This window comes from Culicoides brevitarsis, chromosome 3 (genome assembly GCF_036172545.1).
Source record: "Culicoides brevitarsis isolate CSIRO-B50_1 chromosome 3, AGI_CSIRO_Cbre_v1, whole genome shotgun sequence".
NCBI lineage: Eukaryota > Metazoa > Arthropoda > Insecta > Diptera > Ceratopogonidae > Culicoides > Culicoides brevitarsis.
The window spans coordinates 29,493,787-29,637,965 of record NC_087087.1 but is presented as its reverse complement, the minus strand read 5'-3'; the positions used below and the strand labels follow the sequence as shown (position 1 = coordinate 29,637,965).

The 144,179-nt window shown below is 27.8% G+C and overlaps 11 protein-coding genes and 1 long non-coding RNA gene across 17 annotated transcripts in view; 8 read left to right on the top strand and 4 right to left on the bottom strand.

Annotated features, from left to right (window-relative positions):
• Positions 1-11,712, top strand: part of LOC134835481 (uncharacterized) — a 57,781-nt gene extending 46,069 nt beyond the window's left edge. The window contains 10 exon segments of the mRNA XM_063850360.1: positions 1,758-1,873; positions 2,839-3,756; positions 4,685-5,118; positions 6,129-6,571; positions 7,372-7,813; positions 7,979-8,157; positions 8,214-8,483; positions 8,542-8,609; positions 11,047-11,231; positions 11,457-11,712. Coding sequence (XP_063706430.1) covers positions 1,758-1,873; positions 2,839-3,756; positions 4,685-5,118; positions 6,129-6,571; positions 7,372-7,813; positions 7,979-8,157; positions 8,214-8,483; positions 8,542-8,609; positions 11,047-11,231; positions 11,457-11,712 — 3,311 coding nt within the window.
• A 2,343-nt stretch (positions 11,713-14,055) lies between these two features.
• On the top strand, positions 14,056-15,021 carry LOC134835480 (serine protease snake-like). The gene is made up of 2 exons (XM_063850359.1): positions 14,056-14,122; positions 14,183-15,021. Exons 1-2 carry the CDS (start codon positions 14,056-14,058, stop codon positions 15,019-15,021), a joined length of 906 nt encoding a protein of 301 aa, XP_063706429.1.
• Positions 15,022-16,909: 1,888 nt separating this feature from the next.
• On the bottom strand, positions 16,910-20,726 carry LOC134834727 (cystathionine gamma-lyase-like). Of its 2 annotated transcripts, none has more exons than XM_063849483.1 (4): positions 20,390-20,726; positions 18,339-18,519; positions 17,298-18,184; positions 16,910-17,236 (listed from the first exon to the last, which is right to left on the bottom strand). In XM_063849483.1, the coding sequence occupies exons 1-4, from the start codon at positions 20,422-20,424 to the stop codon at positions 17,077-17,079; spliced, it is 1,263 nt and encodes a 420-aa protein (XP_063705553.1). In that variant the 5' UTR covers positions 20,425-20,726; the 3' UTR covers positions 16,910-17,076. The 2 variants fall into 2 exon arrangements, with proteins under 2 accessions (XP_063705553.1, XP_063705552.1); XM_063849482.1 differs by lacking the exon at positions 20,390-20,726 and adding an exon at positions 18,584-18,740.
• On the top strand, positions 20,657-21,155 carry LOC134834728 (uncharacterized). The gene is made up of 3 exons (XR_010162177.1): positions 20,657-20,728; positions 20,783-20,872; positions 20,967-21,155. It is a non-coding gene; the product is annotated as an uncharacterized LOC134834728 (long non-coding RNA).
• Positions 21,156-23,268: 2,113 nt separating this feature from the next.
• On the top strand, positions 23,269-25,030 carry LOC134834530 (putative cystathionine gamma-lyase 2). The gene is made up of 3 exons (XM_063849247.1): positions 23,269-23,516; positions 23,581-23,777; positions 23,834-25,030. The coding sequence occupies exons 1-3, from the start codon at positions 23,316-23,318 to the stop codon at positions 24,663-24,665; spliced, it is 1,230 nt and encodes a 409-aa protein (XP_063705317.1). The 5' UTR covers positions 23,269-23,315; the 3' UTR covers positions 24,666-25,030.
• A 935-nt stretch (positions 25,031-25,965) lies between these two features.
• Positions 25,966-31,653, bottom strand: LOC134834003 (vesicle-fusing ATPase 1-like). Its single transcript, XM_063848513.1, has 5 exons — positions 31,362-31,653; positions 27,887-29,644; positions 26,804-26,988; positions 26,592-26,750; positions 25,966-26,530 (listed from the first exon to the last, which is right to left on the bottom strand). Exons 1-5 carry the CDS (start codon positions 31,368-31,370, stop codon positions 26,398-26,400), a joined length of 2,244 nt encoding a protein of 747 aa, XP_063704583.1. The 5' UTR covers positions 31,371-31,653; the 3' UTR covers positions 25,966-26,397.
• A 1,216-nt stretch (positions 31,654-32,869) lies between these two features.
• Positions 32,870-37,188, top strand: LOC134834000 (transcription factor YY2-like). Its single transcript, XM_063848510.1, has 4 exons — positions 32,870-33,088; positions 33,345-34,246; positions 34,306-34,395; positions 35,888-37,188. Exons 2-4 carry the CDS (start codon positions 33,358-33,360, stop codon positions 36,238-36,240), a joined length of 1,332 nt encoding a protein of 443 aa, XP_063704580.1. The 5' UTR covers positions 32,870-33,088; positions 33,345-33,357; the 3' UTR covers positions 36,241-37,188.
• Positions 37,189-50,301: 13,113 nt separating this feature from the next.
• LOC134833631 (GIGYF family protein Gyf) lies at positions 50,302-59,264 on the top strand. 2 transcript variants are annotated; one of them, XM_063848016.1, is made up of 8 exons: positions 50,302-50,379; positions 51,022-51,602; positions 52,746-55,418; positions 55,969-56,328; positions 56,780-57,245; positions 57,306-57,380; positions 57,443-57,591; positions 58,895-59,264. In XM_063848016.1, exons 2-8 carry the CDS (start codon positions 51,165-51,167, stop codon positions 59,009-59,011), a joined length of 4,278 nt encoding a protein of 1,425 aa, XP_063704086.1. In that variant the 5' UTR covers positions 50,302-50,379; positions 51,022-51,164; the 3' UTR covers positions 59,012-59,264. The 2 variants fall into 2 exon arrangements, with proteins under 2 accessions (XP_063704086.1, XP_063704085.1); XM_063848015.1 differs by having other exon boundaries at positions 55,966-56,328; positions 58,895-59,263.
• An 85-nt stretch (positions 59,265-59,349) lies between these two features.
• Positions 59,350-60,792, bottom strand: LOC134833636 (mesoderm induction early response protein 1-like). The gene is made up of 2 exons (XM_063848033.1): positions 60,593-60,792; positions 59,350-60,532 (listed from the first exon to the last, which is right to left on the bottom strand). Exons 1-2 carry the CDS (start codon positions 60,632-60,634, stop codon positions 59,504-59,506), a joined length of 1,071 nt encoding a protein of 356 aa, XP_063704103.1. The 5' UTR covers positions 60,635-60,792; the 3' UTR covers positions 59,350-59,503.
• A 1,491-nt stretch (positions 60,793-62,283) lies between these two features.
• On the top strand, positions 62,284-68,075 carry LOC134835991 (uncharacterized). 3 transcript variants are annotated; one of them, XM_063851080.1, is made up of 8 exons: positions 62,284-62,344; positions 62,466-62,634; positions 62,873-63,179; positions 63,294-63,770; positions 63,826-64,059; positions 65,567-65,693; positions 65,757-67,091; positions 67,581-68,072. In XM_063851080.1, the coding sequence occupies exons 2-8, from the start codon at positions 62,594-62,596 to the stop codon at positions 67,643-67,645; spliced, it is 2,586 nt and encodes an 861-aa protein (XP_063707150.1). In that variant the 5' UTR covers positions 62,284-62,344; positions 62,466-62,593; the 3' UTR covers positions 67,646-68,072. The 3 variants fall into 3 exon arrangements, with proteins under 3 accessions (XP_063707150.1, XP_063707149.1, XP_063707151.1); XM_063851079.1 differs by having other exon boundaries at positions 62,873-63,770; positions 67,581-68,075; XM_063851081.1 differs by lacking the exon at positions 62,466-62,634 and having other exon boundaries at positions 62,286-62,344; positions 62,873-63,770; positions 67,581-68,074.
• Positions 68,076-71,829: 3,754 nt separating this feature from the next.
• Positions 71,830-76,554, bottom strand: LOC134833524 (fatty acyl-CoA reductase wat-like). Of its 2 annotated transcripts, none has more exons than XM_063847859.1 (8): positions 76,258-76,554; positions 74,604-74,789; positions 74,162-74,541; positions 73,956-74,101; positions 73,589-73,900; positions 73,403-73,525; positions 73,224-73,343; positions 71,830-72,465 (listed from the first exon to the last, which is right to left on the bottom strand). In XM_063847859.1, exons 1-8 carry the CDS (start codon positions 76,262-76,264, stop codon positions 72,117-72,119), a joined length of 1,623 nt encoding a protein of 540 aa, XP_063703929.1. In that variant the 5' UTR covers positions 76,265-76,554; the 3' UTR covers positions 71,830-72,116. The 2 variants fall into 2 exon arrangements, with proteins under 2 accessions (XP_063703929.1, XP_063703930.1); XM_063847860.1 differs by having other exon boundaries at positions 74,604-74,774.
• Positions 76,555-86,240: 9,686 nt separating this feature from the next.
• On the top strand, positions 86,241-119,358 carry LOC134833686 (RNA-binding protein MEX3B). Its single transcript, XM_063848098.1, has 2 exons — positions 86,241-86,966; positions 117,832-119,358. Exons 1-2 carry the CDS (start codon positions 86,597-86,599, stop codon positions 118,848-118,850), a joined length of 1,389 nt encoding a protein of 462 aa, XP_063704168.1. The 5' UTR covers positions 86,241-86,596; the 3' UTR covers positions 118,851-119,358.
• Positions 119,359-144,179: the final 24,821 nt, after the last annotated feature.

Sequence of the window (144,179 nt, the reverse complement as noted above, 5' to 3'; positions counted from 1 at the left end):
CAGTTTAGGCCTCAAACATTTTATTTGTTTCTTAACTATTTTAATTAAGTTTATTTTTTTGTAATATTTTGAAAATTATTTAATTAATATTAATAATTAACTATTAACTATTTTTTAATAATTAACTATTAAAAAAAAATTAAATTTAATAATTATTTTAAAAAAAATTAAATTTAATAATTATTTAAAAAAAAATGTTTAAATTAGAGATTTATTCTCAAATTTTTAATTATTATTATTTTTTTTAATTTTAGTATTTTTTTATTTAAAAAAATATTTTTAAAAAATTCTAAAATTAAATAATTAATTTCAAAAATTATGTAAATTTCGATTTATTTTTTAAAATTTTTTTTTAAATTAAACATTTAATTAAAATTATTAATTTTTTCTAAAAAATCAAATAAATTAATAAAAAAATATTTAAATTAAATTTAATTTTTTTTTTCAATTCAAATAAAAAAAATAAAATAAAATAAAATTTTAAATAAAATTATTATCAAATACTTCATTTAGAATTATTTAAATATTCAAATATTAATCGCTTTTGACATCACTACTCATACTGATCAATCAAAAATGGCGCCCAAAGATCTTTAAAAAATTAAAATATAATTAAATTGAATTAATATTTGACATTTTGAAGCTTCTTTTAGATTTCGTTGATACTTTTATGTAAAAATAAAGCCTCAAAATGCATCTTTAAGCAACAAAAGTAAAAAATTCTTTGTAAATAAATAATTATCTCACAAATGACGTTGTAAATATGTTTCACCATCCTTAATTTCTATTTTAATTACTATCTTGCACTTGTTCACACGTTTTATATGTTTTTTTCCTTTTTTTCTTCCTCTCCCTCTCTTTCTTTTCTTCACTTCTTCCAGGAGGTAGCAGAGTTTAGTTGTTGTCTCACTAAAATATAATATTATAACGAGACATCTGTGTGTCTGTAATTAAAGTGCAAATCTTATTATTCTCAATGTTTGTTATTTTTATGAAAACTCCTTTAAAATGCATAAAAAACCTTTTGCATGAAATTTTCTATTTTTTAAACAGTCACACACAAAAAAAAAGTAAAAACACACGGTTTGTCTACAAAATTCAAAATTTTCCTGCATTTTATGTTCTTTTAAATGTGAAAAAAATGTAGAGGATTTGAAAGAGAGCTCAACAATAAAATAGTGTGTTGTCTGCTGAACTAATAAAAAAATTCAAATCCTCTCTAATAATTTTTTTTTTTATTTTTTTGCATTTTTATCTTTTCATTTTTGAATTGGTTGTTGAAGATTCCATTAAAGAGCGATATTAATTAAGAAAAAAAATTAGCATGAATTAATTGAATAAAATAAAATAAATTAAAATACGAAAAAAAGGTAAAATTGGCAAATTGCATGAAAAAAAAGCACCGAGACAGGCAAGTTTTCTTTTTGTCTCTATTTGTAGATTTTTTTCTTATTTTTTATGTTTTTCGTAGACTATGGGTTCCCGTTTTCTATTTTGCGCTAGATTGGAGCGGGTTTGTGTTTGTCTGTGCTCACGCTTTCTTTCTGCTTCTTTTTCCGTTCTTATTTTTTTTCTACAAAAGACACTGTTATCTGTTTCTTTTTTTAGTTGAAAAGCATTCATTTTCCCGTTTTCCTTCAAAAAAAGGGCGCTTTTTGCCCTTTTCCTGTCATTTCCGATCCTAAAGTTGTTTTGTCCAGCAATGATTTGACGAGAAATGGATTTTTTGGTAAAATTTTCTTTTTTCCGTTACTCAGGTACTCCATCGCCTCGCAAAAAACGAAATAATTCAACACCATCCAAAAAGAGCGCAGTAGATAAGAAGCAAATTTTGCAGCAGCTTGTTTCGCCAGCGGCTTCCGGGAGGCCCAAGGTTATTGTCAGTATTTTTTTTTTCACATTTTTCGGTGTGGATTTGATGTTTTTTTATGTTTGACTCACAAAATTTGAGGAAAAAATAATTTAAAAAAAAAAAATAAATTATAATTTAAATAATTTTTTGGAAAAATAAGAAATATTATTTTTAAAACAATTATTTTTATTTTGAAAATTAATTAATTAATTTAAAAACGTATTTAAATTTAGTAAAATTTTTTTATAATTAAAAAAAAATTAGTTAAAAAAAATATTTTAATTTTAATAAATAAATAATTTATTTTAAAAAAATTAAATTTTTTCGTTAATTATTTAATTCAGAATATTTATTTTAATTTTCAAAATTAAATAATTAATTTCAAAAATTATTTAAATTTATTTTTAAAATTAAAAAAAAAATTGTTTTCATTTAATTTTTTTTATTAATTATTTAATTCAACATACATACCTATTAATTTTTATTTAAAAAAATTAAATAATTAATTAAAAAAAATATTAAGATTAATTTTATTTTTTTAATAATATTTTGAAAATTTTTTAATTATTAAAAAATTATGTTAATTAATTAAATAATAATTTTTTTATTTTAAAAAAAAATATTTAATTTAGAAAATTTTTTTTCTATTAAATTTTTCAAAAAAATTATTTTTTTTATTTTAATTTTAAATAATTTGAAAAAATATTTTTAAAAAATTAAAAATTAAATTAAATAAAATACTAAATAAAAATTTTTCATATTTTCAATGAAAAGCTATTTCAATTTTTTTTTAAATATTTATTTTAATTTTAAAAATTAAATTTATTGTTTTAAAAAATTATTTTTATATTTTTTTCTCAAATCAATGTAAACTCACTCGTTTTTTTTTTTTTATTTTTCAAAATTTTGACAACTGCCTAAATGTGAAAAAATTTTAAAAATAAAAAAAAAACAATTTTTAACATTTTTTCGATAAAATATTTCAGGTCAGTTTAGACGAGCTCATCCATTTATCGGAACGCATGAACCATTTAGCAGATGCGGAAAGTGATCCCAACATCAAAGAAACGACATTTTCCGAAAGTAGTGCTTCAGCGCCCGCCGTTACCCTTTCGCGCCCCTTTTCCGATCCAAAATTAGAGAAAAAAGTGACATTCGCGCGTCTCTTGAGCAAAGTTTCGCACGAAATGAGCAGCGGCAGCGAGATGGATATCCGAAATCATCATCAGAATCACGTCAACGCGAGTCTGCTGAGTATCCGGATGGAGCCGCCGCAACGTGCAAATTCCGTGCCTCCATCCCCAAGTGCCAATGACATCCGTTCGCCGCACAGCACGTCCTCGAATCAGGGAAGTGCCTCACTTTCGAGCTCGGAATTGGCACTGGCGGATCTCGTGTACAAAGATGTTCGTCCCAAGGGACGTTCAAAGACGACGAGTGCCGACAGCATCTTGGCAATGTTTAAAAATTTCGCGGGATCAAGTGCTGGCGTGAATCTCCCGTCGTCAATTATTTTCTCGCCATCGACGACGCCCGATGAGACTTCTTATATTGATCCGGGCGATGATGACACGTCAACGTCGGAAGCTCATACGCCGATTAGTTTCTCGAGTACGGCTCCGGATTCGCCGATTTTCTATCGTCAGAGCGCGATCGAGGTGCCTGTCATGGATAACGTGTCGGCGCACAAAGCGACGTCAAATAGCTCGAATTTGCTGTGTCCCCCGACAATTTTGTTGGAAATTCCGAATAGTATCAACAAATGTCTTTCGCCGATTCGGGAACTGCCGACTCCGATGCCAAGTCCCGCAATTACGCCAATTATGCCGCGAGCGCCTTCCCGCCCAAAGTCTCCGATGGGTGAAGAGACGCTCAGTGTGTCATTCAGCGACGAAGATGAAGATGTAAGAATCACATTTTTTTCGCAAAAATATTTAAATTTTGACTTAAGTTTAATGTTAAGTTACTTAAGTATTTGACTTAAGACGACTTAAGTTTGACTTAAGACGAATGTTAAGTTACAATTACTTAAGTTACAATTTTTTTTAATTTCAGAAAAAAAATTTTTTTTTTTAATTCTGCTCAAAATTAAAAAAGTTTTTGACCTAAGTTTTTAAATTTTTTTTTAGTTTCAAAAAAAAAATTTTTTTCAAAATTTTGTTTAAAATTTAAAAATTTTTTGGCTTAAGCTTTAGCATAATTTACTTAAGTTTGACTTAAGAAAAAAAATTGACTTAATTTTTTTTAAATTTTCAAAAAAAAAATTCTAAAAATTTTGTCCAAAATTGACTTATGACTTAAGCTTTTGTATAATTTATTAAAGTTTGACTTAAGGATTTTGTTCAAAATCCAAAAAGTTATTTGACTTAAGCATTTATATAATTCACTTAAGTTTGACTTAAGAAAAATTAATGGAAATTTTTACTTTTTGAAATTTTACAAAAAATATTTTTTTTATTTTTACTTTTTCCTTAACTAAAGCTTAAGTCAAAAGCCAAAAAAGTTAATATTTTGTCAAAATACTTTTTTGACTTAAACTTGTAACTTAAACATAAACTTTGACTTAGGTTTAAGTCAAAAGAATATTTTGACTTAAGCTTAAGTTTAAGAAAAAGTTAAGTCAAGTGATTTTTTTTTGCATTTTCAACCCCATTTCTGAAATAAATTCTTTATTTTAAAATTTTTAAGTGAATTAATTCAACGTAAGTCAAACTTAAGTGATTTTTACTTAAGCTTAAGTCATAAGTCAAATAACTTAATAACTTAAAGTAACAAATTTTTGCATTTTTTTCCTTCTTTATCTGAAATTTTAATTTCTTTTACGTTTTTCAGGGCAAATGCAACGTCACCATCGACATAACCTCAATCGAAAATGACCAAACATCAAGCAACGATTTAAATCCCTTCAATTTCAACGCAATCTCCCCATACCAATCGCCAACCACACAAACGCAAACCGACTCTGAATACTTTGCACGAAGTCAGAAGCCCCAAAAACCCAAATTGTCGGCGCTAATTCCCGCAATTTCAATTTCCGCCGAAGCAGATTTCGAAAAAGATGTCAGTGTGCCCGCTGTGAGACCCACGAATTTGATCATCCCGACGCTGATGATTCAGACACCAAGTCCAACGATGGAACACAAAACGCCTCCGGTATTAAATACTCTTCCTGGCTCACCGCCTCCGCAAGAAACAAATAATTGCACGTCGACGTCGTCGGACTCAAAAAACTTTGTGTTTCCACCGAGCAAAGCACAGCAGAAAAAGTAAAGAATTTTCACTTTTTTTTTATTTTTTTTCCTCCTTAGATCCCCGAGTGAGATGAGAAAAGTTTCTGTGAACAAAAAAAAATTAAATTAGGAAAAAAATTTTAATTTTTTTTTTAATTTCAAAGAAGTTTTTCATATTTTTTTAAAATAATTTTAAAGATAAATTTATTAAAACCATCGTTAAACTTGAGAATAAGATGAAAAAAAAAATTCAAAAAATTTTCAAAAAAATTAAAAAAATCATAAAATTTTGAAAAAAAAATTCCATTCAATAAATTTAAAAATTTTGAAGAATTTTTTGACATTTTCAAAAGCATTTCAAATGACTTTTAGGAAAATTCATCAAAAACTTATGAAAAAAATTTCTAAAAATTCAGAACATTTTTCGTTTAAAAAAGATGAAATGCAATGATAATTTTGAAAAATTATAAAAATTTAAAAATCTTCAAAATTTAGAGAAAATAAAAAAAACTCTTAATAATTAAAAAAAAAATTTAAAAAAAAAAATTTAAAAAAAAAAAATTAATTAAAAAATTTAAAAAAATTTAAATTTAAAAAAATTTAAATTAAAATAATTTTAAAAAATTTTTAAATTAAAATAATTTTTTAGATTTTTCAAAAAATTGAAACAAAAAATTCTAAAAATTTTAAATAAACTTCTTAATCCTTGTACAAAAAAAAATTAAAAAAAGAAGAAAAAATTAATTAAAATTTTAAATATTCGAGAAATTCATGAAAAATTTCTTTAAAGCAAAATTATCTGGATTTGGCTAAGTATCAAAGCTTGTTTCACAGATATTTTTCTATCTCACTTTTTCTGTTACAAACACAACATTTTTTGTCATATACATAATTTTTCCGATTTTTTCCATCAATACAAGTCCGAATTCTTGAAAAATCTCCGTCTAACGATTTTCTAAAAGAAAAAAAAGTTGAAAAAAACTCAAGGTAAAGTCCACACAAAAGTTTCTGTTTTACGTTTTTTTTTTCTTTCATTTTTTTCGTAGACTATCCCAGCATCAGAGTGAAACTAATAAAAAATCAGCTTCATTAGATTTCCCCTTTGTCCCACCATTAATCACAATCACGACAAATAACGACGATACCACGACAACTGAGTCCGATGCGGATCTCAGCAGCACAGCAAATACCTCTTCCAGTCACACGACAACCACGACAAGCAGTAAGCCATCCATAATGCTGAGCGCCGACGGGCGTTGTGGCAATCTCACTGCCGTTGTCGCGGGTCCCTCGTCGACGTCGCTTGCGGTGCCTGGAAGTGCGGGTATGTGCTATTTGAGCCCCTTTTCTATGTGTACGCGCGGCGATCGGGCGCCCTCCGAAAGTAACTTAAGCAGTAGCGGGTATTCTAGTATGGCTAGTCCGGGTCCTTCACGTTGTGGCTCAAGTAATCCCCTGTTTCCAAGCGAAATGGATGACGCAGGATCAGGTTAGCAAAAAATATCAAAAAATTTCTTTGATTTTTCCTTTTCTTTCGTTATTTTTTTTTATCATTTTCATTTAACTTAGAATTCTTTTGTAAAAAAAACAACGAACGCTTCTTGAAAATTTTGTTCCCGCCCCCTTGTCTTTTTGCCACAACTTCGATGTTTCTCTCTTTGTCTTGAAAATTGTCTCGGAAATGTAAATTTTTATCATCATCGTGCACTTCGACGCACTCCTCCCCCTCCGATCTCCCCCCTAAAATAGTTGCTCTGAATGTTGCGATTAACCTTGAACACTAAATTTTTGTCCAAAAACACAATTTCCCTTCCTCAAATCCATAAAATGTTTAATTTTTGTCCCAAATTGGCGTTTTTGCTCTCCGCGAATTATTTTGACAGCTGTCAAAAATGTCAAAAAATATAAAAATATGGTATTATGAAGGTCACGTGGTTAAAATTTTCAAAAAAGTCAATAATTTTAATTTTTATAAAGTAAATTGGGTTGAAAATTTTTAATTTGTTCTTAAAATGGTTAAAATTTAATTTGGGATAAAATTTTTAAATATGAATTGGAAAAAAATTACAAAATATTAACAAGTTAGTCACGTGGTCTAAAATTTTTTTTTGACAGTTATCAAAATATGTGACGTTCCGTTGTAAGTAGTTGCTTTTTTTCTTAATTTTTTTCGTTTTTTGTTCAAAATTTGAATTCCTGCTAGAGTTTTGGTTCCCTTTTGAACTAAAAAATTTGTTAAATATGTGAAAAAAACGCAAACAATAGACAAAACACTGAAAAAAATTCCAGGTTCACCTGGTTCAGGCACGCACAGTAGTACACAATCGTCCTCGACACGCAGACACATACATACATCAATCTTGAAAAAACCCCAAACTCAAGAGAATAATCAAAAATCGGCAGCCGATCGTGACCAATTGTACCGTCGCTCCGACTCCGAAACGCTCTCCGACGACCCCCTAATGGAGTCGAATGACGAGGGCATCGGCACGGATCATCTGGACGAGAAAATCGAGGAAGGCAAGATCAAGAGTGCCAAAGAACTGGAAAATTACATCAGCAGCACGGAAGCGCTGCTCGAAACGGATAAAAATGCATTGTTGCCTGACGTGCCGATTGTCGTCGAAGCACTGCCCCTTGCACAACTGCAACTTCCATCGATTGTCATTCAATCGGACTCCATCGATAAAGCCATTTCGCCTGTTTCGTCACGCAGCGAGAGTCCCATAAGGTAATTTTTTTATGAAATTTTCTCATTAAAATTAATTTTTTTTAAAAGTTTTTTAAAAATAGACTGTTTTCGGTATTTTTTAGATTGAATATTTTCAAAATCTGAAACAAAAAAAAAAATCATGAATGTCAATTCAATTTAAAAAAATTTTCTTACCTTTCACAGTGATCGAAATGCCATGGGAAAATTCTCATCTCTCTTCTTCGGAAAAACGGATCAACAACTGCCATTCACGGATTCCGATGGTTTATACGATTTCCCTTCGTCTGATGGCAAAGGAGGTTCTGCATCGCATCATCGTAAAAGCACTGGGCGTCGACGTGAACGTAAAAGTTCTCGAGCTGGTAATTTCTTTCCTTTTTCATCCATCTGAAAAATTAAAAAAAAAAAATTTTTAAAGGTCTTCTTACATCTCCATCAAAATCAACGGCACATGTCAAACTAGATCTAAATGTAGTTCCGATTGTTTCGGCATCAGGCAGTGCTGGAAGCAGTCCTCCCGCATTTACGCCAGCTTCAGCGCATCCCCATCACGTTACGAAATCCCTCTCCAGTCTAAATGTCACTCGAAAAAGCCCAAAAAGGAGATATCGATGTCCCATTGCCAGTAGTTCCTCCTCCGAGTCATTGTCATCCACGCTGAAAGATACGATGCATCGCTCAACCAGAGGTAAAAACCTGAAATTTTATAAAAAATAAAAGTTTTTGTTACTAAAATTTTTTTTTAGCTTTGAGACTGCTTGCTCGAGATCAATCACGTAAGCTGTCACGAGACTCCGATGAAGATGTGGAAGATGTAAGTATTCTAGCTGAATGTCGCTCCCTCACTTTACTTCCTAAAAAACTCTTAAAACTCAATTTTCTCTTAGAACTTTTACTCAGAACTGATTTAGAAATTAATTAGAGTAGTTTAGAAAATTCTCTGGAATGAAGAAATTTTTGTTGTAGTTCTTTTCATTATTTTTAAAGTAATTTATTTAATCGATATCATTAAATCGTCGGAGCGCAGAAAAAATACATTCAAATATTGACACTCACCTTATTGTCATGTCGTTTCGTTTAGCATTCATGTCGTGAAAGAGATTTTCTTGTTTTCAATTTCACTTAAAAGCAGACGAAATCCCACAGACGTGTTGCTCTGTTGTTAGTCTTGTCTCGTTTTATCGGTATTTTATCGAAAAAAAGGTAGTGTTTGTGTCGAAAATCAAGGAATTAATGTCAGAGGTGTGATCTTTTTTTATACAAAATGATTTTTTTGGCTATTTTGTTTGATTTTGAAAAGTTTTTACTAAAAAAAGAATTTTTAGCCTTCAATTTCTCATTTGTTTCAATCTAAAAGGGCAACTTTTGAATTTTTGCCCATTTGCCCTTCAGCTTTCCATTAATTTTAATCTAAAAGGGTAACTTTTGAATTTTTGCCCATTTGCCCTTCAGTTTCTCATTAATTTTAATCTAAAAGGGTAACTTTTGAATTTTTGCCCATTTGCCCTTCAGTTTCTCATTAATTTTAATCTAAAAGGGTAACTTTTGAATTTTTGCCCATTTGCCCTTCAGTTTCTCATTAATTTTAATCTAAAAGGGTAACTTTTGAATTTTTGCCCGTTTGCCCTTCAGCTTTTCATTAATTTTAATCTAAAAGGGTAACTTTTGAATTTTTGCCCATTTGCTATTCAGCTTCCCATTAATTTCAATCTGAAAGGACAACTTTTAATTTTTTTTCCCATTTGTCCTTCAGCTTTCCATTAATTTCAATCTAAAAGGGCTACTTTTGAATTTTTGCCCTTCAGCTTTTCATTAATTTCAATCTGAAAGGGCAACTTTTGAATTTTTGCCCATTTGCCCTTCAGTTTCTCATTAATTTTAATCTAAAAGGGTAACTTTTGAATTTTTGCCCATTTGCCCTTCAGCTTTTCATTAATTTTAATCTAAAAGGGTAACTTTTGAATTTTTGCCCATTTGCCCTTCAGTTTCTCATTAATTTTAATCTAAAAGGGTAACTTTTGAATTTTTGCCCATTTGCCCTTCAGTTTCTCATTAATTTTAATCTAAAAGGGTAACTTTTGAATTTTTGCCCATTTGCCCTTCAGCTTTTCATTAATTTTAATCTAAAAGGGTAACTTTTAATTTGCTATTCAGCTTCCCATTAATCAATCTGAAAGGACAAATTTGTCCTTCAGCTTTCCATTAATTTTAATCTAAAAGGGCAACTTTTGAATTTTTGCCCTTCAGCTTCCCATTAATTTCAATCTGAAAGGGCAACTTTTGAATTTTTGCCCATTTGCTCTTCAGCTTCCCATTAATTTTAATCTAAAAGGGCAACTTTTGAATTTTTGCCCATTTGCCCTTCAGTTTCTCATTAATTTTAAAAGGGTAACTTTGAAAATTTGGGCATTAATTTTAATCTTTTAAATTTTTTGTCCATTTTCTTGCACATTAAAATTAAATTTCATTAAAATTTCAACCAAAAAGGGCAACTTTTTGCCCTTTTTCAAAAATCCCCTTCCACGCCTCTGATAAAAAAAAACCAACCACGTATTCCTTGCAAATTTCTCGCTGATTTTATGCAAAAATTCAAAAACTTTTCTCACCTTCTATCGAAATTCCGTCTCTGCAACCACATTATCCTAATGAAATCTTGTAAATATATATTTCGTCTCTCCTTGATCCCCTTCGACATGTATCTTGTTACTACTTTTGATAACGTGATAAACGTTAAAACCTAAATCGCGATGAATATTCATGTCATGTCACATCTCTTTATGCTAAATGGTAGTTTAGAATCTTGTTACATTCGTGAAATTCATCAAATCATCATCATCATGTCATAAAAATTCATCAACATTTTGCATGCAAAGTAGAAAATTGTAGAAGTTTAAGCTCTCGTGATCGAAAATTTGCGCCGTTCTTGTTCGGCGAAGCCGCCGTTGCTTTTGGCTGGTTCATATTTTGTACATAAATCCAAAAATTAATCGAAATCATCATCATCCGTGACTGTGAAGCCAGCTTTTGTGTCAATGTCGCCAAAAAAATGCACGAATTTTTAGAGAATTCTCCTGTTTTTCCGTTCTTCCGGGAATCTTGAACTATGAACTGAAGGCTATTTTATAATTTTCCTTAAAAAAAAATGAATTTTTGGTTGAATTTTCTGCTCTACTCTATAAAACTCGATCTTTTACATGTAAAACTTTTGAAAAAAAAATCACTTTTAATGCTGAAAATCTGTACATAACAAGGCCACTCCATTGTCCGCCTCTGCGAAACTCAAGAATATTCCACACTGTACAGTAAAATTCACAAAAGTCAAAACGACAGATGATGATGAGAATGATGATGATGCAAATTCTTTACGCGCTGCAAAACCACTGCAAGCGCCCACGAGTAAAATTAGCCGTTTACGTGCCATTGGACACCAAATTAGGTAACAACACACGCGTTCTTTGATTTTTTTCAATTTTTTTGTAAATTTTTATAGATTTTTTTGACACGTAAAATTAAAATTCTTCACACGCTTCTTTTGTCAATCGAAAAAATTTGAAAGTCTGAAAAGTCAGTCCACACAGTTCTGTTTAAATTTAGTCCCTTGAGTGTGTGACGCGACGCAAATCGACCAAAAATAATAAAATTTTTGATTTTTTCCCCCTAGATTTCTTCGTAGACTCGAAAAATCCATTAAAACCCGCACCCAGTTCATGGCTGTGGCGACTTCCGATAGCGGACCTGAAATAGACGACGACGATTCATCCTGCAACGATTCGCCAAAGATCACGTCGCCACTCATCAAGCAATCCAGCGGCGGCGGGGGAGGGGGAGGCACAGCTGCAACTCCGCAAGGCAACAATCAAAAGCATAACGTGTTGATACGGCAAAAAGCTAGTTATAGAAATTCTGTAGATATTTAAAAAAAATTAATTAATTAAAAAAAAAATGTAAAAAAATTAATTTAAAAAAAATTAAGAAAATCGCTCAGAATAATTAGCTGTGCAAAATTCTAGAATTAAATGATGGAAAAAAAATTGTACATAAAAAAATGTTTAAAAATATTTAAAAAAAAAATACGCTTATTGAATGTTTATTGTGGACAAGCTCATTAACGCAATTTTCTATCCACTAAAAAAAAATAAATTTAACAAATAAATAAAAAGAGCAATTTTGTAAACTATTATTCCTATGAAACAACAAAAAAAAATCTTAACTTGAGCAATATTTGCCTAAAATTTGCTGTTTTTTATTGTAAAATAATTAAAAAAAATTTTAATTGAACTCACTTTTCTCGTATATTTGTGATAAGAAAGAGTAGAATTTCAGAGAAAAATAAACACAGAAAATGTAAATATTTAAAATCTGTTAATTTAAGCGGTATTTCTAAGCTAAAAAAGATATGAGTGTAGATGAAAAAAATATAATTATGAAAAAAAAAATCAGAAAAAATAGAGCATATTAAAAGTATAAATATAAAAATGTCAACCAAATGTGCACTTTGACATCCGAGTTAAAAAAAAAATATTTAAAAAAAATAAATAAAATAAAGTTCCAATTTTCAAATATATTTAATTTAAATTTTTAATTATTAATTTTTTTTAATAAAAAAAAACTTTTTAAATTAAAACTTAATATTTTAAAGAAAATTAAATTTTATTTACAAAATTATATAAAATTAAATTTATTTTTTTATAATTAAAATAAATTTAAAAAAAATAATTTAAATATATATTTTTTGAACAAATTTATTTAAAAAGTAAATATTCATTTATTTTGATTTAATTAATTTATAACTTAAAAATTTTATAAAATAAATAAATTAAACTTATTTTTATTAATTTTATTATTTTAAAATTTAAATATTTGATAATTTAATTTTATTTTATTTAAAATTTAATTATTTTAAAAATTGAAAATTCTATAAAAATTTAATATCAATTTATTTAAAAATAAAATTAAATAAATTTTAATTTTTTAAAAAATATTTTAATATTTAATATTTTTAAATATTTTTCTAAAAACTCGAAACTTTTCTAATATTTTATTTTTAAATTTTCAATTATTAAATTTTTTTTAATAAAAAAAACTAATTAAACTAAAACTTAATATATTAAAAAAATTTAAATTTTATTTAAAAAATTATATACTAAAATTAAATTAATTTTTATTATTTTTATTTTATTTTATTATTTTTATTATTTTTTAATAAATAAAAAAAAATAATTTAAATATATTTTTTTAAACAAATTTATTTAAAAAGTAAATATTTATTTATTTAAATTTAGTTAATTCATAACTTAAAAATTTTATAAAATAAATAAATTTATTTATTTTAATTAATTTTATTATTATAAAATTCAAAGACTTGATAATTTAGTTTTATTTTATTTAAAAATTAAAAATTCTATAAAAAAAAAAGAAAATTTTATATTAATTTATTTAAAAATAAAATTAAATTTAAATTAAATAAATTTTTATTTTTTTCTAAATATTTTAATATTCAATATTTTAATTTATTTAATATTTTTTCTAAAAACTCGAAATTTGTCTATAAAATATTTTATTTTTTAAATTTCTGAGATTAATTATTTTTTAATACTTAACATAATTTAATATTTCGGATTAAAAGACCAAAAAAACTTCTAAATATTCTAAAACTGAAATGTGCTCTTTTTTAATTAACTAAAAAAATTGCATAAAATAAAAATAATTTTATCTCGAAATTTTTATTCTCAAATTAAATTTTTAATAATTAAATACGACATTTTATAAATGTAACACACTCAAAAATAAAATAATTAATTAAAAGCACTTTTATGAAAAAAAATAACATTTTAATGCAATATAATAACAGATAAATTCTTGTGTTGAGTTGTTGTTCAAAACAAAAAATTAAAAAAAAAATAAAATTTATTGTAAATGTTAAAAAAATAGTTAATGAATATTAAATAATTGATTAATAAATATATAAAATAAGTTTTATTCCCAAATTTTAAAAAATTAAAAAAAAAATGTAAATCTTTATGAATATTTAAAAAAATTATTCGATAAATAATTAAAAAAGCAAATTAATTTTAACTGAACAAAAAATAATTAATAAAAAAATATTTGTTTAATAAAAAAAAAATAATTTTCTTTCGTGTAATGTTAACATGAGTCGTTATTTTTTTACAACCATGAAATTTTCTTTAATTAAAAAAAATTACTGCTTTCGAAATTAAATTTTAAGGCTTCATTTTCGTTTTTCAAGTCAACCTTTCAAGATGCAACTCTGGATTTTCCTATTTTTGCTAAATTTTTGGCAAATTAATGGACAATTATCAAAGCAAAGTATTTTTTTTCCTCGAATTTTTCCTTTAAAAAAAAATTAAATCGATTTTTTTCTGATAGAATGCCAAGAATACGGTAAGTTAGTTTACGAATCAGAAAGTTCCCCAACTCTCCATCTCGAGGCATCGTCAAATTCCGTCTCGAAATGCGGCATTGTCGAAACCCCGTTGATAGTTGCGGGCACCAAAGCCAAACTCGCTGAATTCCCTCACATGGCGCTCATCGGTTATGGATCTCCCGTCGCTGGATGGCATTGCGGCGGCTCAATTATCAGCGAAACTGCGATTTTATCCGCGAGTCATTGCATTTCGCATCCCACAGATGGTGCTGCAAGTGTCGTTCGTGTCGGAATTGTGAAACGAGATGACACTGGCGGCATGCAAGAGTTAAAAATCTCGAAAATCATCGCGCATCCGGACTACAAATCGGATATCAAGTATCATGACATCGCTTTGTTCAAGTTGGCGTCGAAAATTGCCTTTAATGCGAACATTCGTCCGGCTTGTTTGAACACGGATCCAAATTTGGCGTGGGAAAAGGCGATTGTCATTGGATTTGGGCAAGTTTCGTCAGATGGACCGACGTCAGAGCATCTCATGAAAGTCTCGTTGAGCAATTATCCGAGGAATGAGTGCGAAAAAACGTACAAAGATAATGCTGGAATGCCGCAGGGACTGTTGGAGAGCCAATTTTGCGCCGGAGAAGTTGCTGGCGGGAAAGATTCGTGTCAAGGAGACTCGGGAGGTGCCATTCAAGTCGTATTGAAGGACCCTTATTGCATGTACAGCATCATTGGCGTCGTTTCGTTTGGCAAAATGTGCGCTTTTGCGAACAGTCCGGGGATTTATACGAAAGTGGCGAGCTATATTCCGTGGATTGAACAAAATGCCTTCAATTAATGAAGAAAATTGGGAGCTTCTGATGAGGAAATAAAATTATTTTGCTCCGAAAAGTCCATTTTTGGCATTTTTAGTCAACTTAAGCTTCATTAAATCGTCTAAAAAGAGAAAAAAATTAAAAGGCTTCAAAAATTTCATCAAAATTAAGAGACCTGAACAGGTTTTCTACAAAAAATTCCATATTGTCTTACTGAAATCCATCAAAAATTCAGTAAAATCACCGTTTTAGGTAGAAATTTAAAATTTTATCAAGTAACTTGTATGATTCATCCTCCATACTGCCACAGAAAATCTCAAAAATTGAATTTTTGTAAGTTATAGACACAAAATGGCTGAAAAAGGTCCTGTGATGAGTAATAAAATCGAATAAAACTCGCAGTTTGGAACTAAATCTTCACATTCAAGCACAGAAAGCATCAGCAAAAGTTCACATTTCTTGTCTCTCGGTCTGTACAGCAATTTTTCGGCTTTTGTAGTACGATCGAGATATGGGGCAAGTGGATTTTTTCACAACAAATCAAGAAAAAAGTCTTTCGATCCCTAAATTATCGCTGTTCCTCAATTAATTTGTTGGAAATTTGAAGTACGGTGACGATTTGGGGGTTGAGGGACTCAAAAAACTGCGAATTTCAACCAAAAAGTATTTTAGTTCCTTGATCCTTGTCTGAACTTCAGTCATTGAAAGCATGAAGTACGGCAGAGATTTGGGGATTATGATGCATTTTCGTCAAAAAATGAAGAAAATCCGAAAAATTCTGAGATTTACTCGTCCTAAGTCATCACTGTGGTTCAGTTGCTTTAAAATTTTTGAAGTACGGTGAAGACTTGGGGTGAGAAACTCTTGAAATCATCAAAAATTTGAATTTAAAGCTCTAAGTTAGTTTCAAAAAAGGTCAAATTTTTCCTATTTCATCGCCAGTACCGCATTTCTTGTCAATATTTTGCAGTACGGTGAAGATATGGGGGCAACTAGACCTTCAAACATCAAAATTTCAACCTTCAATTCTGAAAGTCAAAAATCGTAAGAAAAGTTCGTCCCAAGTCATCATAGAACTTCATTAATATTTAAAAATTTGAAGTACGGTGAAGATTTGGGGTGAAAAGTTCTGAAAATCAACGTTATAAAATCGAAAAAAAATATTTTTTTCAAAAAAAATTTCATGATCTTGTTCATTTTTTGATAAATTTTGAAAAAAAAAATAAAAATTTACGTACACAGGTTAGAATTTGATATTTTTATGTTTTTTTGAATTTTTTTATTAAAGTTTTAAAAAATATTAAATTAAATTATTAATTATTAAATTAAAAAAAAATTAATTTGCATTTTTATTAAGCTTTTAAAATGTAAAATAGTTTTTAAAAAATATTTTTAATTAATAAAAATTGTGAAAAAATATTCAAAAATATCAATTTAATAATTTTTAATTTTTTTTTTCATAATTTTTATTAATTAAAAAAAATAAAAATTATTCAAATAGTAAAAGCTTAATAAAATTGTTTTAAATTTTAGAATTTATAATTTTTCGTTTTAAACAAAATTAAAAAAAAAAATTAATAAAAAAATTAAATTAAATAATTTTTTTAATTTAACATTGAAATTTGAAAAAAATCCAGACTTAATTATTTTTTTAGAAAATTAATTATTTTTTTTAATAAAATATTTTTTATGATCTTTTCCTAAAATACTATTTAAATTTCATAATGTTTTTTTTTAAAAAAAAGAAAAAATATATATCATATTTTTATTAAATTTCTTTTATTTTTAAATTTTTTTTCAAATTATTTTTTTTTCTTTTTAAAATAAAAAAAAAAGTTATTTAGAAAAGCAAGAAAAATATATTTTTTAACAATTTTATTTTAGAATAAATTTCAAAGAAATGCATAAAATTTTTAATTTTTATTAAAAGGAACTTTTTATTTGTCTTTCTTATTTGACTCAAAGCTTCTCTATTACACATTAAAAATAAAAAAACATAATTTTTTAAACATAAATACACATAAAAATTGTCTGAATAAAATAAAATATGGCAAAAAAAAAATAAATTCGTTGTTTAATTATTTCTTCTGTTGCTTCGCCACAGCAGCAAAGGCCTTTTCCAAGTCAAAAATGAGGTCCTCTGGATCTTCCAAGCCCACACTGAGCCTTATCAAGTTATCTGTGATGCCCAATTCTGCCCTTATCTCTGCTGGAATCGAAGCGTGTGTCATAACGGACCTAAAAAAAAAATTTTTTCGTTAAAATTGAGTTTTTTAAGGACAAAATATGAAAAACTCACGGCAATTCCGCTAAACTTTCGAATCCTCCGAGACTTTCAGCGAGCGTAAATACCTCAAGTGTCTTCAAAAAGAGACAGGAATCCTCATAGCCGCCTTTCAAGTAGAACGAAAAGACGCCACTATGCCCGCCAGTTTGTTTCAAGGCAGTTTCGTGTTGCGGATGCGACTTTAACCCCGGATGCAAGACTTTTTCGACCATCGCGTGACTTTCGAGGAATTTCGCGACAATTATCGAGTTCTTTTTGTGCTTTTCCATGCGAATATCCAACGTTTTTAGCGATCGGTTGACCTGATAGCAGTCAAATGGCGACGGAACGATGCCCGTTGAGTTCTGCAAAAACTTTAATCTCTCATAAAGTTCTTCGTTATTCATGATCGCAGCTCCCATAATGACATCCGAGTGTCCGTTCATGTATTTCGTCAACGAATACGAAACGATGTCGGCTCCCAACTCCAGAGGGCGCTGCAAATATGGCGTCAGGAAGGTATTATCGACCACAACAACGATGTCGCTCTTCAATTTGTGCGCCAAATCCGACAATTTTTTAATGTCACACACTTTCATCAACGGATTCGTGGGCGATTCCAACCACATGAGCTTCGTATTACTCTTGACACTCTTTTCAACCAGCTCCAAATTCGTGTAATCGATGAAATCCACCTCAATTCCCATCGGCAACGCCAAATTCCTGAAAAGTCGGTTTGTGCCGCCATACAAATCGTCGCCCGCGATTATGTGATCGCCCGTTTTGAGCATTGTGATGATGCACGTGGTCGCTCCAAGCCCCGAAGCGAACGTCAACCCATACTTTCCGTTGTCCAACGAAGCCAAACATGTTTCGAGACACTTGCGAGTCGGGTTACCGGAACGTGCGTACTCGAAACCCTACAAAAAACATGAAAAAATGCGGTTTAACTACAATTTACATGAGAAATATGTCGCAATTTAGCATAACTCGATCAATCTAATCGACAAAAAATTCAACAATTGACCCGAATTATGCTAATTGCGACGTAATTAAGAGCAGTTTACGGCTTACCGTATGCTGTGCCGGGGCGTATTGCTTGAAAGTTGTCGATAAACTGATTGGCGGCACGACTGCCATACTTTTCCACTGCTCCGGTTCCTGTCCCACGTGAATTGCCTTCGTTGCAAAGCCTTTGGGGGCTTGTTGGAATCCATCTAAGTCGCCATTTAGGTCCAAATATTTCTCAGCAGCGCTGAAATAACAAGAAAAATGTAAAAACACGTGAACGTGATGTTTGTTTTTAAACAAATTTGCACCTGGAGGCACGTAAATCGTCGTTAAATGAGCATTTAATGAAAGATTTTGATCGAAAACCGAGAAAATTGCGACTTAATTGTGGAAATTTACTGTTAATTTTTAAAAATACGTAATTTGTTGTCATTTTTTTACATGATTTTTTCACAGCGTTCGTCTTTCTCACAGTGACAAACAAAAAAATGAGCGATTTTTCTCATTTTTTGGGAGAATTTTTTAAAGTTGTCGTAAAAGAGGTCAAAAATCTCTCCAAAATTTATTTATTTTTTTCATTCGTTGACGAAATTCGGATGATTCATCAACGAATACTAACAAAAATCTACCCTTTCCATAGGTTATTGACACAAAATGGCTGAAAAAGGTCCTGTGATGAGTAATAAAATCGAATAAAACTCAAAGTTTGGAACTAAATCCTCACATTCAAGCACAGAAAGCATCAGCAAGAGTTCACATTTCTTGTCTCTCGGTCTGTACAGCAATTTTTCGGCATTTGTAGTACGATCGAGATATGGGGCAAGTGGATTTTTTCACAACATATCAAGAAAAAAGTCTTTCAATGCCTAAATTATCGCTGTTCCTCAATTAATTTGTTGGAAATTTGAAGTACGGTGACGATTTGGGGGTTGAGGGACTCGAAAAACTGCGAATTTTAGCCAAAAAATGTAAAAAAGTATTTTAGTTCCTTGATCCTTGTCTGAACTTCAGTCATTGAAAGCATGAAGTACGGCAGAGATTTGGGGATTATGATGCGAAATCGTCAAAAAATGAAGAAAATCCGAAAAACTCATCAAATGTTGAGAGATTTACTTGTCCTAAGTCATCGCTGTGGTTCAGTTGCTTTAAAATTTTTGAAGTACGGTGAAGACTTGGGGTGAGAAACTCTTGAAATCATCAAAAAATTGCCTCTTAAGTTCTCGATAAGCTCTAAAAAAGGTCAAATTCTTCCTATTTCATCGCCAGTACAGCAATTCTTGTCAATATTTTGCAGTACGGTGAAGATATGGGGGCAACTAGACCTTCAAACATCAAAATTTCAACCCTCAATTCTGTAAAAGTTCAAAACTCTTAAAGAAAATTCGTCCCAAGTCATCATTGAACTTCATTAATTTTCAAAAATTTGAAGTACGGTGAAGATTTGGGGTGAAAATTCCTCAAAAATCATCATTTTTCATTAAAAATCATCAAAAACTTGTCACTAATCGCCTTTTCTGACGTAATTAATCAAAAATAATCAAACACTATCTTGTCTCCGTTGTCGCTTATTATCACGGAGATTCGTTGCGTGTTTATCATTGATCAAGTTCAATTTAAAAAAATTCTTTCTGCTTCGCTACAAAGGCTCTTAATTTCATGCGAAGGTCATTCAACATAATTATTAGTGCAATTTTGACGAAAGAGAGACGGCAAAAGGCAAAAACTGGTTGCTATGTCGTCGTGTCAAACACTTGTTTTTGTCAAATTCGAAAATTTTTGAGATCAAAACAAATAAAACTGTTCAAATTTTGATCGCTGACATGCGAAAAAAATTTTTTTATCGTTCACATTTTTTATTAGAATTTTTTTATGAGTCGCAAAGTAAGAATTCACGTGTCAGAATCATTTCTTTTTGAAGAATTTCAATGTAAAAGACAAGTTTCCGTATTTTTTTCATACATTATTATGAAATCGCCGCCGTATATGCGTTACGTTCTCGTACAAATATAGATCAAGGTCATTTTCTTTCACAGTTTTAGCAGCGTTTACGCGTGTCGCTCGACCATGAACTAGAGAGACAACCACTTCCTATTTAATTCACTGAGGTTACTCACCTGTTGTGATGCCCATTTGTGCTTTTATCTGCCATTTCTTTATATTTTTTATTTAAATTTTTATTTATTTTACGTTTTGTTTGTATTTACTTTTTTTTTACGAAAACACAAAAAAATAATAATTATAGAGACAAACACTTGAAATTACGCCAAAATAAAAAAAAATAAAATTCTACGTCAAAAATCAACCTTTCGGTGTGGCGTTCGAGCGAAGACTGAGCGTGTCTCCTTTGAAAAAAAATTCTTTTAAAATGATTCGACGTTCAACGTTGATGATGATGAGTTATGTTTTGTGTCAAGTGAAAATAAAAAAAAATAAAACTGTGAACTGAATCACATGTGAGTTTATGACGTAGAATTTTTGCTAGTTTTATCTCTTCTATCTCTTTTCAGAGAGGTTCTTTTAACAAAAAAACAAGCAGTTTGGGGGTCAATGTGGTATTACGTAACGATAAAGGCAAATCTTAATGTGATGTGATTCGGGTAAGAGTTCAGCAAATATGAGAGAGAATTCTCCTTTAATTGTGTTTGTTCGCGAGAAGCATGCGTAATGCGAGGCACTAACACAAAAGTATAGTTTCTTATCATTCTAGTGCACGGTATCGCGTACGAGTTTGTGCCTAAATTGTAAACAGAGAGAGTTAACAGTGAATGAGCTTTTGTTGGATCGATGGTTTTAGCGCGATACGTTAACTGAATGTTTTTAATGGATTTCTTTTCAGTAAAAAATCAAAAATTTTAAGAATTATTTCAAAGGTTGTTTTAGACATAATATGTAAAGTGTTTTGATCATTTGTCAGAAAATATATCTTAGATTGGATGAATGCTTTAAGTGTCTTTTAAGCAAATTTTCAGCTTTTTTGTTAATATCTTCTTCAGCTCGTTAAGTAATAATCTATGAAACTGTTCAGGAAATTTCAACATCTTTCATTACTTAAGAGGTCTTTGTGAAGGCATAGGATAGTTGGTATTATGCTACTGAGTATTTTTTTATAGTTATTTTTTTATTAAACGTTCATTGATTTGGTTCACATACTTATCGGGATAGTTTTAGCTGATCAGCAGTATATGATTCTCAAGAAGTGGCACAGCTGACCATTATTTAACATATTCATAAGTTACTGATTCAGTTTGGAATCAATTTTCCTTCCGCTGCTTTTTAATGCTCTTAGTGCTTTTACTTTGAGATAATTATTGAGATATTAAGAGTTATGAGATAATTTGATCACAGATCTGTAAGCTGTTAAAGTTTGTAAAACATCATACAGTAGTACGGTAGAGTTGCTTGGCTATTGTTCATTCTTATTGAAAGTTTATAAAGTATCAAAAGAAAATTCTCGCCAATTAAAGATTTAGAAGTATTTCTTCTTCTTGTTGGTTTCATTCGATGACTTGATCCAGCTATTTTATCATACTTGTATTACACGAATTTACGTTTAACTTGAGCTTGTTCATATTGAGGTACTTCGGACTGCTTAACAAATCGAAAAGCAGTTTTGGGTATGCTTCCTTGAAAGTATCTGCATTGCTTCCCAAGATGAGGTCAATATAACATTATGCTTGTAAATAATGGCGCATATTCCATATCTTGATGTTTAAGGTTCTGCTATCGATCTCGTAGTTCCTTTTTAATCCTTTTAAATGTTGGATCGAGAAAAAATATTTAATTAACAGTTTTAATTTTAAAATAAAAAAATAATTACCTTAAGCTATTGGAAGTTCATCAGCTGAGTTGATTTCTATGGTAAGTGATAAGTTAAATTTGCATTAATTAGGTCTAATATTGCATTGAAATCTTTTTTATAGAAAACTTTTCCTATCCTAAACCTAAAAAGAAATAAAAATTAGTTTTATGTATTTCAATATTGTAATTTCAACATCTTATGAACATTTCATTCATACTTATCTCTCATTTTTTCAAGTACATCTCTCGAATGCAGTTTATAGCTTGAATTTCATCAGAAAATGTTATCTTTCGAGCATGACTTTCAACTTTTTTAAACGTTTCAATCCTTTCATAAGCTTTATCTAATCTCTACGGAAACTTTCATTCAAAAACCGGCATTTTCAGGAAGATTTCTTATCTTAAGTGCTTTGCGTTAAGTGATGTAAACTCTTATCATACTTTGACTAAAACTACTTTTTAATAGACACGAGAGTTTGAATGAGACAAATATTTAAGTAAGTCAAATATTGAGAGAAAGAGAGTGTTGACCGTCTGGTGAACTAATTATGATAAAGGGAACTAAATTATTGGATTTAAAATATTTTTTTTTTCTAATATTTTAATAGTCAAAAGTTTAAAAAATTAAAAAAAAAATCTTCAAAAAATTTTTTTAAAAAAAGCTTTAAGTTTTCCTTTTTAAAAAAAAATACTTTCGAAATTACTTTTAAAAAATTATTGTCGAAAAATTTTTATTTTTTAAAACAAAATAAAAATTAAATGAAATTAAATTTAATTAAATTTAATAAATTTAATTAAATTAATTTTTTTTATTTTGTTTTTAAAAACAAAAAATTTTTCGACAATAATTTTTTAAAAGTAATTTCGAAAGTATTTTTTTTTTAATTTAATTTTAATTTAAATTAAAATTAATAAAAAAAAAAAATTTGGGTCAAAATCTTTTAAAAAAATTTAGAGCAGCTTTAAAAAAAATATTTAAAAAAACAAAATAAAATTACTTACCAGCTATTTCCCATTGAACTTTTTTGATATATTTTCTAACGAATTTTTGTTAAAATTCCACTTTTGATTCGTTCATAACTTTAATTCACTTTACCTTTGTTCGGATTTTGTCATATCGTTAATTCGTAATTTGTAATCAAATCATCTGTTTTGAACAGCTGTTTAAAGTTTGCTTGTTTTGTTTGCTAAAAATTTAATAATTTCACAGTTTTCAGATATTTTTTCGAATTTCTTTAAAAGATGATTGATCCAAGTGCTTTCAAAACTTTTCTCGCTGTCGACGAGGAAGTAGCTCGATTTGCAAAAAATGTTCCAAAATCATTCTCATCAAGGGCAATTCACTCTGGACAGGAACCGGAGCAATGGAAAAGTCATTCGATCGTTCCGCCAATTCACACGAGTGTGCCTTATTACCTCGATGACATGGCAGCTCCATCGGGAGTAAGAAAAATTTAATTTTTAAAGGATTTTTGATTGATTTTTTTTCTTTTTTTACCTTTTTCAGGGATATTGGTACAGCAGAACTGGCAATCCAACACGAGAATGTCTCGAAAAATGTCTTGCTGACTTGGATGATGCGAAATTTGCCTTGACTTTTGCCTCAGGACTTGGTGCAATGTCAACAATTCTTCAAATTTTGTCCACCGGAGATCATATTTTGGCTTGTTACGACATTTATGGGTCCACGTATCAACTTTTCACGTAAGTTTTAATAATTTTTTCTATAAAAATAATTTTTTTAATTAAAATTTTTATAGAAATTCTGCAAAAAACCACGGAATTGACGCAACTTTCATCGATTTTCGTGACATCCTGACCATTCGAGCAAATCTAAGACCTTCCACGAAAGTTGTTTGGATGGAATCCGCTACAAATCCCCTTCTACGAGTATTTGACATCAAAGCTATCATTGAAGCAGTTCACCAATTTAACTCCAATATCCTCGTTATTGTCGACAATACCTTCCTAACCTCGTATTTCCTTCGTCCCCTCACTTTAGGCGTCGATATCGTCTTATATTCCCTCAGTAAATTCATGTCGGGGCACTCGGATGTCGTCATGGGAGCTCTTACAACCAACAACGAAGACCTCTACAAGCGTCTCAAGTTCTTACAAAATGGCGCCGGATGTGTTCCATCACCGTTCGACTGCTATTTGGTACAACGCAGCCTCAAAACTCTCGAAATTCGCATGAAAAGACATTTCAGAAACGCAATTTCGGTCGCCAAATTTTTAGAAAGCCATAAAAACGTCGAAAAAGTCATCCATCCAGCACTGAAATCGCATCCGGAACACGAGCTGGCGACGAAACAGGCTTCGGGGCACAGCGGCATGATCGCTTTTTACGTGAAAAACGCAAATCTCGAAGCAACAATGAACTGTTTGAAGAAGTTGAAGATGATAAAAGTCGCCGCGGGGTTGGGAGACATCGAATCGACGATTACAATTCCGTCGGTTATGTCATCGTGGCCTTTGCCGCCCGAAGATCGACTGAAATTGGGCATTACTGATAATTTAATAAGGCTCAGTGTTGGCTTAGAAGACCCTGAAGACCTTTTAAATGACTTGAATGAAGCTTTAAATTTTTAAAAATTAATAAAAAAAATTTTTTTAACTTATTTTTATATTTTATTTGTTCTGTTAAACATTTCTTTAATTATGTCATATTTTTAATGAGTTTTTTTTATTTCTCAAACATTCCAATACTTTTGTTTTAGCCTTTTTTGTAAATATTTCTCTATATAGATTAATTTTATTTTTTTTAGGTAGCATGAATTCCTTCTTTCCTTGTAAATATTCATTTTTGTTCAAATTTTAATATTTTTTTCAACATTTTTTTTTATTTAGGAATCAAAAACAAATGCTACAATGGTGGTTATTGCAATTTTTATCGACTATCAACTATTTTTCTATAAAATAAAACTTCTACAAAAAAAACTTGATTGGGATTATTTTTCGGATGACTCGATTGGAATGCATTTTTTTTCATAACAATAATTTTTTTTAATTATTTTTTAATTTTTAATCATTAGATTATTAGATTGAAGTTTCTTTACACACATCAAGATTTTTTGAAAAAAAATTAAATTAAATAATTGCTACTTTTTTAAGCGTTTAAAATTAAAATTATTTTTATAACAATTTTTTTTAATATTTAATTTTAATATTTTTAATAAATTTCAATTTGATTGAAAATTTTATCAACAAAGTGCATTTTTTAACAGAAGAATTATGTGCTTTTCATTAAGTTTAATTTTTTTTTTAATATTTTAACAATTTCTTAGACGGGATGTTTCGTACTTACTTAATTTTTTTATAAGACTCGAACACTGTTCCAGTTAATAATTATTTTTTTTTATTTTTTTAAGCTTTTTTACGGAAAAAATGACGAATTTTCTAAAATTTATTTTTTGAAAATTTAATTAATTAATTTATTATTATATTAATTTTTAATCAATAAAATTTAATTGAATTAATTATTTTAAATTAAAAAATTATTTAAAAAAATAATTATTTCCATAGTTCAATAATTATTTTAAATTTAATTAATTTTTAATTAAAATAATTTAAATTTAAATAATTTCAAAATTAAAATAATTCTTTAATGTATTTTTATAAAAATTAAAATTAAGCAAAATATTTAATTATTTTTTTTTTTAATAATTTTTTTTTTAATTAATAAATTATTATTTTAAAAAATATTTTTTTTTAATTAAATAATTATTTTTATTTAATTTTTATTAAAAAAAAAAGAATTAATATTTTTGCAATTATTTAATTAATTATTTTTTTTAAATATTGATTAAATTTAAATAATAATTAATTAAAATTAAAAAAAAATTTTTTTAAAGAAATTTCGTCATTTTTCGCTTGTTAACAATTTCTACTCTACCGTTTATGATTAAATATTTTTATTTTAATTTTTTATAATTATACTTCTGATACTGAATTGACTGACACTCTTTATTAATAAACATTACTTATCAACGCAAAAATCCTTGAAATCATGACTAGATTTGAAACAACTCTCGTTGTTCATGTACGGTAAGAATATCGATTAATTAATTAATTTTTAACAATAAATAATTATTATTATTTTAGACTTAATTGCTAACAGGTCTTCTTCAATAAAGGTCAATTTTCATGTCACTGAATTTTTTGAAAAAAAAAATTTTTTTTTTTTGCCAATTTTCGTTGAAATAAAAGTTTCAGGCATTTTCACAATAAATGAAAGGCCAGAGAACAAGCGACGATGACGGCGAACTCAAAAAACATCGCTGAACTTCACAACACCGATACCCAAAACTTTTTCGACTATAAGTTACTGCACGGAAACTGGATCGAGACCGCCTTCTTCCTCCAGCTTTGATATGAATTTGATGACGCGTTGACTTGGATCGGTTTGCTTCGCCATGTCGATGAGGGCGAGCAATTTTTTGATGCCGATAAATACTCTGCGAAGAAATTTTTTGATAAAAATCGATTTTTTAAAAGGAAATTTTCGTCAAAACTCACTTGTGACCATGCAACTTTTTGTAAATCGTTTGGATTTCCTGCTTGGTGAAGGTGTCGCTATGTTCGAGCGTTGCCACAATGTGTTCGGGTGTCGAGAGATTCGGAACGTGCAAGACTGAAGTGAAAGCAGAGAGCATTTCCATGTCCTCCAAAACTTGTCTGAAATGGATTTTTAGTGAAAAATTAGATTTTTTTATGTTTGAAGAGCTTACCGTCGACTGCTGGTGCAGATAATTAACAATTTCTTGCCCTTTGGCGGTTGTTTCTTCAACAAGACTAACAAAGCTTGCAATGACAAGTTGGAGTAACGAGGACCAATGGGACCGTAATCGAGAAGTCGTTCAATGTTGTCGACTAAAATGCAGCTGAGAGTTGATCGGCTAGCGTCGTCGAAGATCTAAAATGAGAAAATATTGTCAGTAAAATTTTTTTCCGTAAATTTTTGAGTTTTTAACGCATTATAAATTTTTCAAATGTCAACTGGGGCAAAAATTGAAAATGTGCATTGGGATAAATGCAATTTTTTAAAAATTTCTTTATAAAATTCACATTTCAAATTGCCCTAATGCATTTTTGAAAATTCTCGACCCAATGCACATTTAAATGTTTGAGCCCAATGCACATTTTAAAGTCAATAACTTTAAATTTGCATTGGGACAAAAATTTTAAAATGTGTAATGGGACAAAATTTTAGAATATGCATAAGGGCAAAAATATAAGAAAATTATTTAGATAAATTCAGAATGTGTATTGGGTTGAAAATTGTAAAAATTGAATGAATTGTTCATTAAAAATGTACACTGGGTTCAAAACGTATGGAAATTTGTACATAGACATAAAATGTGCATTGGGATAAAGATTTAATGAAAAATTGTTAAAGAAAATTTTGTCTCAATAAAATTTTGAGATATAATTTTTGGTGGTAAAAAGTTTATAGGTCAAATATTAAAAAAAAATTTTTAAATTTATTTTCGAATTTGTTCGAATGAAAGAATATTTCTTAAAGTCTTCATCTTGATGCAATTTTCCTTTTACACAAATTTCTATTCGTTTTGAGCCCAATGCGTATTTTAATCAATCACTTCAGTCAATTTTACATTTTTAACCCAATACACATTCTATATTAATCCAAATCACTTTTTTAATTTTTTTACCCAATTCATATTTATAAATTTTGCCCCAATACACATTTAATTTTTTTGACCCAATGCAAATTTCAAAATTTTCAACCCAATGCGAATTTTAAAATTTTTAACCCAATCCACATTTTCGATTAAAAAAATTAATTTTCTTACCTTTCTGATCTGCAAACACTTGGCTGACTCAGTAAATGCAACCATATCCTCCGGCGAGCAAATCTTCACAAATGGAAAATCTGACATTTGCGCCAAACGAGCTGCCAACGCAGTCTTGCCCGCATTCGGGGGACCTTCCAACAAAATCGATACCAAGTCACAATCTGCCGATGATCGAACCTGCTCGATATAAAGTCCGCCATCCTCAAGTACATGCGACACGGGAGCTCCCCAATTAATGATGCCACGTGCCAAAAAGTGATCAAGTAACTCCGCCGCTGTACCAAATGCCGGCTTAATATCATTCTCCAAGGCATGCAAGAAATCCGCACGACAAACGAGCAATTTTTCCATCGCAGCTGGATCAACTTCGACCTTGGATGTTGCCTTAATGAGACGATTCATGGCGGTAGATTGCGCCGCACGAATCAATCCTTCGAGTTCGGCGCCACTAAAGTTCTTCGTCATCGCGGCAAGTTCCGCCGTATCGACATCCGGATTGATTTTCTTGAATTCTCGCATGCGACTGAGATGAATGTCGAGAATTTGCTTGCGCCCGGCTTCATTTGGCAAACTAATTTCCATCTGGACCTCCAATCGACCGGGACGCATAAGAGCTTCGTCGATCATGTCTTTGCGATTTGTCATGCCGATGACGAGAATGTTGTTCAATTGTTCGACGCCGTCGATTTTGGCAAGAAGCTGATTGACGACAGTGTCATGAACGCCGCCTCCCGCTCCCGCAACTGATCCACGTGCCTTGCAAATGGCATCGATCTCGTCGAAAATGATAATGTGCAAACCGCTGTTCGGGCCCAAGCGTTTTTCCTCTTCTTCCGCATCAGCGAACAAGCGACGGACATTCGCTTCTGACTCGCCCACGTATTTGTCCAAAATTTGCGGGCCATTGACGATTTTTGGCTCGCGTGCGTTTAACATCTTGCCAATTTGACGCGCCATCAAAGTTTTACCTGTACCTGGGGGACCATACAGCAAAATACCTTTGACGTGCTTGACGCCCAGCTGCTCGATAATTTCCGGCGGGAAAACTCTCGAAGCGAATGCACGACGGAAAATCGCATTAAACTCGTTATCCAAGCCGCCAATTCCCATCTTTCCGAAATCCCAATCGGGATTAATGATGCTCTGACGTACCACCTTGCCTTTCGCTTTGCCCGTGAGATTCAACGACGAACCTTCAGCTTTTTCGAAACAAACTACCGAATTGCCCAAAAGTCGTCCAAAATTCGTTTTTTTCGGTTCGACATTCGCTTGTCCGTATTGACTGGCGTCGATGGCATCAATGCTCTTGATGCAAAGTCCCAAAAGTTTCTTATCCTGGAAACTAAAAACCAAGGGTTGACCAACAGTAACTGCCAAACCGGCAAATTGCATCAAAAATTCCTTCGCCATCTGATCCGAGTCGTAAGGTTCCTGCGTAATTGTCTTCTTTTGCAGGAAATCCACTTCAATAGTGATCGAAGCAATCACTTCCGAGGTTCGCATTTCCTCGAAACGGAATGGTTTGACATCCAAATCTTGGTTAATGGATAAAGTGGCCCATTTTCGCTGCAAAAGCGAGAATCCGATGCACAAACGGGGGATTTCCGGGCAGAATTCCACGGAAAAGACAAAATGTTGCCCAGGTCCGGTCGAGACATCGATGTATTGAACGTCTTCGGAGAAGTCGACGGGATTGCAAATTGCACGATTTTTCAATGAAAGTTCGTCCGTGGGACATTTTCCGGCTTTCATGCGCTGAAAAGAGAGAGAAAAAATGGGAAAATCAATGAATGGCCTTGACACAGAGTTGCGAAATTCGATGACACGACGGGAAATATAGACATAATGAAAGATCCATTAGAAGGGTGTTGCGCATTGATTCTTTTTTGCACTTGTTTTTTTTTTCATTATGTCACGTAGGGTTGAGTGAGCACCTACCCGTGGTTTTGATGAAATCTTCAAATTTTCAATTTTTTATAAAAATTCTTTGTTTTTTCTTAATATTTGACATTTTTGAAAAAAAAATCATAATTTGAAATAATTTTTTTTAAGCTTTTTGATAAAATTTTGAAGTTTTGGAAAAAATAGTAATTAAAACGAACATATTCAAAGAAAAACTGAACGTTTCAAAGAAAAAAAAATTTTTTTTTTCAGTTTCAATTTTTTAGCAGTTTTGAGTTATAAAATGATTAAAAATGATAAATTAGAGCCTCTGACAAATTTTTATCCATTTGGAGCAAGATTTGACAAAAATTGTTTTGACACAGTTTTTGACACAGTTTTTTGATTTAGTTTTTCTCTTGATTTAGTTTTCAAATCAAAACTGTGTCAAAAAAAAATTTTTTTTTCAGTTTCAATTTTTTGGCAGTTTTGAGTTAAAAAATGATTAAAAATGATAAATTAGAGCCCTCTGACAAATTTTTATCCATTTGGAGCAAGATTTGTCAAAAATGGCTTTGACACAGTTTTTGACATAGTTTTTGACACAGTTTTGCTCTTGATTTAGTTTTCAAATCAAAACTGTGTCAAAAAAAAATTTTTTTTCAGTTTCAATTTTTTGGCAGTTTTGAGTTATAAAATGATTAAAAATGATAAATTAGAGCCCTCTGACAAATTTTTATCCATTTGGAGCAAGATTTGACAAAAATTGCTTTGACACAGTTTTTGACACAGTTTTTTGATTTAGTTTTTCTCTTGATTTAGTTTTCAAAACAAAACTATGTCAAAGAAAAATTTTTTTTTTCAGTTTCAATTTTTTGGCAGTTTTGAGTTATAAAATGATTAAAAATGATAAATTAGAGCCCTCTGACAAATTTTTATCCATTTGGAGCAAGATTTGACAAAAATGCTTTGACACAGTTTTTGACATAGTTTTTGATTTAGTTTTTCTCTTGATTTGGTTTTCAAAACAAAACTATGTCAAACAAAAATGTTTTTTTTTTCAGTTTCAATTTTTTGGCAGTTTTGAAAAAATTAAATTTAAATTTTTACGACTTTTCAATTAAAAAAATTTCCGTAATTTTTGATGAATTTAATTTTTTTATTAAATTATTTAAATTAATTTTTATTATTTTTTTTAAAAATTTTTTCAATGATTTCCATTAAATTATATTTTTTTTTTAAATTGAAACCAACAGCTGTTATTCGATTAGTTGAAATTTTCTTAACATCACGGTAGGTGCTCACTGAACCCTATCATCACACACAAAATAAATTCAAAATGCAGGCAAAATTTTAATTGATTTTTCATTTTTCTGCATTTTTTGCTACTTCCGCATCGCTTGACGTCACTTTTTCATGTCAATTATGTCGAGAGCTCATTCAAAAAGCGATGATGTGGTACTTTTGATCTCATTATCACAACAACGACACATTTCAACTTTCATTCATAAATCATGTAAACACTCCGAATTTCATTGATTATTTAAGAAAAATCCGTCGCGACACTTTAATTAATTATTCAGAAACTCACCTTTGCCATGACTGCTTATTCAACAAATGATTTAACAATTCTTTTATCACACAATTGAGAATTTTTTCGAAAAATCGATATTTTCTTCTACGACACACAAAATATTATTTTTTCTGTAATTTCTTGAAATGCGGAAAAAATGCGGATGATGCGGGATTTTTCGAAGATTTTTAAGTTTTCGAGTTGCAAGAATTTTCGGAGGTACGGATTATCGAATCTTTTTGAAGATTTTTGGGTGTTTTTGCGATTTTTAACTTTAAAAGTTGACGGAGAAGGTAATTTCCTCCCTGTTTGTAACGAATGTCAACAATACCGTAAAGTACATGATTTAAGGGAATTTAAAAATTTTTTCAGTTAACAATTCTTAAATATTTATTTTAAATAAAAGAATAATAAATTTAAAAATTAATTAAATTAAATTTTTATTTTAATTTCATTTTTTTCTGAAATATTTTAATTGTTTTTGTAAATATTTTCATATATTTTTATTTTAAAATTATTATTTTAGTGTGAAAAAATACAACTAAAACTTGTTTTAAAAAAATGTTAAAAAATTTAAGAGAAATTGTGGTCTTTTAACTTCAAAATTAGCCTTTTCTGAACATTACCGTAACGTATATGATGTAAAGAGAATAAAATTTTCTAAATTAAAATAAAACCAAAAATATGATAAATTAAGAGGAGGCTAATTTTGAAGTTAAAAGAACACAATTTCTCTAAGATTTTTTACATTTTTCATAATTTTTTTTAACAATTTAGGCAGCTCCAAATTTTTTTCGAACTTTTTGTCTCATTTCAAATAATAAAAAAAAGTTAAAATTTTTTAAAAAAATTGCCGTGTTTTGGTCTATTTCATAATTTTTCAAGAATTTAAAAAAAAATTAAAAATTTTATCATTCTTCAATTTTTGAAAATTGCTACTGTTTAAAAAAATTTTTTTTTTAAAATTTAATTTCGAAAATCAGTAATAAAAAAATTTTTTGGCAGTTTTGAAAAAATTGCACTTTTAGAAATTTTCAAAAATTTTTTTTATTGAAAAATTATTTTTCAATTTTTTAGTTGAATTGCTCTGAAATCAATTTTAAATGAGAAATTTTCAAAAATAAGAATTTGAAACAAAAAGGTGAACAAATTTTTAAATTCTCTTAGAATTATCTACTTTACGGTATTTTTTCATGTAATCTAGACAAAATTTTTTTTATTTTTTACGACCTGGGACTTTTGTTCACGCGCCTACAGAAACACGTACAACTTTCCTTGCTCATATCTCCGGAGTTTTCCATAAATTTTGAAAAAAGTTCTTCCAAAAAATATAAAACTCAAGGCCTTCTTTCGATTTTTCAAAGGTAAAAATCTTGTTACTTCACTAAAAATGTTCGTTTTTCAACAAAAACCTTTTCAATACAAGTCTTTGGCACAAGTTACAACATTTTTGTACAATTTATCACTTTCATTCGTCTCATTGCGCACTGGGCATCTGGCTTCACATTGTGCATAGGGCCAAACCAAGTACCGCATAGAATCAAAAAATCGTAAATAAGATTTATTTTTGCATAATTTTCATGATAATTTCGTTACATTTTCCGCTGAATTACCGATTTTTCGTGGGTTTATTGTTTGCCGTAGCTAATGCAAGCGAAATTTCGCGGATCGCTGCCGAAAGAAACGCAAAATAAGTGTCGAATGCGCTGTGGACGACGAACAAGCATCTTACCGAAATTCTGAAGGTTTGTATTGCGTCGACGGGAGTTTTTCCAAAAAGGCACGAGCTGCAAAGCGTGAAAAATTGCGGTTTGCGGGCTTTTTGGCGGAATTTCCTGTTAATTTGCGTGATTTTTTGCCGGTACATCGGATGCCAAGTTTATGTTTTTTTTTCTTTGTTCTATGTTTGTGTGCCGTATATGCGCTGCCTGTGTTTGTTTGATGCTACTTTACTCACTCTCTCACGACGACGACGACGACGACGTACGGGACGTATGGCAGCAAGGGAAGGTGAATGATGTCTCACGATATCAACATTATGCACGAGATGAGCGACGACGGGAACTTTTCGTCGGATCTCCTGCAGGACTACGACCAGTACGAGGAGATTGAGGACGACTCGCAGCAGCTGCTCATGCAAAATATCAACGGCAACGACGTCATTATCCTTCCGGCGACGGGAAATCTCGTCAATATCGGCAACCAGCAAATGTTTTTGTATGGCGGCGACGTTGCTCTGAGCGGCGCCGACATTTCGGGCACACTTCCGGGTCCGTCGGTGACGTCGCACAGCACATCGAAACGCCAACGAGGCAGCAACGCCAACAACGGAACGACACAAGCCGCGCAACGTGCCAAACAGAAACTCGTGAACCAGCTGATCGCGTACGAGAACACCAACGAAAACAGTCTCAATGATCTGGAGGAGGGCGAAATTACGGATCGACCGAAGATGCGATGGGAACAGAAACAAGTACAAATTAAGACGATGGACGGCGAATTTAGTGTCACGATGTGGGCATCGGGCACAGATGAGGGCGAAGACGAGGATCCCGACTACACGGAATACATGGCAGGCAAGAAAATTACGCTCGATAACAGTGCAACGCAAGTGCCGGGACTCGATTTGTCGGATCCCATGCAACTTGCGACTTTGGCGCGTCCTCGCAGTCAACCGCCCGTCCTGAAACAGTCGAAAAAGGGACAAAGTGTGGCGAGTGACAACACAAATGCCGATCGACCCATTGCTTGTCCGCACAAGGGATGCGGAAAATCCTTCCGTGATAACTCGGCGATGCGAAAACACTTGCATACTCATGGGCCGCGCGTGCACGTTTGCGGCGAATGCGGAAAATCCTTCGTTGAGAGCTCCAAACTGAAACGACATCAATTAGTACATACAGGTAAAAATAATTTTCTATGATTTTTTTTTAAATTTTATTCAAAAAAAAAACTTTTCCAGGCGAAAAACCCTTCCAATGCACGTTCGAGGGATGCGGAAAGCGATTTTCGTTAGACTTTAATTTGCGAACACATGTTCGCATTCATACAGGTAAGTAATTTTTCGATTTTTTTTTAAAATTTGTTTTTTGATTTAAAATTATAAAAAATTTTTCCCGAAAAATTATTTTAAATTTTAACTTCGAAAGAGCTTCGATTTTCAAATTTAAATTTTGTCAAAAAAAAAATTATATTTCTAAAAAAAAACAAATTTTTACTTTAAATATTTGATACATTTTCTTGAAAAACTTCAAAATTAAATTTTGTAAGAAATTTTTTTATGAAACTTTTGTTTTAAAATTTACAAAATTTATTAATTTCAATAAAATTTATTTATTTTTTTATTTTAAAATAATATTATTTTGAAAAGTTTTTCAAATTTTAATTAATTTTTTTCCTTGAGAAATTTAATTTTTCGTTAAAAAATTTAGTTCATTAGTTTTTTCCTTTAATTTTTGAAGAATTTTTTATTTTTTAATTTATTAAAAGTAAAAAATTTTTTTTTTCAAAAGCTAAAATTTCCATATTTTTTTTAAATCAATTGAATCAATCAAAAATTAATCAAAATAAATTATTAAAAAAAACCACTGTCGATTAATTTTTTTTTTTTTGTTTTCAATTTTTTTAACAAATATTTGTTTATTTGAAAATGATTTTAAAACATTTAAGCTAAAATTAAAAAAAAAAATTTTTTTTGAAAAAGTTCTTCAGTTTTTTATGAAAAATTGAAAATTTTTATAAAAAAAATTGTGAAAAATTTTAAGAATGAGCAAAAACACTTTCGATAAAATTTTTAACTCGTCATAATTATATTTTTCCACTAAAATCATCATAATTTTTAAAACTTCAAAATTTTTACTTTAAATTTTTCATTTTTTTTTCTTCTAAAGCTTAATTTTCTTAATTTTTTTGTCACAAATTTTTAAAAATAAAAAATTCTTTAAAAAATAAAGAAAAATACTAATGAACTAAATTTTTTTGACGAAAAATTTAATTTCGCAAGGAAAAAAATTAAATTTTTAAATTAGTTTTATTTAAAATTAAAATGATAAAATTCAAATAATTTATGACTGGTGTTTAATATTTTTATTGTTTTTTAAATTTAATTTAAAATTGATTTAAGAACATTTTATTTAAAAATGAAAAATTTTCAAACTTGTGATGAAAAACAATTTTAAAAATTTTATAAGAAATTGAAAATTTTTTTTAAATAAATTCCTTAAAAATTTATTTAATACAAATACATGAAAAATTTCAATTTATTTTTATTTTTTATTTTATTTAATTATTATTATTATTTTTTGATGAATGTTTCGTCAAAATTGTAATTTTTCTATTAAAACTTATTATATTTTGCCTTTAAAAAAATTATTATTCAATTTTTTTCATTTTTAAGACTTCAAAGTCTTCAACTTTAAATTATTAAAAAAATTTTTTTTCAAAAGCAATTTTTCCTCAATTTTTTTTTGCTTTAAAAAATCAGTTGATAAAATAAATTTTTTAAAAACTTACCAAAAATTCAACTTAAATTTCCAATTTTTCAGGTGATCGTCCCTATGTCTGTCCCTTCGAGAACTGCAACAAGAAATTTGCGCAATCCACCAACTTGAAATCTCACATTTTAACGCATGCCAAACCAAAAAAGGGTCAGCAGCAACAACAACAGGCACTCGCTAACCAACAGCAGCAACAGGCACTTCTGAATCAAGCGCAATTGCAGCAGCAACAACAACAACAACAAGAGTCATTGTCTGCCGCAACGTTTGCCAATAACCGAACCACCAATGCAAATTTCCTCCAAATTCCCGATACGACACAGCAATACATCAAATTAGAGTCCGTTGATAATCTGGATCAGCATTTGGATGATCAGCGATTCGTTTTATATACCGACTAGAATTCTAAGCCACGCGAACCCACACAAGAGATTGTCAAACCATCCGCTGGAAATGGTTGTCTTTCAAATTTTTCCCCTTTTTTTGGTTTTTGAAGTCTATCTAGAAGAGAAAAAAAATGTGAAATGAAGTTGAAATCTTAGAAGTAGATGCTTTTCTTCCCAACTTTGATGATTAAATCACATCAAAGAAATATTTTTTTTAAGGCAAATCTCGCGGATTTTTTTTCCTTCGTATTTTTGTGACTTGCTTTACTACTTATAAACGATTTTTATCAATTAGTATACCTTTTTTCTTCAATCATATCTTAAATATCCTATAAATAACGAAAATACGTGTAAGTAAGAGAAGTACATAATAGTCTGATAGAAAACAAAAAATTAGCTTTAGTTTTGTGAACTCGTTTAAAATATAATTTTATTTTTAGAAAAAAGCGCCAAGAAATCGAAATACAAAAAAAAAAAGATTTTAATTTAAAAATAAGATTTGACTGTAAAATCTCTGTATCCTCCACTTTTTATTAGTTTTAAGCATAATAATTAATAGTTATAGTCCTACTATGAATAATTTTGCATTTACCGAAAAAGTTATTATTTAAAAAAAAAATTACTTAAGATTTTACTTTTTTTTTGTTTTGTCAAAAGCGAGCGTTTGTTCGTCGAATTTAAGCAAAAAAGAAAAAAAAATATTGCATTTGTAAATTGAATTTAGGAAATTAATGTCTATACATACGAAACTATTGATTTTAATTTTAGCGTTGTTTTAAGGAGTATTTTAGATTTTATCTGGGGAATCTCGCAAAAAATCAATAAAAAAAGGAGATTCTTCAATTTGAGCACACACAAAAAAAAAGAACAAGAGTTTCGAAAAAGAAATTAGTAATAAATACAAAACCAACCTATAGCAAGTAATAATTGATGTCGTTAGGTATTAAGATTATGGACTATTTTTTCAACATGAAATAATAAATATTCTTGAATTTTTATAAAAAATAATATTTTTTATTTTTTTCGTCAAATATCGACCTAATATGAGCAGAAATCATCTTTAGAATGAATATTTATTCAATTTTAGGCTTAAAACTGGTCAAAAAATGACATGTAAAAAAATCAGCGTTTTTACTTCCAAACGCTGATTTTTTTGTTTCGTCAAATATCGACCCAATATGAACAGAAATCATCTTTAGAATGAATATTTATTCAATTTTAGGCTTAAAACTGGTCAAAAAATGACATGTAAAAAAATCAGCGTTTTTACTTCCAAACGCTGATTTTTTTGTTTCGTCAAATATCGACCCAATATGAACAGAAATCATCTTTAGAATGAATATTTATTCAATTTTAGGCTTAAAACTGGTCAAAAAATGACATGTAAAAAAATCAGCGTTTTTACTTCCAAACTCTGATTTTTTTGTTTCGTCAAATATCGACCCAATATGAACAGAAATCATCTTTAGAATGAATATTTATTCAATTTTAGGCTTAAAACTGGTCAAAAAATGACATGTAAAAAAATCAGAGTTTGAACCTCCAAACTCTGATTTTTTTGTTTCGTCAAATATCGACCCAATATGAACAAAAATCATCTTTAGAATGAATATTTATTCAATTTTAGGCTTAAAACTGGTCAAAAAATGACATGTAAAAAAATCAGCGTTTTTACTTCCAAACGCTGATTTTTTTGTTTCGTCAAATATCGACCCAATATGAACAAAAATCATCTTTAGAATGAATATTTATTCAATTTTAGGCTTAAAACTGGTCAAAAAATGACATGTAAAAAAATCAGCGTTTTTACTTCCAAACGCTGATTTTTTTGTTTCGTCAAATATCGACCCAATATGATCAAAAATCATCTTTAGAATGAATATTTATTCAATTTTAGGCTTAAAACTGGTCAAAAAATGACATGTAAAAAAATCAGCGTTTTTACTTCCAAACGCTGATTTTTTTGTTTCGTCAAATATCGACCCAATATGAACAAAAATCATCTTTAGAATGAATATTTATTCAATTTTAGGCTTAAAACTGGTCAAAAAATGACTTCCAAAAAAAAATCATTTATTCAATTTTAGGCTTAAAATGTTTTTACTCCAAACGCTGATTTTTTTGTTTCGTCAAATATCGACCCAATATGAACAAAAATCATCTTTAGAATGAATATTTATTCAATTTTAGGCTTAAAACTGGTCAAAAAATGACATGTAAAAAAATCAGCGTTTTTACTTCCAAACGCTGATTTTTTTGTTTCGTCAAATATCGACCCAATATGAACAAAAATCATCTTTAGAATGAATATTTATTCAATTTTAGGCTTAAAACTGGTCAAAAAATGACATGTAAAAAAATCAGCGTTTTTACTTCCAAACGCTGATTTTTTTGTTTCGTCAAATATCGACCCAATATGAACAAAAATCATCTTTAGAATGAATATTTATTCAATTTTAGGCTTAAAACTGGTCAAAAAATGACATGTAAAAAAATCAGCGTTTTTACTTCCAAACGCTGATTTTTTTGTTTCGTCAAATATCGACCCAATATGAACAAAAATCATCTTTAGAATGAATATTTATTCAATTTTAGGCTTAAAACTGGTCAAAAAATGACATGTAAAAAAATCAGAGTTTTTACTTCCAAACGCTGATTTTTTTGTTTCGTCAAATATCGACCCAATATGAACAAAAATCATCTTTAGAATGAATATTTATTCAATTTTAGGCTTAAAACTGGTCAAAAAATGACATGTAAAAAAATCAGCGTTTTTACTTCCAAACGCTGATTTTTTTGTTTCGTCAAATATCGACCCAATATGAACAAAAATCATCTTTAGAATGAATATTTATTCAATTTTAGGCTTAAAAGTGATCAAAAAATGACATGTAAAAAAATCAGCGTTTTTACTTCCAAACGCTGATTTTTTTGTTTCGTCAAATATCGACCCAATATGAACAAAAATCATCTTTAGAATGAATATTTATTCAATTTTAGGCTTAAAACTGGTCAAAAAATGACTTATAAAAAAATCAGAGTTTGAACCACCAAGCTCTGATTTTTTTGTTTCGTCAAATATCGACCCAATATGAACAGAAATGAACTTTAGAATGAATATTTATGCAATTTTAGGCTTAAAACTGGTCAAAAAATGACTTGTAAAAAAATCAGCGTTTTTACTTCCAAACGCTGATTTTTTTGTTTCGTCAAATATCGCAATATGAACAAAAATCATCTTTAGAATGAATATTTATTCAATTTTAGGCTTAAAACTGATCAAAAAATGACTTGTTAAAATTATCAGCGTTTGAACTTCCAAACGCTGATTTTTTTTTTTTTCGACCCAATATGAACAAAAATTCTTTAGAATGAATATTTATTCAATTTTAGGCTTAAAAACTTCCAAATGATTTTTTTGTTTGTCAAATATCGACCCAATATGAACAAAAATCATCTTTAGAATGAATATTTATTCAATTTTAGGCTTAAAACTGGTCAAAAAATGACATGTAAAAAAATCAGCGTTTTTACTTCCAAACGCTGATTTTTTTGTTTCGTCAAATATCGACCCAATATGAACAAAAATCATCTTTAGAATGAATATTTATTCAATTTTAGGCTTAAAACTGGTCAAAAAATTACTTGTAAAAAAATCAGAGTTTGACTCTCCAAACTCTGATTTTTTTGTTTCGTCAAATATCGACCCAATATGAACAAAAATGAACTTTAGAATGAATATTTATTCAATTTTAGGCTTAAAACTGATCAAAAAATGACATCAGCGTTTGTACTTCCAAACGCTGATTTTTTTGTTTCGTCAAATATCGACCCAATATGAACAGAAATCATCTTTAGAATGAATATTTATTCAATTTTAGGCTTAAAACTGATCAAAAAATGACATGTAAAAAAATCAGCGTTTTTACTTCCAAACTCTGATTTTTTTGTTTCGTCAAATATCGACCCAATATGAACAAAAAAAATTTTTAGAATATTTATTTATTTAATTTTAGGCTTAAAACTGGTCAAAAAATGACATGTAAAAAAATCAGCGTTTTTACTTCCAAACGCTGATTTTTTTGTTTCGTCAAATATCGACCCAATATGAACAAAAATCATCTTTAGAATGAATATTTATTCAATTTTAGGCTTAAAAGTGATCAAAAAATGACTTGTAAAAAAATCAGCGTTTTTACTTCCAAACTCTGATTTTTTTGTTTCGTCAAATATCGACCCAATATGAACAAAAATCATCTTTAGAATGAATATTTATTCAATTTTAGGCTTAAAAGTGATCAAAAAATGACTTGCAAAAAAATCAGAGTTTGAACTTCCAAACTCTGATTTTTTTGTTTCGTCAAATATCGACCCAATATGAACAAAAATCATCTTTAGAATGAATATTTATTCAATTTTAGGCTTAAAAGTGATCAAAAAATGACTTGCAAAAAAAATCAGAGTTTTTACTTCCAAACTCTGATTTTTTTGTTTCGTCAAATATCGACCCAATATGAACAAAAATCATCTTTAGAATGAATATTTATTCAATTTTAGGCTTAAAACTGGTCAAAAAATGACATGTAAAAAAATCTTCCAAACGCTGATTTTTTTGTTTCATCAAATATCGACCCAATATGAACAAAAATCATCTTTAGAATGAATATTTATTCAATTTTAGGCTTAAAAGTGATCAAAAAATGACATGTAAAAAAATCAGCGTTTTTACTTCCAAACGCTGATTTTTTTGTTTCGTCAAATATCGACCCAATATGAACAAAAATCATCTTTAGAATGAATATTTATTCAATTTTAGGCTTAAAACTGGTCGACCCAATATGAACAAAAATCATCTTTAGAATGAATATTTATTCAATTTTAGGCTTAAAACTGGTCAAAAAATGACATGTAAAAAAATCAGCGTTTTTACTTCCAAACGCTGATTTTTTTGTTTCGTCAAATATCGACCCAATATGAACAAAAATCATCTTTAGAATGAATATTTATTCAATTTTAGGCTTAAAACTGGTCAAAAAATGACATGTAAAAAAATCAGCGTTTTTACTTCCAAACGCTGATTTTTTTGTTTCGTCAAATATCGACCCAATATGAACAAAAATCATCTTTAGAATGAATATTTATTCAATTTTAGGCTTAAAACTGGTCAAAAAATTTGTAAAAAAATCAGCGTTTTTACTTCCAAACGCTGATTTTTTTGTTTCGTCAAAAAAATATGAACAAAAATCATCTTTAGAATGAATATTTAATCAATTTTAGGCTTCGTCAAATAAATCAAAAAATGACCCAATATGATCAGAAATCATCTTTAGAATAAATATTTATTCAATTTTAGGCTTAAAACTAGTCAAAAAATGACATGTTTCGTCAAATATCGACCCAATATGAACAAAAATCATCTTTAGAATGAATATTTATTCAATTTTAGGCTTAAAACTGGTCAAAAAATGACATGTAAAAAAATCAGCGTTTTTACTTCCAAACGCTGATTTTTTTGTTTCGTCAAATATCGACCCAATATGAACAAAAATCATCTTTAGAATGAATATTTATTCAATTTTAGGCTTAAAACTGTTCAAAAAATGACATGTAAAAAAATCAGCGTTTTTACTTCCAAACGCTGATTTTTTTGTTTCGTCAAATATTATAAACAAAAATCATCTTTAGAATGAATATTTATTCAATTTTAGGCTTAAAATCAAAAAATGACATGTAAAAAAATCAGCGTTTTTACTTCCAAACGCTGATTTTTTTGTTTCGTCAAATATCGACCCAATATGAACTAAAATCAACTTTAGAATGAATATTTATTCAATTTTAGGCTTAAAAGTGATCAAAAAATGACATGTAAAAAAATCAGCGTTTTTACTTCCAAACGCTGATTTTTTTGTTTCGTCAAATATCGACCCAATATGAACAAAAATCATCTTTAGAATGAATATTTATTCAATTTTAGGCTTAAAACTGGTCAAAAAATGTCATGTCGACATTGGGTCATATCGACCCAATATGAACAAAAATCATCTTTAGAATGAATATTTATTCAATTTTAGGCTTAAAACTGGTCAAAAAAATCAGCGTTTTTACTTCCAAACGCTGATTTTTTTGTTTCGTCAAATATCGACCCAATATGAACAAAAATCATCTTTAGAATGAATATTTATTCAATTTTAGGCTTAAAACTGGTCAAAAAATGACATGTAAAAAAATCAGCGTTTTTACTTCCAAACGCTGATTTTTTTGTTTCGTCAAATATCGACCAAATATGAACAAAAATCATCTTTAGAATGAATATTTATTTAATTTTAGGCTTAAAAGTGATCAAAAAATGACATGTAAAAAAATCAGCGTTTTTACTTCCAAACGCTGATTTTTTTGTTTCGTCAAATATCGACCCAATATGAACAAAAATCATCTTTAGAATGAATATTTATTCAATTTTAGGCTTAAAAGTGATCAAAAAATGACATGTAAAAAAATCAAAAACGCTGATTTTCAAAAAAATTCCCTTAAAAAAAAAATATGAACAAAAAAAATCTTTAGAAAATATTTATTCAATTTTAGGCTTAAAAGTGATGTTTGTAAAAAAATCAGCGTTTTACTTCCAAACGCTGATTTTTTTGTTTCGTCAAATATCGACCCAATATGAACAAAAATCATCTTTAGAATGAATATTTATTCAATTTTTTAAAACTGGTCAAAAAAATGTAAAAAAATCAGCGTTTTTACTTCCAAACTGATTTTTTTGTTTCGTCAAATATCGACCCAATATAAAACTTTAGAATGAATAAAAGTTAAATGAATATTTATTCAATTTTAGGCTTTTTAAAAAAATCAGCGTTTTTACTTCCAAACGCTGATTTTTTTGTTTCGTCAAATATCGAAATATGAACAAAAATCATCTTTAGAATGAATATTTATTCAATTTTAGGCTTAAAAGTGATCAAAAAATGACATGTAAAAAAATCAGCGTTTTTACTTCCAAACGCTGATTTTTTTGTTACGTCAAATATCGACCCAATATGAACAGAAATCATCTTTAGAATGAATATTTATTCAATTTTAGGCTTAAAAGTGATCAAAAAATGACTTGCAAAAAAATCAGAGTTTCAATATGAACAAAAATCATCTTTAGAATGAATATTTATTCAATTTTAGGCTTAAAAGTGATCAAAAAATGACATGTAAAAAAATCAGCGTTTTTACTTCCAAACGCTGATTTTTTTGTTTCGTCAAATATCGACCCAATATGAACAGAAATCATCTTTAGAATGAATATTTATTCAATTTTAGGCTTAAAACTTATCAAAAAATGACATGTAAAAAAATCAGCGTTTTTACTTCCAAACGCTGATTTTTTTGTTTCGTCAAATATCGACCCAATATGAACAAAAATCATCTTTAGAATGAATATTTATTCAATTTTAGGCTTAAAACTGATCAAAAAATGACATGTAAAAAAATCAGCGTTTTTACTTCCAAACGCTGATTTTTTTGTTTCGTCAAATATCGACCCAATATGAACAAAAATCATCTTTAGAATGAATAATTCAATTTTAGGCTTAAAAGTGATCAAAAAATGACATGTAAAAAAATCAGCGTTTTTACTTCCAAACGCTGATTTTTTTGTTTCGTCAAATATCGACCCAATATGAACAAAAATCATCTTTAGAATGAATATTTATTCAATTTTAGGCTTAAAACTGATCAAAAAATGACATGTAAAAAAATCAGCGTTTTTACTTCCAAAATTTTTTTGTTTCGTCAAATATCGACCCAATATGAACAAAAATCATCTTTAGAATGAATATTTATTCAATTTTAGGCTTAAAACTGATCAAAAAATGACATGTAAAAAAATCAGCGTTTTTACTTCCAAACGCTGATTTTTTTGTTTCGTCAAATATCGACCCAATATGAACAGAAATCATCTTTAGAATGAATATTTATTCAATTTTAGGCTTAAAACTGGTCAAAAAATGACATGTAAAAAAATCAGCGTTTTTACTTCCAAACGCTGATTTTTTTGTTTCGTCAAATATCGACCCAATATGAACAAAAATCATCTTTAGAATGAATATTTATTCAATTTTAGGCTTAAAACTGGTCAAAAAATGACTTGTTAAATTTATCAGCGTTTGAACTTCCAAACTCTGATTTTTTTGTTTCGTCAAATATCGACCCAATATGAACAGAAATCATCTTTAGAATGAATATTTATTCAATTTTAGGCTTAAAACTGGTCAAAAAATGACATGTAAAAAAATCAGCGTTTTTACTTCCAAACGCTGATTTTTTTGTTTCGTCAAATATCGACCCAATATGAACAAAAATCATCTTTAGAATGAATATTTATTCAATTTTAGGCTTAAAACTGATCAAAAAATGACTTGTAAAAAAATCAGCGTTTTTACTTCCAAACTCTGATTTTTTTGTTTCGTCAAATATCGACCCAATATGAACAAAAATCATCTTTAGAATGAATATTTATTCAATTTTAGGCTTAAAACTGGTCAAAAAATGACTTGTAAAAAAATCAGCGTTTTTACTTCCAAACGCTGATTTTTTTGTTTCGTCAAATATCGACCCAATATGAACAAAAATCATCTTTAGAATGAATATTTATTCAATTTTAGACTTAAAAGTGATCAAATATCGACCCAATATGAACAAAAATCATCTTTAGAATGAATATTTATTCAATTTTAGGCTTAAAAGTGATCAAAAAATGACTTGCAAAAAAATCGTTTTTACCTCCAAACTCTGATTTTTTTGTTTCGTCAAAAATAGACCTAATATGAACAAAAATCATCTTTAGAATGAATATTTATTCAATTTTAGGCTTAAAACTGGTCAAAAAATGACTTGCAAAAAAATCAGAGTTTGAACCTCCAAACTCTGATTTTTTTGTTTCGTCAAATATCGACCCAATATGAACAAAAATCATCTTTAGAATGAATATTTATTCAATTTTAGGCTTAAAAGTGATCAAAAAATGACATGTAAAAAATCAGCGTTTTTACCTCCAAACTCTGATTTTTTTGTTTCGTCAAATATCGACCCAATATGAACAAAAATCATCTTTAGAATGAATATTTATTCAATTTTAGGCTTAAAAGTGATCAAAAAATGACATGTAAAAAAATCAGCGTTTTTACTTCCAAACGCTGATTTTTTTGTTTCGTCAAATATCGACCCAATATGAACAGAAATCATCTTTAGAATGAATATTTATTCAATTTTAGGCTTAAAACTGGTCAAAAAATGACATGTAAAAAAATCAGCGTTTTTACTTCCAAACGCTGATTTTTTTGTTTCGTCAAATATCGACCCAATATGAACAGAAATCATCTTTAGAATGAATATTTATTCAATTTTAGGCTTAAAACTGGTCAAAAAATGACATGTAAAAAAATCAGCGTTTTTACTTCCAAACGCTGATTTTTTTGTTTCGTCAAATATCGACCCAATATGAACAAAAATCATCTTTAGAATGAATATTTATTCAATTTTAGGCTTAAAAGTAAAAAAATCAGCGTTTTTACTTCCAAACTCTGATTTTTTTGTTTCGTCAAATATCGACCCAATATGAACAAAAATCATCTTTAGAATGAATATTTATTCAATTTTAGGCTTAAAACTGGTCAAAAAATGACATGTAAAAAAATCAGCGTTTTTACTTCCAAACGCTGATTTTTTTGTTTCGTCAAATATCGACCCAATATGAACAAAAATCATCTTTAGAATGAATATTTATTCAATTTTAGGCTTAAAACTGGTCAAAAAATGACATGTAAAAAAATCAGCGTTTTTACTTCCAAACGCTGATTTTTTTGTTTCGTCAAATATCGACCCAATATGAACAAAAATCATCTTTAGAATGAATATTTATTCAATTTTAGGCTTAAAACTGGTCAAAAAATGACTTGCAAAAAAAATCAGCGTTTGAACCTCCAAACTCTGATTTTTTTGTTTCGTCAAATATCGACCCAATATGAACAAAAATCATCTTTAGAATGAATATTTATTCAATTTTAGGCTTAAAACTGATCAAAAAATGACTTGCAAAAAAAATCAGAGTTTGAACCTCCAAACTCTGATTTTTTTGTTTCGTCAAATATCGACCCAATATGAACAAAAATCATCTTTAGAATGAATATTTATTCAATTTTAGGCTTAAAAGTGATCAAAAAATGACATGTAAAAAAATCAGCGTTTTTACATCCAAACTCTGATTTTTTTGTTTCGTCAAATATCGACCCAATATGAACAAAAATCATCTTTAGAATGAATATTTATTCAATTTTAGGCTTAAAAGTGATCAAAAAATGACTTGCAAAAAAAAAATCAGCGTTTTTACTTCCAAACGCTGATTTTTTTGTTTCGTCAAATATCGACCCAATATGAACAAAAATCATCTTTAGAATGAATATTTATTCAATTTTAGGCTTAAAACTGGTCAAAAAATGACTTGTAAAAAAATCAGAGTTTGAACCTCCAAACTCTGATTTTTTTGTTTCGTCAAATATCGACCCAATATGAACAAAAATCATCTTTAGAATGAATATTTATTCAATTTTAGGCTTAAAACTGATCAAAAAATGACTTGCAAAAAAATCAGAGTTTGAACCTCCAAACTCTGATTTTTTTGTTTCGTCAAATATCGACCCAATATGATCAAAAATCATCTTTAGAATGAATATTTATTCAATTTTAGGCTTAAAACTGATCAAAAAATGACATGTAAAAAAATCAGCGTTTTTACTTCCAAACGCTGATTTTTTTGTTTCGTCAAATATCGACCCAATATGAACAAAAATCATCTTTAGAATGAATATTTATTCAATTTTAGGCTTAAAACTGGTCAAAAAATGACATGTAAAAAAATCAGCGTTTTTACTTCCAAACGCTGATTTTTTTGTTTCGTCAAATATCGACCCAATATGAACAAAAATCATCTTTAGAATGAATATTTATTCAATTTTAGGCTTAAAACTGGTCAAAAAATGACTTGCAAAAAAAATCAGAGTTTGAACCTCCAAACTCTGATTTTTTTGTTTCGTCAAAAATCGACCCAATATGAACAAAAATCATCTTTAGAATGAATATTTATTCAATTTTAGGCTTAAAAGTGATCAAAAAATAACTTGCAAAAAAATCAGAGTTTGAACCTCCAAACTCTGATCAAATATCGACCCAATATGATCAAAAATCATCTTTAGAATGAATATTTATTCAATTTTAGGCTTAAAAGTGATCAAAAAATGACATGTAAAAAAATCAGCGTTTTTACTTCCAAACGCTGATTTTTTTGTTTCGTCAAATATCGACCCAATATGAACAGAAATCATCTTTAGAATGAATATTTATTCAATTTTAGGCTTAAAAGTGATCAAAAAATGACATGTAAAAAAATCAGCGTTTTTACTTTCTGATTTTTTTGTTTCGTCAAATATCGACCCAATATGAACAAAAATCATCTTTAGAATGAATATTTATTCAATTTTAGGCTTAAAAGTGATCAAAAAATGACTTGCAAAAAAAATCAGAGTTTGAACCTCCAAACGCTGATTTTTTTGTTTCGTCAAATATCGACCCAATATGAACAAAAATCATCTTTAGAATGAATATTTATTCAATTTTAGGCTTAAAACTGGTCAAAAAATGACTTGTAAAAAAAATCAGCGTTTGAACCTCCAAACTCTGATTTTTTTGTTTCGTCAAATATCGACCCAATATGAACAAAAATCATCTTTAGAATGAATATTTATTCAATTTTAGGCTTAAAACTGGTCAAAAAATGACATGTAAAAAAATCAGCGTTTTTACTTCCAAACGCTGATTTTTTTGTTTCGTCAAATATCGACCCAATATGAACAAAAATCATCTTTAGAATGAATATTTATTCAATTTTAGGCTTAAAACTGGTCAAAAAATGACATGTAAAAAAATCAGCGTTTTTACTTCCAAACTCTGATTTTTTTGTTTCGTCAAATATCGACCCAATATGAACAAAAATCATCTTTAGAATGAATATTTATTCAATTTTAGGCTTAAAACTGGTCAAAAAATGACATGTAAAAAAATCAGCGTTTTTACTTCCAAACGCTGATTTTTTTGTTTCGTCAAATATCGACCCAATATGAACAAAAATCATCTTTAGAATGAATATTTATTCAATTTTAGGCTTAAAACTGATCAAAAAATGACATGTAAAAAAATCAGCGTTTTTACTTCCAAACGCTGATTTTTTTGTTTCGTCAAATATCGACCCAATATGAACAAAAATCATCTTTAGAATGAATATTTATTCAATTTTAGGCTTAAAACTGGTCAAAAAATGACATGTAAAAAAATCAGCGTTTTTACTTCCAAACGCTGATTTTTTTGTTTCGTCAAATATCGACCCAATATGAACAAAAATCATCTTTAGAATGAATATTTATTCAATTTTAGGCTTAAAACTGGTCAAAAAATGACATGTAAAAAAATCAGCGTTTTTACTTCCAAACGCTGATTTTTTTGTTTCGTCAAATATCGACCCAATATGAACAAAAATCATCTTTAGAATGAATATTTATTCAATTTTAGGCTTAAAACTGGTCAAAAAATGACATGTAAAAAAATCAGCGTTTTTACTTCCAAACGCTGATTTTTTTGTTTCGTCAAATATCGACCCAATATGATCAAAAATCATCTTTAGAATGAATATTTATTCAATTTTAGGCTTAAAACTGGTCAAAAAATGACATGTAAAAAAATCAGCGTTTTTACTTCCAAACGCTGATTTTTTTGTTTCGTCAAATATCGACCCAATATGAACAAAAATCATCTTTAGAATGAATATTTATTCAATTTTAGGCTTAAAACTGGTCAAAAAATGACATGTAAAAAAATCAGCGTTTTTACTTCCAAACGCTGATTTTTTTGTTTCGTCAAATATCGACCCAATATGAACAAAAATCATCTTTAGAATGAATATTTATTCAATTTTAGGCTTAAAACTGGTCAAAAAATGACATGTAAAAAAATCAGCGTTTTTACTTCCAAACGCTGATTTTTTTGTTTCGTCAAATATCGACCCAATATGAACAAAAATCATCTTTAGAATGAATATTTATTCAATTTTAGGCTTAAAACTGGTCAAAAAATGACATGTAAAAAAATCAGCGTTTTTACTTCCAAACGCTGATTTTTTTATTTCGTCAAATATCGACCCAATATGAACAAAAATCATCTTTAGAATGAATATTTATTCAATTTTAGGCTTAAAACTGGTCAAAAAATGACATGTAAAAAAATCAGCGTTTTTACTTCCAAACGCTGATTTTTTTGTTTCATCAAATTTCGACCCAATATGATCAAAAATCATCTTTAGAATGAATATTTATTCAATTTTAGGCTTAAAACTGGTCAAAAAATGACATGTAAAAAAATCAGCGTTTTTACTTCCAAACGCTGATTTTTTTGTTTCGTCAAATATCGACCCAATATGAACAGAAATCCACTTTAGAACGACTTTTTATTCAATTCTAAGCGAAAATAAAAATAAGGCCGCTCCCATTTTTGTTGATCTTTTTCCATAGTTTTTAAGAAATTTTCAAAAAAAAATTTATGTCAAAAACAAAATTTATCATGAATTTTCTTCTCTAAAAATATTTAAAAAAAAATTATTTTTCAAAAATTTTTTTTTTATGAAATTTTTAACTTGAAATACTTTGAGATCAATTTTCAACTGTCAAATATCAATGTAAATACCATAAAAATACTAAAAACTCATAAGGGCCAAAATTTGTAAAAACAAAAGGTTTGCAGCGGCCTTATTAACGGAAAATATTTAAAAAATCAAACGAGACGAATGAAAGTGATAATTACCATTTTAACCGATATTTGAGACGAATAAAAATGACAAATCCCCGCACATCCGTTTTGGCGGCGCTCTTTTCATTCCGGAAACTCCCGTACAGCTCCATACATGCCTCACAGCCAGTACGAGACATACGCAAAAAAAAACTGAAGCCCAAATGCCAGTTGGGACCCCAACCCATGTATCAATCAACTCGAGGTGCGAACTTAAAAAAAAAATCATAAAAAACCCATTTACAACACAAAAACCCATCAATTAAATCCTGAAAGGTAACAAAGTGTGTGACGCTCGGCACGCTGCTTGCGATGCACATCGAGCTCAGTGTCTCGCGCGACAACTTGACGCGGAAATTGCGATTTAAGATTCGTTCACGTTCTGTTCTTTTTTTTCGCTGCGACTGTCTGCGTTGCGATTCACAGACTTTCGTGCACGCGTTGCTGCTCTCTCAAAAAAAAAAAAGTTATTCACACTCACACAATAAAAAAATAAAAAAAAAAATAGCAGGAAGAATGTGGCAAAAAATAAAAATACGTCGCGGAGTAATTTGATGGCCTTTGAAGGAAATCGGCAAAGAGACAATTTTTTTTATTTTTGCCGAAACGTCAACAAAGGAAGCGCGTTCCTGAATGATGATGACGATGATGTTGATAGGAATTGGCGACGTCATATAAGAAAAAAAAAGAATACATAATATGTTGTGCACGATAAAAAAATTGTTCTATTTGTGCTGCTTTGTGTGTTTTGCGAAGTTGGTAAAAGAAGAAGATGTTGCGACGAAGAAAAAAAATTTTTACAATTTCGGGTGATTTTTCGTATCTCTGTGTGAGGAAAATTTCGGAAAATGTGCATCCAACGTCGAGTGTGACCTAAATTTCGTCTTGCGTTAAAACTTTATTTTTTTTCCGTTGCAGATCTTGTTACAACAATTCAACAGCGAAGCGTGGCAAAGTTATTGTTCAAATAACTCAACAAAAAAAAAATCTTTTATTTTTCAAAAAAATCATTGAAAAGTAATTTTTTCTACACTTTTCGTCAACAACAACCAGCAACGAAGATGACAGAATCTTTGAAATTCGGTCCCGAATGGCTCCGCAATACAGTGGCTCCGGCACTCGATGCCGCCGCGAGTTTGACATCGAATGCGTCAAATAGCTCGTCGCGCTACCCGCTGGCAGAGTTCCGTTACGGCAGAGAAGAAATGTTGTCTTTGTTCGACAAAAACATAAAGCTGCCCGAAATCTATTCAAAATATAAGAAATTGTTTGTGGATAAGATACAGTGCCCGTTGGCGTTGACACCATCCACAGACGAGGAGCTCGAGTATTCGCGGAGTGCGTGGCCAACGCGTTCTGTGGGCGCTCCCGGATCCACGGGCGGCCGAGGCAGGGGAATTTCCGCGGAACGGGGCAGAGGTCGTGGCAGAGGCGTTTATCATCCGTCATATCAGCGATCGACTTCGTTATATGACGAGGAGGGGCGCTCCATTGGAAGGGTAAGAAATTTATTTTTTTTAAGTTTTGGGAAATTTTTTTAAAGAAATATCTAAAAATGAAAAAAAAAATTTAAATTTTGGAAATTTTTTTTTATCAAAAATTATTTGAAAAAGATCAAATTTTCTTACTTTTTAATTTTTTATGAAAAAAAATCATTAAAATATGGAAAATTGTTAAAAATATAATTAAAAAAAATATTTGATTAATAATAAAAATTATTTAATTAAAAATCAAAATTATGTCCCTGATTAAAAAATAAAATATTTGAATTAAAATTTATTAAAAAAAATAATTTTTAAAATATTTCGAAATTTTCTTGAAAATTTTCTAAACATTTTTACTCTATTAAATAGCTATAAATTTATATAATTTTTTTAAATTTAATTAAAAAATTTAAATTATTTTCATTAAAAATTTAATTAAAAACATTTAAAATTTAAAAATAATTTTTATTTTATTTTATTAATTTTTTTTTATTTTTTTATTTAAATTAAAATTTATTATTTTATTTTTAAATTTAATTAAATTAAATTTTAATTTATAAAATTATTTTAATTTAATTAAATTTTATTTTTTTAAATATTTAATTTTTTTTTTTTTTATTAAATATTTAAATTAATTTAATTCAAAGTTTCTTTCAAAAACATTTAATTTTTATTAATTTTTTTTTATTATTTTATTTTATTTTACAAAGAAATGTTCATTCTGAAGGACTTTTTTTTATTTTTATTCAATATTTTTAACTGAATTAAATTTTAATTTAATTAAATTATATTTTTATTAAATTTTAAATTAATTTTTTTTTATTTATTAAATTTATTAATAATTTTTATTCTATTATCTAAATTAAAATTTTTTTTTTTTATTTTACAAAGAAATGTTCATTTTGAAGGCCTTTTTTTATTCTTATTTTTTTATTTAATATTTTTTAATTAAAAAATAAATTTTAAATTAAATAAATTATTTTTAAATTTTTTATAAACTCTTTTCACCTTTAATTTTTATTTAAAATTAAATTTTAGTAAAAGTTTTAAATTTTCATATTTTTTCTAAAAATATTTTTCCTTTTTTTTTATATTTTTTTTATCTTTATGAACTTAAAATTTTTTTCCATCAAATTTTCATCTAAATTTTTTTTTTAGGGAGAACGTCCTTGGCTCGAACGCAATGGCACGGGAGACGGCGTCGGCGAATTTGGCACAACAACGAGTCCCCGCAAGGAATATGGGCGCGTTGGTGCGGAAAATTGGCGCCGCAGTCGAACGGATGAAGAAGGTACAGCAGGCGGCAGCGAATGGCGAAGCTCGGGCTTTTCGACGCGCGACACGAAATGGGGAGCAGGTCGTTCGTGGCGCGACGACGAGTATGGCGGCGGCAGCAAGGAGGAATACCAACGATCCGTTAGCAATCCGAACGGCTCGAATGGCATCGAACGAAAACCCTACGCGTCGGCGACGGGCCTGAAAAAACGTTCTTGGGGCGAAGGCGACGAATCTTCGCTGCCCGAATGGGCGACGGAAGATCCCTCCGACTATGGCGGAAGTTTCGATGCGACGGGAGCTTTTCACGATTCCGAAGACGATGATCCGCGAAATCATCATCATCATCGACAACGTTCGCCATCGGGAAAAGTTCAAAACGACACGAGGAGTGAAAAGCGCGAAGTGACAACAGCGACGACCGCAACGAAAAAGCAACAAGAAACGCAAGATCGAAGCAGTGAGGAGCGCGAAGTGGATCGAAAAACGGAATCTTCGTCGTCGGAAAGCAAAAGCAATGAAGGATCTCTCGAAAAGGAAGTGAAACCCGTACCGAACAACGTGGAAAATGCGAAACGTGCCAAGGAAAGTCCCACGGAAACGCCCGTTGTGCCGCAAACTACGGAATTGCGACGCGTCGCAGGCACGGGACGCGTTCAAAACATCTCAGAATCAAGTGTGGATCGCATGCAAGAAGTAGCTGACGACATGGTGGCCCAATTGATGATGGAAGACGAGCTGATAAACGCGTTCGAGAACGATTTGGGTCTCAACAAGTCCGGAACGAGTCCCTTGATGGGCGGCAACGGCATGCCAAATAATCGTTCGTCATCCGCAAGTCATCAGCATCAAGCGCAACAACCCCCGACGAGACCCAATCCCGCTTCCACGGACTTTTGGTACTACCAAGACCCCCAAAATAAGGTTCAAGGACCCTTTTCGGCCGCCGAAATGTCGGAATGGTATCGCGCCGGGTACTTTGACGAGAAACTTTTTGTGCGTCGCGGATGCGATTCGCGTTTCTCGACGCTCGGTGACCTGATAAAGATTTGCGGCGGCGCCATGCCTTTCATTTCATCGCATTTAATACCAGCAATGGTCACACCTGAGCTTCCAGTTTTGCAGAATCCGTTGTTATCCGCCCCCATGCTCGACGACGTGCAACTCAAATTTCAACTTCATGCGTTGCAAAAGCAGTTTATGGTGCGTCAGCAGCAAATTATTCTGCAAAAACTCATGGCAACCGAGCCATGGACCATGCTGACGACGGAACAGCAAAATACAATGTTGTCGCATCACATGTCGCAAGTAACGTTGCCCGATAACCTGATGACGACGGCGAGCCTTGTGGGACTTAATCCGGCGCAATTGCAACAATTGCACCAACAAACGATGCAGGGCACGTCTCCCGCATCGCAGCAACCACAGTCGAATAGTCATAATGTGCCTTCTAATATTATTTTGAACCAAGCGGCGTCTCCGGCGAATCAGCGACACCCGGCAACGGCGACACAAAATGCTCCCGCCAACAACGGGACACCTCAAATGCCCCAAAATCCCGACCAGATTCGTCAGTTAATCCATTCGATGAGTCTCGGGCAGCCCCAAGTTCCGCAGAAAATGTCACCGATTGAAGCCGATCCGATAAAATCGCTCATCATGCAACTTTCCATGCAGAAAAATAGTCCCGTTCCTTCGAATATGCAGCCTGGACATCCGTTAGCGAAGCCAATGGGTCATCCAGATCCCGTTTTCCCGTGGGGCATGCCCGGAAATCAGCAGCAAATGCTTCACATGCAATCGCCGCAGCAGCAGCCCAACACTCAATTCCATCATCAAATGCGAAACATGCCCGGCTTCAATATGATGGAAAGCGACATGGAGCTCCGAAAAAATGAATTACAACAACAACAACAAAGCCAGCAATGGAATGCGAATGCTCCCGTGACGACGCCCGGATCAAAGGCCTCGTCGTTGCTCAGCATGTGGGAAATGCCGCCAATTAAGACGCCCGTCATCAATAACGGCGACATCATGCCGAACAATAATTTTGTCGATGCCGCAAAGACTGAACAACAAGAGCAGCAAGAAAAGCAGCGACAATTCCTCCTGGAGGAACAACAAAGACACATGCAGCAGCAACAGCAAAATCACGCGCCAGTTGAGGAGAAAAAACACGAAGAAGAAGAATTGAAGACGCCGCCGACGGAAATGAAAGTTGTCGAGTCGAAGGAATCGAAGCGACAAGCGAAAAAGGCTGAACAAGAACAAGAAACGGCCAAAAATAAGCAAAATAAGAAGGGCGGCGATGCGAATAAGGGTCAGCAACAGCAACAGAGCTCAAAGGCGAAATCGGCGCAGAAGGAGGCTGATGAGAAAAAACGCAAAGCTGACGAGAAGAAAAAGTCGAAGGAAATGAAGGAACGTCAACAGGTCGAGGAGAAGCGCAAACAAGAGGAAATGATGGAACAGCAACGCAAATCCAAGTTACTCGAAGCTCAGCGACGCGAGACGCAAATGAAGATTCAAGAAGAGCAACTTGCGATGCAGCAACAAGTGAGTTTTGTTTTTAATTTTTTTTTTTTTTTTAAATTTACCAAAAATTTATTTTTGTAGAATTTTCATATTTTTAACCTTAAAATCCATTTCAAAGTTATTAAAATTTTTTTTTTATAATTTTTGATGAATTTCAAGCTAATGGGCTTTGAAAATTCATCAAATGGGAACCATCCAAAAGGCATCAAAATGAAAATTAAATTATTGGGCTTTTAATTTTTACGTTATTTTATTTTAATTTTTATTTAGTTTTTTTCAATTTTCAAGCTTAAGAACCATCAGAAAGACATCCAAAGCAATTTTTCATAATTTTTGATCAATTTCAAGATTTGAAATCATCAAAATACATTCAAAAAATTTTTTTTGATTTCTGAAAAATAATAAGAGAACTATTAAATTAAATAATTTTGAAAAATTTAACAATTTATTTTTTTTTTGACAAATTATCATTTCTCTGACGTGAATTTTTTTTAAAATTAAAAAAAAAATAATTTTCTTAAAAAAAAAAAAATTAAAATCAAATTAAATTTTTCTTCTCATTTTTCAGCAGGCAGCCCATAACAAGGCTCAGCAACAGCAACAACAACAGCAGCAGCAACAACAAAATCAACGTCCCGTCACTCAAATGGCTCCGTGGTCAAATAGTTTGGCAGCGGGTCAATCTGGTCCCAGTCTCGCTGAAATTGAGAAAGCTGAACGCCAACAACGTGCCGAGCAAATGCGCATCGAGCAAGCAATGCGCGAACAACGCGAACAGCAACAAATGTTCGAGATGCAACAAAAGCAAGAAAGTATCTTAAAATGGAACGCTCAAAATATCATGCCGGCTGCGGTAAAATCTCTCGCGGAAATTCAAGCCGAGGAACATGCGAAGCAAACTGCCGTCGAAAAGGAGTTGCAAGCACAAAATGTAAGAGTTTTTCTAAAAAATTTAATTTTTTTTTCAATTTTAATTTATTTTTTTTTTAATTTTAATTTAATTTTTTTAAATTAAATTTCTTTTAAATTTTATTTTTTTTTTAATTTAATTTTTTTTTATTTTAATTGTTTTAAATTTTATATTTTTTACATTTTTTTTTCAATTTTTTTTTTTAATTTTAATTTTTTTAAATTTAATTTAAATTTTATTTTTTTTTTAATTTAATTTTTTTTTAAATTTATTTTAATTATTTTTTTAATTTTTTTTTCAATTTTTTTTTTTAATTTTAATTTTTTTTTTCATTTTTTTTTTTTAAATTTATTTTTTTTTTAAATTTTTTTTAATTTATTTTTTTTTTAAATTAATTTCTTTTTAATTTAATTTTTTTTTCAATTTTATTTTTTTTAATTTTAATTTTTTTTTAAATTATTAATTTTTTCAGGCTGCCAAGCAACGCGAAGAAGAAAAGAAGGGAGTTTCGAACATGGCGTCCTTCTGGAGTACAACGGCACAACAATCCGCCTGGAATACCGGCAAAATTTGGGGATCGGGTGCCTCGTCGAACTTTTCTACGTCGGGCGGCGGCTTCTGGGAAGAGCCCACGAAGGTTGCGACAAATCAAAAGGGCAATGCGCAAAGCGGCGGCACCAAAATGTTGGCGAAAAGTCAAACGATGGGCAGCATCACGACAAATAAAGCAGCTCAAAAGGATCAGAAAGCGAAGCAGGCGGCTTCCGCTGCGGCGTCATCCAATGCAAAAAGTGTCACAAACAGCAACAAGACAAATGCCGTTGCCTCGTCTGCCACAAAAGCCGCGAAAAGTGACAAGAAAAGCGAGGACAGCCATAATGCTGAATTCAACGCTTGGTGTTGCAAGGCATTGAATAATTTGAATGCGGAAGTTGATGGTAAAAAAATTTTTTTTTTCGTGTGAAAATTTAAATTTTTATTGATTTAATTGATTGCAGTTCCCACTTTTGTTGGATTTTTGCACGACATTGAGTCACCTTATGAGATCAAGGATTATATCAAAATGTACTTGGGTAAGAAAATTCGAAAAAAATAATTATTTTAAATCAGATTTTATTTTTTTTTTGTTCTTCAGGTGAAACCAAAGAATGCATTGAATTTTCTAAACAATTTCTCGAACGTCGCAGCAAATTGAAGAACCAACAACGGGCCCAAAACGCTCATATCGATGACATGTGTTCACCAGCGCCTGCGTTGACGCCAAACGATTTTCAAGAAGTCAAGGTAAAATTTTTGTTTTTCTGTCGAGATTCATTCGAAAATTTTAATTTTTGAAAAAAAAAAATTACAGTTGTCAAAATGTTTTAGTTAAAATTTCAAATTTTGAAGCTAAAAACGTCAAAAATGTGACATCTGTCAAAAATTTCCCCATTAGTATTTGTATAAATGTCAATTTTCTGTCAAAATTTGACAGATGTCTAAATTTTTCATTGAAATTTCATTACTGTCAATTTTCCTTATTATCTTCAGTCATTTTTTTAGTTAAAATTTTATTTTTGAGAATGATTTTAATGAAAAATTATAAAATCTTCTGACAGCTGTCATTAAATGAACTGTCAAAATTAAGAATTGACATAAAATTTAAGTAAAAATTAAATTTTTGAAGATATTTTAGAGACAAAATATGAGATTTTACTCAAATTTCTTGATAAATTTAATTTTTCTAATTGTCAAATTTTGACAGATGTCAAAATTTTTTAAACCAAAATTTCCAAAATAAAACCAAAATAATATTTTTTATAGAAATTTTTTTGTCAAATCAAATTTAATTTTTAAGAATTCAAAAGGAAAAAAACTAAATTATTTTAAAATTAAAATTTTACCCAATTTTTTTTGATAAATGTCAAATTTTTGAAACTTAAAAACTGACAGCTGTCAAAATTTTTTGTGAAAGAACTCATTTTCTAACAACTCAAACATCAAAAAATAAATTTTTCATGAAAAATGTCAAGAAAATGCTAAAACTTAACAATTTTACTCAAAATAATTTTGACAGATGTCAATTTTAAACTTTCAAAAATTTGACATTTATCAAAATTTTTGGGTAAAATTTCAATTTTAAGACGATTTAGTTTTTTTTCCTTGTGAATTCTTAAAAATTAAATTTTAGAAAAAGTAAAAAAAAAGTAATTTTTTGTCAAAAATTCTTTCTCAAATGTCAAATTTTCTTATTTTTAAATATTTGACAGGTGTCAATATTTTTAAATAAAAATTTAATTTTTAATGATTCAAAAAAAAAAAAATAATTAAATTTTTTGATAGAAATTGTTATAAAATGGCTCAAAATTTAAATTTTATTAAAATTTTTTGATAAATGTCAAATTTTTTAAATTTGAAATTTGACAGCTGTCAAAAAAATATGAAAGAACTTAATTTCTAACAAGTTAATGATTTTTTAATAATTTATTCAAGAAAAATCTAAAAAATTGTTAAAAAATCAAAATTTTATTAAAAAATAATTTTGACAGCTGTCAAATTTTTTACTTGTCAAAAAAAATTAACGAAAATATTTTTTTTTCTTTTTCAGAATAAAACTAAAAAAGTGAAAAAGGGGAAGATGACCAAGGTCGATAATCGTATGCTCGGTTTCTCCGTGACCGCATCGCCCCATTGGAATCTTGAAAAGAACATGGATTCATCATAAAAAGTCTTCTAAAAAAACACAACAAAACTACAAACACGAAAAATGTAGCAAAAAATCATATTACAAAAATTATGATATGAAAAAAAAAATTGTTGAGTCTATTTTGATCTTTTAATTAAGTTTTATTTCGTTCACTTAAATTGTATTTGATTATTCAAGCAAAAGCAAGAAATACAAGAAAAATATGACAATTAAAGTGCATAAATGCATAAAAAGTTCGTAACTCGAGACATGATTAAATAAAGCGAAATATTTAAGAAAAAATTTTTTTTTAATTTTTTTTATTTCGATTTTCAACATTCCGAATAAAAAAAAACATTTTTTTTTTTAAATGAACGAGATTGGAATGTCTCAACTTTATTTTTAACATACAAAAATAATACTTTTTGATCTTTTTTTAGTGTTCACTGCGGATTTTCCGGGGTTTCTGTCGCCTCGCTGGCGCCCGGTGTCGTTTTGTCATGACGTCTTTTGGCATCGGCAGACAGCAAACTATTGTTGACGGTCAAAAGTGTAGCGCGATCTCGCAAACTCATGCCATTGCTGCCGATTCCCGTGACTCCGGTGCCCTCTTGATCGTCCAAAAAGCGATCCATGATGCACGGGACCCGAATTTGCGTTGTACTTTTTCTTGTCGAAGCGATTATTTTTGCTTACAAAGGCATCGTAACGTTCGGATTTCTTCCAGTGATAGTAAAATTGGATAATTTCGCCGACACTTTTGCCGGGAACTTTTGTCGCCCGTATTTCGTGAAAGTTTTTTCCGTGTGCCAAAAGTCCCGCTTCAAAATTCGTGCATTCCTCCTCGGACCAACAACTACTTTTCTCGTCTGTGCTCGAGTTTTGGGCCTCTTTTAGGCGATCGGAGGCCTTTTCCGTGTCATACGAGCTTTCTTGCAACGTCGCAAGAGCTTTTTCGTCATCTCGAATGTGACGTGAGGCGTTGTGAGAGTTACTGGGAACGACATCGCCCGATGCCCATGTCACTGCGGAGTCCGTTGCACGCGGATTTTGTTTGATTTTCTGTAAAAAAGCGACAACAGCTTCCTCCGCCATGCAATACGGACTCCAAATCAGTTGATCGCTCTTGTCACTGCCCATTGTCTCGCCAATTTCCGGAATTTGCGCTTGATGTTCGACGCCGATCATGATTTTTTTGCGATTATCACTCTCGTCGGGCTCGTAGTCGACGTCACTTTCCTCCGCTGCCGCCAAAATCGCACTTAACGAGTTCACGCCGACCGGATAAAGTCGTTTTAGGTCGGATTCTTCGTCCTCGAGATCAGATTCTGCCTTACTTTCGTCGGCATTTGTCTTGTTTGTCGTATCGGCATCATCTTCGACACTTTCCTCCTCGTCCATAGCCATCGGTTGGTTGTAGTACATTGCCAAAAGTTGTTCGAGCGGCATATCGCCTTCACGCTGAAGGTCATCAAGTTCGTTATCGGCACCGGCTTCAGCTGCTGCCTGTCGTTCTTCCTCCTCGAGCGTTTGTTCGTCGTCGAAATCGTGAATCATCATCTATGGAAAAGTATTTTTTTTATTAAAAATTGATTGAAAAGACAAAAATTGAAGGATTACCTCGATTGTCGGCTCGAATTCTTTATCCTTCTCCTCAGACATTTTCGAGATTCACTTTAAATGATGAAATTTTTGAATTTTTTGTGATTTCTGATGAATTTTTGTGTTATTTTAAGACAAATTTAATTTTGAAAAACCAAAAAGTCCCGAAATTTACTGCGAAATTCAAGATTTTGAGCTTCCCTCGAAGGCTTCGCGTTTGTTTTGGTTTCTACGAATTGCGAAATGGGTTTCCGCCAATTTTTTTTCAAATGTGTCATGGGATTGTAATGAGATGAATGAGAGTGAGTACTGAAATTGCAATATTTTTGGGATTGAAATTGATTAAAAAATTTTGGAATTGATGAAAATTTCAAGTTTATTACAATTTTTGAAAGTTTTTAGCAATATTTTATCAAAATTTGATCTAAAAATTGGATTTTGAAGCACAAAGTCACCGTATTATATGAAAATTGCCATTTTGCTAATTCAAGACACAATTTAGGGTTGCCAACTATTTTTTTGAAAAGTTTTCAGATTTTCGAATAAAAAATCTAAAAATTATTTTTTTTTAGATTTGTTTTATTTTTTATTTAATTAAAATAATATTCAACAACCATTCAATAAGTTAAAATTTTCAAAAATAAAATGATAAATTTTAATTATTTTGAAAATTTTGAACTAAAAGCATTTAATTTTTCTGTGAATTTTGAAATGAATATTGGAGAAAAATTTTCAAAACTGGTAAACTTTTGTTTTTAATTTTTACCTTTAGGTCGAAAAAAGTAGAAAATATTTTGAATTTCCTTCTGACTAAATTCTTACGAACTTTTAAGACGCCATCTTGGAAAGATATATAATATTGATTTTTTAAAAATTAAGAATATCTAAAAAATTTTAACAATTTTTTATAAAAGAATCAATTTAAAAAATTTTGAAATGTAAAGTTTTAAAAGTATTCAGTATTAAAAATTTTTTATATGTGAAGAATTATCAATTTCAAAAAATTTTTTTTTATGTTTATTATTTAGCCTAAATTAACAAAAAACAAAAGAAAGTTTAATAATATTTCTCAAAATGGATAATTTTTTCAGAATTTTAAATCAGAACATAAAAAATTAAAAAAAAAATAATTCGCCAAAAACATTGAAAATTTTTTCTAATTATGAATTTAGATAAGTGCTTGAAATAATGAAAAATATTTTTATCAAATTTTTGTCGTCAAATTCTTTAAAAATATAAAATTTTCCAAAGATTTAAAATATTTTTTTACAAATTTTTCGACAAAATTTAAAGTTTTTGTGAAATTTTCGAATATTTGAAAAAAAAATCTAAAAATTTACGAAAAATTAAAAAAAATCTTGAAATTTTCAAAAAATTGAAAAAAAAAAAATTGTAAACTTTTCGAAAAACAAAAGAGTTTTCAATAAATTTTTCCACAAATCAAAATTTTTTTTTTAAATTTTCGAATTATTTATTGAGAAAAATTTCTTAAAATTTTCTAAAAATTATAAAATTTTTAAAAAATTGAAAAACTTTTTCGACCAAATTTTAAGTTTTTTGAAAATTTAAAAGAGTTTCTTAAAATTTATGAAAAATTAAAATAAAGTTCTTGAAATTTTCGAAAAATTAAAAAAAAAATATAAAATTTTCGAAAATTGAGAAAAAATTTTTTTTCTGAAGAAAAAAATCTGGCAACCCTACACATATCGTCATCTCTTCGAAGGCAGCAAAGTGAAATTTTTTGTTATTCGAATTTGATCCGATATTCAGGTAAGAAAAAAGCTGAAAATATGTTAAAAAGTTAGTTAAAAGTGCTCTCTGTCCATTTCCGATAAAATTCTGTGAAAATTCAAAGTGTTCGATAGCTAAATTTTCCTTTTTATCTTCGCAGCGTTTCTTCTTCTTCGAATCTCTGTGCGTCTCACACACAAACGACACACACGAACACACACACAGAACCTCCTCATACACACTCAAACTATCAAAAGAAAAAAAAAATCTTGAAAACTCTCGAAAATCATGCAAAGTCAAGCGCAACCCCGACAATTTAATGGAGATGGGTAAGCAAAAGCCAATCCACATTATTTTTTGTTGGTGTGATTGAAATTTTTGCCTTTTTTGCTACTTTTCGCTGTCGCTACCGTCGTAGGCAGCACGCATACACACGTTTTTCAATGTAGCTGAAAAAAATCCAATATGGATGCTCGATCGATTTTTATTTTTGTAGTGTCTTTGTTGTTTTTGTGTGTTTCGTAATAGTTGACGTTTTAACGAAAAAAATCATTTTTTGCGTTTCAGAGCCCCGAAAAAACGTTACGGCGAATTCCAACCACGCAACAAGTTCAACGGCAATAATTTTAATCCCGAATTCGCGAACATGAGTCATCAGCAGCATCCACAGCAATTTGCTCCTGCGTTCAATCCGCATCACGGCGGCGGCAATGGAGGCATGCCCAAATTCGATGTGCCTCCCTTTCCGGGTGCGCAATTCAATAACAATGGCAACGGAGGTCCGCCACAGCCGCGTAACAATCAGCGCAATTTCAACGGGAAACCGAATCCGGTGAAGAAAGACTACAACAACGAGCCGTATTTCCACGAGAAGGTATTTCCCCCTAATAACTCTCATAATAATAACGATTCGTTTGGAGGTCCAAAAAAATTTCCGGGCTCCACGTTTCACGCTGCACCCAATTCTAACACTAATTTCCCCCACAAGAAAAAAGACACCAATGAGTTTGTGCCGCGCGGCGTCGCTCCGCATCATCAGCAGCAACAGCAGCAGCAATTCCGCCCGAAATTCGAGGACACGAAAAACATGTCGAAGGAAGATCGTGCGAAATTGCAAAGCATGAAGGCCAAACACCCGGGACAAAACTTGGCGACACCCACATGGGAAGTTATCGGGCTCGAGGAGTTCCGCAAGAACTTTTATGTCCCGCACGAGAACATTTTGCGACGCACTTTGGAAGACGTCACCTCGTTCCGCGTCACAAATTCCATCACAGTCACCGGCGAAGATGTTCCGCATCCCAACCAGGCCATGGAGGAAGTTCGTTTCCCCGATGGCTTGATGCGCGAAATGACAAAACAAGGATTTACTGCTCCCACGCCAATTCAGAGTCAAGGTTGGCCCATCGCGTTATCGGGACGTGATATGGTTGGCATCGCTAAAACTGGATCGGGAAAGACTTTGGTAAGAATTTTTTTTTTTTTTGCGTTTTGAGACTGAAAATTTTATTTTTTTATAGGCTTATATGCTCCCGTCGATGGTTCACATCACGTACCAAAAACCCGTAAGACGCGGAGATGGACCAATTGTCTTGGTTCTTGCTCCAACGCGTGAATTGGCACAACAAATTCAAACAGTAGCACGTGACTTTGGTGTTCATAACATGAATAAGGCTCCGATTCGTAACACATGTATCTTTGGAGGATCCCCGAAAGGTCCACAAATTCGCGATTTGGAGCGTGGTGTTGAAATTGTAAGTTTTTTTTTTAAATTTTTAAAAACATTCCAAACTATTTTTTTTTAAAAATTGTAAAAAAATCGAAAATTTTGATAAAAATTTTGAAAAATTTTCGGAAAACTTAAGTGAAAATTTTAAAGTCAAGGCAAAAAAAATTAATGATTTTAACTTAAGCTTTCTTTAAGTCAAAATTTTTTTAAGACTTAAGATATTTTTTGAATTAAGCTTATGTTTAAGAGCAAGTCAAAAAATGATTAGTTTTGAAATTTTTACTAAAATAAAAAAAAATATGATTTTTTTATTCGGAAAATTTTGTCGAAAAAATTGAGGGGGAAAAATAAAATTAAATATTATAATACAAATTTTTTTGAATATTTTGGAATTTTTAATATTGATCATGAAAAATTTTCTTTAAATAAATTAATTTATACAAAAAATTAAAGAAATTTTATTTATTTATTTTTATTGAAATGTTAAAAAAAAACATTTTTTTAAAAGTCAATGATAAAAAAAATTATTTTTTTTAAAAATTTTAAATTTTGGGATGTTTTTTGATGAAAAAAAATTTTCTTTACTTTTCAAGTTCAAATTTTAAAATAAAAAACTAATAAAAAATAAATTTTAAAAAATTTTAATTTTTCTAAAAATTTAAACAATTACTTAAGCAAAAAATTCAAAAAAATTTATTTTTTTATTTTTTTGAAAAATATTATGGGACAATCTATGAAAATATTAATTTTAAGCAAAATTTTTAAATTTTTTTTTTAAATTTGGTAGTTAAGTTTTGACTTAATAATTTTTTTTTGTCTTAAGTTAAATATATGAAATTTTCTATTTATTTACCTATTTAATTTATTTATTTTTTGAAAAACCATAAATTATTAAAAAAATTTAAAAAATTAAAAAAAATATGAAAAAAAAAAAATTTTTAAATAATTAAAATAATTTTAACCTAAATTTTTTTTAAACTTAACTTTAAAATTTTGAAAAGCCGAAAATTGGGAAATTTAAGAAAATAAAAGTTAAAATTTTTTTTAAAATTTTTTGCATTTTTTTGAAATCGTTTGAAAATTAAAATCAAATTTTTTTAGTTAGTTTTAAATTTTGTCAAAACTTAAAAATTTCACAAAATAAATATTTCAAAAAAAATTAAAATTCTTTCTAAAAAAATTTTTTTCAAATTTTTTAATAATTATTTTAAAGCAAGTTAACTCAAAAATTATTTTAAATACTGGAAAAATTATCAAAAAAATTTTTAATAATCAATAAAATACCAAAAAATGTCAAAAATTTTAATTTTTTTTTTAATTATTTTTATTTTTCGACATAAAGTGAAAAAATTAAAGTTTTTAAAAAAAAATTGAAATAAATTTATTAAAGAAATCTTGCAAAATTTAAAAAAATTCTTCAAAAAATATTAAAACTTTTATTTTAGAAAATTTGTTAAAAAAAAGTGAAAAAATAAAAAATTCATAAAAAAATTCGAAAAAAATTAAATTTCATACATTTTTTTAATTTTCAGGTAATTGCAACTCCAGGACGTCTCATTGACTTTTTGGAACGTGGAATCACTAACTTGAAACGTTGCACTTATCTCGTACTTGACGAAGCTGATCGTATGCTCGACATGGGTTTCGAGCCCCAAATTCGTAAGTTTCTATTTCTAAAAAAAAATTATTCAATTTCACTGAAAAAAAAAATTTTTTTTAAAGGTAAAATTATTGAGCAAATTCGCCCCGATCGTCAAGTGCTCATGTGGTCAGCAACTTGGCCCAAGGAGGTTCAATTACTCGCCGAAGACTTTTTGAAAGATTACATCAAAATCAATATCGGATCATTAAATTTGGCTGCCAACAGCAACATCGAGCAAGTCGTGGAAGTTTGCGAGGAATCCGAAAAAGAGGCAAAACTCTGTCAACTCTTGAAGGAAATTGTCACAGATGACCTCGAGAACAAAATTATCGTTTTCGTGGAGACAAAGAAGAAAGTCGAGGATTTGCTTAAAGTTATTCAGAAACAAGGATATTCCGTTAATTCCATTCATGGCGACAAATCACAAGCTGAACGCGATTTCGTCTTGCAAACATTCCGCAATGGCAAAGTGAACATTCTCGTTGCCACAGATGTTGCTGCTCGAGGCTTAGATGTCGATAACGTAAAATACGTCATCAATTTCGACTACCCGAACTCGTCGGAGGACTATGTTCATCGTATCGGGCGTACTGGGCGTTGTGAGCAACTTGGCACCGCATACACATTTTTCACGCAAAATAACGCTCGTCAAGCACGCGAACTCGTTTCCGTCTTGGAAGAAGCCGGACAATGCCCTCCTCCTGAACTTTTGTCCTTGGCACAATCGATTAATGGCAAAAAAGGTCCGTACCGCTCGAATTATCGCCAATATGGAAATGGCGGCAATGATTACAACAATCGTCAATATGGCGGCTTCAATAAATTCAATAACGGCAATCAACGCCCCAATTTCCAACAACAAAACCAATACGGAAACCAATTCAATAACGGACCGCATTTCAACAAATTTAATCCGGGCTTCAATCCGCATCAACAAAACCCTTATAACAATGGCGGCGGATACCAAGGCGGCAATGGAGGTCAATACAATAACGGTCCACAGCAAAATCGTCGTCCCAATTTCCAAGGAGGCCCGAAATTCGGAGGACCCCAAGGCGGAGGCAACTTTAATGGAGGCCCGCAGCAAAATCGCCCGCCGCATCAACAGCAACAATTTTACAATTCGCGCTACAAGCAAGGCAACGGACCCCAAAATGAGGATGGGCAAAAGCCAAATTACCAAAATCGCCCGCCACGCGGCGAAAATAATTACCATAATCAGTACCAGCAACAACAAACGCCCCAGCAGTCGGGAGGTTTTAATGGGCCACCGCAGGCGGGTCAACCTGTTGCTGCGGGACAACAACAAAATTACTTGGTTGACATGTTTGACGATTTGTCCGTGTATCAGCGCGTGTCGCCATCTGTTCAAGCGGTTCCAGCACAAATTGCAGGCTTGCCACAAGGAAGTGCCGGTAAGTTTTTATTAAATTATTATTAAAATTTTCGAAAATTTGAAGAATATATTGAATTATTTTCGAAAAATCGAAGAATATATTGAATTATTTTCGAAAAATCGAAGAATATATTGAACAATTTTCGAAAAATCGAAGAATATATTGAAAGATTTTCGAAAATATGAAGAATATATTGAAGCTTTTTCGAAAATATGAAGAATATATTGAACTTTTTTTGAAAATATGAAGAATATATTGAAGCTTTTTCGAAAATATGAAGAATATATTGAAGCTTTTTCGAAAATATGAAGAATATATTAAATAATTTTCGAAAGTTTTGAGAATATATTGAATAATATTCGAAAAATCGGAGAATATATTGAATAATTTTCGAAAATTTGAAGAATACATTGAGAAATTTGCAAAATATTCATTTTTTCATTAATTTTTTTAAATAAATATTTTTATTTTTCATAAAATTTAATAATTTTTTTTATTAATTCACAGCTATGGCTTACCCACAATTCACAATGCCCGGAGCACCTCAACCATATTCCTTCCAATATGCCTAAAAAGGGCGTTGCGGAAGTGAATATTCGACAAAAAAAAAATAAAAAATTCGTATAAAAAATTAAGCTTAATAATCTTAAAAAAAAAAATAACTCTCTTCTCAATAATCTTGAGCACTCGTAATTTTATTTCATATTTCTTAACAGAGAGTTGCAAAAGAAAAAAAAACATATATATTAACCGTTCATATAACATAAACATATATATTGAAATATTGAATAATATCAATACAATTTCACGATGAACTAGTTTGAATTTCTTCCAAATATCGCTAAAATTATATTTACGTCACATGATTTTTTTTTTAAATGTTACGTCTTACAAGAAAACAAAAATTGTATTGATATTTTATGATAAATAAAACAAATAACAAACGATTGGCTAATTGTTTTAAAAGTTAAATAAAATTATTAAACAGGATAACGGAGAACTTTAAATGTTCTGTAGTATTACAAAAAATAATTCAAATAATTAATATTGGTGTATTGATGATTTTTTCTTTAATTTTTGTTTTTTTTTAAATGTAGAATTAAGAATCGCAAAAAAAAAATATTTTGCGAATATAATATAAATAATATTGCACGTCCCAAACTTATAATAATAATATGGCACATTATTAAAAATTATCGGAAAAATATTCCGTTTAAATAATATTCAAAAAAAAATATATATCTTAAAAAAAAAGAATCGAACTGAAACAAAAGCGTGCAAAAACACAAAAAATATACAAGAAAAGACGCAAAAGCATAGAAATGCACTTTATTCTTAAAAAAAATTAAAATTAAAACGAAAAATAATTTTCGGTTTCACAAACCTTTTTTTACACAATCATATATATTTAAACAAAAAAAAATATATATGATGATAACTTTAAACATATTTACAAAACATTTTCTTCTTTGGTGAAGCCAAAAGAATTAAAAAAAATCGCTAGGTAGATTACAGCAACAAATTCTTTTCATAAATTGTATTTTATGGAAACCCTGAAAATGTATACACAAAAAACTGAAACATTAATTCGTATTAAGTAATCCTACCAAAGATCTCAAATATTATCATTATTATTATTATAAAGCAAGAAACTTAAAAGAAAAATAATAATAATAAAAAAATAGTTATGATGATAAATTAAACACGAAAAAAAACTAAATGTTTGAAAAAAATGTTTATAAAAATGGATATGAAGCAAAAATGGGTATTCGAAGCGTGAAAATATTATTATGTATTAAACATAAATATAAACGTTTAGTTTTATATATATAATTTTTTTTACAACATGAGACACGAAACGTAAAACAAGTAAAATAATATTTAAAAAAATTTTATTGTCTCTGAAAATAATGAATATGATATACATATATGTTACAAAAATATATCATATATATCATAAAAAAAAACGAATAACTTTAAGAACATGTATGGAACAAAAAATACACGACTAAATTAAACATAAATAACAAAATGTAGCTTTAAATTTAAAAAAATAAAATTTAATAAAAAAATGGGAAAATCGAATAGAATTTATGTTTGTCAAAAAATTAAATAATAATAATTAAAAAAAATAATTAGTGAAAATTACGAAAAAAAAAATATATTTCCCACCACGAACATTATCAATTTAAAATTAAAAAATTATTTTTATAATAATAAACGGAAAAAAGCTACATTTTGTGTTAGAGTTTAAAAAAAATAAGAAACAAACGATAAAAAAATGTATTTTTTAATATAAGTCCTACTAGCGAATTAAATAATATTACAACCCGATTAATTATTTAATTAAAAAAAAAAATAAATAAATAAAAATCGGGAGAAAAAAACTCGAAACCGCTCATAAATTTTTATATTGATTTTATTTGTTCTTCCAAGTAAACGATTGGATTGAAAATTAAGAGAAAGACAGAATTTATTATTCATATATATGATAATATGATATATATGACAAAAAAATAGTAATAAAAATAATAATAAACTTAAAAACATTTTAAAATAAAAAAAAAAATAAAAATGTTGAACAAACTTTTGCTACATTATTGAAGAATGACAAAAAAAAATAAACACAATGTCTGAGAAAAAAATCTAATTTTCTTGAAACTTTCGAGAAAATTAAAATTTAAAAAAAAACACAACAACTGTGATATTTTTCTAGATTCAAAACGTGTTGTATGAGAAAAACGACTCCCCAAGTATTTTTGCTACTTAGTTAATTTTCAATTTTTTTTTTAATAAAAAATAAATAAATAAAAGAAAAATCGTACGAGCCTACTAAAGCAATGAAAAACTACTAATTTAATATAAAAATAAATTATTTTTTCGTTGACGATTCACATTTTTAATAGTAACATTAGTATATAAACTAATAAAGTTGCTCTGAGAAAGACAAAAAAAGGAGCAAATTGAACACTAGCGGAAAAGCCTTAATTAATTAATTAAATACAAAACTGTCCAAAAGTAGATTTTAGCTGAAAAAAAATATTTTAATTTTTTTTATTAATTAAATAAATAGAAACAAGACTCAGTATTAATTAAAAACTGTTTGTATTAGCTTAGAATTCTTAAAAAAAATATTAATTTATACAAAAAAACCGACAAAGTACAAGAAATTGGACTAATTTTTTTTTTTAATAAACATTCCTCATTTTAAGTCACATATCATTTTAAATTAGCGCACTTTTTTTCACAATAATTAAATTTAACATAAAATCAAAGCGTACAAATAAAAAAAAAGTGCCCTTTAGTAATAAAAAATAATTTTGACGCAAAAAACAGTTCCTTGTTAAATTAAACTAGTAATTTTAGAGCAGCAGAAACTTCATATTAAACATTTTCTGTGATTTCATTCGTTAATATATATTTAAAATATTGTATAAAAAAATATACAATAATTTTTTTGAGTCTAATTTTTATTATTATTTATTAAAAAATAAATAAATAATAATTTTTTTATCAACCTCACCAATTTTATTTCAAAATATTGATTAATTATCAAAAAAAAAACCTAATAATCAAAAAGGCTAGTGAAATTTATTTATATGCTAATGTTTTCTTACTATATCTATATCGTAATGAATAATAATTATTAAAACACGAAAAATAATACTTTTTTTTTGAATTATTATTAAAAAAAATAAATAAAAATCGTACGAATTTATTTCATTAAATAAAAAAAAATACGTCGCAATTGTCAAGATTTCCTATAAAAATTAAAAAATTATATTGGAAAATATATATTCGTAAAAATGTAGCAAAAGACGATTTTATTATTATTATTATTTAAAAAAAAATTAAAAAAACAATGGAAGAGACAACTTTGATCGAATTTTTGTACAAAACACAAACATAACAAAAAAATAGTAGTTCTTAAAAATTAATCAAAAAATGTGATATTAAACAAGATCAAAGTAACATACAAGTATGGTATGAGTTATATTAAAAAATAAACGAAAATTCATAATAAACTTACAAATACTCCTATTATGATGGAAAAACATACATATAATGTTAAAAAAAAATAATTTAAAAAAAAAATTATAGAGACAATAAAATAAAATTTTTTCCGCGAATTATCATTTCCGATTTTTTTTTAGTTTATATTTAAATATTATTATTTTAACAAGACTCAAATATTTTTCGTTCCTATAAATATATATCTAAATATATTTAAATATATGTTTTTTTTAATACACAATATAAAATATATATTATTTTAATCTTTTTTAATTCAAAATGAAAAGGAAATGACAGAAAATCATATTCATGGGCTCTCAAATCGAGCCAAAAGAAAAAAATAAACATTTAAAAATAATATTTGAGAGAAAAGTCTTCATAAAAAAAAATAAACACGGTGGTCTTTTTAAAAAAATAAATAAAATATTTTAATATTAAAAAAAAAGAATGAAACCTAAAAAAAGTGCATTTCTTGTAAAAAAAAATTTGGTTATTTTAGGGAAAAAGGAAATTTTGCAACGACACGTTGTTAGATGTTTCTTTTTCTATAAAATAAAGAAATAGTTGAGGTTCTAAATAATAAATATAATAACAAATTTTCACCGGAATGAGTAAAAAATAATCACCCTGTAACGATTATTACATATTTGAAAAATAAATATTTAAAATTTCATTAATGGAAAAAAAAAATTGTTTTTTTTATTCTATAAAAATTTATAAGGTCAGGTAAGTTAAAAAAAAATTTTTTTTTGAAATAATATTTTTTTTATTTATTTTTATAATTAATTATATTATTTATATATTTTTACATGATTTATATATGTTACAAAATAATAACAGAAAAAATTGAAATATTTTTATTATTATAATAAAATTATTCGATTATAAAGCTAGAAACCTATAAAAATATCAAATACTTCGTTATCTTAAAAAATAATTAAAAAATATTTAATTATGTCTAAATTCAAAAACGCACAAAAAAAAAACAAAATTAATTTCTAAATTATTTTTTTTTTACAAGACACGTAATTAATGACTAAAATTATACACGAGTGTGCCGACGAAATATAAAGCGGTTGCCGCCAAGAATAGTTTTAGGAGTTGATGTAACCAGTAAAAGCGATTCCATTTCCGTTTTGAGGCCTCTAGCGTGGATAAGTCGTCCTTCATGAGATAAACGCGCATGCCACGGATGTAATAACGAAGATATTCGAACCAATCGAGACCTTTCAAGTTGAAATCGAAGAGTTTTTGGTCACTTTCGTCGAGTTTGAGCCACAATTTTTGCACATTGTTGTTCGTGAAGACCCATTCGTTGGTGCAGAAAAAGGAGATTACGTTGGAGAATTTGTGGACTTTTTTGTAGATTTTTAAGAGTCTGAAAAATATATATTTTTAATTGATTTTGTTGCTTTAAAAAAATAATTTTAAAATTAAATTTAATTAGAATTTTACATTAAAATTTAATTAAATTTGGAAAATTAATTTCTAATAAAAAATTGAATTTTTGAAAAAAAATATATTTAATCAATTTTTAAAGAAATAATTTTTAAAATGACAAAAAATATAATAAATATTTAAAAAAAAAAATTTTTAATTTTAAATGAACTATATTTATTTATTTAATTTTTTTTATATTATTTTATTTTTTTGTAATATTACCAATTTTTAATTATATCTTACATATTTTTTTTATTAATTAAAAAATAATAATAATTAATTTAAATAATTAATTTTTTTGAAGTTTTTTTTAAGATGATAATAAAATATGATTAAAAAATTAAAAATTATTTCTTTTTTAAATTTTGAATAAAAAAAAATTTAATTTAAAAAAAATTCAAAAAATTTTTTAAATAAAATAAAAAATAATTAAATAAATAACTTTAATTAATTAAGTTATTCATTTAATTTTTTTTAAATTTATTATTTTTTTTAAATAATTATTTAAATAATTTATTTAAATTAATTAAATTAAAAATATAATAAAAAATTTTTAAAAAAATAATATAAAATTGATTTTAAAATATTTTTTTTAAATAAAATCAAAAAAATAAATAAAATAAAAAAAAATAAATAAAATAAAAAAAAAATACCTAACTAAATAATTTAATTAATTAATTTTAATTTTTTTTTTACCTCGGTTTCTGTCCCACAATCATGGCCAACGAATCAATCAACAAAGCAGGCAAAAAATGCAAAAATAACATGTACAAACTGTTGATGGCAGCACTTCGATGCATGCGAAAAGAGAGGTACCTGAAAAAAATAAACAAATCAAGTCACACTTCGATCACGTGTACCGCGGAATTTCTTACCAAATGGCACTTGAAAATGGAAATTCAAACCCGTAATTGATGTTCAAGTCTGTAAAGTCGCCCCACGTGATGGGATTTTCGACGGATGACACATAATTGTAAATTGGAATCTCTTCGGCAGGACTGTCAAAGCAAAAAAAAAATTATAAAATTTCATCATTTTTTTAAAGAAAATTCGTCACTTACTGCTTCTCGTGAGCCTTGGCGACATCCCAAACACTCGCAATTAGCGCATTTACGGTATAATCCACGGGCACAATATTCGCATTTATGTCTTTGTCACAATGCATGGTCCGAAGAATGCCAGTGCCGGCTCCGGCAACGACTCCCGTTGGTCCATAGAGGTTGTCGATCCACCCGATAACGGGCTCCTTGGCGGATGACGTGACAATTGCGGGTCTGAAGATGCCCAGAGGGAGCTTTTTGCAATTTCTACGGACAACATCTTCGGCAAGGGCTTTCGTGAAGGCATATGTGTTGGGCCAATTTCCTAAAATTCTACGAAAAAAAATTTTTCAATTAATTTTTTCTTTAATTTTAGGTCAGAACTTACCGTGGCGTCAATTCCGCAAGAGCTTCGTCGTCGAATTTCTCAACGAGGTTCTCTAAATCGTCGATTTGAATGGGATATTGGTAGAATTTTTCTTCAATGTGACGCAAATGACAATTGGAATATGCTGTTGACACATGAATTACCGACTGAAATCGAAAAAAAAATGTAAAAAATCACTTTTGACGTGAAAAAAATGAAGAATTTACCTTCAAATGCTTCATTTCGTTGCACAAACTTAAAATATCTTTCGTCCCGTGAACATTTATACTAATTGCCAACTTGAGCTTTTCATCAAATCTCACCGTAGCGGCGGCATGAATGACAATATTCACGTTTTGCATCAATGTTTGTCGGTCTGTCAAGCTAATTCCGAGTCCCGCTTGCCCGCAATCCCCGTTTATGGCTACCAATTTGTGACGAAACTTGGGCACTTCGTTTTTCAGCTTCTCAAAGAGCAAATCGTCAAAGAGCTCGTCTATTCGCGTGTGAATATCCTTATTTTTCTTCGGTCTTATGAGCAAGTAGATGTTTTCGATGCCCGTGCATGTGCGAAGGAGCTTCTCGAGCAACATTTTTCCCATGAATCCTAAAATTTTTTAATATTTTTTATGACAAAATTGTATTTTTTTTAGCTTCAGTAAGAATTACCTGTGCCTCCAGTGATAAAAATATTGGCTCCGGTGTAAAAACGCTGAAGTTCCGTCAGTTTGAGGTGTGACATGTTGCTTGTGAGACTCGAGAAAGACGATAACCGGTTGGAGTGAGACATGTCGTTGTCGGTAGAAGCGCATTTGTTCACAACATCCATCTTTATTTGATCTGGAAAAAGTTCGTCTATGATGAAATGGATGGAATTTAAATAAAAAAATGGATTTTAATTATATTTTTTTCATATAAAGAGCACGTTTGATGTTTGTCAAATTAATATTTTAAAATTTAATTCAATTTTTTAAAATAAATTAAAATTATTTTTATTTTTTATAGGTATTTTATGTATTTAATTTTTTTTATAATTTTTTTCCTTTGTCGTTATAAAAAAAATAAAATAAAATAAAAAAATAAATAATAATATAAAAATAATTAAAATTAAATAATTTATTTTAATGGTTTTACGAAAAATTGTTACAAAAAATTAATAAAAATTTTTTTTAATAAAAAATTATTTAATAAAATAAAAAAAATATTTAAAATTATTTTATATTTAAATGTTTTTTTTATTTTTATAATTTTTTATATATTTTTTTTCAATAAAAATATATTAAAAATAATGATAGAATAATAATAAATTTAATTTATTTTTCTTTCCATGTACCTATTTATTATTTTTTTTTGTAGTAGGTATAATTAATTAATAAATAAAAAATTATAAATTTATTAATATTTAATTTAATTAATTTAAAATTATATTAATTAATAAAAAAAAAAAATAGAATTCAATGAAATATTATGATATTTAAAAAAAAATAATATTTAAATTAAACTGAATAATAAAAATATAAAATTTTATAAATAAATTTAAAATAACTTAGGCGAATAAATTTAATATTTTCATTTTTTGTCCCATGAGGATTTTGTCGAGAGGGGGGGGTAAATATTTTTGAATATTTTTTTTGTAATTTTTAACGTTTTTAGACGTTAAAAGTTGATTCTTAACATTTATTTAATTTTAGTTTATATTATTTTAAAATTTGAACTTAAAAGTAAAGAAAAATTAACAAAATCTCCCAAAATAAAAATTTTTGAAAAAAAATAATTTTGGTCACGTGATTTTCAAAAAAATGTTTTTTAACATTTCAATAGAAAATGTCGTAATTAAGCAAATTTCGTTAGTTTTTTGTATAATTTTACCATAAACAGTAATTTTTCATAATTTTTTAATATAAAAATTCCAAAATATGTCAAAAATATTTGTATTTTATATTTAATTTTTATTTTTCCCCCTGAATTTTTTGGACAAAATATAAAATTCATAAATAAATTTAAAATAATAATATCATTAAATAATTAATTAAAAATAATAAATTTAACTGTATATTGAGCAAAAAAAAAATTTATGATTTCTCAGTTTTTTTTAATTATATATATTAATAATTAAAAATATTAATTAAATTGAAAATATTTAAAAATATTCAAAAAAATTACTTAATAATTGAAGGTTTTAATTCAATTATAATATTTATTTAATTTAATTTAATTTTCTATTTTAAATTTTAATTGTTTGTTTTTTTTTTTTAATTTGACAACAAAAATTTATGTGCACGCCTACTTTTCCAAAAAAATAAAATAAAAATAATTTACACACCTGGCATATTTATTTCTCACTTATTTTGATATATTTTGTAATTTTTAATAATTTATTATTATAAAATTTGTAATTAATTCTTATTAAAATTCACTTTCAATTTTTGGTCAATATTTTTTTTTTTATATTTAATATTTTTTTCACGTTAACATATTTATTTATTTACAATTATTTATTTTTTTTGGTTTATTTTTTTTATTATTAATATTAATATTTTTTATTTGTTCTTTTAATTTATTTTTCACAAATTTCACTATTTATATCCGTATCAGTCCCTTGTTGCTCCCTTGACATCCAATTCCAGATTGATTCTGTTGAAGACAAGAATTCTCAGTTTTATTTAAACGTTATCGCTCGTTGTATATTTTTCATGTTTACACAAAACTACTCGTCGTCGTTGCATGTAGGAACGCGTGTTGCATCGGCTAAGGAAAGCCGGCAAACTGATTAAAACGCACTTTTATCGATAAGGCAAAAAAAAAAGTTTCCGACACGTGAGACTTTTTGAGTACTCGGTACTCGAGATTTTATTTGGATTTTGATTCATCGTGATTTCCGAAAAAAAAGCGAAACCTTGCGTTGCGGATGATGCTGATGGATGGATGATGACACTAAGATCCAATATTGACTTTATTACAATACAATATTTGATTTATTTGCGTAAATTGCAAGTGCAAAGAGATTTATTGTGCAATGTTGGCTCTTGAAATATCTTCGTGAAGCGTCAGCATCGAAGAAATTCAAAAAACCACGGAAAATTTAAATTCTCGCTAAATGTCACGCGAATATTTATCTTGCCTTTAATTAATTTAAAAGCGCACTCGAACAGTAGTGAAAGATAAGGACAAAGTGGTGTCTAGTCAAACAATGTTCGTCATTGGATTTATTTGCTTTTTTCGTGTCGAGCAAAATTCCACTCGAATTTGTATCCGAAATGCAAGAAAAAAAATTGCAAACCGGAATAAATTCATTGAATTTTGTTAACAAGCTGCTTATCGCAAACCACTTTACCGCAGCACGTCAATTCATGTCGACAACAATGTTTGGAAAGTGTATGGAATACAATGAATAATGCATCTTCGATTAATTACGGTACGAATTTTATTTTAGGAATTGTGGGGCACGCACTATATGAATGCTAATTTTTTGTCTGAATTTGGCATTCAATTGCTTTTGATGGCGAATCTAGAAAGCAACATATTTTTTATTGATGAGTTATTGAAGGTTTTTGTAAAAAAAAAAAATAAAAGAGGTTGTTGACCGATAAAATTTTATTGTCAAGGATTAAAGAGGATTTTTCTAAAATTTTTAATAATTTTTTTTTTATTTTATTAATTTTTTAAAAATTAATATAAATTAATAAAATAGAAAATTAATTTAAAATTAAAAAATTAAAAATAAATTAATTTATTGATGAATTTTAATAATTATAAAAAATATTTAATTTAATAGAATTAATATATAATTATTAAATTTAATTTATTTAATTAAAAATTATTTTAATATAATATTAATTAATTAATTTTGATTAATTATAAATTAGAAAAAATTAGAAATAAATGAAATTTATTTTTTTTTAAGAAAAATTTTTTAGAATAAGTTATACATAAAATTTATTTTTCAAAATATTCAAAAATTTTATTAAAATTAAAAAAAATTATTAAAGTATTAAAATTAAATACAAATTTTTTTTAAATTTTAATTAAATTTTTAAAATAAATATTTTTTTTCATATATTTTTTTCTAACTTAATCTAATAATTTTTTCTTAAAAAAAATAAATTTCATTTATTTCTAATTTATAATGAATCAAAATTAATTAATTAATATTAAATTAATTTTTAAAATTAATATTTAATTAATTTTTAATATTTATATTTAATTAAATAAATTAAATTTAATTTAAAAAAAAAATTTAAAAAGTATTTTATTCTCGATTTTATTTGTTAGAAATTTATTTTTAAGCATATAAACTCCTAATTTTTTTATACATACAACAAAAAATATATATTCTGTTTTTTTTTGTTTCTATGACCTTGAATGACCTTGACATTAAATTATTATTTTTTTTTAATTTTAGAATTTTTCATATTTTTAACTAATTTTTAATTATAAAAAAAAACAGATGAAAAAATTATTTTTTTTTGTTAAATATGTATTATGTAGTTAAAATCAATAAAAAAATTTTAAAATCTATTTTTATTTTTTTTTTTCTTAAAAAATAATTTTTTTAAATCTTCAAAGACGAGAAACATACAAAAATGCTTCCTGTATTTTTTTTTCACTTCTAAACTTCGCACTATTCTATTCTCAACGTGCCTCATTTTTTGTTGATTAACCAATTTTGCCACAGATTGAGGTCAAACACTTTGTCCAAGGTCTCACGACTCAAAAAAAAAGTTGTTGAAAACAAATTTATCAAAATAAAAAATGTGGCAAAAAAAAAAAGAAATAAAAAAATTCACGAATTGTCCAAAAAATAATAAAAAACCTTTACTTTCAGATAAATTTTATAATATTAAAAATGAAAAAATAATCATTATTACATCACATTTCACACACAGCACTAAACTGTTATTTGTACCTAGCTGGCCCGCATTATTTATTGTGGGATGCCGTTGTTTGTACGAGCAGCGAAAAAAAAAGTAAGTTACATGAGAAATTCAATTGCGAAATATTTGTTCAAATTTTTTTCTTTCTTTTTTTTTTTGAGACGCATTTTCGGTGAAAACCATAAAAACTCATTAATTATGCGTCGAATCTGCGTCAAATACGGAACTAGGCGGACGATTCGAGACATTATTGAATAATCATCGACCGATAAAATTTTTTTTTTGTAACGAAAAACGCGCCTGCGATGAGTTCGTGATCGTTTTTTGTTGTTGTTGTGTGTGCGGGCGACTTCCATCTCGAGCAGCGCGAGAAATAAATAAATTAAACGGAAGCATCTTATTATGCGTAGCTGTGTTTGTCGTTGGAAGAGTAACAACAACAAAAAAAAATCACACGAAAAACAAATCAACACGAAAAAAATTGAAAGTTGAATTGAAAATGAGATTTTCGGAGATTCGGATAAGTGGCTCGTGTACAAATAATGTGCATTTGTTAAGCGACCGAGGTGAATAAACTTTGGGTTTCTATGCAATTTAGAGCTTATCTGGCAGTTTTTATCGAAGATAGATAAGAAAATTTTAGTAAATTGCGTCAACGGCAGGAATTTTGATGAGATTTTATTGCGAAAAGTAGGAAATTGATAAGAAATTACAAGACAAGGCGTCTCCATATTTTTTTAAAAGGAATAAATCCTGTAAAAAATTTTTTTTAAAGATTTTTGTTCAAAATTTTATTTTATTTTTTATTTTATAAATTTTTAAATTTTGTTTTTTAAATTTTATTTTTTTTTTAAATAAAAGTTAAAAATATTTTTCAGCAAAATTTGCATTTTTTTCAAAAATTGAAGATAAAAAATAAGTAAATATTAAAAAAATAAAATAAAATAAAAAAAAAACAAATGAACCTATTTAAAAATAATAAAAATAAAAGGATAAAGCTTAAATAAAACGAAAAAATTAATTTAATAAAAAATTAAAATTAAAAAAAAAAATTTCTATTAAATTTTTAAAAATAATTAAAATTAATGAAACGATAAAGCTACAAAAATTTTTTCAAACCAAAGAATTTTTGGCCGAAATCTATAGAAAAAATTGTCAAATTTAATAAAAAAAAATTATTATACCAATCAAGATAAGAATTATTATTTTTTTGTAAATTAATTTAATAAATCAATATTATTTATTTTTTTTTTAATTATATTATATTGAGAATAAGTTTTTTGAATAAAAATTTATTTTTTATATTTTTGTGCACAAAAGATTTTTAAGTGCAAATATTTTCACCCAATGAAAAAAAAAATTATTTTTCATATTTTTTAAAAATTATTTTGAATTTGTATCGAAAATTCTTATTTTTTTTTATTTAAATTTAGTTGTTAATTTTATTTATTGATAAATAATTAATTAATAAATTTATTTAAATTAATTATTTTTAATTTATTTATTTGTATTTTTAATTGTTTTAAATTTAATTTTTTTTTTGTTTTAATTTTTTAAATTTTTTATAATATTTTTTTTTTCAAATAATTTGAATGAAATATTTTTCACTTCCTTATTTCTATAAATTTAAAATTTTTTTTTTTTAATTTTTTAATGTGATTTTTCATTTAATTTTTTAATTTCTTAAATATTTCATTAAAAAACAAAGTAATTAAATTTCTATTTTTTTTAATTTTTTTAATTAATTAATTAATTTTAATTAATTTTTTCTATTTTTTATAAACAGAAAATTTAAAAAAAATCGTTCTTGACCCATTTTCTTTCCCCTAAACTTTAACTTAGATGTCAATGTCGCCAATAAAACATATCCTTGTACTTCTTCTCACAAAAAAAAAAGTCGAAGTTCATTGCAGCAAAAAAAAAACTATCAAAAACCTTTATGACACACCCTATTATCGTAAACAAATCACTATTAAATTTTTTTAAATTTTTTTTTTGTGCCTTACATCTTACTTCACTTTTTTTTCGTATATCGGATGTAATCTGTACACTTTTTTTTTATTTTTTGAATATTACTCTCATTTTCATTTCTTTCTTCATTTATATTCGCGAAATAAAAAAAAACATATCGCTGGCATGTTACATAATGTCTGCTCCATGAATATTCGGCGCAACAACTTTTTTTTCGGTTATGTTCCTTCTTTCATTCATTTATTTATCTTATTTGCTGTTGGTAATGTATTTACACAAATTTCACTACATTCGGCGTAGTTGGGCTTGTACGCCATTCGATTTCATTCAATGCATAAGTTGCATCACGTAACCGATTTTTTGTACTTTTTTTGTTAATTGATGTCAAAAATTCACTCAAAATAATTTTTTTTCAATTGTGAAATTACAATTAGAGCAAAATAATGCACAAATAACGAACAATTAAATTTTATTTTAATTATTGCATAATTTTTTTTTTTGGCAGATCATTCGGGATCATTTTTATTACGTTACATTTTTTTTTAAATTTTGTGTAAACATGAATTTTACGAGATTTGATGAATTTTATGCTAATTTGCTTTCATTTTTCACACCTTTATGAGGTAATAATAACAATAGTTGTCTAGTCCAAAAAAATAAAAAAAAAATTCCTTAATTTTTTAATCGATTTTTTTTTCGATGTTAACTCCACGAAATCTTGCCCGCAACTGGAAGTTGAATAAAAATGTTTTCACTACATATAAAACGCTCGAAATGTCGAGGTATCTCCAAAAATTTATTTTTTTTCGTGTAATTTCTTTTATAATACGTACGGCACGAGTGGCATATGATACGGAGAGACCGTGAATTGTTGCATTTATGAATAAGTGGGGATACTTATGCGAGAAATCGTTGTCACATATCACTCATAGTCGACGTTCTATTGACAATTTTTTTGTTGTTTGAGCGTGAATCTGGAATGCGATGTGTTGTGATAAAGAAAAAAAAATTAATCGGATTTTTTTTGTGTAGGTTTTTTTTACCGCATTTCGTACAAAAAAGGCGGTTTTATGTTCAAAATTTCTGTAAATTTAAATTTAATTGCTTGGTTTGGATTAATTGAAATAAATTTTAAGGATAATTCTGGTTTAAAAAATAATTAAATCGCTTTCAAAAAATTTTAATTTTGTTATGTTTTGTATTTCGTCATTCATGAAGGCCGCGATCACAACAAAAACATCGACGACGTGATGCATTTCAGTTGATTAACATAAAAACTGTGTTATAAAAGACGATGAACCCGATGGGTTTGTTTATTTACACATGAAGCGTAGGTAGAAAAAATAAGTAGATTGACGGTGTCACCTTGAACTTAAGGTTTTTAAGAGATGAATTTGGTCGAAATTTCGAAAAAAAATTATCATCGATTGCCCTTATTTTGGATGTTGTTGATTTTTTGGATAAGCAATGCGTGTTTGAGTTGAAAATTAACGGTAACAATGAGTCAATTGCTAAAAAAATGAAATTTCTCCGAAGAATTGAAATTGTTGTTTGAAGTATAATTTTTAACTTATGACGTGAAATGTGAAAATATTTAACTTTTGACGAGATTTTGCATTTTTTTTTTGTTTAGAAAAAAAATCAAATTAATTTCACGAGTAATTTTATTTAAATTATATTTTTAAAATAATTATTTTGAAAATTCTTTTATTTATTTAAAAAAAAATTTTTTTTTTAATTATTTTTTTTAAATAAATATTAGATAAAATTTAAAAAAAATAATTATTTTAAATCTATTATGTTTTACAAAAATATGTTTTGAATAATTTAAGGTTCAATTTTATAAAATTTTTAATTGAAAAAAATATTTATTTTGAAAATTCTTCAATTTATTTTTTTTATTTTTTAGATAGTTTTTTTAAATAAAAAAAATAAATTAAATTAATTAAATAATAAAAAAAATATTCATTTATTTTTTTTTAAATAAAAAACCAATTAGAAATAAAATAAAAAATAATAATAAATAATTAATAAAAATAATTTTCATTATTACTTTAATTTAATTTTTGATTAATTTTAATTATTTTTTTATTTTATTTTTTTTTATTTAGAAAATAAATATTTTTGAAATACAAAAAAGTCAAGAATAATAAATAAAAAAATGATTGGTCTTTATATCGTTTGAAAAATTAAATAAAATAATTAAACGAATTTTTTTTCAATTTAAATTTTTTAGCAATTTTTTTCAATAAAATGGTTGAATATGAAATAAAAATTTCCTTTAATTTATTTTTTTTTATTTTACATTTCATTTATTTATTTAATTTTTTTTTTTTTTAAGATATTAAGACCAATTAGTTTTTCTATTTTTTATTTTATTTCTTATAATTATAAAAATTATAATATAAAAAATTTAAATTAATTTAATTAAAATAATTATAAAAATTTTTTTTAAATAAAATTTTCTGTTAAGATTTTATTCATTCAGAATAAAAAAAAATATATCAAAAATTTAATTAATTTAACGTTCCTATTTATTATCTGATAACGGTACGGAATTCCGCATGAAATCCACATGAAAATGCAATGTCGCAGAAACTCGCCTTCATACTAATTCAATTTATGTTACATATGAGGCTCGTAACTGAAAGTCATTTCTTAACTGCCATTTTTTTGAATTTTATCCAAGACACAAACTCCAAGTACTAAAATCATGTGCTAAACTTGAAATCCCTTCGTTAACATTCACCCTTCATAAGGGATATTTTTTCATTTTGTCATAAATTTCATTAATAGAAAAGTCTGTCATTCATTTCCCTGTGATATTTTTGTGAATTTGCCAAAAAGACATCTAATTCATTCCCTCTTCACATCTGCAAAAAAATTAAATGTCATCCTCTTTTATATACATTTTTCTCGCTATATTCCCTCGAGAGCATCCCCTTTTTTGCTTTCTTCCATTTTTGCATGTAAATGGCAGCACGTGTGTATTGCAAAAATGTTGCATATTTCTACACGTTTTCCGATAAAAAGGAAAAAGACGACAACGGGATTAAAAGATTAATGGTTGTTATCTAAATCAGGTGTTGACGATAAGTCAAATTAAATCGGAAAAAGAATTCCTTGCAAATTCCGATGAATATTTGAAATGAAAAACAATGGAAGACAGAACAGAACGAGAAATAAAAAAAAAGAAAATAAAAGAAGAAGAGACTTGCATCCCCCTTAATTATAAATGCATTCAATTTTTATTTCCGAGTCTGGTTGTGTGTGTGTTCTGCTGCGGAAAATAAAGTTGAACCTCGTGTCCCGGTTAAAACATAAAAAAAAAACTATATTCCACGACAAGACTACGACAATACTTAATATATGTATGTACGAGGCACGACCGAAAGGTACATTCATAGAAATTGTAAATAAACAATGTGGAGTGTCGTACACAGCAAAAGTGCGAGAGAGAGTAAGAGATTCCGACTTTTATATATACGGCTTTTTTCATATACAAAACAATGTGATTGTCGTACATAATTGACGTGAGGGTGTGTGCGTGTGAGTATATAAGACGCGTGAATTAGCGTTTGTGGCAATTGGGCGAATTTCTATGGGGTGAGAAATAATTGTGCAAATTGTATTAAAAACACGTGGTTTTGCACAATTTGGCTTTGTTTGGAGTTTAGCTAAATTCAGCAAGTTTTAAAATTTATAAATATTATAAAACTTATGTTTTAAATGAATTTTTAAAAAAAATTTATACAAGGTTGAAACCTTTTTTATGAAAAGTTATTAAAAAATTTCTATTATTACTATGAAAATTTTGAAGGCTATCTTATTCTTAAAAATGTTCTTTTTTTGAACCGAATTTTCTTTAGTTGGATTTTCTGATAATTTTTTCGAACTTTTCACGTTGTTGTTGTGCTATTTTCCATAAAGCGATGATTTGAGTCAATTGCTATAATTTTTCTATTCTTGAGTCACTTTGTCACTCATTTTTTACTTCATGCATCAATATCACATATAATTTTTCTAGCTCTTTCTTAAATTCACTAATTTCAGTATCAGTTTTCACTTTTCTTGCCATTTCATTAAAGAGCAATGCCCCTTTGTATATTAGCGAATTTTGCGTTGCTGCATTTTGTAAAGATGGAGGGCGCAAGTCGTTTCTATTTCGGAGGGAATAAGGTTGCGCTTCGTTTACAGTCGTGAAAAAATCGTTCAGGTACTGCGGTAGCAAGCCACGTGTATTTTGCTTTGAAATCGACATAATTCTATACTTGAACGACATTAATTTCATACCGAATTGGACATTTTTCTATAATATCCTTATTCTTTCAGTCAAAATTTTTAATTCCAATTAGTTAAAGTGCATCCCATCGAGTTCGAACTTTTTTGCTTTATAGCTATTATTTCATAAACATCATTTTTCGAACCAAATTGTTTGGTAAAAAATTTGGTAAAAAATTGCTCGATTATTTTTTGACAATATTTTTACCTTATGAAAATTCCTGAAATAAAAAAATTTACAAAATGAGTCAAAAAATTAATTAAAAAATAATTAATAAATAAAATTAAATTAAATTAAATAATTAATAAAAAAAAAATCTTACATACAAAAAATTTTTTGGTACCGAAACCAAAGTCAACTTCCATCAAAACTTCGTCGCTACTCGTACGAACCCATGTAGAATAAAACTCTCCCTTTGCATGTATTGGTGTGATACAGAATTTTAGGGACATGAAACTCTCGAGCAGAAGTTTAAAAGTTCATTACACAAAATATCGTTGAACGTAGCAGTTAAAGAGCTCTCTAGTTTTAATTTAAAATAAAAATAAATAAATTAAAATAAATTTAATAAAAAAAAAATACTTAAAAGTGAGTTTAATAAGACATCAACAAAAAATTAAAAATAATAGAATAAAATTCGTGAAGCAAACAGGAAACGTGTGTGTTTTAGATCAAATCACAAGGCAAGTTCTTATAAAATTTTATTTGTCTTTTTTCTGTCATTTATTTATTTGCGACAACACATGGAGCACTTTTCTCGACCGGATTTATTTCGTATTATATTAACATCTGAACCCAATTATTTCTTATTTTCTTTTCAGACAACATTAAGACTTCTTTGCAATATTAATAATAAATAACTAAATAAAAACGGAAAAAAGTTGAAAAATTAAATAAATAAATTTAATTGATTTTATGGACAATTACACTCATAATAATAATAAAAAATAAAAATTATCGTAAATAAATGAAGGAAAAAACAGTGATGCAATAATATAAATTTTTTATTGTTTTAGAGCAGTAAATAAATAAAAATAAATTAAAAAGGGACTTTTGAAAAGTCTTCTACGAAGAAAAAAAATTAAAAAAAGTGAAAAGAACAATTTGTGCATATAAATAAATAATTATAGTAATAATAAACAAAATAAGAGCAATAAAACGTGTAACGTGAGTGTTTTTAACAGAAAAAAAATTAAAATAAAATAAAAATCATATTTAAATTATTATTACTCATCATCTACTACTTACACATTTGTAGAGCTTACATAGAGACAAATACAGAGATTTTCAAGAGAATTCCATCTCTTCGCTAGAAAGATCATTGTTTTGGTTGTTTTTGGTGTTAAAATTAGATTTTCTACAGTCGTGTGTGCATCTCGGACTCACATGAAAACCTGTGCATAGAAAGAAAAGAAGAAAAAAAAAACAAAGTTACAGAACAGAACAGACAAAAACAAAATTTAATTAGAAAATACCGGCGAACGTGCAGTGCTAGTGAAAAATAAAAAAAAAAAACAAAAACAAACACACACAAAATGTCGGCTCTCTTTTCCGAATTATCGAATCCCGTGTCAAATTTACTGAATCCAAGCAGTTTGGGAAATGGCGGCGTCGCTGCCGGTCAATCGCTCGAGGAAAAACGTGCTCTCGAACTTGCCTTGGAACTGACAATGCTGAATTTCAACGACCCTATGTCGGGTAACGGCATGGATAGCTTGATGGCTGCCAATAATCATCATCAGTCCTCGGGCATGGGAAGCCCGAACATGATGAGCAGCTTAAATGCCTTTTCGGCACTCATGGGTGGCAATGGACTCGATGATACGCGCAAAAAGTCACAGAATATGACGGAATGTGTTCCGGTGCCCAGCTCCGAGCATGTCGCTGAAATTGTTGGACGTCAAGGTAGGTGTCTTTTTTTCTGGTTCATAACGTTAAGCTAAAAATTTGTCTTTTCGTTGAAAACGAGATTTGTGTGCTGTCTGTGATTTTTTTGATAAAATTGTGAAAAACACGTGGTTTGTTGCAAAACTATTCGATAGTCGTTCGTTCACTCGTGTGTGCAAAATCTATAAAATTTATATAATTCAATGTATGTACGACACACAAAATATTTGGTTTTGTTGCAACTGTACAGCTGTTCTACTCTCGTGTGTCTTTCTTTTCTTATTTTTTTCTATATCTACACATTTTAGCACATAATTTCTTTGTCTGGAAATTTTTTTGATGATTTTTTTTTCTTTCAATAAAATTATTTACCATGACATGGGGTGCCAAAAAAAAATTTTTTCCCCCCTAAAAAAATACAAAAAAACATCCAGTTTGAAATTTTGAAGAAAAATTCGAAAAAATTTTTTTTGTTAACAAATATTTAAAAAAAAATAATTTTATGAGAAAAAATTTATAAGAAAAAAATATAAAAAAGTTAGTTCGAAAAATTAGCCTCAAAATTTGAGAGGCGCTGTAAAAACGACAAAAGCGCCCTCTATAAAATTTTAACACATTTTTTTTGTTTATAAAATTTAAAAAAAAAATATTTTCTGATGAAAAATATAAAAAAATAAATACAAAAGAAGTTAGATCTAAAAAAAATAGCCGCAAATTTTGAGAAGCGCCCTCTATAAAATTTTGACACATTCTCAGTTAAAAATTTTAAAGAAAAATTCTAAAATATTTTTTTTTGTTTAAAATTATTTAAAAAATTAATTTTTAAAAACTAAAAACATGAAAAATCACAAAAAAGTTAATTCGAAAAAATAGCCGCAAATTTCGAGAGGCGCTGTAAAAACGACAAAAGCGCTCTCTATAAAATTTTAACACATTTTTTTTGTTTATAAAATTTAAAAAAAAATATTTTCTGATGAAAAATATAAAAAAATAAATACAAAAGAAGTTAGATCTAAAAAAATAGCTACAAATTTTGAGAAGCGCCCTCTATAAAATTTTAACACATTTTCAGTTAAAAATTTTAAAGAAAAATTTGAAAATATTTCTTTTGTTTGTAAATATTTAAAAAAATTAAATTTTTAAATAAAAAATAAGGAAAAATTTAAAAACGATAAAAGCGCCCTCTACAAAAATTTTAATGCAACACCATTCGACAGTAAATATTTATATGTATGGAAATTTTTTTGATGCTTTTTTTTCTTTCAATAAAATTATTTACCATGACATGGAGGTGCCAAAAAAAAACATTTTCCCCTCCAAAAAAATTTTTTTTCTTAAGTTTAATTTGGGTTTAATTGAAATTTAAATATTTTGAAGAAAAATTTGTAATTTTTGATTTTTAGATGAATTTTTTAAAAAATATTTAAGTTTTTACGACTAAAAATATGAAAAATCGTAAAAAAGTTAGTTCGATAAAATAGCCGCAAATATCGAGAGGCGCTGCAAAATCAAAAGCGCCCTCTACAGAAATTTTAATGCGACACCATTCGACAGTAAATATTTATATGTATGTTTTGTGAGACAAAAAAAAATTACATGCACTCGACTGACTAATACGAAAATTTTTTGATACAAATAAATAAATTTATACACAATGTATTTCTGTGCCTGTGTACAGAATAATAATAACAATAATAATAATGAATGATGTGTTGTGTCTGATCATGGATTGTTTTATGAACCATGTGCTTTGTGCGAAATGAAATGACTGCCGCTTGCCGCATGGCATGACAATCCTCGTCATTTCTCTTCTGGTTATTTTTTTTCGCAACGAAGAAGAAAAAAAAATTGTCCAATTATGTTTATTTGTCAAGCTTTTTGCAAAGTAAATAATCATCATCGTCATTTTTTGTTAATCTTTGTATTTGTCGAAAACAGGATTAAGCATGTTTTGTGTCTGGTCCCCAAGATTTTTCTTACAAGCATTAATATTAAATGCACTACTGAACATGTTACAGGCAATAAAAAAAGTGCAACTTCCTTCACAGTGCACGATGTACTTTTACTTGAGAAGGCATACACGAAATAAAATACATAAAAGTGAATATCACAGCTGTTACCTTATGTATTAAATACATGTCATGTGTACATTTATCCAGAATATGAGAATTGACGACGACAACACATTAATAAGTAAGAGAAGACGACGAAGAAGAACACAGAAAAAGGTCTCTACCAAGAATTGAATGTAAATAAATATTTATACACGACACAATGTATAGTCATCGAAAAAAAGTGCAGATTTGTGCATCAATTGGGGTGGGCAGGATGTACATTTATCTTCCTTTTACCTTAGATCCTGAAATCTGAATTTCTTTAAAACCTCTGAAAAAAAAGAGAAGAGGAAGTATGAAAAAAAATTTTTTTTTGCAAAAACTGACTTTCATTTTAATGGAATTTTTACCTGAACTCATTATTTCATGCATGGTGAATATAAGAATAATTTTACATAATATTTATTGTCTATTCTTCATGTTCTACCAAAGCTCTATATGGAGGCACGAAGAAAATAGTATCCACATTGTTTGTTATTATTTGTAAAAAAAAAGTATACAACGAGAGATCTTGATCGTCATCATCAAAGCAGTTGAATAATCTCAAGCAAGGTCATTCTCGTCGTCGTGCTTCGTACTCCGCATTTCGCATACCAACCATATCCAATCTACTCCATCCCGTAGTTGAGCTGAGCTAAACTACTAAGCTAAGGTACATTTTTTTTCTATTAAATTATATTTTGATGTTTCTCCGATTCCTTGTTGTTCTGGTAGTTTCCCGTATCGCGTAGTTGGGTCGTTAGCGGCGTACATGCGGTGCGTATAATGATCCAATAATAACAATTATAATAACATAGTAGAACATAGTAGAACATTAAAAGTATATGCAGAACAAAAGAAGAGTTGAAGCAAAAAAAAAAAGTGAGGTGAATGGAGTTATTATTACTATTACCAACGACGTAGTAGTATGTGAAACTTGAAACTTGGAGAAAAAAAAAGTTTTTTTCAGAACATTGACTTCTTCTCGTTACTTTACTCACGATCCGGGAACAATTGACTTATGGACTACGTTCCTTTTTAATGCGATGGTGATCATGATCGACGAATTAAGTGTATAATGAAATTTATGTTGCTTGAAAGGAGTTCTAAAGTTGAATCTTTCGATGGTTCAATTGGATTTTCAAAGAACTTCATTGCCAAGTTTTCGTTTGTTCAGAAGTGAGTAAAGAAGCTAACTTGCAAGGTTTGTTTTGTCACTGACGATTTTGATAAGTTATTGCATCTTTAGTATAAGAACAGGGTTGCCTAATATCGCAAAAAAATGTTTGTATCCTTCTATACTTGAACTAAATTTGAATGTTTTTGATGCAAAATGAAAGATTTAAGAGAATAATTCTTATAAATCTTATTTTGCATCAAAAATAATCAAATTTAGTTCAAATATAGAAAGATAAAAAAATTTTCGTAATTTTTTGGCAACCCTGTTCACATTACCTATCATAGCATTTCATCGAAAAATAAATGGCATGAGATTTTTTGATACTTTTGTCTTAGTTTAAGCCTAAAATAGTCCAAAAAACCTAGAATTAAAATTCTAGAATGAGCTTTAGTGTTTTTACCCAATTTTAGTTTGGTTGGATATGCCAATGAGTAACCCTAAATCCACTAAAAATTTTCTAAAAACTCAAAAGCTTGTTCCAAAATGTTGAATTTAGGTTTTTTATTATTAGTTTAGACCTAAATAAGACAAAACCATCAAAAAATCTCATACCATTTATTTTTCGATGAAATGCTGAAATAGGGTTAAGTAATGTTAAGAACAGGGTTGCCTATTATCGCAAGAAACTCTTATATATCCTTCTGAACGATTTTCGATTGTTTTTGATACAAAATGAGAGTTTTAGGAAAAAATTCCCTAAAAATATCATTTTGTCTCAAAAATAATCAAATTTGGTTCAAATATAAATTTTTTTGCATTTTTTGGCAACCCTGATGTACTTGAACGAAATTTGATTGTTTTTGATGCAAATTGAAACTTATAGGAAAATAATTCCTGAAAATCTCATTTTGCATCAAATATAATCAAATTTAGTTCAAGTATATCAGGGTTACAATTTTTTTTGTAATTTTTTGGCAACCCTGATATTAAATCTGTAGAAAAAATTTTTTTTTTTTTAAATGTAAGTTACTTACCTCAAATTATCTTTTAAAACACACAAATTTGTTGCAAAAAATTGAAAAATTTCATGTCTGGCTTTTCGCCCTTCATCTCATTAAAAAATTAGCCGGGCAACAAATCCTTCATGTGTCATTTTTTTTCTGTAATCACAAAAAAAAAATTAGTAAAAAATATTTAAAACAATAGATCATTTTCGTCTACGACCTTCTTCGACTTTAACCGCAAATCTTTTGCGTATGCTGCGTAAATAAACTTGCGTCTCTCGTGATGGTCCTTGATCTCTCCTCACAGCAAAAAAGCGATTTCCTGTGCAAAATTCCATTCATTACGCATTTATTTACGCACAATTCACACAACTCACGTCAAATCGTTACACAAGCAAATAATTATAATTACTGTTCACGGAAATTAAATTGTTTCTTTTTTGGAAACTGAACAATAAGATTTTTGGCACACACAGAAATTGATTTCGATCTGCTTTTTTTTCTGCTAGGTCATCATCATCTGCGGTTTGTCGAGTAAACATTCAATTAAATATAAGGCAACAATGTTGCCTCCAATATCGTCTCAATCAATTTCGCAAACGATTTGCAAAAAAAATCCATTCAGGTATCCGTATTTTTATAATTACCCTGTTTTAAACCGCACCACCAAAGCAAGTTTTTTTTTGCCTCGTCTCTGCCTGCTTTACAACAAAGATAAAGAGATTTGAGATTTTTTTTTTAATTATAAAAAGAATAAAAATTATCTTTTTTTTTTACACACGTTCGAACGAAAAGTAAAGCAAGTTTCAACTCTAAAAAGACCTTCAAAAAGTTCAAATTTTGTGTATATGAAATCATTTCTATCTTCAAACAGAATCGAGCGGTAATAATATAATGAATTTAATTTTTATTATTTTTTTTTTCGGTCATTGTACCACGGATTTCTGAACAATGACGTCTTAAAGTATTTAATATACATATTGGGACATTTTTGTCGTTTTGCGAATCTAGTCGAATTTCTATTGAACTTGAAATCGTGAGAATATTCATAACGCGTTAGACTTCATTCAAGTCAAGGACAATTTTTCGGGTAGTTGATTCTTGTTTAAACGTGTTGTTGGCCCATTTTTTAATCGGGTCCGTGAGAGAATCGCTTCCCCTTGTGTTGTGTAAAGAAGAACATGTGTTAATGTTACCTTGATACAAGACGAACAGGAAAAAGGACCGTTACACTCCTTTCCTCGTTGTTGTTGTTGTGACTAACTGTTCTTTTGTTTCATGCGCCCGGCATCGAAGACGATGCAAGTCAAGTCAAAGTAAGAAAAAAAACATGTGGTTCATGAAATTCGTAGTTTTCATCACGCATACCAGTAAGAAACATACGACATTGTCGTGACATATTTTCAATTCACCACCAACTTTGTTTTTTTTTTATGCATAAATATGACGAAAGAGAGTCAGTCACATACACACAGAGAGAGAGTAGAGTACATAAAAAGAAGCACATACTAACTATTTACTTTGTAAGAAGTGAAGTGGATAATTTTTTGTATAGGGGAGAAAAGTGGGAATGTATGTCGTACACGTGAATGCGAAGTAATAATAAGGATAATAAAATGTACGAAATATATTATGATCGATCAGTTTTGATATGCATGACAACCCAATGACTTGCAGCTCGTGTGTGTGTATTTGTATATGTATTTACAACGCAAAAAGGGTAATTTGGACGAAGAAATCGATATGCAAACAGCCACACCCTGCGTTAAGAATTAGAACTTCACGAGGAGTCTAAATTATTCAAGAAATGCTTTTGGCAACTCCTTTTCCTGACTGAGTCATGTTAAGGGATCGATTTTGAAACATTTCAAAGCTTTAGAAGGATGCCTGCGAGTCTTGGTTTGAACTCTCAGGCATCTTTGTAAAGCTTTGAAAGATTTCAGAATCGATCCCTTAACATGAGTCAGTCAGGAAAAGGAGTTGCCAAAAGCATTTCAGTTTCAACTCTCAGGCATTTTTCTAAAGCAAGCCAGCTTAGTACAGTGGTTAGCGTATCTGACTGATGAGCGTAAGGTCGTCGGTTCGAGACCCGAAATCATGAAAAACTTTTCTGACTCCAATCGTGCTCAAAATTTACTGAGATCTTTTAGAAACCCTTTGAAACCTTCTGGGAGAGCTGAGTGAGTTTTGAGGGCGCCTGCTTGGGATGACAGGTAAAAAGCTAAGACCCATTTCGCGGCGTTTACTGAGAAAGCTTACGATTTCACAGTATGAAGTACAATAGGACTCTTTAGAGACCGCGGTGCGAGCCATTCTAGACCTTTAAGGGGTCTAATAAACCATACCCTATACTCTTTCTGAACCTTTGAAATGTTTCGAAGACTTGCCTTGAGACATTTACTGATGTAGGAAGACTTGCATAGTAGTATCAACTTTGGTTCTGAACCCCAGCTTCATCCTCGAGTTCACGTTCATCATGTTCATTGTGAAGTCAATGGCTAAGCGAATCATCTTCAACACAATACTTCAACGAAACATGAATCGACTATACTTCAATTTCAAACTTCAGGGAGTCATTAAGCTTTTGGAAGGTGAATTGATTCCTATCATTTTCAGTTACCTTTCACAATCCTCTGAATCTGGATCTGATGGAATCTTTCATGCATTGATTTCTTTACCTAATCCATCTATCTTTGAATGAAATCATATATTCAAAGATAGATGGATTAGGTAAAGGCATCAATAGCTTCAATGTATGAGAAGATTCACTCAGATCCAGATTCAGAGGATTGTGAAAGGTAACTGAAAACACATCACCCGATTTCGGCATTTCATCGAAAAATAAATGCCATGAGATTTTTTGATGGTTTTGTGTTAGTTAAGCCTAAAGTAGTCCAAAAAACCTAACTTTAAAATTCTAGAACAAACTTCAATGTTCCTATGCATTTTTAGTGAGATTGGGTATGTCGAAGAGGTACTTTAGGGTATACCAAATGCACTAAAAATGATGAAGTTCGTTCTAGAATTTTAAATTTAGGTTTTTTGGACTACTTTAGGCTTAACTAACACAAAATCATCAAGAGCATTTATTTTTCGATGAAATGCTGAAATCGGGTGATGTGAAAAGGATGTGAATCCTTCAAGGATACTTCTGTCACTAAACTGATGAATTCAAATGGTTCAAATGGAAACAAGTTAAAAGCTTTCTGCCTTCCAAAGTTTCATTTAATTTCTCATCCAATCAACCACAAATTTCAACTAATTATCATCCGAATGTCTTTGTTCAGACAGACGATTTTTTTATTTCATCCTTGCGATGTCCATTCCATTGTCTTTCACACATTCCATTTATCTCCTCTTCATCAGATTTTCTGTTCCTTTTATGAACATTCCGACAGAGCATTCGACATGTGTGAGAGAGATGAAAGACAAGAAACAAAAAAAAAACTTTTCCTAAGAAATGTTGAGCTACATGAACAGGTTGGTGATTTTTTCTTTTGTATCCTCATCATCATGAGAGTATTATCAGTAAATTACCATCTTTCTCGGTATGTCTTTTCGGTACAAGTGCAACAATAATAATGAAGACAGTAGAACAATGAATGAGAAACAAAATTTTTTTTACAGCAAAAAAAAAAAAACATAAATAAATAAATGCACAAATTAGGCAGAGCATACTTAAGAGATTAACATAAAAATAAAAACTCCTACCTAATAAGAGGCCCTTATTTATTTTTGTTTTTCTTTTGGACTTTGAAATGATAATAAGCAGGTGATTCTGTTCCTTCTCTCTTTCTCTTGCGTTTTTTTTTGAAAGAATCAAGACGCGTATAAATCTTGTCAGACGAAATTTTTCGCTCGTTGCTATCCATGCTAATTAAAATTGAAATTTTAATAATAAATTCGTATATCAGACGATGGCCCAGACACAGACAACATCGACAAGCAGGGTGGCTTTCGATCAAATATTTGGAGTAGTGTCAGCCCGTTGATCGTTGACAAATATTTAATACGCAGCTTAAGACAATGATCCCACATCCTTTTGAATTAAAAAAAAAAGAAAAAAAAAGTTTAAGAAGAATGAAAAAAAAATCCATCTGCTGCTCTAATGATGAAATCTACCTGCTTGACGATCGCATGAACCATTCGAGTAAAAAGAGCAAAAATTTTTAAATGAATACAAATTTTTATTTTGGGGATAAATTTAAGAAGAAAAAAAAATGTATCGAATTTCGTATTTTATGGTCCATTTTTTTTGCTACTATTAACAAGAAACGACTTCCTTTAGTCGTTCATCATTTTTTTTTTAAATTTTATCGAAAATTTGTGGGTTCAATATTAATTCAATTTTCTGAAATCTTTGGTAAAATTGATACCGTAACTCGTCGCATCGCATGTCAAAACTCGTATTTCATCTTGTGGTGCAAACATTTAATGATATATCCTGCCATCACGACGAAGGAGCCCGAAGAGAAGAGGAGACATGTTTAATGAAATCAAACACTTTTAATGCTCATTCAGATGTAAAAATATCTGTCTGCCGTTCAATTTGTGTGTCAAAAAGTTGTCATCTTATTCTCTCTCTGCCTCTCAATTTCGTTCTAATCCATCGCGTGACTTGCCTGCCGAAATCGCTTTGATTAGATTATAAAGTCGTCCTTTTTATCGTAAAATAAATATATTTTAATCCTGCGGTTTTTCGGTACATACTTTTTAAGTGGCAGAGGATGTTGTTTGTGGTTTTTATGGCATTCCAGCCGGATTAAATTGTGATACTATCCCATTTTGCATATCAAAATATTCAATTACTTTGGGAAATTTCCTGCTTTCAGTGTCACGTAGCTCAGGAGACATACCGAGGAAGGAAGAGAAAGGTATTAATTGATAAAAAAATGGATCAGATTGGATGTATTTTGAAAGTTATTTCATAAAAAAAAGAAACCACGTGACCTAAAATTTGTATTTTGCGCTTTAACTCGAAATAAACTTAAAATTTTTGGCCCAGCTCACATTGAAAGACATTTAATTTTAATATATCATGTAGGATTCACCTAACTTAAGAATTTTTTTAAACCACGTGGTTAATTTAACTAATTTCAGACCACGTGGTTTAACCTTATGCATATTTAATGGATTTTAACTTCCAAATTTATCATCTCAGTTCACATTTCGAACTTTTGTCCCATTGCACGTTCAAAATTTTCAGGAAGTTTTGTAAATATTCACCTAAATTAAGAATATTTTAACCACGTGACTAATTTAAATATTTTCAGACCACGTGGTTTAACCTAATGTAATTTTTTTGGATTTTACCTTCCAAAATTTTTATCCCAGTTCACATTTTGAACTTTTTTCCCTTTTTTTACTTATTTCAACTAAAGAATTTTTTAACCACGTGACTAATTTAAAAATTTCAAACCACGTGGTTTTATTTAATGCACATTTTATGGATTTTTAATTTCCAAAATTTTTATCATAGTTCACATTTCAAACTTTTGTCCCAATGCACATTCAAAATTTTCGCGCCCAATGCACTTTTGAAAAAATTTCAACCACGTGACCAAATTTTTTTTCTTCGAAATGTATGAAAAACCAGCTATTGGGCGTTTCTAAGTGATTTTAATCGAATTGTCCGACACGTAAAATTACGTCGATCTATTAATATTATTGCTTTGATGTGACACAAAGTAGCAGAAAGAGAAAAAAAGACAAAAACGGCGTCGAATAATATAAAAAATGATGATAAAATCACAACACGTTCAGAATTTTTAAACCATTTTTTTCATTATTATTAAATATTTGTTTAACGAAATCTACAGACACATATTTTTTTGGTTTTTATTTGAATACGACGAGCGGATGTTTGACATTCGATTCGATTTGTGAATGAAATATTTCTTGCGGTGAATTAACCTGCGCGCCGAGGAAATTAATAACAGCGAGAAAACCTTGAAGATAGACACTCGCACGTAAAACCTTCACTTATCGAACAGTCGAACACGTGCGTAATTATAATTTAACTCGAATGTGCCTGATTAAAAATGTTTAATAATAATCCTGATACATCTGCTGCTGAAGAAAAAAATTCAGGTATTTATCACATATTTCTTGTACATGTGTTGCGACATCGGACAAGAAGAAGAAGAAGTAAATTGTTGCTGAAAAAATACTGTTTAATGACATAAATAAACTTTTTTTTTGTAAAGGTGCGTATTTTTTACCGAAAAAAAAAATTATTATCTTATATCCTTTTGGTTTGGTTAGTAATCATAAAAAAAAATAAGAAGTAAAAAAAAAGAAACGAGCAGCTGTTTGACCGACATAACAAAATTTACACAAAGAGCAGATGCATTTAAGTTTTTTTCCATTTATTAAATACAAAAAAATATTTAAACTTGCTCCACAGACGCATGTGAATTGAATGAATGGAGGTTCTTTGTAAAAGTTATTTACTTACTTTCTAAAAAAATAACTGAAAGGACGATTGATTGCTATTCTTATTTTTACGGCTTTGTTGTTGACAAAGATGTTCAAGTTCTGTTTATTCATTAATAAATAATAATAAAATGAATGAAATGTCGTGATTCAATGACCTTTGGCGCCAATCCAGTGGAAAATTTTCTTTCAAATTAACAAAAAAATAAATTATTAATTTTTTTTCAAATCATTAAAATTTTAATTAATTTTTTAAAATAAATTTTATCAAAAAAAATTATTAAATAAATTTAATTAAAAAATTTTTATTTTTTTTAATTCATTAATTTAATTTAATTTAAAAATAAATTATTTTTTTACTTCCAACTTTTGATTAAAAATTAATTTAAACAAAATTATTTAATTAATTTTTAATCAAAAAAAAAAATAAAATAAAATATAAAAAAAATAAAATAAAATAAATAAATAAATTTATTAAATAAAATTTATTAATTTTTTTTTTTTTGGTTAAATATTAATTTAAAAAAATAATAAAAAATTAATGAAATAATTTTATTTACTTAATTTTTAATAAAAAAAATAAATATATTTATTAAATAAAATTAATTAATTTTTTTTATTAAACATTAACAATAAAAAATTATTTTTTTATTAAAAATTTAAAAATTTTTATTAAAAATTAATTTAATAAAATTAATTAATTAATATTAATTTTTGATTTTTTTAAAATTACATTTCAATAAAATTTCGTAAAAAAAAATATTTTTTTAAATTTTTATGATTTTTTTTAAATTTAAATAAATTAAAAATTTTTGTCATATTTTTAAATATCAAAAAAAAAAGAATTAAAAAAATCAAGCAAAATTTTCCCTTTGATCTCCATATCTCTCAAAATCACACACTTTCCTCAGGTCATTACGAAAAATACAATTTCCGCGCAATTACGTAACACGCATGCACCTCGCCGGCCGCCATTTCAACAATTTCACGAATGCAAAACTGAATTTAATGATTAGCCACGACAACAAACAAAAAGAGTTCTATAAATAAGTTTTTTAGAAATGCTTAGTACGCGCAAAACGCACTTCAATCATCATTCGTTTCTTTCTCTTTTGACACTTTGAAGCGCATGTCGCCAATGTTTGTGTGCAATTTTTGTGCCGTGTACTTTGTCTCGAGTGCTCAGCGAGAAGAAAACCACTGAAAAATTTTTGCTGCACATTTATGAGACGCGAGACAAACAAAAAAAACAAAACATAAACAAATAGTAAAATTAGAAATAAAGTGCATGAACCCCGCTCGTCGTTCACAATTTGTTGTACGAGTAGTTCTTCCGGAAGTTGTAAGTCAAGTCGAGTCGTCGTTCAAATGAAACTGCGGTGATGATACGCGTCGTCGTCAATGTTTTTTTTTGTACATGATTGAATTAAATTGCTTGGTCGCGCAATTAAATTTACGTTTATCTTCTCTTTTTAGTTGTAAAGTTGACAAAAATAAAATACAAAAAAAAATTTGTCGTTAGAAGAACGATATTGTTGATTTTTTCTATTAAATCTCTTGACCCAGTGAACATTTTGAATTTTTTAAAATTAAAATTCATAAATTTTAGCCTATTGAGCAGTTAAAATTTCTAAAAATTTTAAATTTATGTCCTGAAGAAAATTCAAACATTGCCCTAATGCAAATTTGAAAAAAATTAAACCACGTGACTTAGCCCAATGCACATTTTCAAATGTCTCCATACGAGATTTTCTTATTATGGTAATCAGAAAACCTTTTTAATGTTCACTTAAGCATATTTCAAACTTTTATCCTACTTTTCATTATAAAATTTTGTCCCAGTGCACATTTCAAAATTTCCCCAATGCACATTTTCAAATGTCTGCATATGAAATTTTCTCATTTTGATATTCAGAAAAGTATTTTCATGTTCACCCAAAGCATATTTTGAACTTTTATCCTACTTGACATTTTAAAATTTCGTCCCAGTGCACATTTCAAAATTTCCCCAATGCAAATTTAGATAAATTTCAAGTGTACAATCTATAAGTGTATCAAATAAATGCCGATTCCAGCATAATATGTAACTTTTTTCTTCCAAATGCGGTAAAAAAGTTAAAAAAAAAAAATCATCAATCACTCATAGTGTTCGGTTTCATTGCGTATACAATATTCTAAGAACTAGTTTGGTTCTTTGTAACAAAAGGAACGAACGAACGTACTTATTAATAATAATAAATACAATTATAAAGTAAATATTTCCATCTCTCCTCTTGTACATTGAGAAGCAAGATGTTCTGTGTATTTATGAGCATGAACGACGAGTCAAGGTCTTGGATTCACGGTTACTGACTTTCCTCTGTATAACATTACAACATTACACGACCATTGTTCCTTCTTCTTTCTTTGTACGTATTTTCTTTTTTTTTATTGAATTTGAAAGAAAAGGTTTTTTTTCAGCGTTGCATTAGTCATAAAATGGTGAGAATATCCAATGGCTGGAATGCATGTGAAATTAATAATAATAAACTTCCATTTTATTGTTCTATGAGATTTTTACATTTACGCGAGCGAGCGGTCCAGCTGATTCGCAGACACTGCAGTTAAACGGGTTTCTATTTAAAAATTCTTCAAATAAGCGACACGCACATCCTCAATGAATCCAAATTCACACACATAAAGAATAAAAAAAGAGACATAAATGACAGAGAAACAGGTTTCGAGGAAAAGATGATGATGACACGGACGAGACAAGCGAGTTTCGCCAAAGGACATTCATCTGTTCGTCTTCTTCATTTTTCCATCTTGAAGAATTTTTATGTGCACACACATTTTATTATTATTATTTCATTAAACGTAATTAACCTGAATTGGCTTTTAAGTAAATGATGAAGTTTTTTCTTCCTCCGCTTGCATGTGTGCAAATATTAGCGAGATGACACTTACTTATGCGAGGTACTTTTGGAACACGCAAAAAAAGTGCAGAATAAATGAACGAAAAGGAAAACAGAAGAAGAAGAGAATTGTAAACAAAGGAATTTGCATACCTAGTTGTCGTAGCGCGGTGCTTGTCTAAAGGATCTACGAGAATTTTTCTGAAGGAGAGGAAGAAAAGTTGTGTTAAAATAATAAAAAGGGTACTTACTCGACATATTAAGTGGGTAAATTGTTCCCAAGGGAAGCGATGAATTTTTAGTCGCGAACCACAAAATTTTTCATAATTTTTGAAGATGCTTTTTAATTTGCGTCATTTTATAAATTGAATGGAAAGGTGTCTATTTCTGCTTTTTTAAAAGCTCTTGAGTTCTAAATGTTTTTTGACACACTTAGAAAATTAAAATTTTAAGGATGATCAAATTAGGGAAAAATTTTCCTGTTTCTTATTATTTTTCTATTTATATGAGATTTTAATTTTAAATATATTTTTAATAATAAATTCTTGCTAATTCGAGCTAAAAATGAAAAAAAAAATATAATGATTAAAAATTTGTAATTTAGAAAAAAACTACAGTTAAAAATTTGTAAGTCGCTTTTCGCTAATTCAATTAAAATCAAAATATTAGAAAAATTAAAATAAATTTAAAATTATTAAAAATATTATAATCAGAAATTATTTAAAAAAAATTAAAAATAATTTAGAAAAATTTAAATCTTTTTTTAGCCAAAAAAAATTTAAGTTTAATCTTTTTTTATTAATTAATAATTTTGAATATTAATTTTAACGAAATTTTAAATAAATTCAGACATAATAATTAATAATTTTGAATAAAAAAAATAATAAAATTCAGAATTTTAATGAAATTAGATGTGAAAAATTAAGAAAAAATAATGATTAAAAAATTTTTAAATCGCTTTTTGCTAATTCAATTTAAATTAAAAATATTAAAAAAATTGTTAAAAATATTTTAAAAATTAAACATATTCAAAATAGAATTAAGAAAAATTTAATGAAAAAAATTTTTAAAAAATTAAATTTATTTTTTTTTATTTTATAAATCAAATTTTAAATAATTTATACATAAACAAAATATTAAAAAATATAATAATAATTTAATGAAAATAATAACAACATCTTTTGAAATCATTTGTGGAATTTAGGTAATTTAGAAAAATTAATAATTTAAGAAAAATTAAAAATTTGTAAATCGCTTTTTGCTAATTCAAGTTTTAAAAAAAATTAGTTATAAAATATTAAACTTGATTATGATGATGATAAACTTATTTTGTATTTAGAAAAATGTTAAAAAGAAAAAATTAAACTTAATTTTTTTTAATTTAAATAACTTATATTTAAAATAAATTAATTTAAATTTATTAAATTTTATTTTTTTCATAAAAAATATCAGAAAAATTAAAAAAAAAATTATAAAATATTTTAATGGAAAATAAAACAACGAGATACATTTTCTATAATTCTATCAGACTAAAGACCTTATTATCAGTAATTCATTCAATTATTGTTAAGAATTTTTTTTTTTGCGGAAAGACCCTTCAAAATATTTCCTTTTTCACAGTTGAAAAATTGACTGATGGAGTTAATTATGAAAAAATTCTACCAAACTCGTGACGACATTCTTTGAAGAGCGCATCAAAAGTGCTTTGACTCTTCGCTTTTGCCAATTAAATTCACTCTCTTTTAACAATCTAAATAACGAGAAAAAAAAGAAAGAAAACATGCACACAAAAGCTGGTTTTTCTTGATTCTTTTTTCGAAATTCTTGTTCTCTCGCTCGCCGTGCATTTGGTACGAAAAATGCATGATAGAATCGTGCTTGATTTTTGTTTTCTTTTTGCTTCCAAAGCTGAGTCTTTCAGAAAAAGAAAAAAAATTGAAAGAAAGAATAAATCTTCTTTAGCGTTCATATATTTCATCTGTTTATACGAAAAAAAAAAAACATGACTCAATATTCACTTTAAATATAAATCGTGTTCTTATTCTCTGTTCGCGTCTTTCTCTCGGCTCGCCGTGGTTACTTGAGCGCTGCTTGCTTGTTGTTGCGATGATATACAAGTTCACGCTCGAATTATTATTTACACACATATATACGCGCGCAGACGACAGCGACGAAGAAGGAATTCATTGTGTGTTTATTTCACATCGTAAAAAGATAACTTCTTTCGTGTAATGATGAATAACAATTCAGAATGAAGCAACCACGGGGAATGGAATGGAATGCCAATGGACAAAAAATTACCTGGTTGTGCGAGTCGGCAATAACAACGCTGTGTATAGTAGAGAGTGGAAAGATAAAGAAAAGGCGCAGACAGACACAAAATCACTTTCGATTTAAAGCATAAGCATAAAAAAAGAACATATCAACACAGCCAAAAATAAAAAAAGCGAAATAATAATAATAATAATAAACGCGGATGAATTTAGCATGAATAATTATGCTAAAGATTGATTTTGTGGTTTTTTGTGTCTGTCTCGATTTAGTTGTCTTAGTATTTGATGCGCCGAATTTGGAGATCAAATAATGACGATCATCATCACCTGTTATTAGCACACATAAACAATGCAATTTTATCTCGCATTCGTAATGGTTTTCATTAACTTCTTTCGTTCCTTTTTACTCTTGTTCTGTGTGAGGTTCTGACTGATGATGATGACTTTTCTGGTTTCGTTTATGACTTTGATAAGGCTCGGGACTTCTGTTCTCGAGATAATTTATCGAGTCATTTTTTATTAGCCTTGGGATGTTATTAAAAGAATCAGCTTAGTACAGTGGTTAGCTTAAGGTCGTTGGTTCGTGACTCGAAATCATGAAAAACTTTTCTGACTCCAATCGTGCTCAAAGTTTACTGAGATCTTTTAGAAATCCTTTTGGACCTTCTGGTAGAGCTGAGTGAATTTTGAGGGCGCCTGCTTGGGATGACAGGTAAGAAGCTAAGACCCATTCTTCGGCGTTTATTGAGAAAGCTTACGATTTCACAGTATGAAGTACAATAGGACTCTTTAGAGACCGCGGTGCGAGCCATACTAGACCCTACCCTACCCTAAAAGAATCATCAGTTTAAATTCTACTTGAGATTTATCGTCCTCAGAAATTCTTCGTCTCGATCTGCGGGAAACTCAAAATCTCCTAAAGAGCTTCGAACTGAATCTTTGAACTATGTTCAGAAGTTTCAGTTCGAAACTCTTTAGGAGATTTCGGATTTCAGAAGAACTCTGTGACGATAAATCTCTAAAGTAGAATCGATAACTGATGATTTCAAGAACTTTTCAAGGCTCTGTTTTTTTACTTGAGCAAAGTTCATTAATCATTTTTTGTACTTCCTTCAATCCCACGTGTCGCCAAATGTCTCATAACACAATAAAGTTGAACGATCTCTGTAACTTCCGCAAATCTCAAAAACGCAAAATTAATCATAGTTATAAAATGCTAATAATAGTAGCTTCTCATCATGTAATAATTGAGATGTTGAACTTCTGTCAACCTTTTGCGATGAACACGAAAAAAAAAACTTGTCATCTAATGTACATAAATTTCACACTCCGCAAGTCGCAGCAAGTTGAATAAAAATTAGTCATAAATTATCTTTTGGTTCGTTCGTTTTTAATGCTAATAGTTGCCAAAAAAAAAACAAAAAAAAAATAGATAATAGTTGTAAGTCATAAAAGAACGGAAAAGCTCTATATCGCGCCGCCTGCCAGCTTGCTCGCAAAAAAAAAGTTGTGAAAAAAAATTCGCATGAGTGACTGTGTTTGTCGTCATCATCACACGATGGCAACAACAAAAAAAAACAGAAGAATGAGAAAATACTAACTATTGCTCTTTTTTTTATTCTAAAGTCACTGAACTTCTACTTACTTTATTTTTTTTTAGTATACACACAATAACAACTTTTTAACATTCACTCGCTTATAGTTGCTTGGCTTATGGCCATATATTTTTATTTTATCATCGTAGCCAGCCAGTTATTGCAAATAAACGTGAAAAATGCAAAAATGCTATTAGTCGTGACATTTCCTATCCTTAAAAGGTATAAATCAAACAAAAATAAACAATGAGAGAGAGAGAGATGAGATCAAGAATCGAAGGGGCGAATAGCCTTTTAGTCATCCTTTGAACAAAATGACACCGAAATTTAATTAACAAGAACACACACACAAAAAATAAATCACACAAACCGCAGTGAATAACCCGAGTATCGGAATATTTCGATGGATTTGCAGAAAAAATAAAATCAAGTTTAAAATGATTTTTGTTCTCACACAAAACCGAACAGTCAGTGTATGCAGAGATTAAGATCAGGCAGACGACGACGACGACTTCGAGGTGAATGTGTGAGAGAATGAATTAAGGATTGCAAATTTTATATTTAACGCATCGGTTAAGCTCTGGTAACAAAAAACAACAGCAAATAACAAAAAAAAAGTAATGACTGCACTGATTGAGTTTTCGCTTCAGATGCGTTTTTGTACCTGACTTCCCTGAACACACTGAACTAATTTACTTTATGGTTTTTGTGCAGAGTGATTTTTTTGATGACTCAGTGGACTGAAAGGCGAGTGCAACTCTGAAATTAATTTTTTTTACAATCGACAGCCTGTAAATTATTTGTAACTTTTCCGAATTATTTAAAAAAAAAGTTGAGCTCCTCGTAAAACTTGGAGACGAAGTATGGAGGCCGAAATTCGAACAATTGATCGCAATCTCACCATGCGATCCATCGCAACGTTGGCAACGAACCGCCAAAACTGGAGGGAAATCACCGCGACCCTATGCCTCTGAAAAGGGGTGAAAAGGAATTAAGTCAAGTTTAAGAAAAAATAGGATGGGGCTTCGAATTAAAGTCCTTTAAAGAGTCTTATTGTACTTCCTACTATGGGATCGAAAGCTTTTACAGTAAACGCCGAAAATAGGATATAGCTTTAAACTGAAGTAGGCACCCGATAGCCCAGCTTTCTAAGAGAGTTCCTAATGGATTCTTAGAATTTCATTTAAATTTTGCTTGGTTTGGATTAAATAGATAACAGATTAACTTTAGCTTATTAAAATTGATTTTTTGGAGCACTTCCATAGATTCCATAATATACTTCGGAGCGAATAAATACAACGTTTGTTCTGGTTAAGATTACTATCCGAAAAGAGGACGAAGACAAGTACCGCTGGAAGACAAGTAGATCTGGGATGTTCATAAATCTTTCATTAAAAATTTTGTATCTTTTCCACATTAAACTTTCGCAATCACAAAGAATGTGTTCAGAACTTTCATCATCATTGTCACAGAATCTACAGTTTGCGTTGTCAGTTAGTTTCATCTTTTTTAAATGGTATCTAAATTTTCCGTGACCAGTAAATACTCCTATAGTCCATCTTATTTGCTCTTTTGACATAGATAGTAGCTCGTTTGATCTATTTGAGTCGAATCTTCTTAAAAACCTTTTAGATTGTCTTAATCCTTTCTGATTCATAAAGTATTGTTGGCGTCGTTTTTGAAGGTTCTGTTTGATGTCTTCTTTTATGATAGCCAAAGATATTCCACAGCATATTTCTTCAACTTTTGGTCTGCCATTGAATTTTCAAAAATATCGCTGAACTAACGGCGTCATTATAGATTTATTGAGCTCTAACGACATCCTTCGAATTGATCTAAATAAAAAAAATTAAATCAAGAGTCAAATTCAAACCTTACCTGAACCCCTAAGTTCCCATATTGCCTCATTAGTCCCTTAAATTAATCCATCTTGTAACTTTCCAACCTTTGAACAGTTCAATCGCCTCCCTAAATAATCACCTCGGGCCAACATTCCTTCATTCTCTAGCGAAGAACATTCTTACAACTTGCAACACCTTTATTCCTACCCAGAAAGCGTTTATATTTGCATATGTTGCAGACAACAACTATAATTATTAAATATAATAAAGGGCATGCTACAGAAAAAGGTATAAAGAAATAATAATCATAAAAAAGTTGCATGCAAAAGTTCGTCTGGAATCGCGATGATGATTTGAGTTTGGTTTGCGGTTTGTTCAAGTCTTTTGTTTTGTATTTTCTTGAAGGAAAAAGATTAAATTTTGGTTAAAGGTACTTACCCAACTTGTAGCAGTTGTTGAACGAGGATCCATTCAAAGGAAGCGATATCCTTGGAGATATGATTTGATTTGAATTTTTTTATGGTCTCTATACTTAAGCTGTGTACATGCTCCAAAGATAATGATATGTTTATGGAACGAGCGACAGCTGCCGTAATTAAGTCACAAAATGACAGATGTTTTCATCAAAGTTATTTCATGAACCGAATCTCCTTTCTCATGGTGCTTTCGAATGTAGACCACGTGCTCCCGAAGTGTTCATGTGTTTAATTTTTATTGGTCTCAATCAATTTAAAATGTTAATAAGTTTATTCGGGGGTATCCTTGAACTGTCATGGCTCGTCTCTGTCGCGAAATGATTTAGACACGATCAAACACGTTAGCAGCCTCTTTTTTAAAACAAAACAAAAAAAAAATCATACGGAAATATAAATCATGTCAAAAAGCCTTGCAGTCAGGTATAATTCTTTTCTTACCCCTTTTTTTGTCTTGCCAATAATAATTCGCCGAGACGAGAAACCTTCTCAGAAGAAAGAATGTGCGAGGCGCTTGACCCGATCATTTATTTGCTATATGTGAATGTTTGTCGGCAAAGTGCATACGACGTCGTCGTCAGATACACATGTGTGGCGATACAATCACTTATATACAACATGTCTTGTTGTTTACGCAGCAGCAGCATTTTTTTGCTCATTCGTCGTCAGTTCAGAACTCGAAGGTGATTATACCTACGCGCAGAAAGTGCAATTGTACGAGGCACTTTATAGGTTATAAGTTCTAAATTGATTTCATTTCCTTTGTTCTGTCGATTTATTTTTATAGTCCATTTGCTGCATTCTCTCCTTCTTCCTTGCCTGAACTCTGAGCATAAATGCAATGCTAAAAATATATATTGAGTTGCATATTGTTTTTATCATTGTTCTTCTCAGCAACAACAACAGCATGTAATAATAATTTTATAGTGCAATTTTTTTTTGTATGTTTCGCTTTTGATTGTTAAATGCTCATATCCAATCCAAAAACGTATGTGGATTAAAATGCAGCCACAAAAAAAATGAACGAATCATAATGATGGTCATTGTAATTTTTTTGTACAGTGCTTTTGTTTTTTTCACTGAAATTTAAAATGAATTTTAAACGACTTAAGTGTTTTTAGTCCCTTTTTTAAAATTTGATGGCTATAACGACTTTCAATTTAAATGAAAATTTGAACGTTTTATAATTTAAAATTTGAAAACGATACAAAATTTGAAATGCAATAACTCAAGTTTGGTTTTAAGAATCATTCATGATTTTTTTGTAAAATGTTCGTTTAAACTTTAAGAAGGTTTATGAGTCAATAAATTTAAAAAAAGGAAATGAAAATTCGTGGAAAATGTCAATTGAGTTATGAAAGCTTCATTGCATATTTTAGGGTGCGAATTATTTTAAAATAAATAAAAATTTAAAGTTTTAAATTTAGTAAAATTAAAAAAATAAATAAAAATTTTAAATTTTTTATAAAATTAAAAAAAAAAATAAATTTAATTTATAAAATATTAAATAAAAAAATTAAATTAAAAATTAATTTTTAATAAATTTAAATTATTATTTGAATTTATTTGAACTGAAATGTAAATTATTATTTTTTTTTCAATTTTAAATTAAATAAATAAAAATGAAAAAAAATTATAAAACTCATCAAAAAAAAAAATTAAAAGAAAAAAATTTTAAACAAAACCTATTTTGTTCAATAAAAAAATAAGAAATTTAAATTTTTAATAAAATTTCGTTTAAAATTTTAATATTTTTAAAAAATAAAAAATTAATTTATAAAAAAACAAATTAAAATTGAATTTATAACAAAATTAAACTGTTTTAATTTTTTTTTATTATTAAAAAATTATTATTTTTTTTTATGAAACTCATTGACTTAAGAATATTTAAAAAAAATCAAATCTTAAACAAAAACTATACGAAATTTTTTTGACAAATTTCGTATTTAAAATTTTGATATTTGTTTGGATTTTTTATAAACTTCAAATAAAGTTTAAATAAATAAATACATGAATAAAAAAAATAAAAATTTCAAATAAAAAATAATTTAAATTTTAAAAATTAAAATTAAAATATTTTTTTAAAAAAATTTTTTAATAAAATTTTTAAATTAAATTTTAAAAAAAATCTTGAAAGTATAAAAAAATTAAAATTTTTATTGAAAATTTAGTCGAAAATCTTTAACTCTGAATTATTTAGAAAATAGTAAAATTTTTAAAGTTTGTTAAAGAATCAAAAATTCTAATAAAAATCACTTGTCTTTTCAGAATATCAAAATTCCTTCACTACCCTGTTTTTCAGTCAGTGAAAACTTACCTGTTTGTTATTATTATGATAATCATGCTGGTAGTAGTAGATGGCGGCTCTATATGAATTATATTCAAAAACAAATATTTCTGTAAAAAAAAAAAAATAAAACAACAACAACGCAATAAAGAAAACAATAAAATGAAATGCAAGCAAGAAACAACAAAAAAGTACCATATAATCAATTGTGAGTTCCAAGAATTCTCTACGCTGCACAAACACAGACATATCTTGACATATCAACTCTAACACACGAATCCACTGCGTTGTTGTCCATTGTTGTTGCATCTCCTTCGTCGTCGTTGGCTTTTTTTTTCCTAGTTGTTGTATAATTATTATCATATGAGCAACAATAACAACATTAACTCAACAAATAATAACAAAAAAAAAAAATAAAAGAAAGAGTTTTTTAATAGTTTTTTATGTCTCAAGGTCATGTGACTCTTTGCATCGACGACGACAGATTCCATTTAATAAAAATTGTAAAATTACTTTCAGAAACATTTTTTTCCAGAAACACGAAGCAGAAATAAGAAAAAAATGTTGCTTGCTCGTGTTCTTCAGGTATTTAATGGCTTTGATGCTAAGAATAGAACAAAGCAAAAAAAAATAGTAATCAAAGACTATTGAACCATCTCTTCGCGAGAATAATTCTTGCTCGTACTTCAATGGAACGGAAATAATTGAAGAATGTTTTTGCGTAGTTCCAGTCATGTTTGCCGCACTTTGCGCCGAATTTCACGAGAAAAACGCCAGGCGGGCTGTCAAGTTAATTAAATGACTGTCTCTCACTCACAAAAACACCCCGGAGAACGAGAATTTATTTACATATCACTAAAACGCGTCGTAATAACAATAAATTCGTGTGATAAGTTGAGTAGGTGGTCAAAAAAAGTAGAGAACTGGAACTTTTGGATAAATTATTTGACAAAGGATCATCACTTTTATTAATGGATTTTTATCAATGACTAGGGATGGTGTGATGACCCATCGATTTTTTAACCTGTATCTTTTGTATCTCCTTGGTAGGTACAAGAATTTGTTTGAATTGCTTGTTAGATGTGTGTGAAGACACTCGAAGAAAAAAGAACGGAGGTGTAAGTCAAACATTCTTAGTCAAGGAATGAATTAAGAAATAAAATTCTTTCTCTTCTTGTCTTTCGTTCGTTCGACTTTCGTATAAAAATATATTACTTTATTGTTATTGTCGATGACTGTCTAATGTCTAGATTTTTTTTTGTTGTTGTATTGAATTAGAACAAAATTATGGAATACTTGAAATACCTACTTTAAAAAAAATGAAAGGGAAGATGAAAAAAATATCGATAAAAGTGCATTTTTGACTTTTTTTAAAGTAATTTAAAAAAATTTTAAAATTATCAAAATTTGCATTGGGATTAAAATTAAAAAATAACCCATTTAATAATTTTGGGAAAAAGTAGAAAAGAATTTTTTATAAAATTTAAATTAAAAAAATAAATTTATTTAAATTAAATTAAATAAAAAATTTATATTTAAATTAATTAATTAAAACATTTTTAAAAATTAAAAAAAAATTAACTTTAAAAATTTAAATCATCAAAATTTGCATTGGGATTCGATATTTTTTAATTTCAATCCCAATGCAAATTTTTATAATTTTGCGAAAAATTTAAATTTAGAAAAAAAATAAATATCATAAAATTAAATTAAAAAATTTTATTTTAAAATAATTAAAAAAAAAAAAAATTAACTTTAATAATTTAATTAATTAATTTCAATCCCAGTGCAAATTTTGAGAAAAAGTAGAAAATAACTTATAATAAAATTTATTAAAATAATTTATTTATTAATATTTTAAAATTTAAATTTAAAATTTTTAAAATTAAATTTCATTAATTTAATTAATTAATTTTAATTAAGAAAATAATTAAAAAATTAATTAATTTGAAAAAAAATATTTTATTAAAAAATTAAATTAAAAAATTAAAATTATTAAAAAAATTAATAAAAAATTTAAATCATAAAAATTAAATTAAATAAAAATTTAAAGAATATTAATTAAAAAAAAAATTTTAAAATTTAAATTAATTTTTTATAATTAAAAAAAATTGAAATTACTAAAATTTTTTTAATTCAATTCAAATCAACTTAAAAAAATAAAAAAAAATTTGAAAAATTAATTAAAATCTAAAATATAAATTAAATTAATTTGCATACTTCATCAAATTCTATTCCAATAAAAAAAAAATTTTAATAATTTTTAGTTTAAAAAAAAAAAAATTTTCTTTCGACTGGTAGAACGAATTTACAGGTCCATCGATTTTTTTCATAAACAACAAAAAATACCTTCAAACCGACTCAAACTCGTTCACAATCGCTTTTTAAACCCAAAATAAAAATTAAAAACCCTACAATGACTTGTAAAAATCACTCTTCCATCGCTCGAGAATATTCCCTGTTGACTAAAGTGTTGATGATATTTCTCCATCTCACCTAAAAAAAAAATCTAAAGTTCTTTGCGTGTCACGCCACATCCAGATTTCAACCAAAAATTTCAAAATAATTAGCTTTTCTCACAGAAAAAGTAAGAATTTCCGACCAAAAAAGCAAACAAAAGAATTTTTCGTTGAATATTTTTTTTGAAACGCCAACAATAAAAATTTCATGATGAACCAATTTTTTTTGGTTCTTTTTTGCATTTCCCTACGTAACTCTACGTGTATTTATTATATATTGCCATAATTCACGAAATTGTTGACAGACATGCTCTGCTCCATATTTTCATGCAGCGCGCCGCATTCAAACAATGAATGAATGGAAAATCCTTTTTGAAGCATAATTTTGATCATTACTTGTTTTATTGTTGTTTTTTTTTAACAACGCACGAAAATTCTTTTTTTTTTGTGTATTTGGGTTAGGGTGTGGTCCATCAACAACATGCAACTCGCACCTTCCTTGATTTGTTATTTTTCGAAAAATCTCATGTTTTTCGATTTTTTTGTAGATTTTTCAATTATTTCATGAAATTTTTCGATAAAAAAAGGAGAAAAAAATTGAAAACGTGAAAAAATGTTTTGGTTGCGCCGAAAAATCAAAACCATGCGACTCTCACATTATTTTTGCCGAAAAAAAAAACACAAACACACAAATATCGAGTAGACATGCGCTATAATAGCCTTGACGATACGTGCTGCTTGCATTTACCGCCATGACGATGGAGGCACACATTTTAATGCTTTCGCTACACCTAAAAATATATTTCAACCAGACAAATTATCCTGACGTCGTTCGCTCTCATTCAAGGATACGAGAACGTTCGTACAAAAGTCTATTGATGAATGATAAATAAATAGAAGCGAGAAATGTGTGTTAAGAAAAAAAAAATTTTTTTTTTTTTTTGAATTAAAGTTACTCACAAATAAATAAAATTGAACGTGTCGAAACTAACTTTTTCTCGGAAAAACGATAATAAAATAAAACTAGTTTCGTGTTTCTCTCCTGCATTTTTTATTTTTATTTTTTATTATCGTTTCTTGTCCGTCATCATCATCTATACGGCGGAGGAGAAGAGAAGAAATATATTCAAGGATGTTATTGTCTGGCATGTGCAATGTGTGTCTACTTTTTTTTTGTGAACGAGGTTGCAATTTTTTATGACCCTGGTACTGCTGCTGCTAATAATATTATTATGTTCATTGTTTAATGGAGGCTTTTATCGCAATAAGCAAAGTACGTCATTTGAGCGAAAGATGAGATTTTAACTCGTTTGTGTGAGGGCGTGCAGAGCTGCAAGGCATGATTTATTCGAGGAATTTTTTTTTCGCAAGAGATGAGGATTTATTCAAGCGAATTATTTTTTTTTAATTTTATCAAAAAAAAATTAAATTCTTTAAAATTTGTAATTTTTAAATATTTAAAAATAATTTATATGAAAAATAATTATATTAAAATTAATTAAATTATTAAAATATTTTAAATAAAAATTTAAATATTTTTAAGATTTTATTAAAAATTATTAATTATTAAAATTATTAAAATAATTAATTATTTATTTTATTTTATTTTAATTATTTATTTATTATTATTAATTATTATTTATTTTTATTAATTATTATTTAATTTTTATTGTTATTATTATTTAATTTTTATTAATTATTATTTAATTAATTTATTAATTTTAATTAAATTAAATTTTTAAATATTTAATCACATGGTTAGATTTTTTTTATAATTAATTATTTTATTTTTTTTTTTTATTTAAATTAATTTTTTAATGAAAAAAATTCATTATAATAAAAACCAACCACGTGACCCACAAATTAAAATTTTTCCATGAAAATTACCTTTTCAAATATTTAATTTCGAGATACATAAAATTTTAAATGAAAATATCAAAAAATGACTTAAAAATTGGTTAAAAGTTGATTTATAATTAAAATTCTGTGCAAATTTTAAAAATTTTAACCACGTGACCAAAAAATAACAAAATGTTAATAATATCTAATTTTTTTTGTACTAATTAAATCCCAAAAACGAAAATGTACTTTAAAAAATGTAAAAAAGCAAATGGCTCCTTATTTGAATTTTTATTAAATTAACTTGTTAAATATTTTAACAAAATTAACCACGTGACCTTACAAATTTTAAAAAATTTACTTTATGTTATTTTTATTTGGAAAATTTTAATTTTAATTGATTTTTTGTAAATATTTTTCATTTTTGAGCCTTAAGCCTTAAAAATTTAGAGCTTTGATTTCTAAGAAGTCCAATTTATCAAAAATTTTTACATATATGGTCACGTGGGTAATTTTAAAAAAAAATTTTTTAATGAAAAAATATTACGAAAAAAATAAAAAAAAATTCAAACATTATATTTTTAGCTATAATTTTTTTTTCTTTCACAAAAAAATTTGTAGAACGACATTTAATCACAAAAAAAAATCATCAACTCCATTCCAATTAAAACAAAAATAAATCTTTAAATAATTTCGAGACATCTAGAACATTCACAATTTGCCCTCAATTCACGATGAAAATTTCCATGTGCAACTCTCTCTGCTCAACGACACAATGTTTGATCGATGTTCGTGTCACAGTTAACGCAAAACAATCATTACGCTCTGGGAGTTGCCAGGATCCGCTCTTTTGGTACCTATTGTACTGAATTATACAAACAGGGAAATGCGTTTGTAATTACATTTCAGCACAAGAAAAGAATTATTTTTTATCATTAATTCAGTGCTGCGCGGCGATATTGTGTGAAATTAACATTTGTCATCATTATTCGTCGTCGTGCATTGAACCGCCGTTGCTGACACATTTTCAATAGAAAACAATGGCGCGCGTTGGAAAATGTACAACAACAACAAAAAAAATGGGACCTCAATAATGTAATGCTTTTGAGTTGAGTGAATGAATGGAAAATATTGAAAGTTGTCGTCAAGAAAATTATTTAAATTGTATTTTTAATTTTTTTTAACCACGTGACCTTTTTTATATTGAAATAAGTTTCATTGAACATTTAAAAAAAAATTCAATGAAAATTTTTAAAATTTTATTGAATCAAAGCAAATTTTAAATTTTCAGCCCAATGCACATTTTCAATTATGAACCCAGTTCACATTTTAAAAAAATTAAACCACGTGACTTTTTGCAGTTGAATATTCAGAAACTTCTTGAAAACTCTAAATATGAGTAACTTTTGTATTTAATCCCAATACACATTTTTGATTTTCATCCCACTGCGTATTTAAAAATTTTTTAACCACGTGACCAGTTTTATTTTGAAATAAGGTTAATTTTAATATTTTAAGTTTTTTTCCAATAAGAAATTTAAAAATTAAATTGACCTAATGCAAATTTAAAATTTTAACCCCAATGCACATTTAAAATTTCAAGCCCAGTTCACATTTTGAAATTTTTTAACCACGTGACTAAAAAGAGTAAATTTTCATTTTTTTTCTAAACAAAATGCGTTAACAATAAAGAATAGAAATTATTCGCGATTTTATTCCTTTCTTCGCGTTTTCTCCATTTTCGAGAAAAGAGAAAAAAAAACAAGTGAAATGAAAAGCGTGTCGTGTTTGTTGATGACGACGATGATGATGTTGATGTTACTGATGATGAATAACAATATGATGTGATAGCATAATGGAGGCTGTTTTTGATAACAATAGCTTAGTTTTTTTCTTCTTAAGCTGCTCCAAAGCCAAGCCACGTGGTGTTGTGGTGTCATGTCGTTTTTTTCTTCTTCTTCTTCATGCCACGAGCCAAAAAAACGAGTGCGAGGTATTTTTTTAATATAATTTAGAATAATACAACGTGGTATGGTTTTTTGATGTAAAACATCTTTCACCGCACCCCCAAAAGCAAGCGTCAAAAATCCGTCCCCATCAATCCGAAAATTAACCGTCCATGGCGGAGGAAAAAAAAATCAACAAAAAGGAACAACAATAAAGGAAAAAGTTTTTCCTGATGTTGATGCTGATGATGTCGATATGGAACCAAGGGTCCGTTAATTCGCTTTGATTAAAATTAATAAGATCCTTTTTTTGTTCGTCACACGCTATTTATCCCGCCCGACAAAAAAATCATAAAGCGCGTCAATTAATTAAAATTTTTGGCAACAACAAAAATTATTTATTTACGCACAACTTAAAGTGGAAAAAATTATTCCAAATTAATTAGGCTCTAATTGATATCTCTCGCGTGACACGCGCTAAAATTTTTTAAAAATATTTTTTTTTATTATTTTAAAATTAACTCAAAAATAAATTTCCTAAAAAATATTTTTTCTTCAAGCATGCGATTTTTCTCGATCTCCCAAAAAAGAAAACAAACAAACAAAAACAAAGTTGGTCGAGAGAAAAATCGATAAATGCGTAGAGAAGTAATGTAATAACTTTTTGTGCGTTCTTTCCACACGTTCGCTACAGAATTTAGCGATTTATATGAGAAGTAAAGTAAATTTTTGATTAAGACTTCTGCCAACGACAATCCGTCCCCTTTGGACCTTTTAAAGAGAGAGAGGAAAAAAAACAACAAGAAAGTTGTAATGGAAAAATATTTCTCAAAGTAGGTACGGATAAAAGTACTGAAGGAGTGAGTTTGAGTTTGTATTAATGCTTTTCACTTTACTTTACTTTAATATTTAACCACGCGTACACACATGACTGAATGTTTAGATGAATGGGAAATTATGTAGAAAGTTGTCGTTTTTCGAACAAAAAATCGCATTTTGTTAAAGAAATTTAAATTTAGCCCAATGCACATTTCGAAATTTCTGCATAGGTTGCATTTTTAATTTGTATCTCAGGATTTATTTTGAATTTAGTTTTAAATATATTTTAAGCTTTTGAACCCAATGAACATTCTAAATTGTATGACCTAAGCATATTTGAAAATTTTCGCCCCAATGCACATTTTGAATTGTTTTACAAATTTACACTTAAAATATCATCCCAGTGTGTATTTTTGAAAATTGAAATTTTTACCCATATTTTGACCTAATTCATATTATAAAAATTTTGACCCAATACATAACTTGAAAATTTTCCACCTAATAAATATTTCGAAGATTTTGACCCAATGCATATTTCAATTTTTTTTTCAGTTCACACTTAAAATGTCATGCCAGTGTGTATTTTTAAATTTTTGAATTGTTCAAACAAAATAATTGAAATTTTTGACCCGATGCATATTTTGAAAGTTTCAACCCAAGGCACATTTTAAAATTTTTAAGTCATAAATTATATTTAATTAAAATTTTTCCATTGCATAGATTTTTCCTTATACAATATATATTCAAAATTTTAACCCCAGTGAACATTTTAATTCACATTTTAAGGTTTCGACCTAATTTTATTTTTTTTTTCAATAAGGTTTCACATTTTTCATACCATAGTGCACAATTTGATAATTCTGCTCAAAGAAAATTTTAAAAATCATTATTTTAAATATTTGTCCTAATGCACATTTTGAATTTTTTCCCAATTCACTTTTAAAATTTTCATCCCAATGTGTATTTTTAAATTTTTACATTGTTGAAATTAAAATTTTTGACCCAATGCATATTTTAAAAAATTTCGACTCGATGCATATTTTAAAAAATTTCGACCCAATGCATATTTTGAAAAATTTCGACCCAATGCATATTTTGAAAAATTTCGACCCAATGCATATTTTGAAAAATTTCGACCCAATGCATATTATGAAAAATTTCGACCCAATGCATACTTTGAAAAATTTAGACCCGATGCAAATTTTGAAAAATTTCGACCTAATGCATATTTTGAAAAATTTCAACCCAATGCATATTTTGAAAAATTTCGACCCAATGCACATTCAAAAAAAAATTATTCACGTGTTTAACGAAATTTATCAGACAGACGTCAAAAAATGAGTAATTTTAAATTTTTTTTTAGTAGAAATGCGGCAAAAAAAATGTACTTTGGGAAAATTATATGAGTCCCTCGTAGCAAGTAGTACCTGACATAACGACGAGGAGTAATGTACTTCGTAATGCGTTTCAATGGAAGAAAATTGCTATTCAAATTGTTCGTTTAAATAACCAGGAAAACTCGTCGTCGTCGTCGTCGTTGTCAAATAACTTTTTTTTTGTGTGCGTGCAGTGAATATGTGTAAAAGTAATGAAATGACAAGTATCGCAAGTAAAAGGAAGTATTTGTTGATAAGACGGGAGTGAATTGAATTAAGAGAGGCATCGATTTATGTGCATTTACTTTCTTTCTTTGATGTTGCGCGAGGGGAAATTTTTCGTATTTGCGGAGGGTTACAAACTTTATGAGTTTTATTTTTAGAGTCAAACATTAACGTCCCTTTTCCCGTTTTTTTTTTTCGTTTCAGGTTGTAAAATCAAAGCGCTTCGTGCCAAAACAAACACATACATCAAGACGCCCGTGCGTGGCGAGGAGCCCGTTTTCGTCGTAACAGGTCGCAAGGAGGACGTTGCAAAGGCAAAACGTGAAATTTTGTCGGCTGCCGATCATTTCAGTTTAATTCGTGCAGCGCGCAAGCCTTCGCTCAATGGATTAGGTAAAGGAGCTTTGCCAGGACCGCCGACAAATATTCCCGGACAAATCACAATTCAGGTACGTGTCCCTTATCGCGTTGTAGGCCTCGTTGTTGGCCCGAAAGGCGCCACAATTAAACACATTCAGCAACAAACACAAACCTACATCGTGACGCCATCACGTGACAAGGAGCCCGTTTTCGAAGTCACTGGCTTACCGGACAACGTTCAAACTGCCAAACGCCAAATTGAGGCACACATCGCTCTGCGCACCGGAAACCTTCCTGCAGGCAACGCCTTGAACGGATTACTCACGGACGAAGCATCGCCCGAACTTCTCGCTTCCTTGTACAAGAACGGCTTCAATTCGATCTTCAACTACTTGGATGCCCAGCCAGGCACGGAAAATATTCAAACTGTCGCTGCCGGATCGACGGGATCCTCAACATGTTCATCCTCGTCAAGCAGTTCGACATCCTCGAAGAGCGCCATGATGGTCCGACCCGAACTCATGAACATCTGGAAGAGTTTCGGCAGCGATTCGCTCGAAGTTGACGAAGGCATCGGCGAATCACCGAGCAATATTTGGCCCATGCAAACGGGAACTTCGACCGGAAGCGTTTTGGGAAGTCGCTCGTCGCCAAGTGTTTCCGCCTCGCCCACAGACTCACTACTCGGCGGGCAAATTAAACGCGATTGCTTGGTATGCGGCGACAAGGAAGTCAATTCCGCCCTCGTTCCATGCGGGCATTCCATGTTTTGCGTCGAGTGCGCCAACAGAATTAGCACCACAGACTCCGCTTGTCCCGTCTGCAGTCAAACTGTCATTCAAGCCATTCGCATAATCGCCTAAACACATTCTAACAATCATAATTTTTATTTTTCATCATCGTGAAAAAAAAAGACATTTAAAGACATGAACTGAAATATTAATAATAATCTCAAAGTGTTGAACATGAAATTATAAACAAAAAATTCTTAACTTGTGTTTTTTAACAAAAAATCGTCGTCGTAACGTTTTTTTTTTAAATTTTAATAATTTTATTAGTGATTAAAAAATAACTTTTTGAAACAATATGCTCTGATATGAATTAAAAACAAACAAAAAAAATAAATAATGTTATATTAAAATATATATATATTATAAAAAAAGGAAGGAAAAAATATTAAAAAATAAGAATAAAAGCGAAAAATGTACAGCTAACACTCAAAAATTAAAAATGTTGTATATTGAGTTTGTTAAGTTTTTATTATGATTATCAATTATTTTATATTGTCAATTATATTTTAAATTATTATTATTATATCAAATTCTTGATTTATATTATTATTATATTATATATATTATTATTATTATATTGAAATAAAAAAAAATATCTACAAATTATTAGTGAAAAACCCACTGATTTAAGCATTTTTTTAAACAAAAAATGAAAATATACAAACAAAAGTACTTGTACAACAAAACGTATACTATATAAAAATATATATAATAAAAAATATGAAATTAAACAAACAACACCGATACTAAACAAGGATATATTATTTACTTAAAAAAAAATAAAATATGAATTTCTTTGTTTTTTTACAGATCCCCCTTTATTTTCTGTTTGTTACTTTCTATATTTTAATTTTTTTTTTCATTAATATTATTATTATATATTATTATGTATAATATGAATAAAAAGTATTATTAACATTAGTAGAATATAGCATTAAAAAAATGAGGTTTTGTGGCTTTTTTAACATCATAAAAGAGTAAAAAAGGAAGCTCACTCAAAAGACATTTGTTTTAAAAACTTGTGCTTTTTATAAAAAAAAAATATATAATCGCGTGTAAATAAACGCGAGAAACAGTGGACAAGAATATTACCAGTGATTTGTAAATGTATTTTAAATTTTATTTTTTGTCGTGTTAATCGCACGTGCAAATTATATGAATTTTTATCTAATTATAAATAATAAAATTTAATGATAGACTGTCTTTCTTCTTTATTTTAATCAACATAAATTTATAGTTTTTAAAATTCAAACATATATATATTATATATAAATATATTTAAAAAATTTACGTTCACACAGGCATTAATTCTATAGAATATTAAAAGAAGAAAAAAAAAGTTTTAAATAATAATAAAACTTATATAAATATATATTTGTGGTACTTAAAAAATTTTTCCATATGATAAAAATCTATATATTGTATAATCAAATTAATTGTTCGTACTTTTCTAATAAAAAAATGCATTATTACATGCATTACCTATATAAAAGATGGATTAAGAAAGAATGGAAATATTAAAAAAGAGAGAAAAGATACGCGTTGTGTTACATGTGAATTGTTTTTTTTTTCTCAATTTTTAAACATATTATATTATATATATATTTAAATTAAAAAATTTCATATATATATTAATTAATAATTTTTTTTTCATATGCTTAAATATTAATAAAAAAAAAAATAGAGAATCAAATTTGAGTTATTTAAAAAAAATAACACTAAAAAAGCAAGAATTTCATTAAGAAAAAAATTTAGATTTTATTTCACATATCCTATATTAATTATATTAATATTAAAAAAAAATTATTACTCACTAGCAAGCTAGTAGTCAACGTTTTTAGCATTTAGTTACTAAGTAGGTTCAAATAAAAATCAAAGATTTTTCAATTTTTTCGGATTTAATTAAAAAAAAAATTATAACTCAGTTAAAAATAATAACTAATAAAAAAATATATATATATTATTTTTTATTTGCTCAACAATGCCATTATAATGAAAATTTATTATAAAAAAAAATTAAAAAAAAATTTTGTGTAAAAAATTATAAGGTTGTGAAAATTTAAAGAAAAAAAAATAAAATAAAAAACCGAAAGACTAAAAAACGCACCAATGTTGCCAATATATCAAACAATAAAACTAGAATATCTTTCCAACTTGTTGCTACTTTTTGGTAAAGTTAAAAAAAATAATAAACAACGAAAATATTTTATTTTTCTCTTTGGATTTAAAAAAAAATAATAAAAAAATGATGTGTGCGTGTTTAAAATTATATTATATATATTTATATACAATTGATGATAAGACAACTAAAAACGACTGCATTTTGTGTAGTTTGTAGCAATCAAAAAAAATAAAAAAAATATTTATATAGATGTGAAATATCGTACGTGTGTGTATCATCATAATGTAATATTTTTTTAATTATTTAAAAAGGAATTTTTTTATTATCTAAATTTTCATTATAATGGCAGTAACTTAGGTTTATGTTTTTTAATTATAATAAATATTTTTACACATTAACAGGAGCACTTTACATAACTAAAAAAAAAATGAAATATAGGAGAAAATACAAGAATGAAACCCACAGTTACAAGGAAACATTACTAGTTTGTTTTTTTTTTTTATTAAATTAGATTTAGTTACTTAGCAATTTAATCCTTTTTTTCACAATAAAAGATTAAATAAACGACGACGAGTGTTTCATATAGTACTCACTCCCACAGCAGTAACATTATATATGAGAAACATGAACAAAAGTGAATACATACTCGCATTTATAAGAGAAAAGAAAAGAATAATTTATAAAAAAAAATATAATTAATTAATAATATTTAAATCAAAGTTTTAGTTTATGAACAAAAAAAATATATATATGATAATGGTCAGGCCAACTCAAATTTACGCTTCATTTTAATTATTAAAATTATTTTTTATATTATTATAAATAATTGAAAATTATCCTTAGTTACATTTTAAAAAAATAACAACGTGTTATTGATACATATAAAAAAAAACTGAGAGAAAAATGACAGGAAAAAAAATAATATTTATATATAAATAAAAATGTAGATTCCAATTTCACAATAATTTTTTTTTCTTCATAAAATCATCATACATAAAAAAAAATTTAACGAAAATTTCATACTCTATTATTACATATAAATTTTTACTAAAAAAAAAACGGAATAATATTGATGAAAAATTGAAAAGTCTGATATTTTATGATATGAAGGATGAAAAACAAAGTGGTTAGTTGCGGAAAATATTTTATGTATGTGATCAATAAAAAAAAATACAAGGAAGCACAAATATCATATATGATAAAGTATTTTGGCGCAACTGATATATTTTGTTTCACTTCACACAGAAAATAAATAAATAAATATATTATATATGAAAATTATATATATTATTATAATGATTAAAAACATAGAGTAAAGAGATGGCAATTTTTGCAAATATTATAAACTTATATAATCTAATAATCTATAGAAAAATAAATTATGTATTTAAAAATAATGAAATATTAAATATATATGATAAAGAGATAATAATCCTATTTAAACGGTAAAGGAGTAAAAAAAAACATAAAATAAAAACATATAAGCCTACAACATTATTTTGTGTGTTTATGTGACAAAAAAAAAATATTATAAAAAAAAATTTGTAGTAAAATTTGTCAAACAATACACGACGAAAAAAAAGACAATTATTTAAAAAATAATAATAATAAATTTTTATTAACTAAAAGCTAAGCTCTATAAAAAACACATCACACAATTGTTTCAGTTGATTCATATAATTATTATTAATTAATTAATTATTCATTATATTACATTGTTATTCATCACTTTTTCAAATGATTTCTATATCATTCGCGTCAGCCCTCGAAATAAGTGATTTTACCATCATCTCTCCATCAAAAATAAAGTCGTCACATTGTGCAAGAATCATCAGAAAATGCATTAATAAAAAAAATATATAATGATAAAACATAACATAAAAAAAAGATATTTAAAGAAAAAAAATATTGGCTGTGATAACATACTGCCATTTCAGAAAAGAAAGAAAATAACTTAAAAAAATATCCGTTAAAAAGGTTGCATTTAACAAACACGAAAAAAAAATAAAATTTATAATAAAAAAAATACCTCCACACAATCACTTTCGTGTTCAAACAAAAAAAAGAAAACTCAGAGAAGAAATTTTATTTTAGTTTGTCACACACACCACAGTCACAACACTCCCACGATTGTGCCCCCGCCCCATTCTGTGAAAATAATCCGAAAGTGAAAGAAAAATTTAAATAACAAGAAGAAAAAAAAAATACCAGTAACAAGAGATAATAATTGAAACATATCCTAAATGTAAAATTACTAATAAATTATATTTATGTATAAAAAATAAAATATATAAATGTAGGCAATAAGATATAATGAAAAAAAAAATACTCTAAAAAAAATATTACTGTTATTCTTATAAATGTTACTTATTCATATAGACGACACGAAAGATCTTTAGAAAAACCAACTGAAATGGTATCGACGAAAGCAAAAATCAAATTAACGTTTACTGGTTCATTCATTCGTTCATTAAAGTCATTCGCATTCATTTGTTCATTCATCATAGTTCATTCTATTCATTCATATCATCGCCATTTTTCAAGTCTATTGTAAAGATCAAGTGAAAATCCACTCATTTCATCACGGAGATTTGCTTGATCAGAATTTTAGATTTGGAGTTCATTTCATGTCATGAACGTTCATTCATTAAAATTCATTTTCATACAATTTACAAATTTTTTGTTCATTTTATTCATTAAAACTCATTTTTAAACATTTTCATATTTTTCGTTCATTTCATCGAAATTCATTTTTATACAAATTTTGCGTTCATTTAAAATCACCAAAGTTCATTTTCGTTCATTTCTAATTCGTTTTGGATCATCAAAGATCATTTTTTTGATCATTTTGAATCAACACAGTTCATTTTTTTATTCATTGAAATTCATTTTTAGAAATTTTCATATTCTTCGTTCATTTTGATCATTTTTTTACAAATTTTTTCGTTCATTTTAAATCATCATGAACTTATTCATTAAAATTCATTCTGTTAATTTTTTGTATTTTTTGTACTTTTTGTTCATTTTGAATCATCACGGTTCATTTTCATTCATTAAAATTCATTTTAAAACATTTTCATATTTTTCGTTCATTTTAGATCTTCAAAGTTCATTTTTAAAAAAAATATTTTTTTTTTAAACTTATTTTGGATCATAAAAGTTCATTTTTAAATTTGTTCATTAAATTCATTTTGATTCATTTTCATTCATTCACGTTCATCGTATTCATCAAACATTTTTTGCACATTTTCATTAAAAAAAAAATCAAAAACTCATCTCATCCTCGAACTCATCACATTTTATCATTCATTCAATCTAGTCATCTTGTTCATTCACGTTCATTCCTCATTCATTCAATTCATCCTCATTCATTTCCATCCCAATTCATTCCATCGTTCATTTCCTCCATTTTTCTTGCCATTAATCATCCATCTCACTCATTTTTCATAATCATCATTCAAAAAAGGATCCATGGGATCCCTCATCATCATCATCATTTTCATTTAAAAAAAACGGCCAGTATTCCAAAACTAAATTCTTGACCATTAAACATTGAATTAATAAAAAGACGGTTCTTGCATACAAAATAAATAAAAGAGAAAGTGAGAGTATTTAGAACGACGTGAATTTCCAAGATCTTTCAAAAAAGAAACAAAAGGAAACATCTTCGTGTATTGTTATATCATCATTAATAAATCACTTTTTCACTCTCTTTATATATACTCACACTCACAAAATTGCGCTTAAAATGATTATTTTATTGGTTCGTCTCCAATTTATGGAACATTTCATAAAATATTCAATTAGCTTAAAATATATATTTATTCAAATTTATTATTAATTTATATTATATATAAATATATATATTATGATTCTATTAATATTTTATTTCATTATGTAAGTTTGATTTTATTATCCAATTAAATAATCATAAAAATAATAATGGAAAAAAATATTATTGTAAAATTTAAAATATATAAAGCAATTGTCTCGCATTATACTATTAATATATCCCCAAAAAAAAATATACGAAAAATGGTTTACTTTTGATATGAGATGATATAAATGTGTAAAATTATATTTTTAATATATTAAAAAAAAAATTATAATAATAATAAAAAAAAACACTCACGACGACACGAAAAAAATTAGTAAGTAGTTGATAATGATCGATTATTTGTTGGATTTGTCTGTCGCATAAATAATAATAATATGAAACGTACATCACACACTTAAAAAAAACAACATACATAAATAATAATAATAAATAAACAACATTATATAGATGTATAAAAAATAAGCTTATTCAAACATACAGAGGATAATTTTTTTACATGAGATGATATCAAGACGTATATTAAATAATAATAATAGTAATATATTATAGCAAGTATTATATACAAAAAAAGGTAGAGTTAAAAAAAATAAATTCTTCATAGTAGATGATTTCTTATTTCTTAAACTCTCATAGCGATACAATATACTCTTCCGATTCATACACTAAATAGTAAACATTATAAAAAAAATCAAGTCAATCAACTTCTCAAACAACATCAACAAAAAAAAAATAATAATAATCCATATTCATATATAAAAAATAATAAAAAACAGCTCTTATTATTATTATTATTTCTATTAAAAATAATCAATGGAAGTGAATAAATAAAAAAAAAGTTGTAACGAATTTAGAGACTGGGCATTGAAATAACTCTTGCAAAGTTCTTGCGTGAATGAATTAACATTTTTTTCTTTTTTTTTATTTGTATTTTGTCCCAATCACATAATATTATATAATATATATATAATATATTATAATGTTATATAAAAAAATTATAATATTATAATATATATATATATCATATATATTATTATATCATATATATTTTATTATTTTTGTCTTTTTTTTGTACTTTTAAGTATTGTAAGCTACAAAAAAATATGTTAAAAAACCAAATAAAAATTATTATCACGTATGCCTATATGTTAAAACTTATAACGATAGTATTTTTTTATATAATTATTATTATTATCATTTTTATTATATATAAATTTTGTTAAATAAATGAGTTTTTATTCTACAAATCCTTATTTTTATTTTTTGTCCTAATATTTTTTTTTCCTTTTGTTTATTTTTTTTCTTGCATGTAATGTAAACGCCTGGTTTTTTACTTTTTTTTGTATTAAGTGTAAGTATTTTTGCAAGAGTTTTCTTTCATTATTAAGGTAAGCCGATTATTATTTATTATTAAAATGTATAAAAAAAATAATAAATAATAATAATCTATTCTATATAAAAAAAAATATTTAATAAAAAAAACATTAATAGACTGAAATTCGTAAATTAAAGCAAAAAAAATTAACATACATGATGCAAAGAAAAAAAAACAGTAAAATAACGAATTTTCTTATCAAAAAAATGAAACACGAAAAAAATAAATAAAAAAAAGTACACAGGTCTTCCGATTCACTAACCATACACTTTTGTAACAGAAAGAAATGCATATTTGTATGGAGAACCAATTTTTAACGAAAAAAACATAAAAATGTGGTTTAAAATCTGACGTTACACATTAAAAAAAAAATAAAGAAAAAAAATCAGGATACAGTTTTTATAAATATTAATATGGAAGAAACTCAAAACATCATGCATTAATAAAAAATGTTAATAATCGCAATAAATGTTGAAAAAAAAATAATAATATCAAAAAATATATGTTGAGGATAAATTATTAATTATCATAAATAACGAAATTTGGCTCGGTCTAATAAAAATAATTCAACTTTTTAGCAAAATATTGAAAGAAAAGGAAGAAGAGCTGCTCAAATCGCAAGTCGCAAGTAAAAAAATAAAAATAATTAATTGGTAATCAAAATTAAACAAAGAAAAAAAATGATACGTATAAATTCTAACAGCACGTAGATAAATGATTATTTAGTAAAATATATAAAATATTTTCAATTTGTTGAAAAAAATAACAATAATTGGCGACGAATAAAATAAGTAAATAAATTTATCCGGAAATTTAGCAAAATTCAGAAAAAACACCAATAATAAAAAAAAATTTGCGATACTTACACATTAAAAATTTAAATAAATGCAAAATGTTCATCAATCATTAAAAAAAGTATATTTTTAGGGCCAAATTTTTAATAATAAAAAAAATGATAACATTAACATTTAAATGGAATAACGAACATTAACATATATATAATGAAAAAAAAAGTAATAATGGAAACCCCCGTTTTTAGACTTAAAACTACTAAACTATCAAAAACAATATTTTACTACCTTAAAAATTTATCCAAAATATTAAAATTAGTAGTTTTTTAAGTAAACAAAATCTTTCAAAATAATAATTAATAATAATAACATTAATAAATCGAGGGTAGTTGTAGAACATTTTAAGATATATTCTAAAAAAAAACATTTTTAATAAATAATTCATCCATAATTTTTCATCATATTCTTGTGTTTTTTAAGGAAAGAAAGGAAGAAAGAAAAAGAAAAAAAGATAAGCCCCCTTTTAATATAAAACAAAAAAAATAATAAATTATGTATTAGAACCTGTATGTGATTCTTTAAAAAAAATATATATATATTAAAAAAAACGGAACTGATTGAAAATAAAAATAAAAAAAAATATGGAACGGGTTCTAAAAAAAGAAAATTCGAAAAAAATATTTACATGTGCTAATATATCCCAAAAAAGTAACTTGCCTAAATTCGTGTTTTTTTGTTATAAATATCATCAAATTTAGCAAACAACTCATCCTTCATGTTTCAGTCATAACTCATGTCAATCATGTCTTTCATTTAAATATCTTTTAAAAGCACGCCATTAATTAAAAATCTCTGTAATATTCTGTGCGAGTGTTTGAGACAATGTATAAAGGAAACAACGGAAAAACGTGGAGATAAGGAGGAGGAAGAGAAATTTATATATGTATGACATATTTATCATTCAACGACCCTTTTATTATTATTTGCCATATGTTACGTTATAATCCTCATAACAACACAGATTTTTGGCATACAGACTTTTAGAGAGAAAGAGCTAAAAACATAAGCAATATTACTTTTTAAATACCATAAACTACAAATTTATCTCTTGACTAAAGTAAATGTGTGTAACTTGGCTGTATCCCTTCATTTCCCCACTTTTAAGAATTTTCTTTGTTAAATTTAAAAATTTAACCGAGATTTTTTTTCAGCTTTTAATAAAAAAAAATCTTTAACCACAGCACACTTGGAAATTTTTACAGTTGAGAAATCAAAACCTCAGTAATTTTTAATTATGAGATTTTAATTATGAATATTATTATGATTATTAATGTGAATGTAATTTTTCATCATAATTATTTTTTTTTTATTAAAAGAAAGGAATCCCCTTGAGAAGATTGTAGTCATCATTAGAGACGACTTGATATCCGACTCCTTTTATTATTATTTTTTTTCAAATATATTTCATAAAATATATAAGGGAAAAGTGCAATATTTTAATTATTTTTTCGCATTTTAAGTGAATTTTATTTAAAATGTGCATTGGGGCGAAAAATAAAAATTGTGAGAAAATGAAATTGTGCATTGAACTACTGATAAAATGTGCACAGGGCTCCAATATGAACTGAACAGACATTTTAAAATATGTTCTGGGCCAAATCACGTGGTTTTAAATTTTACAAATGTGCACTGGGGCAAAAAATAAAAATCATGAGAAAATGAAATTGTGCATTGGACTAAACTTAAAATGTGCACAGGGCTCCAATATGAACTGAACAGACATTTTAAAATATGCTCTGGGCCAAATCACGTGGTTTTAAATTTTACAAATGTGCACTGGGGCGTAAATTTAAAAAAAAACATGAAAAAATAAAAATTTACATTGGACTAAGGTTAAAATGTGCACAGGGCTCCAATATGAACTGAACAGACATTTTAAAATATGCCTTGGGCTAAATTTTTCAAATGTGCATTAGGGCAAATGACATTTATTTTTTTTAAAAATTAAATTAATAAATTTAAATAAATAAAACAAAATTAAAAATATGGATTGAAAAAATGTAGAATGTGCTCTGGGTTAAAAATTTCAAAGGGGTTCATTTATTTTATTTTTTTTCATTACTTCATTCATTCATTCATTAACATAAATAAAAAAAAAACATGTTTATTAAAGATTTTTAGAAATAATAAAAAAAAATATAAAAATATATTTTCTTACTCAAAATAAAAAAAAATACTATAGAACTTTATTAACAAAAAAAAAAAATCTACACAACTATTCGCTCAAGCAAATATCTACTAATATAGTTGAAAAGCAAATTAAAAAAGTCTACTTCTAAAAGAAATTTCTTCTCCTTTCATGCACTCTCTTTTAATAAATATCGCATCATTCAACTCTCTACTAAGAATCTTTTTGAAAAGCAAAACTTTTACATGTAGTTAGTTCTAGTTTTAAAAAAATAGCGAAAGAGCAGTAGTGTGCATTTATTAGAACTTTACTCATTTCATAAGTCAAGAAAAAAAAATAATGAAAAAATTGCACCATCTTCGATGCAAGCCCCGCGCACAAAATACACTTTTTCCATAATTTCCTTTAAAAAAAAAATCTAAAGTTCTTATCTTTTTGATGTTCAAACGGCAATATTTCACCAAAAAAAAATAACGAAAATAAGATTATTTGTAAATTTGTTGGTTCATCCCCTGAAGTCACGACCAACGTGACCTCAAATAAGGGAACTCCAAGTCAAGTGTATTCAGCAATAAATGAATGATAATTTCTATTTGTTTTTTTCAAACAATTGATAAAATTGAGCGAAGAATGTATAAGTGTATTCTTATTTCATGATAAAAAAAAATATGGATCAAGAGAAGAAGAAGAAAAACCATAAAAATATTGTTGTATAAATAAAAATCATCATTATTATCTTCATGTTGCATGTTTGATGACTTCATAAATTCATTGTTAATTGTCATTTATTATGTATTGCAAACAAATAAACAAACATAACACATAAACAGACACAGACATTCATTAAAAAAATATTTAAAACATCGCAAAAACATAATCGGGGAGCATTGCAACAGACTTGAACGCCAACCTAAACGCATAAAAGACACAAAATAAATGGCAAAATATTTAAGAAATATAAAAAAGAGAAATAATAATAAAAAAAATATTAAATATACGTGAAAACATCGATATTTTTGATATATTGAAAAAAAATTAATAATATTAATAAAAATGGACTAATTATAATAATATAATATAAATTATTATTATAAAAAAAAATTAACATTAGAAATTCAACTAAAAAAAAATAATTTTTCGTTACACTCACATAAACACACACACACTTATACCGAAAAAAAAATGAATGAAGAAATACTAAAAATAAAGGTTTGCAATGAATGCGCAAAAGAAAGGTTTTAAAAAAATAAATGAAAAAAAAAATTAAATATATTTATAATTATTATTATTATTCGTACAGACACAACAGCCATAAAATTACATAAAAGTTATAATATATGTTTTCCTAACTATATAATATAAATGATAAATAACATAATATATATCATATTATATACCGAATTATATAACATAAAAAATATATATTGAAAAAATAATAAAAAAAATATTTATAAACCCTAAAAATAAAAAAAATATATATTTAAAAAAAATATGTTTCTTTTCTGCTTGAATATGATGAAATGCGCGAAATTATACGGAAAAGTTTTTAAAAAAATAATATAAAAAAAATGAGTGATTAAAAAAAAATAAATGGCAACACATATTCAGGTTGAGAGAAATATAATTCTATTCTATATAAATAATAACAATATAAAACTTTATAAGAACATAAAATTTAAAGATTATTCAGATATATGAGAAAAAGGCATATTATTATTATTATATTATTATTATTATACCAGATAAAAAATATTTATATTTAAATACATTAAAACTAAAGAAATATGGAAAAAAATACTATACATTAAAAAATATGAAATGTAAACTAAAGGAAATAAAATTATTGTATTTGTATTTGAAAAATAATAATTCAAGTCTTTTAATTTTTCCTACATAATTAATTCCCCAAAGTGTGTAAAAAAGCAAACAAACCCTTTTTATCCTTTTTTTCCGCAAAAAAGTATTATTATTATTATTATTCACCAGACATTCAATATTAATAAATGAGAAAAAAAAATCGGGAAGTATAACGTAACGAGTAGAAAAAGGCACAGGAAGAGCATATTCTGACTATAAATCATACGAAAAAAATATGAATAAAATTTCTTTTCTATATAACAGACAGAATTTTCCCGATATTTCTACGCGGCGTAGTCGGGTCTCCATAGAAACAGATGTGTCTATATTATTGCCGAGCAAAGGCATAGACGAGGGGACATTTTGTTTTTCCCCAGTTCGTGTTCTATATTCTTGGGATGCGATTTCTTTGCCAGAAGTGCACAGAATGTTATTTTTCTTTCTTTTATCGTGTCTTCGGGTAGCAAAGTAGTGTTTCCTAAGTACGTTTTCAGTGACGGAGATAGAAATTTTCGGGACCTAAGGGTAAAATATTTTACTCTAAATTTTTCTAAAAATATTTTTTTAAATATTTTTTTTATATAATATTTTTTTTAAATATTTTTATAATATTTTTTTAACTTTTTTATATTTTTAATTTTTTTAATATTTATTTTATACTTTTTATTTTTTTATTTTTTAACTTTTTTTTTTTTAAAGTTTTTTATATTTTTTTTGTAATTTTTTTATATTTAATTTTTTTTTAATATTTATTTTACATTTTATTTTTAAAATATTTTTTTAATTTTTTTTTATTTTTATTTTATTTAATTTTTAAAATATTTTTTTTATTTTAATTTTTTTTTAAAATTTTTATTTTTTGTCTTTTTTGTGGTTTTGCATTAATTTAAAAATTTTTTATATTTAAAATATTTTTTTAAATTTTTTTTTTTTTTTTTATTTTTTTTTTTTTTAATTTTTTTTTTTTAAAATTTTTTTTTAATTAAATTGAATATTAAATTTTTCTTTGTAATTTATTTTAATTTTTTTTAATATTTTTTTTTATTTTTTTTTTAATTTTATTTTTTTTTAAATATTTTTTTTAATTTTTATTTTAAATATTTATATTTTTTATAATCCTTTTTTATTTTTTTTTACTTATTTGTATTTTATATTTAATTTTTTTTTAAATTATTTTTTAAATTTATTTTTTATTTTTAAATTTATTTTTTTATTTTTAAATTTATTTTTTTATTTTTAAATTTATTTTTTTATTTTTAAAATATTTTTTTATTTTTATTTTTTTATTTTATATTTATTTTATTTAAATATTTTTTTTATTTTTTTTATTAAATTTTTTGTTTGTCTTTGTGCATTAAATTTAGGATTTTTTATTTTTTTCGCTGACGAAAAATTTTCAGATTCTATTCATGAGGAATTTTGTTCCATAAAATTTTTCGCTGCACTTCCGAGAAAAAATTCTATGCCAGAAATCATGCGCCGAACATGCGATGTTTGTTTTGATGCTTTTTTCCCGTGTTTTTGTTTCTTAGTATTTCTAAGCGGCTTCATAATGGCTTATTTTCAATAAAAACAACAACTTGAAGCGCAAATGTTTCTTTTTGTGGCTTTAATCAAATTTTTACTTGCTAAGCGCCTGTTTCTCGTTACGATGATAAATTACGGCGATGCCAACTAAAATGACAATTATGTTCGTTTCGGCAGGGACTTTCACGTGATTAAATATGCATGAGAAAATTTTGTTTGATTATCGCACATTTCGCTCGTGCGTCTATGTGTCATGTACATCACTTGTCATTAGATGATAATTTAATTACAAATTAATTTATTAGCGAGCTACCTTCGCTTTGCATTAATTTCCACGTGGTCACTGTGTGCAAAAATTAATTTACCGCCCTCCCTCCCGCTTGATGAAGATGAAATCGCAGATAGATAGACAAACATTTGACGCATCGGTGATTGATTAGCAATGTTACGGAATTTATTGCGAACGCTCCTTTACCGCTTTGTGTGGCGAACGGCAGAAAAAATACAGGAAATGAGGTTGATGAGGAAAAACAATATGTTTCCATTTTTCTTCCATTCGTCGGCATTCACGTGCGTCATGCGTTCTTTTTTCCTATAAAAATATTATCCGAAGCAAGAACAATAAATAAATCTTATAAAAAATAAAACGAGGTTGTTGTATAGACGACGAGTATCCTCGTGATTGATAGTCTACAAGAGGATTATAAAATGCGAAATGTGTCGAGATAAAAGTGGATTTTTCTTCCTTTTTTTCCTCTTGCGTCGATACTTGACGACTATTCACGTAAGTTCTATTTTTTCTTCTATTTCCTCTTTCTTTTTTATCGTTGATTTTTATTTTATCAAGGGAAGCTCAGCTTTCACAAAATTGATGTGCTTTCAACAAATTCTGATATTCAATTTGACATTTAAGATTTTGACAGACATCAATTTATTGATATTTAATGCAATTTTCAAAGTCAGTTTTCATTTTGAGCATTCACTTCAATTTTTTCAGTTTGAATTTTTTAAAATAAATAAAAAAATATAAAAAAAACCAATTAAAAATTTATATTTTTAAAAGCTGTCAAAATATTATTATTCACTAAAATTAAATGACAACAAGTAAAAAAAAATTAAGGCAGTGAATAGTTAAGGATTTTTTTACTAAGTGACAGTTTAACCCAATGCACATTTAAAATTTTCTCCTAATGCATATTTTTAATCAAAATTACGAAGATTTCAAACTTTTGACCCAATGCACATTTTTACTCAAATTTAAAAATATTTTAAGTTTTCGACCCAATACATATTTTAAAATTTGAACCCATTCCGTATTTTGCATAATAAAAACAATAATTTTCTCTGAAACTACAAATTAAATTTAAAAATGTGCATTGGGTCAAATTTTTTTTAAAAAATCATGAGGATAAGTTTGAAAGAAATTTTTGAATTTGCATTGAGTCAAAAAATTAAAATTTTCATCAAGTTATATTTTGGATAAAAAATTATTTTGATTCTCGTAATTTAAAATTTTTGACCCAATACACATTTTAAAGTTTTAACTTTTGTAAGGATCTTAATGTAATTTAACCCAATGAAAAATTTCAATTTTTTATCCCATTGAATATTTAAAAATTTCTCTCTATGCATATTTTTTTCAATCAAATTTAAGAAGATTCTAAATTTTTGACCCAATGCACATTTTTAAATTTGGACTCAATGATCATTTTAAATTAAATTTGAAGTTTCAGAGAAAATTTTTGTTTTTTATGCAAATATAAAATGGATTTAAACTTTAAAATTTGCATTGGGTCAAAAAATTTAAATTTTCATCAAGTTAAGTTTAAGCGAAGTTTTTAAAATGTGCATTGGGATAAAAAAAAATTGAGTCTCGTGGTTTTAAATTTTTAACCCAAAGCACAATTCAAAATTTTCATCCCATTGCACATTTAATATATTCTCCTAATGTATATTTTTAATCAAAATTACAAAGATTTTGACCCAATACACATTTTAAAGTTTGAACCCAGTGCATATTTTAAAAATTTTAAACAGCAAAAAAATAAGATTTTTCTCTAAAATTTCAATTTTTGATTTATAAATGCTATTGGGCTCAAGTTTAAAAATGTACATTGGGTCAAAAAATTAAAATTTTAATCAAATTGAGTTTAAGAGAAAATTTTAAATGTGCATTGGGATAAAAATTTATTTAAACTCACTTGGTTAAAAATTTTTAAAATACTTAAAAAAAAATCGAAAATTAAACCATAAAATCAATAATCCTCAAAAAACGTGAACTACCCTCACTTCCATCAACATCATCATCATCGTTGATGCGGAAATCTCAATTTTAATCTGATTTAAAGCACTTTTAATCTAAAGTTTCAACGCAGGCAAAGTTTCTTCTGGGAAAAAATTTCATTGCACAAAAAAAAAAATCCTGCGACTCCCTTTGTGATGATAATTTTTTTTAATAATATTCATCCACTCTGAGCCTGCTATGCAAATATAATTCGAGCCATAACAAGTTTATCTGATTTTAATAAAACATTTTTTTTTTGTTAATTTGCATCATCCTGTGTCTGCCTTGGCTGCACACAAAAAAAAAACTTATCATGTTCGTTATATAACGGCAGCTAGAGCAAAAACTATATCGTGAACAATACCGGATAGAATATTCGGATGCACATAAAGTTGTTAAGAGGCGGCATAATGCAGGCATTCAACGCCTATGTACTTTTCCTATATATATCGCTCGAGCGACGGGTGTGTTCCTTTATTTAATGCTTTTGCCGGGACATGACACAAAGAGAGAGAATTTTTTTTGTGCTAAGTACATTAATCGAATGGAGGCTTTTTTTGTTCGACTAGTGCAAAAAAAAAAAAGTTTGTCTGCGTGAAAAATATTTTTAATTTGATATGCTCTTTGTTTCGTGTTTGGGGAGTATATAATGTGCAGTGTTTCCCGTACCTTCCTCAACAAAAACTGAAATGCAACCAGACGATATACATAAATACACTCAGGCACATAATGTACCGCCATGCGATCGGGTTGCATCTACCACCATGACATTTTATGTATTTACCCGACAATTGCGACACACATCGTCGTCGTCGTCGTCGTTGTCGTAGAACGAACGAACCGAAGGCTGTCTGCGCTCGAAAGCAACCTCGGAACGGAGTACGTGTCGTTCAGCTATAGGTTACGAGCTGCTTTTTTTGTACATAATGCATTTTGGGGGTGCAGACAAAATTTCAGTAGCGTTCAAGGAAATGCACTATCCCATTAAAACTTATTGATTTTGGAGTGCGCGTCTGGCTCGCAGTGCAAAATAACCAAATCAACCACAATAAACAAACCGATTTATGCAACGCGCTACCCGAATTTTCGACGTCAATGTTGCCATAAATCACTGCAAAATTTGCGGAACATTATAATCGTTCTCCGTTCAACGATGGATTTGTCGGGATATACCATTTTTCTTCGATTTTCGCAGTGGGACAAAATAACCTTTTTTAAAGCCTTGTGGCTTGAAAATAAGACCTTCAAACTTTTTCATGGAGATTTTTCAAAAATTTTTCCCGATTTCATAAAAAAATATGGAATTTTTTGATGGTTTCGTGTTAGTTAGACCTAAAGAAGTTGAAAAAACCTAAATTTAAAGTTCTAGAATGAGCTTGAATTTTTCTATGCATTTTTAGTGAGATTAGGTATGTCAAAGAGGTACTTTGACATACCCAAACCCACTGAATAATTTCTAAAATTTTTTAAGCTCATTTTAGAATTTTAAATTTAGGTTTTTTCGATTACTTTAGGTCTAACTAACACGAAACCATCAAAAAATGCCATATTTTTTTATGAAATCGGGTGATCATCAGGTTTTCAATAGAAAAATCGAGAAAATTTTAATAAAAGTTAAAAAATCACGGTAAGTAGTGCATACCGGTAAGTAATGCCCTGACCCTATGGCATGAGGTTTTTTGATAGTTTCGTGTTAGTTAGACCTAAAGAAGTTGAAAAAACCTAAATTTAGAGTTCTAGAATGAGCTTGAATTTTTCTATGCATTTTTAGTGAGATTAGGTATGTCAAAGAGGTACTTTGACATACCCAAACCCACTGAATAATTTCTTAAATTTCATAAGCTCATTCCAAAACTTTAAATTTAGGTTTTTTCGATTACTTTAGGCCTAACTAACACGAAACCATCATAAAATGCCATTTTTTGATGAAATCGGGTGATGTGAAAAATTTTCGAAAAATTTCCATGTAAAAGTTTAAGGGTCTTATTTTAAGACCCCAAGGCTTTAAAAAAAAGGTTAAGTCGTTCCACTGGGTTGAAATTGCTCGAACAAAGTCCTTTATATGTTAATTAACAAAAGTCTGGTCGATTGTTCGATACCAAATAAAAAATAAATAAATATGGCAAAACTCTCAAAGGACGTTCGATGATGGAACGTTTTGTTTGAGGAGCTTAACTGTGATTAATTTGTCTAAATCATAAATAAATTGTTATTTATTTTATTTTTTCGCCCCATTCCCCTTGATTCGAGTGGATACGTTCGATGCGAGTGCTATAGTATTACCTTTATAAATGATGGCATTTTAGATGAAAAATGTAAATCATAAATAAGTGAAAATGCTTGGCATGGCGCAGCGCAACACAAAATGAGAGATAAACAGGTACAAGAAGCAAATTACTGGCATGTGATTATCGGAGATATTTTGAGGAATTTTTCTCGAAGGAATTTGTTGTCGGCTTTCAATGTTTCATTAGAAATTTGCAAAGCCCAGTGGGAGTCAAAAGTGCTTTACAGATTTAAAATTATAATATTTTTTTTTGTTTCAGAAATTAACTTAATTTTCGAAAATTTTTCATAAAATTTCGAAAATTAAAGGTTTTAAAACAATTTTTCGAAAATTAGATAAATTTCGAAAACGTTTCTTCTCTAAGTTGCTAAAAAAAATTCGAATATCAAAAGTGTCTTCAATTCTTGAAAAGATTTTTAAAAAAAATTCAAACATTTCCAGTTCAGAAAATTTTTCGAAAATTTGAAAAGTTTCGAAAACAATTTTCTAAAAGTTTCGATTTAATAATTTCTAAAACAACTTTCGAATATTTCGAATTTCGAAAACAACTTTCGAATTTTTATATATTTTTCGAACATCTGAAATTATTTTTTTCGAACATTTGAATAGTTTCTTCTACATTTTTATGAAAAAACGAAATAATTTCGAAAATTTTAAAAGTTATTGAAACAAATGTCAAATATTTGAAAAGTTTCTTCATAAATTCCGTTTAAATTCGAAAAATTTATGAAATATTTTTTTTTAAATAAAAAATAGTTATTTGAACAATTTATGGAAAAAAATCTAAACTTTTCAAGTAGAATTTCTGAAAAATCAGAATATTTTCGAAAAATCTTTTAAAAATTTAAATAGTTTCTAAAATATTTAAACAACTTTTTTAAAAATAAATTATTTTATTTTAAAAATATTTTCGAAAATGTTCGAAAAAAAATGTAGAATTTTCGAAAATTTAGAATAAATTATTTTTTACAATGCTTTGAAAATTTTAACATTTTGCAAAGATTTTTAGATTTTCGAAAATTTTTAAAATTTAGTTTTAAATATTTGAGAAATTATTTATTAAAAAAAATTTAAAGATCGAAAAAAAATTTCGAAATAATTTTTTAATTATTTTCGAATTTTTTTTTTATAACTTTTTCGAATTTCGAAATAAAGAAATTTAGAATAGATCTTTCAAATATATGATTTTATTTTTGAAAAACTCTTCAGATTTTCGAAAAATATTGGAAAAAGTTGCAGAAACTTCCATGCTTTTAAATTCAAAAAGAAGAAATTATCGACTTTTCGAAAAAAAATCATCAGGAAATCAGTATTTTATCATGAAATCTCCACAAAAAAAAAACTTTAACTTCAAGTAAATGTGAACGACCTCCTCTGATTGACAAATAATAATGAACAAATCTCGCCGCAACATCTACCCCTCTTCTCGCTAACAAAACTCTTTGTGGTGCTTCCTTTTGACGTCACCTTATCTCCATCGAATGATCATAAATTTCATGTGCAAACTCATAAAGCGAAGCCCCATTTTTGCAGTATCCGAATAAAGAGATTTCCTGTTTAAATTACATCGATCGACGGAGAGGAGGAGGATGATGTACAATATTCATGCCATTTTTCGAGGAAACTCAAACAAAACAATTGAAAATGTCAATTCTCTAATAACTTTCGGTGTGTCGAGACCATAATAACCAGGTAGGTAGGCACTCACTCTGCGTCGTCCGTAAAATGCAAAACAACAACAACAACAACAACATTGGCAATTTATAGTAGAATCGACATAATTTATATTGTTATCATTTTCATACGAAAAAAAAAATTATGTACCTAAAGTGTCTGTTCGTAGTATACGGAGCAAAATGCGAAGGAATGATGATGATGATGACGATATTCTCGTAGCGTAAATGCAATAGAAGTTTTGTGAAATTGAAATGGTGGTTTGCCGGATTTTGCGCAGAACGGCGGTCATTGCTCCCAACAACAACATCAGCAGGCATGGTTTGTAGCAAAATCAGCATTGCCGGTAAAATCGTACTACAAACGAAAGGGATGTTTTACCCGGGGATTGTATAGAGAAGTACGTTCTATAGAAAATGCAGAAAAAGCAAAAAAAAAAGATTTTTCTTCCTTTTTCCTGATTTTCTATAGTTGTAGATGTAGCTGAGTCGTCGTCGTCGTCGTTGTTGTTGTTTTCTCGATGTCTATAGATCGGTGTGCGGAGAAAACACATAATGGCATATAAATAATATATAAAGCAATGAGGATATATAAATGTACAACAGCTTGTGTATTTTAACTCGTACTCGTCTCGTATCGAGAGAGATGCTGTTATTTTATTTTGCAGACAATTCCTAAATAGAATTTGTTAATTTTTTCCTCCTATGTGGTTTTCTGGCTCGTTATTTTTTTTCGCACTAATTTTGCAGACAATTCAGGGAAGTTTCTCTTGTTTTACTTCCTGAAGTTTATTAATATTACTTTTTTTCTCAGAAATTTATTTCTCTTGTTTCAAATTTATTTTTGGATTTTCATGGGATTTATTGGTTTTTGTATTTAATTTCGAATTCCCACAAATTTATCAAAAAGAATTGACTTGAACTTTTGGCCCAATGAATATTTTACGAAATCTTGACCCAATGCATATTTTAAATACTCATGAATCATTAAAAATAAGTATTTAAAAAAAATGTGCATTGGGTCAAAAATTCAAAATGTGTATTGGGATTGAAATTTAAAATATGTATTGGGACGTAAAAATTTTAGGTTGAAAAAATTGAAATGTACAATGGGATTATTTTAATTTTTATCCCATTGCACATTTCAAGTTTTAAACTTAACGTAAATTTTTGATCTACGTTCATAAATTAAATTTCATTCCCAATACACATTTTAAATTTTTGACCCAAAGCATATTTTGACTTCTCATGAATTTTTAAAAATAGATTTTTTCGAAAATTTTCAAAAATGCTTATTGGGACAAAAAATCAAAATGTGTATTGGGCTAATAAGTTTAAAATATGTATTGGGACGTAAATTAAAAATTTCTAGTTGAAAAATTAAAATGTTCAATGGGATCATTTTAATTTCTAGCCCATTGCGCATTTCAAGTTTTAAGCCCAATGCAAATTTTTGTCTATAATTCATAAATTTAATTTTAGTCCCAAGGCATATTTTAAATTTATGTCTCAACGACAATTTTTAATTTAACTCAAAAATTTTGTTATACTCCCAAGGCACATTTTCAATTTTGAACCCAGTGAGTATATATATCCATCATTATTTGCTAAATGCTCAAAAATTTATTTTTTTCAACAACATTTAAATTGTGCATTGGGTTAAAATTTTTTAAGTAAAAAATTACCGTGTGTTCCAAACTGGGATCATTTTAATTGCGAGACACCGTGAGACACGGCGCGAGACACGGCGCGAGAAAGCATAATTTTCGATAATTTTCAAATTTTTAACCCAGTGAGATTTTCAACAATTTTTATTGATTTTAATCCATCATTATTTTTTAAATGCTCAAAAATTTAAATTTTTCAACAACATTTAAATTGTGCATTGGGTTAAAATTTGAAAAAAAAAACCTATTAAGTAATAAATAAATTTGGAAAACAAATTTCAACTTATAATTTCTTAACGCGATTTTTTTTATTATTTTTCGACTTTGATTTTTGAGATTTTTCAATTATTTTTAGCTTTTTAATTTTTTTAAATTATTTAAAATTTCATAATTTTTTTTCTAAAATCAGTAAAACTTTTCAGCTTTCAACTTTAAATTTGTTCTATAAATTTTTTCTTTTGAAGTACCTAAAATTAAATTTTTTGTAAGTCATGGTTATATTTTTAGCACAATTTTCACGCAAATTACCCTGAAGCAACATTCAAGCTTAATGAAAAAAAAAAATTAAAGAAAAATTCATAACCGGAAATGTTTGCAGAGTCATTTTTCCTTCAATTTAAAAGTAAAATGTAAATAACAAAAAAAAAATGTATTATAATAAAAATTGTTCATTTCATTGTTCTTTTCCGCCTCTCTAGTTGCGTTGCTGTGAAATAAGATGAAAATTTAATAAAAATACAAATTTTTGCATCGAACGTGAAGAGACTTGAAGGAAATTGAGCGAAAAAAAGATATTTCTCATTCTTTGTGCAGTTAAACTTGAGTTATGTTCATGGATTTCTTTGTCTCGCTCGCATTACGGTTGCGAATGGCAACAACGTTCGAGGACGACGCCGACACACACAAAGAAAAGTTGCGGAAAAAAAAACTAATAAAACGATGATGATGATGATCAACTTCTAACTCTCGTTGTCGTGATGATGTTGATAGAAATGCACCACAAACACAGTCACCACAGAGGACAATTCGCAGACAACAAAGACAGACGACGATTAATTTGAAATGTGAGGATTTTTCAAACAAAGTTCTCCTTGCTGCAACTTGAACTAATGGGCGTCGTCGATGCATTTCTCCCACTCCGCTCCACACGTTGCTTCAAGGCGAGGCGAGGCATGCAACATTAAATTGACATTTGAACGGCAATAAGGATGTTACTCAAGGTTTTCTTTGTTCTGCCAGAGAAAAACTTTTTTTTTCTCCACAAAAGTTTGCCGCTGCTGCTGCTGCTGATGTTAAAAGTTGCAAACAAAAATTTGTTAAAAAAAAATTTTTTTTCAACAATGGACGTGTCGTGCAGTAATTTACCGTTCATTTAATGACAATTAAAGTTAAAAAAAAAGATTTAATTGCATTGAAATTGAGCGGAGCCATCATCGACATAAATGAAAATGATTCTGGGAAATTAATAGAGTTGAGATAATTGTCATATGCGAGTTTAATTGCGCTTGAAGATGACGTGCAGTACATGCTTGTTTAGTCACAGGAAAAGGAAAGAGGAAGAAAATTGAGGTAGGTTGGAAATTGATGGAGTTTCATAATTAACTAACAAATCGATTTAATTGTGATACGAAATAGAGAAGGAGAGAAAATGACGTCAATTTGAGTGTGACAAGAGTTGTCAAGTGACAATTTAATGTCAAATTTAACAAATATTTTTTTTTTTGAAATTCGATTTTGTGTCAATTAATGTGCATTTTTTAGATATTGACTCCATAAATTTTTTTATGGATTTATTATTTTTTTTTTAATATATATTTAATATTATGTAAATTTATTTTTTAAAGACATAACTCTTAAAATTTTAATAATGATAATTTTCATAATTTTTGAATTAATATTTTTATAAATTTATTTTATTTTTAATTTAATTTTTAAAATTAATTTTTTTAATTAAAATTTTTTAAAATTAAATTTTTTTTTTAATTTATAATTTTTTCTTAAATTTAATTTAATTTAATTTATTAATTTTTTTATTTTTTAAATTTAATTAAATTTATTAATTTTTAAATAATTTTTTTTTCTAAATTGAAATGTTTATAAATTTATTAATTTTTTAAAATTTTTTAAAATTATTATTTTTTTTAATTAAAATTTTTATTATTTATATTTATTGATTTAAAATTTTTTAAATTTATTGTTTTTTTTTAAATTTAAGCTTTTTAAAATAAATTATTTTTTTAAATTATTTTTTTTTAAATTTTAATTAATTTTTTTATTTATTTTTTTTTTAATTTAAATTTTTAAAAATTAATTATTTATTTAAATTAATACTTTAAAATATTAATTAATTAAATTTATTATTTTTTTAAGTTTTTAATTTTTTTTTAAATTAATTAATTTTTTTGAAATAGGTATAAAATTTTTATAATTTTTTTTCAATTTAAAAATTTATAAAATATTATTTTTTTTTATTTAATTGACAATAAATAATAAGAATTTTCAGAAATTCTTTAACATTTTAAGTCAAGAAAATTAACTTGAATTTAATTTAAAAAATAAAATTTAACTAAATTAAATTATTTTTTTTTTCAAAATTAAAAAAAATCATAAAATGTGTAATAACGTAATGTAATGCTGAATTGATGCTAAAACAATCATGAGTTAATTTTTTTATTGTAAAATTATTCAAAATGATGAGAATTACTGCGAAACAAAGCAAGCATATTAAAATTTTCATAAATTACCAAAAATGACAAAATTTCCATTTGCATACAAAACTCTTTTAATATTTCATAGGCACGTTGAATAAAATAACTACTAAAACGTAACATTTTTAAGTTTTCATCGGTTTTCCTGAAAAAGTATTTTTTTTAGTGAAATTCACAGAATAAAATTCTAATTTTGTGTTTAAAACAATTTTTTATATTTTTCCTTCTCTTTTTTTTTAATTTACCTAAAACGAAAATTTTCCATTAAATTTTTTTTCTCATGAAAAATGTTTAAAAAAATTCATCTAATTTACTTTCATGTGAAAAGTGGTCACTTCTGTTGCCAAAGCTGTCTCCCGCACGCCGGGAAAACTCTTTGAAGTTAATTTCCCTACTTTTTAACTGTTCTCGTCTGTTAAGAATCTTAAAACAAAGCGGATTAAAGTGCCTGAAAAAAAAAGTTAAATAATCCCATCTGGCATGTCCCTGATAATGTAATAGTGCGATACCGACCCACATATACACAAAGCAAAGGCAAACAACTTGAAACAACAGCATTCCTTTTTTTCTCGTCTTCCTCTTGTTCCGCTCCTTTTAATTGAGCCTTGTACAATCCGTGTCAATATTTGCAGAAGGTTTACAACGCAAGCAGTGTTTTGCTGCTGTTGCTGGAAGGATGGAAGTTTGCACAAGAAAAACCCAAACAAGCAACCAAGCAAGATTATCGATTTGATGATAAAACACGCATTTAATTATGTATGCAGTAGTCCCCAAATAGACCTGTCTTTTATGTTTTTTGCTCTACCGACAATTATTCCGTACATGTGTATGTATGAGGGATGGGAAAAAACCCGGAAGCGAAATAGACTTCCCAGTGGACAGTTTGTATGAATTATTTAGATTTTTTTTTTTTTCAAAATTTTATGTTGAAATAAATTAAAAATTAAAATTAATTTTCTCAAAGTTAGTAACGCATTTTTTAAAAAAAATATTTAAAATTTTTCTTTGAATTTCATAAAAAATATATTTTTTTAAAATTTTCTCAAAATTTGTTTCAATTTTAATTTTTAATAAAAAAAAAAAATAT

What these genes read in the sequence shown, in the direction of transcription:
- LOC134835480 (XM_063850359.1), top strand. Translation starts at nt 14,056, where the DNA reads ATGCAACTCTGGATTTTCCTATTTTTGCTAAATTTTTGGCAAATTAAT. An exon ending in TGGACAATTATCAAAGCAAA is followed by an intron (nt 14,123 to 14,182) that starts GTATTTTTTTTC and finishes TTTTTCTGATAG; the next exon opens with AATGCCAAGAATACGGTAAG.
- LOC134834727 (XM_063849482.1), bottom strand. Translation starts at nt 18,708, where the DNA reads ATGACAACAAATTACGTATTTTTAAAAATTAACAGTAAATTTCCACAA. An exon ending in ACGCCCCGGCACAGCATACG is followed by an intron (nt 18,185 to 18,338) that starts GTAAGCCGTAAA and finishes TGTTTTTTGTAG; the next exon opens with GGTTTCGAGTACGCACGTTC. An exon ending in GAAAGTTTAGCGGAATTGCC is followed by an intron (nt 17,237 to 17,297) that starts GTGAGTTTTTCA and finishes TTTTTTTTTTAG; the next exon opens with GTCCGTTATGACACACGCTT.
- LOC134834530 (XM_063849247.1), top strand. Translation starts at nt 23,316, where the DNA reads ATGATTGATCCAAGTGCTTTCAAAACTTTTCTCGCTGTCGACGAGGAA. An exon ending in ACATGGCAGCTCCATCGGGA is followed by an intron (nt 23,517 to 23,580) that starts GTAAGAAAAATT and finishes TACCTTTTTCAG; the next exon opens with GGATATTGGTACAGCAGAAC. An exon ending in TCCACGTATCAACTTTTCAC is followed by an intron (nt 23,778 to 23,833) that starts GTAAGTTTTAAT and finishes AAATTTTTATAG; the next exon opens with AAATTCTGCAAAAAACCACG.
- LOC134834003 (XM_063848513.1), bottom strand. An exon ending in ATCTGCACCAGCAGTCGACG is followed by an intron (nt 26,751 to 26,803) that starts GTAAGCTCTTCA and finishes AATCCATTTCAG; the next exon opens with ACAAGTTTTGGAGGACATGG. An exon ending in AAAAAGTTGCATGGTCACAA is followed by an intron (nt 26,531 to 26,591) that starts GTGAGTTTTGAC and finishes ATTTCTTCGCAG; the next exon opens with AGTATTTATCGGCATCAAAA.
- LOC134834000 (XM_063848510.1), top strand. Translation starts at nt 33,358, where the DNA reads ATGATGTCTCACGATATCAACATTATGCACGAGATGAGCGACGACGGG. An exon ending in ACATCAATTAGTACATACAG is followed by an intron (nt 34,247 to 34,305) that starts GTAAAAATAATT and finishes AAACTTTTCCAG; the next exon opens with GCGAAAAACCCTTCCAATGC. An exon ending in ACATGTTCGCATTCATACAG is followed by an intron (nt 34,396 to 35,887) that starts GTAAGTAATTTT and finishes CCAATTTTTCAG; the next exon opens with GTGATCGTCCCTATGTCTGT.
- LOC134833631 (XM_063848015.1), top strand. Translation starts at nt 51,165, where the DNA reads ATGACAGAATCTTTGAAATTCGGTCCCGAATGGCTCCGCAATACAGTG. An exon ending in TTTGAATGCGGAAGTTGATG is followed by an intron (nt 57,246 to 57,305) that starts GTAAAAAAATTT and finishes AATTGATTGCAG; the next exon opens with TTCCCACTTTTGTTGGATTT. An exon ending in TTATATCAAAATGTACTTGG is followed by an intron (nt 57,381 to 57,442) that starts GTAAGAAAATTC and finishes TTTGTTCTTCAG; the next exon opens with GTGAAACCAAAGAATGCATT.
- LOC134833636 (XM_063848033.1), bottom strand. Translation starts at nt 60,634, where the DNA reads ATGTCTGAGGAGAAGGATAAAGAATTCGAGCCGACAATCGAG. An exon ending in AATTCGAGCCGACAATCGAG is followed by an intron (nt 60,533 to 60,592) that starts GTAATCCTTCAA and finishes ACTTTTCCATAG; the next exon opens with ATGATGATTCACGATTTCGA.
- LOC134835991 (XM_063851079.1), top strand. Translation starts at nt 62,594, where the DNA reads ATGCAAAGTCAAGCGCAACCCCGACAATTTAATGGAGATGG. An exon ending in CGACAATTTAATGGAGATGG is followed by an intron (nt 62,635 to 62,872) that starts GTAAGCAAAAGC and finishes TTTGCGTTTCAG; the next exon opens with AGCCCCGAAAAAACGTTACG. An exon ending in CTTGCCACAAGGAAGTGCCG is followed by an intron (nt 67,092 to 67,580) that starts GTAAGTTTTTAT and finishes ATTAATTCACAG; the next exon opens with CTATGGCTTACCCACAATTC.
- LOC134833524 (XM_063847859.1), bottom strand. An exon ending in GCCAAGGCTCACGAGAAGCA is followed by an intron (nt 73,526 to 73,588) that starts GTAAGTGACGAA and finishes TTGCTTTGACAG; the next exon opens with TCCTGCCGAAGAGATTCCAA. An exon ending in CCATTTTCAAGTGCCATTTG is followed by an intron (nt 73,344 to 73,402) that starts GTAAGAAATTCC and finishes TATTTTTTTCAG; the next exon opens with GTACCTCTCTTTTCGCATGC.
- LOC134833686 (XM_063848098.1), top strand. Translation starts at nt 86,597, where the DNA reads ATGTCGGCTCTCTTTTCCGAATTATCGAATCCCGTGTCAAATTTACTG. An exon ending in TGAAATTGTTGGACGTCAAG is followed by an intron (nt 86,967 to 117,831) that starts GTAGGTGTCTTT and finishes TTTTCGTTTCAG; the next exon opens with GTTGTAAAATCAAAGCGCTT.